The sequence below is a fragment of the Vipera berus genome (assembly GCF_964194415.1).
Source record: "Vipera berus genome assembly, chromosome: 3".
Lineage (NCBI taxonomy): Eukaryota > Metazoa > Chordata > Lepidosauria > Squamata > Viperidae > Vipera > Vipera berus.
Window position 1 is genome coordinate 67,128,671 of NC_138204.1, and position 135,520 is coordinate 67,264,190.

General features: G+C 39.7%; 4 protein-coding genes across 7 annotated transcripts; all 4 read right to left on the minus strand.

The window, feature by feature from the left end:
* Positions 1-32,907: 32,907 nt before the first annotated feature.
* OMA1 (OMA1 zinc metallopeptidase) lies at positions 32,908-69,586 on the minus strand. 2 transcript variants are annotated; one of them, XM_081323954.1, is made up of 10 exons: positions 69,034-69,086; positions 65,612-66,126; positions 63,852-64,080; positions 59,907-60,080; positions 59,692-59,799; positions 53,202-53,330; positions 47,319-47,393; positions 44,660-44,809; positions 33,523-33,590; positions 32,908-33,231 (listed from the first exon to the last, which is right to left on the minus strand). In XM_081323954.1, exons 2-10 carry the CDS (start codon positions 66,100-66,102, stop codon positions 33,135-33,137), a joined length of 1,521 nt encoding a protein of 506 aa, XP_081180080.1. In that variant the 5' UTR covers positions 66,103-66,126; positions 69,034-69,086; the 3' UTR covers positions 32,908-33,134. The 2 variants fall into 2 exon arrangements, with proteins under 2 accessions (XP_081180080.1, XP_081180081.1); XM_081323955.1 differs by having other exon boundaries at positions 32,908-33,590; positions 68,786-69,586.
* A 4,194-nt stretch (positions 69,587-73,780) lies between these two features.
* On the minus strand, positions 73,781-108,382 carry MYSM1 (Myb like, SWIRM and MPN domains 1). Of its 3 annotated transcripts, XR_014026028.1 has the most exons (22): positions 108,282-108,382; positions 106,986-107,061; positions 106,463-106,533; positions 105,491-105,568; positions 105,195-105,221; positions 104,704-104,785; positions 102,921-103,019; positions 101,078-101,811; positions 99,926-100,056; positions 97,659-97,762; positions 96,460-96,537; positions 94,809-94,897; positions 94,430-94,484; positions 94,302-94,352; positions 93,494-93,568; positions 92,926-93,114; positions 92,590-92,722; positions 90,760-90,865; positions 90,586-90,643; positions 88,729-89,091; positions 76,327-76,458; positions 73,781-74,285 (listed from the first exon to the last, which is right to left on the minus strand). XR_014026028.1 is itself a non-coding variant. In XM_081324638.1 (20 exons), exons 1-20 carry the CDS (start codon positions 108,356-108,358, stop codon positions 88,927-88,929), a joined length of 2,478 nt encoding a protein of 825 aa, XP_081180764.1. In that variant the 5' UTR covers positions 108,359-108,382; the 3' UTR covers positions 86,994-88,926. The 3 variants fall into 3 exon arrangements, 1 of the variants encoding a protein (XP_081180764.1); XM_081324638.1 differs by lacking the exons at positions 73,781-74,285; positions 76,327-76,458 and having other exon boundaries at positions 86,994-89,091; XR_014026029.1 differs by lacking the exons at positions 73,781-74,285; positions 76,327-76,458; positions 88,729-89,091; positions 90,586-90,643 and adding an exon at positions 91,600-92,108 and having other exon boundaries at positions 90,784-90,865.
* TACSTD2 (tumor associated calcium signal transducer 2) lies at positions 77,597-82,074 on the minus strand. Its single transcript, XM_081324639.1, has one exon. It carries the CDS (start codon positions 78,887-78,889, stop codon positions 77,963-77,965), a length of 927 nt encoding a protein of 308 aa, XP_081180765.1. The 5' UTR covers positions 78,890-82,074; the 3' UTR covers positions 77,597-77,962.
* A 4,465-nt stretch (positions 108,383-112,847) lies between the features above and the next one.
* On the minus strand, positions 112,848-115,097 carry LOC308666173 (CARD- and ANK-domain containing inflammasome adapter protein-like; the record flags this gene model as incomplete). The annotated part of the gene is made up of 1 exon (XM_081324765.1): positions 112,848-115,097. The coding sequence occupies one exon, from the start codon at positions 115,095-115,097 to the stop codon at positions 112,848-112,850; it is 2,250 nt and encodes a 749-aa protein (XP_081180891.1).
* Positions 115,098-135,520: the final 20,423 nt, after the last annotated feature.

Genomic DNA, 135,520 nt, shown 5'->3' on the forward strand with positions numbered 1-135,520 from the left:
GATATCTTCTGTATTTTAATTTTTTTAATAGCCTCCCAGATGATACTAGATTCAGAAAAATGCTTAAAACTGAACTCTTCCATAAAGAATTTGTAGACTTGCTGGCATCACTTAGGATGAATATATGTAGAGTTGAGATGTATTTATAATGATTCATTTCATGTTTATTTTTTCCTAAAATAAATAGATACTTTATGTAAGTTGTAATCATTTTTACCATGAATGTTTTTACCTTCTCTGGATGTTTTGTCTGTTAACCATCAGAAGTTCTATGAGATTTAGTAATATACATGAAGAATAAATGACATTTTTGTAAAATTTTGTAAATGTTATCAGATGCATAAAAATGGGGGGGGGGGAACTCACAGAAAAATATATTGTATTTTTCAAAATAACTCTTTGACATTTTAGATATCACTATTTCTTAAATATAGCTTGAATGTAATGGCAAGGTCCTTTCATTTCACCAGTTGGGTGAAACTTCTATATCCGAGTGGATTTGGCAGACTTTGGAGGAATATAGGAATGATCTTTTAGGTTGTTCTATCTGGGGTTATACTACTGACCATAGAAGCTAGTTATTTGCTTTGAAGCAGAAAAGTTCCAAACTCACAGTTTCTAGTTCACCAATTGACATCCTTATGTTTCTTCTTGTATCAGTCTTCAAAGGAAGGTTTTACTTGGGTTTAGATGACAATGTATCATTCATTCCACTTTCTATATCTTTGCATCAAAATAAGATTGTAACTATTATTGTTATAACTATTCAACATTGGAAAGAGCTAGATCCTAGATTGTTTACTTTCCACCTACTTACTGATGAGAAGTTTGATGGGTATTAACTAGTGTGAGCAGAGTTTAAAGATGTCTTTGAAAAATAGGCATATCCTTTATATGTAATACAATATATTTTTCTATGTGTATTTCCCCATTTTATGCATCTAATAACATTTTTAAATTTAAAAATGTTAACTTAAAACAAAACGAAAGTAATAACTGTGATCTAGAATTAGAAACGTGAGCCAAATTATTTTATATCCATACAAATACATTTCCCACGCTGTGATTCTAAAATGTCAGTGAGAACAACAGATATTGCAAAACTCAGCAATTTAAACCAGTGGTCTCCAAAGTTGGCAGCATAAATATTTGTGGACTTCAATTCCCAGAATTCCCCAACCAGCCCTCAACCATCTCCTAACAATAAATTGCAAGTTTGCTGCATCCTACCCTTCAGTATTTTCCAACATGTTTTCTCCATTAAGAACCAAAATCAAAACCAAGTCTTCCCTTTACACAGGGATTCAGATATGTGAACAACCGGTTCTCTGTTTGGATGCCACTTCCAGACATCTTTTTCTGGGCCTGGGCAACAAAAAATTAGCTGCTGAAGTTGTTCGAACCAGCTGAATCCCACCACTGATTACATTCACCATGTATGTGACTCTTTCTGGAGCAGAGGTGATTTTTAGCACTCTGTCACCATTTGGAAGAGACAGTTATATTTATGAAGACTTTATCTTGGTTTCCTCCAAGAACCATTAGCTGCAAATAGATTTCAGCTGCTATGAGGACCGAATTAAAACAAAACATTCTGCTGGTGGCCCTTTTGACTGATGCAGTCTCAATAAGATGTCAAAAAGGCAATCACGAGTTTCCTTAAACTCTTGATGGACAAGCTCACAAATTGATCCTTACAGCAAACAGAGAAAATTAAAGCACTCAGATAGAAACATTCATGTACACATACTCCGACACCTGTTCTCAGGGATTCAGGATTCCACAATCTTAGACATTGCAAAACACTGGCATTAAGGGGTACAAAACCAGTTTTGATTTTATATTATAAGGTATCTCATTTTGGGAGGGGGGAATCTATTCTAGGTGGAAAGAAGGTGGAGAAAAGTATGATTTATTTGTTAAGGCAGTAAATCTTCACAGCTTGGTGTTAGCAAGTTGACATTTACTGCCTTGGATGTGTTAACTGTTACCATGGTAGGATAGATGCTATAGGGCAGTGTAAACATTGCTTGCTCATATATATAAGACAGTAGTTTTTAATTGAACTCTGAGCATTTCTGGAACATAACAGGATATAAGTCAGGTTCCTTTGCAAATTAGCCCTCCAGAACTGATCAGCCTGTTTATGTTTTTCATCTCCTTAACCCCCATTTCCACTGAACATCTGTAATCATTACCAAACATGGGCTAGAAGCTGTAGAAAATGTAAATCATGTTTGTAACTGGTGTGGATTGATTGCAAAAAAAATTGATTTAAGCTATAAGAATAGTGAGAATACCCTAAACAGGCCTGTTGAGTAATCGGCATCAGAATAATCTCAACCTGTAATTAACCAATGTACGCATCAAAGAAATGTTCTCACTACACTAATGTTCCCATGTTCTGAAATTTGTCGGGGAGGCAGTATTCTTTTTTGCTGCAGAAAGAGCAAGCCAACGGAAGACGTTAATGGTAAACAATGGATGGCAAGATCAAAGAGCGTGAAAAGAGAACCACAGGGAGACATCTGTGCAAGGCAGAGGAAGAGAAAAGTCCAGAAGGATTGGTCTGCCTTCTTTTGTCAGAAGTCTGAAAACCATCCCCTGAAGCCAGACACAAAATAATGGCTTGGGATCAGAGGCATCTTCCTACTGTACCCTAGTGAGATAATTTGTGCATGCATGAATGTAGGATTATTACAACTCAAGTATTCTATTTTTAGTTCTGAACCAAAGTGTGCGGGGGGGCGGTTTCTATCTGGTTTTTTTCCCCACCTCCACTTTCTTTGTTTAGCAACCTATTTTGGAATTGAAATGAGGAGGCCTTTCGCCATTTCAGCTGTTAAACATGTTTCTCCACGGCATTTGCCAGTAGACTACAATTTAGTTTCTGTTTGCCCCCAAACAGATTATTCCCAACCCAGTTATTTATCATTATTATTATTATTTATTGAACTTATATACCGCCCTTCTCCCGTAGGACCCAGGGCGGTTCACAAGGCAATTAAAACAACATTACAATACAAAAAGTTAATAACAATTAAAATAGATTAAATTATCCTTGATTAAAAATCTAAAACCCCTATAATTCTGATTTAAAAAACCCAATTACAATAAGTTAAAAATTAAAAAATCCTCAGTCCTGGCCGGAAAGCTCAAAGAGCCAGGTCTTCAGGTCCCGGCGGAACGAACGGAAATCAGGGGCAGTCCTGAGCTCTACGGGTAACTGGTTCCAAAGGGCAGGCGCACCCACAGAGAAGGCCCTCCCCCTGGGTGTTGCCCGCCGGCAATCCTTTGCCGGCGGCACATTGAGAAGGCCCTCCCTGTGGGAGCACACAGGATGAAGGGAACCTGATGCCGGCAGCAGGTGTTCCCTCAGATATCCCGGACCCAAGCCATTTAGGGCTTTATAGGTCATAGTGTGCATGGGATCAGACCTATTGTGTAGTGACTAATAAGCACTACTTCGCACTGACTTATTCAGCTATGTTTATTTGTAGAATTCAACAATTCGGAAATTGTAGAAACAAGATATTTCAAGGAAGGAAGAAAAAAACAAATCAATCAGCCAATGAAACATTAATATAAATCCATAACATCAGCAGCAAGGAGGGGGAGGAATACATGAATATTTCTGCCTTTATTAGAGTGCTAACTGACCATTGATGTTTACCCAATGGGATTGTTCACTTCCACTGGAACGTAATGCTGATGTCTTCCGTACAGAATGCCTGATGCAGTTTTTGAAGGGAACACAGGTAGTCCTCAACTTACGACCACAATTGAGCCCAAAATTTCTGTTAAGTGAGACATTTGTTAAGTGAGTTTTGCCCCATTTGATGACTTTTCTTGCCACAGTTGTTAGGTGAAATACTGCATAAAGTTAGTAACCCGATTGTTAAGTGAACCTGGCTTCCCCCTTGACTTTGTTTGTGAGAAGGTTGCAAAAGGTGATCACATGACCCTGGGACACAGCAACGGTCATAAATATGAATCAGTTGCCAAGCATCCAAATTTTGATCACATGATCATGGGGAAAGCTGCAAAGGTTGTAACTGTGAAAAGCGGTCATATGTCAGTGCCGCTGTAACTTTGAACGGTGACTAAGCAAACTGTTGTAAGTTGAGGAGTACCTGTACTACAATAGAGGCCCCATTTCCTGCCACTGCCTCCTGCTGTTTGAAAAAGGAATGCGCATAAGCTGAATGGGAAACATTGTCAGTTTCTCAACTTGCCCTTCCCAGCTAAGACACCTCCAACTATGTTAGACAATGTCCAAAATTCTCAACAAAAGACCCACCGGTTGGGAAATCTGACCAGCATACTTCCAATCATTAGAAGGGCTTCACATGAATGAATAGTTTTGGAGAATATTTCAACTTGCTACTGTTAGAAACAATAAGAAAAGTGATCCTTGGGTTATTTTAGGAGGAGAGGAGTGCATTAGCCCAGCTCTGATTTGTGTTTGTGTGTGTGTGTGAGAGAGAGAGAGAGGTTTGAGTCAGTATTGACTCTTGGCAACTGTCTGGACTAGTTCCTGCAGGTTTCTTGGCGAGATATTGGAAGTGGTTTGTCAATGCTTGTGTCAACACTGCTAACACCGGATATTTTTGCATTGACCACCGATGGAGATGCAACCATTTTCTTCTTTTTGCTTTTAGAGTTGGGTAGTGCTGGGGAGGGGGGAGGACTGTGCATGAGAGTCTAGCTAGACATAATAATACTGAATCTAGTGTGAGAACCAAGGTTATTGAAAGAAGAGATGATAAAGAATTGGCGGGCTGGAGAGCTGGAGGGAAAGCCCGCATTACAAACTAATTGGGGAATGTGATTTATGACTGTTAACTGGTGGAGGGAATTATGCTTTGATACTATGTGCTCTGGGGAGGGGAACTCACTTTTTGGCTTCGATTGTGTTAGTGCCGATGCTATGCTACTCAAACAAAGATTCTTTAAGGTAAACAATGCCTCAAAGTTCTTTGAAGAGTTTCATCTGTTGGAACCATGACAGCTTGCTTCCTAGGGCTGAGCGAGCATGACTGGCCCAAGATCAGGCACTAAGGAAGAACCAGGACTCATGGCATCCAAGTTTCTAGCCTGATGCTTTTCCACTAGACCAAGCAGGCTCTCCATCTTTGATTATATGATATTTTCCCCAAGTACAGCCTTGCACATGCTATGAACATGCTATATCAGAAAATAAAATGCAGCCTGGAATGCAGACTGTACACTTCTTTTTCTGTTCTGTTCTATGTGTGCATGTGTTCATGTGCACATGTACCATGTAGGTCTACCCAGCAAGTTTTTCCAACAAAACAACATTTTTACTTGTGACATTGCAAAATGCTCAGGATCATCAGAGGTTGCTCTGCTGTGATGACGTTCCAGCAGCACTAAAAAAAAAAGACAAATAGACCATTTAAATGAAAACTATAGAAACATAAAACTAAAATGTGGAATTGAAACCAAGACAGGAAACATGATTTGAAGCCCAAAACAAATAAAACAATGTAAAAATGGATCATGTTGGACTAAAAAACTCAGCAAAGTTGGCATTAGCAAGCAAATTACGGGATGGTGTAACAGATATCCTTCATGTAGAATTTTTGTTTCTGCTAAAGAACTATTTACTGCAGTGTTTCTCAACCTGGGCAAGATGTGTGGACTTCAACTCTCAGAATTCCCCAGCCACCTATGCTGACTGGGGAATTATGGGATTTGTAGACCACTTAACCGAAACAGGATGCAATATTCCAAGTGTGGTCTTACCAAGCTTTATAAAGTGGTACTATGACTTTAACTATGTCAAAGTCATAAGTGAAATTTGACAATGTTGTTCAGTTGAGACAGATAGTTGGGTAAAAATATATGGCCATATAACCCTAAACCCTTTCCCATCTTTCTGTCTTCCTGGAATGCTGGATTTCATCTCCCAAAATGCTAAGCTAAAAGCCATCTGGCTGACAATTCTGGGACCTATGTTCCAGTACAACTAATATACTCGATGTAGTATGTTGCAAAGATAACTTCATTTGCCATTAATGGAAATAAGATTAATAATTTAATCCTTTGGAACTATATAAATATGACAAACTTTTGGGTGGTATTCTTTGAGCTGGGAGGGGGCTGTTTGCAGATGTTTTATCACCAGACTATATTAAGGTATCAGTACTCTGATATAGGGAAGGAAGAGGAGTTGTTAGCTGTTTATGTGTAGCAGCTTGTCCTCCTAGCATCATGTGGATTTGGGCATTATCTGCTGATTGATCTTATTGTTTCTTCTTTGACAGGCAAAGTATCATCTAATGCTTTTGGGGAGAAATAGGTGCTGGTTCCTAATGATGTCACCATGAATAATATCCATGAAGGTGTCCTTGAGAACCATAGAATTTTGATGCCTAGAATTTCCTTCCAATTGTAGTCTAATTCTTGTGCAGGGCAATAAGATATTTTGGCTGGTTTCTGGTTGCATTTTTCCATTATTTGTTGGTAGAATCAAAATATGCTTCTTTCTCAATTCCCATGTAGATGTTCGCAACTGGCATTGTTCTTCAGGCAGAAGTCAAGCAACTTTGCAACCTGACAACTGCATTGAAAGGATGTGACATAGTAGACCTTCCTTTGCTTCCAGAATATATGTACCAACCTACAGAAAGATGCTGAGAAGCGGCCTGAGAATTCCGACAAGAGTAAAACTAGAAATATTAATGAGCCAAAGGGAAGATGCCAGGCAGTAGGAGAGTGTGTAATAAATCCCTCCTCCCCCACCCCTTATGTGTCTGAGGAGCATCAGGAGTGGGTTGATTTGTTTAAGAGGAATCTAATTAGGAGCAGAAAGATAGACATAGAGGAGTATAATTAGCAAATTGAGAATAGCTTTGTATTTTTCAAACTGTGATGTGGTTGCTCACTAATAGCCAGGGATATACTGTTTGTCAAGTCACTACACACAAGACCGTAAAATGCTGCATCGCTATCTTATATAGCAATATTGCCTTGGTGGAAGATTGTAATTCAGTGTGAGGAAAGTAGGTGCTTTGCTTTAACATCATCTGCTGGCAATTTGTCAACAACAGACTCAGGGAAGTCATGTGAAATTTGGAGCTTGTTTTCTCTCTTTTCCAAATGATGGCATGTCCTAAATTGAAATGGTGGGTTTGACGTACGTTTTACAAATTAAGGCTCAGTCCATCAGCCAGTAGTTATAGTAATCTGGCCTTGGAAGAACAGCCGTTTCTGAATATGCTAAATTGCCATTCTCAGGTACATGGTTTGCAGAAACTTGCAGATTCTCCCTTGCTGCTGGAGACCTAGATCCATGTATTAATTGATTTCCATTTAGATTACTACAATATGCTTTTTGCATGGCTGCTACTGGATGGTCAAAAACCACAGCTAGTACAAAATACAGCAGCCAATTTGTTTTCCCTTACGTGATCTACAGTTCATGAAACACTGATCTTATGCCAATTACCCTGACCTGCTTTCTTTTTTCCCAATGCATTTCCAAGAGTTTGTTCCTTCTTATCTATGAATTCCTAAGAAGTCTGTAAACAGAAGAACTAAAAGATTTACCTCTTCCCATATGTATCCATAGTACATAGAGAGTTTTCCAAAGTGTGCTTCTGTCTGAGCAGACGTGTCCATAGGGGTCGGTCAAAAAAGTAAAATGGCAGGCACAATACTGTGATCAAAGCTCTGCCTGTTTTTTTATATGTGTTGCATGTGAGGGCAATATATATATATATATATACAAATTATTCAAATTGCTAATAAAGAATTTTGGGAGGCTGAGATGGAGATGATCTCATCAGTCAGTCATACCCTTTATCTGAGATTCGAACCTGGGCTGATTATATATTAGGCAGTTGTTTTAACTTCCTGAGCCACAGGTTCTTTCTCTCTTTTATTAGCTAGAAGGCAAGGCAAATGTGTGTTAAGTATTTGTCAAGGCTTTTTGAGTGTACCTAATATATAATCAGCCCAGGTTCGAATCTCAGATAAAGGGTATGACTGACTGATGAGAACATAAAGAGTTCGAAATGATCATCTCAGCCTCCCAAAATTCTTTATTAGCAATTTGAATAATTTGCACAAATAATGAGCTGTCATAAGTTGACTATATCCTGTGGATAAGCCTTGAGTCAGGCCAAAACAGGAATGAAAGAGTTAATTAGCAAGGTACACTCAAAAAGCCTTGACAAATACTTAACACACACACACACACACACACACACGCATATATATACACATACATATATATATATATATATATATATATATATATATATATATATATATATACATATATATACATATATATATATATATTTACATTTAGGTGTAATACAGAGGTCACGTCAGCCACCATTTTGCCAAGATTTAGACAACTATTAATGCAGGTTTATTTATTTACAAGGGACGCAGTGGCTCAGTGGGTTAGGACGCTGAGCTTGTCGATCAGAAGGTTGGCAGTTTGGCAGGTCGAATCCCGAGTGCCGCATAACAGAGTGAGTGCCTGTTACTCATCCCAGCTTCTGCCAACCTAGCAGTTTGAAAGCACGTAAAAATGCAAGTAGAAAAATAGGGACCACTACGGTGGGAAGATAACAGTGTTCCATGCACCTTTGGCGTCTAGTCATGCCGGCCACATGACCACGGAGACATCCTCGGACAAGCACTGGCTCTTCGGCTTTGAAACGGAGATGAGCACCGGCCCCTAGAGTTGGAAATGACTAGCACACATGTGTGGGGGGACCTTTACTTTTACCTTTTATTTACAGTAAGCTGGCTTTGGGTACAGTTTAACCCATCAACTCAACTTATTATGTTAATTGATTTGGTTTACTGTAATTTGTCAACTCACCTAATTATGACTTCTTCAACAATGATGATTAGGCCATCCATGACATTATCAGCCAGATTTGTGTGTTGGACAAGAGATTTATCCTTTCTTAGTTATGAAATTGCAACTCACCTTGATGACTTTGGTGGGAGAATGGTGGTTCAAAAATATTTTAATAAAGAAAGAAGATAATGGCCCCCATACATTTATTCAGCACAGTTAACTAATCTGCTCAGAATTCCATAAAACTGATGGGTATATATGTCACATAACTAAAGGGTCACTTACTAGCCCACTGTAAGTGGAGCTATTCCTCAAGCAGCAATAAAAGGGATCATTGTGTTAGTAAGCATAGGAATTTCATGAGGGTCTTTTACAGCATTAGCAGTCTCTTAAGACATATTGATGAAAAACGAACAGCTGTCAATATATGCTTAAAGAGATTTCAGCCTGTGATAACCAGACCAGATTGAAAACCCCCAGTAATTTCTGGTTAGATACATAGTGGCTTTTTGCTGACAGAAAAAAGTCCAGTTGGCCAGATTAATCTCCATTTGATGAGGAAGTCTTTTAGAAAGGGAAAATTAAGTTGGAAAATCAAATATTGGTAGGTATGCAACTGAATGATAGTATGAAAGGTGAAGAGAGAGAGAGAGAGAGAGAGAGAGAGAGAGAGAGAGAGAGAGAGAGAGAGAGAGAGAGAGAGAGAGAGAGAGAGAGAGAGAGAGAGAGAGAGAGAGAGAGAGAGAGAGAGAGAGAGCATGCAATCTAGGCAAGAGATAATGGTTGAAAGAATGTCAACAAATGCTATGTGCCTGAGAGGTGAAATAGCTTGGCTAGTAATGTACTATGCACAAGGACTTAAGCTGACAGCAGAGGTGTCCCTAGGAGGATTACAAAAAGAATCAAGATAATGAGGCACATTAAAAAAGGGGTGAGGTTTTGATTGCACAGTTGTGGTTATCATCTTGATGTTTTTTACCCCCTCCCTGAGGACAGCCGTGGCTGGCAAAAAAAATATGCCAGCCCAAATATTGCTGCTTTGTATTCCGGCAGGAGTAACAAGGCAGCAGAGAGTACCATCCTTATATATTGACTGCAGGTCCTACTAAGGAAAGAAACTGCTGGATTCTACCAGTTTTTTGTTGTTGTTTTTCTCACTGGCCAATGAGAAAAAAACTACAACCTCTCTCCCCAATGTGGGATGTTGTTTGGCAAATATCAATGGGTACTTTGATCACCCGTTCCGTGACAGACCGAAGGCATGGAAGGCAGCGGTGGGATTCAAATATGTGAACAACTGGTTCTCTGTGTGGATGCCGCTTCTGGAAATCCATTCTGGACCTGGGCAACAAAAAATTAGCTACCGGTTCTGCTAAAGTGGTGCCAACTGGCTGAATCCCACTATTGATGGAAAGGTACCCAGGATGAAACAAGAGTGAGTTTTTAGATCAGTGTTTCTCAGCTTTGGCAACTTGAAGACGTGTGCCACACTGGCTGGGGAATTCTGGGAGTTGAAGTCCTGATATCTTTAAGCTGCTAAGGTTGGGAAATACTGTTCTAGATGCCCTTCCTGCCTTTCAGTTGAACTATTTCTGAATACAGGTCTACTGTTCTTCTGATAGAGCATTAAACTCATATCCAAAAATAGCTCAACTGCTGTTCACAGGTATGCACAATGGGAAGGGGGAGATAATAACGATGAATGAATGATTAGTGCTGCAATAGAATGGCACTGCTGGCAGCAATTAATTAAACTGCCCGGCTTGTGCAGGTGATACTTGTCGCCTCTAACTCTTACATGGCATAAAAACAGGCAATTGGGGGGAAACTGCCTCTTTCCCAATGAATCTGCTCAACTCACCAGATCTAGCAGAGAGGGGCATGTTCCAGGTCCCCTCTATTAAACAATGTCATCTTGATGGACCCAGGAGTCATGCCTTCCCTGTCACAGCACTTGCATTATGGAACAGCATCCTGCCCATTGGCCCCCCCCCAACCCTACTGGCCTTTCATAAAGCTGTGACGACCTGCTGTTTCCCCAGGTATTTGGGGCAAGAGGTTAGGCAACTTCTGTTGATGTGATTTTATGATTGAACATGTTATTTATCTCAAGAGTCGTGGGCTATTGTTTATAATAAGTTGGGTTAGTCTGTGTACGCTGCCTGGAATCACTGTTAGGAGAATGTGTAACCATATAAATTATTAAATAATGAAATGGAAATAGCTAGTTGACAGAGCATCGGCCTGCACGTAACTAATTGCCATGGCTCTCAGTGCTTCCCAAGACAGAAAGAAAAGGGTGTCATCCCTACCCACAAATTTAATAAAAATATTAAGAATACAGTCAGGCCCCTTGATGGTCAAAGCATTTTATCTGTGAGCTATCTGGAGACATATACATACATACACATACACACACACACATATACAGTACATATATATATACAGTATATATATATATATATGTATATGTATATGTATATGTATATATATATATATATATACACAGTATATATATATATATATGTATATGTATATGTATATGTATATATATATATATATATATATATATATATATATATATATATATATATATATATATATATATATATATATATATATATATATGTTTTCTGAGGTTTTTGCGGGTGTTCGTATGTGGATCTTTGGTTATTCGGGTTTTTTCCTGCGTAGAACTAAAGGTGTAGGGGCGACGTTTCGACGGAATCCCATCCGTCATCATCAGGCTGGTGGCTTCTGCTTCCTTCTTCTGGGAGAAGCATGTGGCTGTTTGTTCCTCTTTTTTAAACTGCCAGAGGGGGTGTGTTCTGTGGGTGGAGGTGTGCTCTGATTGGGTGGGGGAGTAAGTGTGTTCTGATTGGGTGGGAGTGTGTTTTGTATATATATACAGTGTAAATTATTCAAAGTTTTAACTAGCAAGGTATTCAAAAGACTTGATAAATACTTAACATATATATACAGTATACACACACACACACGCACGCACACACACACATGAATGAGATGGACAGCCTATAAATTTACTACATACATACATAAACTCAGAGATGCTGGTGGTGGTAACAGAAGGAGCAACACATAGCTGGTAAAATCCTGTTCTCTTTCCCAGTTTAAACTGACTTTCTGTGCAGCACAAGAGCATTACATCCACATTGATAAAAGACTGGCAGATGCTTTGGAAAGAGATGGTCAGCTATTACATGGCAAAGCCCTGTGGAAGCCAGGTGTTCCTCCAAAATGACCATGCTTGGCAGTTCTCAGTGGCAAGGAGGGGGGGTTGAGCATCTGCAGCCGCCTAAAGTGACCAGTAGGAGCCAGGTCCCAACCCTTAACTGCATGGGTAGCAAAGCAGTCAGTACAACCTGCCAAATTGTATGAGAGCAAGAAGGGCAAAGGGAAAGTTATGAGGACATGGCATAAAAACGTATGACTATCAGCACATGTTCTGGAATCATTCTGGAGCTAGGTGCTGCCAAATTAAAGCAATCAAATAAATCATTTAAGTGGAGGTGAGAAAGAGGTGTAGATCTCCTTTTCATTTAACATAATATTGTCCCCAGTTTGGGTCTGAGCCTAATGCTGAGGCCGATGAAGGACGCCAAACACGAGGTGAAGGCTTTGTTTCTTTTTATTGAAGCGCTCCAAGAAAAGGAGTCCTGGCCAAAATGCCAAGGAACCTTGAACCACAGAATTAAGAAAGGTTTATTTATTTTTACTAAAGCAGAAGGCGGGATAAGGTGGGAATATATTAAAAACTATCATCTAATTAACATTTTAGTAATGATCTAACAATTGTTCTATTGATCTCTAGCCGTCCCTATTCCTAAGCCTTGGCTAATAAATGCTTCAGGAGTTATCTAATACCCATTCTATTTGCTTCAGGCCATCTCTATTCCTAGCTTCTAGCTGAGTATACAAGATACCTAATTCCTTGTTACTGTTATCAGCTTTCTAACCACCCAGAATTGTTACAAGCTTTACACGTGCATATTCCCTGTTAACAAGCATTCTTTGTTCTTGCAGGACAAACTCCACAATTACAGGCTTCCTGGTCTCCTTTCAAGTACATGCCATAACCTTGCCTTGTTTTGGCATCCAGCCCATCATTAAGGCCAGGATTGTTTAAAACATTCGTTTGTTGAGTTAGGCATAATGGCCAAGCCGATATGCAAATGCTTAGTTATAAAAGATAGTGGTTACGCTAAGTGAAAAACAAATAACAGTACATTACAGCTACAATCCATTTTGTGAACCAAGTAAACTCTGGTGTCATTTTTTTTCTGAACCAGATTTTCAAAGCCTTTTAATTGTGAATAGGACATTACAGTGATGATAACTTTATTGTCACTTTGAATGTACACCAATCGGCATACATCAAAATGAAATTTCGTTGCATACAGCTCTCAAAGGGTCACCACCTCTGATATATACTCCTTGTTCAGGGCCCGCTCAAATTTCACATTGTCTATTTTAGTCTCTAGGGAGTGAACGATGGCAAACAGGACAGATGGAAATGGGGCTCCATGTGGATTAGCCCTCAAATTCGCTTGTATTCTGACAACCTCGCCTTCTTTCCTTTTTCTGATCCTGACTCTTCCACCTTTTCCTTTAAGAGGCCTTGCTTCTTTTCACCCCTGGAGCACGCTGCTGCTGCTGCCACCAACTCCTCCAAAAGCCTCTCTCTCTTCCTCTGGGCCTGCCGGCAGCCTCATCCAGTTCCTTCACTCCATAAGCTCCAGGTCCTCTCCTCCTCTGCCTCCTCTGGAAACAGCCCTGATTTGCAGTAGAATCCATCACTGGGCCAGCAGTCAGATCTTGCTGCTGGCAGAACAAATTCAAACAGCGCCAACGACTTTTAACAGTCTCACCAACAGTTCCAAAACAACTAGAAACTCGCCAGGCCAGCAAAGATTGTCGGTCGTATGTCGTATGTTACCTTAGTTCCACCATGTTGCTCAAACACATTAAAATCTTCCTGATCATGTGGCCTATAGCCCTTACTATCCCTCCCAAAACTATTCGCCTTCAAGAGCCAATGCAGCCGCAGCCATTCCAGGTGCCGCCATCTTAGAACTTAGAACAGTGCAAACGTTCTATTTTTAATGAAGAAACAGAAAAGGCCCTTCTTTCTGGATGATCTTCCTTATCAAGTTTCTTCATCCTGCAAACAATTCTGAGATGGCTAGTCAAATTAAACTATTGGTTACATCCTGCACTATTTGGGAAATCTGAAATCTCCTGGAGACTTCTTATTCAATTCATCTCTGGATGGAGGAGGGGGAGAGAAAAAAACAAAAGATGATCAGGAATATGCTTTGAATTTATTAATCCAAAATTTGAATGGCATAGAAATTAACAAAACCTTAGGAAACATTCCAAGGTTAGGATGCACAGAATAGCTTGGCTATTGTCAAGATATGGTTCGTAGGGGTCAAGGCAGAGAACAGATTTCACATCCAAAGACTGGTAAGCAAAATCAAACCATCTGTATAACTCAGCTATGGCTTTCCTGTTTAAACATTGTTCTGACTTTCAGAGAATGAGGGGAGTTTATTTCAAATAAGAAAAGCTGAGATCCTTTCCTCACTTGCCCTTAATTGCAGTTCATACTGTGCATACTGGGAGTGTCTTTTGATTTCTGGGTCCTTAAAGACAGTGACCTCAATTCATCCCTAACCCAAGAATAGCAATAGCACTTAGACTTACAGTAGTGGCCAAAATTGTGGAAACCTTTTGGGAAAAGTGTACAGTAGAAATGCCACCTTTGGCTAAGTTTCCACCAATTTTTCTTCTAATTGCTTTATAACTGTAATGTTATAAATGTTCAGGACCATGCGGAGACAGCAAACAAAGGGTTCATACAAACAGCCTTTATTGAGTTCAAGACAAAGACAAAGGATGGAGCTCCCCGGAGCCCCTTAAATACTTTGCCAGATTTACTTAAAACCAATCTCAACATCGGACTTTCCCGCCATACGCTGGCTAGCCAATCCGGACGCTTGGTGTTGTCAGTAGCCATGCCGTCATTGAACAACCCAACTATATACACAACACCCCTTCCCCCATAATATGAACAATAAACAAGTATGCTAACATGTTATAGTGTGATTATGTATGTGTCCAGACCACCCGCATCCTTGACCTCAAAACCTCACAAAGTCCTCCAGGTATGCCGGTGACTTAAGAGTTTGGCATGAATGTCTCAGAGGCTGAGCCCTGTCCTTATCCCCTGAATCCTTGGTGGGCGACAGGCCCTGGTTCTCCACCCCCATGCTGCCATCGTAGGGTTGGCTCAGTTGTTGCCCGGCCCGGTCAAAAGTCTCTGAGCAGTGTTCTGTGTCAGTGTTGACCTCCAGCCTTCCTTGGCCATCTGCCAGTGGATGATGAGGATGATCGACCCTTGGTGATGCTTGAAGGCCAGGGTTGAAAGACGGTGACAGATTACCCCTTGGTGGTGATTGAAGAGCAGGGTTTAATAGTGGTGACAGATTAGCTTGCTCAAGTTGCTGTTTTTCAGGAGCCCGCTTCCTCAGTTGGTCGATGTGTCTTCTGACCTGACGGCCTCTTTCCCCCTCTACAATTTATGACAAGGGCCCGGTTTTGTCAACCACCACTCCTTGAGCCCACATGTCCCCAGACCCATAGTTCCTGACCCACACCTGCTTGCCTATGCCAATCTCCCTGATGGGGCTGGGTTGCTCTGCCTCTGCGGCCACTCTATCAGGGTGAAGTCTGTCCAACTTCGTGATGAGATGCCTGCCCCAACGCAGCTCTGCCGGACTTTTGCCAGTGGCTGTGCAAGGTGTGGTGTGTTGCACCAGTAAGTATTGGGCCAGCCTTTGGTGCCAATCACCTGTGATGATGTGTCTCAAGGCGTCCTTAGTCGATCTTACCATTCGTTCTGCAAGTCAGTTGGTCAATGGGTGGAAGGGCGCGGATGTGGCATGCCTAATCAAGTTGGCCCTGGTGAAAGCCTGAAAATCAGTAGATGTGAATTGCGGGCCATTATCTGAGACTAACACATCAGGCAGACCATGCGTGGTGAAGAGCCCCCTCAGCACCTGTACCATTTTGGCTGTGGTCATGCTCTTAACAGGAACTACCTCTAACCATTTTGAATAACTATCCATGACCACTAAGAAGAGTTGCCCTTGGAAGGGTCGCGCATAATCTATGTGAACTCTAGACCAAGGGGTGTGTGTTGCCTCCCACTTATGCACAGCAGCATGTGGTTGCTCTGGTCTGGATCTTTGACACTGGTAGCAACCAGCTACTGGTTCCTCAATTGCTTTGTCCAGGCCTGGCCACCACAAATAACTCCTAGCTAAAACCTTCATTCTAACTATCCCTGGGTGCCCCTCATGTAAGGCTTGTAGAACCTTATCTTTTAGCTTTTCTGGAATCACAACCCTGCTTCCCCACAAAAGGCATCCTTTATGTGAAGACAACTCGTGCCTTCTTGTAAAGTATGCCTGAAACTCAGGGCCTGGGCTCTTTTCTTGCCATCCCAATACTACCCAAGCTAACACCCTGCTCAGGACCTTATCAGCCACTGTGCCAGCAGCAATGTCCTGTTCTGTACCAGCCTGCTACCAGCCCTGCAGAAAAGGCAGGGACAACCCCTTTTACAAGAAGGCAAGAGGCTGGAACTAAGCCTACCAAATTTATGGATACAAAAGCAAACAGAACAAGACACGAACCATGAAACAGGAGCTATTCAAGCGGTTGCCTTCAGCAAACCAGCCCTCCCACGCATTCTCCTTTTATACAGTTCAGGGCGTGGCTTCTCTCTGCCTCCTTCCGAGGTGCCCCATTGCCTTCCTCTGTTTACTCCTGATTGACTGCCTCCTGTGTCGGGCGTCCTTGAACAGGGCCAGCTGTGGGTCATCTTCATCCATGCTGTCAGGCTCACACAGCTGGGTCTGTGTCGTGACCAGGTGGGAGGGGCCTGGCTGAGGGCTCTCATCAGCGAGCTCTCCAACCCCCTCAGCAAGCTCAACACCCCCCTCCTCCTCTGAGTCATCCAACCCAACTGCCAAACCCACAGGCTGACCCTGAATCACAACATGTCCTTAGCATGAAGTGGGCATTCAGGGAGTTCCTGGATAGCTAAAATTTGACCCACCAGTGCCGGGTCTGGTTCACCAACCGCTAAAGGCAACCTACTTAACCCATCTGCATGGCACATCTCCTTGCCCGGTTTGTAGACCAATTTACATGTGTAGACAGAGAGGAATATAGACTATCTTAACATTCTTGGGGACAGGATTTGTGGTGTCTGCTTATCCGTTGTGAACAACCCCAACAAGGGTTTGTGATCAGTGAAAATGGTGAACTCTCTTCCATATAGGTAGTCATGGAATTTTTTATGCCAGAAACTATGGCCAAGGCCTCTTTATCAATCTGGGTGTAATTCCGCTCTGCCTTTGAGAGTTTTCTGGAATAGTAAGCAATCGGCTTTTGCTCTCCATTTTCATCCAAATGACTTAGTACTGTGCCCACCCCATAAGGGGATGCATCACATGCTATGCAGATGGGCTTGTTTTCAATGAAATGTGTGACTGTCGAATTGCTGAACAGCAGTTGTTTAAGGTTCCTGAAACTGTTATCATGGGTCGTGGACCAATTCCAAGGGGTTTTCTTATCCAGTAATCTGTGTAATGGCTCTGCAATAGCTGCCTTGTGGGGCAAATATGCATGATAAAAGTTAAGTAGCCCCAGGAAAGCTTGCAGTTCTGCCTTGTTCTTAGGAGTAGGAGCCATCTTAATTGCCCTTATCTTGGAGTCAGTGGGGTGAATGCCCTGTGCATCAATCCTGAATCCCAGGAACTCCGTGGATGCTACTCCTATACTGCATTTTTCCCTCTTAAGTTTGAGCCCAGCAGAACAAAATCTGCCTAACACAGCCTGCAGCCTATCTGCTAAAATTTCTTCTGACTCCTGCAATTAAAACACCATCAAAATACGGGCACACCCCAGGAATACCTTTCAGCGTCTTTTCCATCACTTCTTGAAAGATCCCAGGAGCATCAGCTGTTTCCCGGGTAACGGGGAGCTGCTGGTACACTTGCGCCAAATCAAGTTTAGCAAAGATGGCACCGCACTGTATTGCCGAGAGGATGTGCTTCAACGTTGGAACCAGGTAAGCATGGGGATTTAAGGCCCGGTTTACCGTGGCCTTGTAATCCGCGCATATTCTAATTTCACCGTTAGATTTTAAGGGAGTTACAATGGGGATTTCCCAGTCTCCCCCTTCCACAGGCTCCAAAACCCCTTGCCTAACTAAGTTTTCCAGTTCGCTCTCAATCTTGTGTTTGAGAGCAAACGGAACTCTCCTTGCTTTAATTCGCACCGGCAGGACATCGGGTTTTAAATTAAACTTAATGGGGGGGCCCGTGTATTTTCCCAATTTGCCATCAAAAATGTCTGCAAATTCTTTGCAGACGGATTCGAGACTCCTGGCCTGGGTGGTATTAACCCCCCCAGCCAAATGCCCAGGGCATAAAACCAGTCCAGCCCTACCAAGCTAGCCCTCTTGCCCTCAGTTACCAACACATCCAATGGACCCTGGAACCCCTTATAACTGACTAACAAGGTGGCCTTTCCCCTTAATTTAATTGGGGCCCGTTGAAAATCTGCTAATTGAATTTTGGTGGGTTTTAAGGGAATCCGCCGCCTGCTCTGGCCACAGATTGATTGAAACGTCTCATAAGATATTATTGAGACAGAAAATCCCGAATCAATTTCCATCTTGCAAGGAATTCCTTGCAAGCGGACCTCTATTTTAATTTTTGGCTTGAGCAGCTGGTTGATTGCGGAGTGGGACACCGCTTCCCCACTCCCCACAATTCTTTGTTCTGGGGGCCAAGGGGGCTCAGCACCTGAGAATGGCAGGGTTTCTGTACCTGATGGTGATGCATCGAGCTCATTCAGACTGTCCCGGTTGCGGTTGTGGCAGACGGCTTGTATGTGCCCGGTTTTACCGCAAGAATGGCATTTCGCGCTGTGTAACTTGCAGGTCACCCTCGAATGGCTATCCCTGCAGCTGGCACACTTTTGCTCAGGGCTGTAGCTCAGGTACATTTATTTACATGAATATTTGTTGGCTGTCCGCGGTTTCTTCTGGCTTCCTCCGTTGTCATGCCGAATTTGGGTCCTCTCAAGTTTTTGTAAGATCGCATCGATCTCAGCTTCTTCTTCAGGTTCCTCGCTTCTGCCATCCGCAGCGCTCTCTTGGTGGACTGATCCACTTGAGCTGCTGCTAGGTCAGAGAGATTTCTTGCGGCTGGTCGCCTCGTGGGCCATTATTTCATCTATGACCTCTTTCAGGTTCATAGTTGGTTTGGCGACCACCTTTTGCTGCAGCTGCTCATCCCTCAACCCGAATACAATTGGGTCGCGAATCCGGTCTTCGAGGTCAGGGAACTTGCACATGCAGGCGGCTTGTCGCACCGCCGCAACGGATTTGGTCGTAGATTCACCTGGCAGCTGGATTCGCTGGACAAACTGCAGCTGCCAAAACAGCTCCAACCTCTTTGGCATGAAATGGGTGTTCAGTTTGCGGGTGAGGTCGGCGTACGACACGGTGGTGTTGGCTGCTGGGTTGCACAAGCCGACGGCTATATTATAGGTGGCCGGCCCGCTGAGACACACCATGTGGTCTTCCGTTATTTGGTTGACCAGCAGGTAGCCTTCGATTTGACCCAAATGCGATTCCCAGTGCTCTGGGTAGTGGACGTCGAACTCGCAGATGTGCCCGAGTTTTGACATGCTGTTTCGGTTCTTGATGCTGCCTCAGCTGTTTCGGTCCTTGATGCTGCCTCAGCAGGAATTTTGCAGAAGTTTTCTCTTTCCCCTTTTCCTGGTGATTCTGCTAATAGTTCAGCTCGGTAAGCAGCATCCCACCTTCGTCACCACTGTAATGTAGTGGGTTCAGGACCACGTGGAGACAGCAAACAAAGGGTTCATACAAACAGCCTTTATTGAGTTCAAGACGAAGACAAAGGATGGAGCTTCCCGGAGCCCCTTAAATACCTTGCCAGATTTACTTAAAACCAATCTCAACATTGGATTTTCCCGCCGTACACTGGCTAGCCAATCCAGACACTTGACCGGTGCCACCTGGTGTCAGTGGCCATGCCGTCATTGAACAACCCAACTATATACACAACAATAACTGTAGCCTTCTTCACTTAATAATACTATTTTACATCGCTTTCTGGGCAGCCAGTCAACTCTTTGCACCATTACTTTAATTTTATTATGTTTTACAAGCTCACTAAATGAAAGAAGAAAAAATCCCAATTAACTTGATAGCGATCACATAACACACTGACAAATGTCCTCCTCTCAGCTTCAATACATTACATCAATAACTGAATCCTACTGTGATCTGATTGGCTCATTGCCAAAACAAGATGACACCTGATTGGCTCTCTAAACACTCATGCTCATTGGCTACAATCAGATGAAGGAAAGCTACCTGATATCAACCTAACCAAGTTGTGCTTCCTTTTTCTGGTTATTTGGCTATAACTTTTCATAGAATACAGTACACATAATTGAACGAACTATGTTGCATTACATTCTTGATTAAATTATCTTTCCATTGATATATAATTTTATGGTACTACTCCAAAAAAAAGTCATGTTATTAGCCATCAAACCTCAAAAACACACTTTTCCCAAAAGGTTTCTACAATTTTGGCCACTACTGTATATACCACTTCATAGTGCTTTACTCTCTAGGTGGTTTACAGAGTCAGCATATTGGCCCCAACAAACTGAGTCCTCATTTTACTGACCTCAGAAGGATGGAAAGCTGAGTCAACTACGAGCCGGACAAGATCAAACTTCTGGCTATGGGCAGAATTAGCCTGCAATACTGCATTCTAACCACTGCACCACCACGGCTCAGTCAGCTAATGTGACAGCATTAAGTTGTCTTTAACTGACTAGGGGTTTAGTATTTTCTCCCTTCCAGTACATTGATAACCATTCACGAGTGACCTTGAGGTGTATACAATCTGATATGCTTTGTTACCCATTACCCAGCCAGTCGACTGAAATGACTGAAAAAGGAGCAATTGATAGGGATCTGCAGGTGACACATTAATTCTTTGCCTACTCAATAATTGGTAACATTTCAGTTTAGGAATGGAGAAAGAATTAAGGCTAGAGCATTTTTCAACTCCTATTTTACATGATTTCAGAAGGACAAAATATTGGGTGAAGTTTCAGTTATTTATGAGAACCAACACAAGTTCTTTTGATGCAAAGTCTTGTTCTGACTTGTAAGAAGAACCCCTGTTTCTGAGATCAAGAGCCTAAATAGCAAATCAGAAAAATTATTTAGAGATTGTTTCTACACTTTCCGTCCCCCGCCCCCCAACTCTTGATCTTCTACAAGTGACATTTTGAAAAGGGCTTAACTGCAGGATATACTTTTGGGAACAAAGCAAGTTATCTCCCACTTGCCAAATTCTAGAAAAATGTACAGATAAAAGTAGGACAGATACCTAGGCATTCTGAGAAGCTGGCATCAAATTTCCTATATGAAGGCAGCCCTAGAAATAAACAGGATACATTTAGTCAGCAACACTTTCAAAAGCAGTCTATGTTGTAAACGAGAATGAATTCAGTCCAACCTCACCCAGTGAATTGGTCCTATGCCCTTCATTTTCTGTTCCTATGCTCAAGTTGTTGGGGTTTTTTTAATGGCTGTTCCATTTCCTAGCCATCAAAGGATAAGAAGCTCAAGGAAGATTCTGATCTTTGGATATCTGACAGTAATAAATGATATGCGTTGCTTCCCTGACAGGTTGCTCACTTGGTAACTGATGAGCTGAGGTCCCAGAGAGCAAAACCCATGCTACTGGGTTTTGCTCTCTGGGAAAAGATTTGGGTGTAGACGCAATATATTTCTATATTTGGTGGTTTTGTGGAAAGGGTGAGCTTTTTTGGATTAAAGTTCAAGTTTTGTTTGCAATCTTTTTTTTTTTTTCTTTTTTGTTGTGTTTGGAATAATTATAGATGTGGTACTGGAAGAGGAACGGTCGATTACAGAAGAGTTGACTTTAAAGTTTTTTGATTTGGGATCCTTGGTTAATTTGGAAAATTATTTGTAAGAATGTTATATCATGGAATGGATAAAATGGATGGAGTTTATTTAGGATAAGTATAGGGTTGAGAAGGGTTTTTTTTTTCTTTTTCCTTTTTTTTTGTTTTTAATATATGTTTAATACTATTAAGGTTTGTTCCATTCTATATAAGCTAGAGAGTGTCCTTTTCTTATTCTAGTTTTTTTTTTATATATATATTTAATATTGTTAAGGTTTGTTTTATCCTATATAAGCTAGAGAGTGATGGATTTTAGAATTTATAGTTGTTAGTATATGGTTGCTTAGGTTTGCTTTTTTTTATATATATATACCTTGTATTCAGCTCTGGGAAGTAGGGGGGGGGAGGGGGGGAGGTAGGGGGGGGAGGAGGGAGGGGGGAGGAGGGGAGGTAGGGGGGGAGGAGGGAGGGGGAAGGGGGGTTTTTCAAGGGAAAATTGTATTTTAAAACTTTTCAATAAAAAAAAAAAAAAAAAACAAATAGCAAACCAGCTGCAGTGATCGAATCTGTATGGATAAAAAAGAAAAGCAAATATACGTTTTTGCGCTAAACGTGTATGATAGATAGATTCATCTTACTGCGTACGACTCAAACTCAAACATATTTATTCAGAATGCATGTGTAGTCTGAGTGGGTTCCCTCAACTTTGGTTCTTCAATAATCCTTCAAAAGTTCTTTCTTTTAAAGACTGCCATTCATTTATGAAACATATTAGTTCATATTCCAGTTGAAGCCATACAGATCTGGCCGCTACCATAAATAAAACTTCTATGTATCTAAGCACTGGTGTAAATCAATATGAGGAGAAACGACAGCCTACATGTATGAAACAAGGATTCTCCGTTGTTCTGGAGAGGGTTTTGTTCTATAGTTTAAACCAAAAAGTAGGGTGGTGGGTAGGCGCTGACTTTTTTACTGGTTATTTGTGACCCCAATTCCCATATTTCTATCTGTGTTGGTGCTCTCTATTTCACATTTGACTCTGCAATTACCATCACATAAAATTTATAGTAGGAGCACTGCAGTAGCTAAAAAAAATAGTTTTCACGTTTTTTAAAATCTATTTTTTGAATGCCACCTCCCGCTGGCTTTTTCTTTACAGGATATGCTAAACAAAGTGTTAGCTTCATTTTTAAACTGTGAAAGATTTATGGAAGTGGCTTAAAACTTGTTTTTGCATACATATACACACCCATATGCGAAGGACTCTCATCTAAGACAACCTTTCCTAACATCCTTGTTACCAGCCTCCAGTCACCAAGGACAACTCCCAAAATAAACAGTTCTATCTTTGTTCTGAAACAACTGTCAGCTTCACCCACTGAGGATTTTTATAAGAATCCAGGAAGCTGCCTAAGGAGCATAGGTTACTAAACCATATAGTGCTACAATCCCAGTTCAACCTAACATTCTCTAGTTTGAGGCAACAATTCCCTCCATATTGGCTGGCACTGAACAGACTGGTTCAGATCTGGAGGAACAGGGAACATTCTTCAGATCTACCTTGAAAAAGTAGCTCTGGTGCTCATAAGCAAAGCATTTGTTGTCTATTATTACCTACCCCTTTTTACTTGGAGAAGGAAAGGATTGATTTTTTTTTCCCTATTGCACTATTTTCTTCCTGGGCTATTTAGCATTACTTCGCTTAAGCCAACAGGTCTCTATAGTTCTAAAGCCACTTCAGTAGCTAACAGTAGCAACTAAACAGAAGGCCTGTATTAATAATGTGTTTATTAAAAATGTACTATTTAAAGTCATCTTAGCAGATCTTGGACATTCTAGAAGATTATGGAACATAAGAACATGTTTTTAACATACCTAACATAAAGAAGAGAGGAGGGGAGGGGAGGTCTACTACTACTACTACTAAGTACTACTAATTCTTTATTTACATTGCAGGAGTAATTCTACCCACAAATCTTCCATGGCCATTTTATAACTGCTGGAATGAAAATAAAAAGTTAAACTTCCTAGAAATACAAGCATCATCGGTGTTATGTACGGGGATGAATGAACACAAGCAGCAGCTCACTGAAACCATCAGGTGGCGCTGTACTGTGACGGGATTGGCTGACTAGCGCTCGGCGGGAAAACCAGATAAAGGGATTGGCCGCGAGCATACCTGGCCAGGTATATAAGGGGCACAGGTAACCCCTATTGTTCTGTTCAGTACTTCCACTAATAAAGAGCTGCCATGCTCAACCCTTTGTCTGTCATATTACCATGTGGTCGAAGACCCACTACACAATAATCAGAACAAACAGTAAGTTTCCCAAAAGCTTCCTGTTTAAACACGGATTATTGTGCCAGAAGCAAAATCTTTTTGAAAAACATTTAAAAGCCCCAAAGAAAGACCATCGGAATCTGCCAAAGCCAGACTAAGAACTAAGCAATTTCAACACATCAATTAAAAGAGTCTCATAGAGACAGTCGAACTGCCATCTTGTGGTTAACAAATCTTGTTGCTGTGACTCTAATACATTAGTCAGTTTTCCTTTATTCTGTGCACGTAAGGAATAAATCAAAGGGCAACATATTCCAGGCAGGAATAAAGAGCTTTGATTCTCTGGAGTCTAAATATCCAATATGGATCAATGTTACTAGAGGGAAAAGGAGAGAAATTTAATTACCTCAAGCCTTCAACCAAATGCCTAAGACAGTAGGACAGGAAGCATTTGAACAAGGGCAGAGGCCACGTAAGTGCTACATTGTTCACTGCAACTAACTGATAATGGGGTAAACAGGCTGCAGCGTCACTAGGAGACAATTATCTGGAAGGGAGGGGAAAAAATCGCAGAAGTATTGTACCAGCGCAGACTTACAGAGATGTCCTCGAAATCCGTCACAGAGGACAGAGAAAGATTCGTTTGCAAGCTACTTTTGTAATGTTTGGGATAAAAATAATCCTCTTCTCTTATCTTCTGGAGGTGCCTCTTGATAGTTAAAAACTTAACCATGTAGATTGTAGAAGAAAACACCCCACAAGGGATAAAGCATGCTGGCCTCTGGAACTGAGCATGTTTCATCAGTTCCACGAGTTCCTGCTGTTATCATTTGGTGCTGCGATCCACTTTTCTCTGATTGTGGTGTGTGATGTTGCCTTACGTCATTCCTCCTTATAGTGCCATTTTTTCCCCATGACACTGAAACACAAATGCACTAAACTATATGTAGGCTGAAAGGCACAATAGGAATAAAACTTCACATTGTGGTCTTCAGAGGCAAGTCCTGATGGGTTTCTTAAACTCAACAAGTCCATGGTGTGTGGACTTCAACTCCCAGAACTGCTAGCTGAGGAATTCTAGGAGCTGAAGTTCATACTTCTTGGACTTGTCAAGACTGAGAAATACTGATCTAGATGCTAATCCCTTATTCTTCCTCTCCACTGCCCTCATTTTCTGACCATTACATTAAGGTAATGAGCATATTGCATTATGTCATGAAATTCATTCTGAATCAAGGGGGTTTAATTAGGCAATATGTGCTAAGGAATGCTTCTCCAGTACAGCTTTTATTTGGGAAGCTAACAAATAGACATGGATCATTATACAGGTAGTCCTTGTTACAACAACACTGGGAAAAAGTATCTTAGAACCATTTTTCACACTTACAACCGTTGCAACATCCACATGCTCATGTGATCAAAATTCAGATACTTGGAAACTGGTTCCTATTTATGACGGTTGCAGTGTCCTGGGGTCACGTAATCCCCTTTTGCAACCTTCTGACAAGCAAAGTCAATGGGGAAGCCAGATTCACTTAACAACTATGTTACTAACTTAACAACTGCAATGACTTAACAACCGCAGCAAGAAAGGTCATAAAATGGGGCAAAACTCACTTAACAAATCAACATAAATTTTGGGCTCAATTTATGGTCGTAGGTTGAGGGCTACCTGTATTGGGGACCGTTCTTTAGGAAGTTCAACTAGCCTTGCTTTGTGGTTGAAAATACGCTTTTTATGGGGAGACCCTATAACGGTCTAATAGCCTGTGAATGTTCTGTAGAAAAGCCATGTCTATCAAATGCAGAAAGACATGTATTCTACTGCTACATAAAAAAGTTGAATACTCTTCAAATTAAGCACAGCTTCTGCCCAACTCATATAGTAGACATGTCCATGAAATTGGCTTGGCAACCGTAAGGAAGGAGATTTATTTATTTATTTATTTTATTTTAATTCCATTTATATCCCGCCCTTCTCCGAAGACTCAGGGCGGCTTACAAGTTTAGCAGTAGCCTTCATTCTATGTATATGCCTGCTTATTAGGGCTTTCACACACACCCCAAGCGGCATTATTACAAAGTCAGCTTAATTGCCCCCAACAATCTGAGTCCTCATTTTACCTACCTCGGAAGGATGGAAGGCTGAGTCAACCTTGAGCCTGGTGGGATGCGAACCTGCACTAATTGCAGGCAGCTGGTGTTACTTAAGGAGGCATTAGCCCACTGCTCCACCAAGGCTCTAATGGACATTGTCTTTGTCTAGATATTTTTTTACTTCCAGTTTTGCTTACATCCATGAGGTGTCTATTGGACTCTCCTTCATGTAATAACCAGGCCCGACTTTGCTTAGTTTCCAAGCTCAAACAAGGTCAGGCAGATGCTACCACCTGCTGAGACTACATTGCTGTGCAATAAAGCAAAACTCCTCCAGCATTGAATGCTTTCATCTCATTCAGAGAGAACTACTGAAGAGGAAGCAATCAAAGTCAAATGGTCTAAGTGGCCTTAGAGTCAGAGGATCAGGAGACAGAAGGAGGGATAGGAAAACTAAAAATGGGCTGTTGTTTTGCCAAGAAGCGTATTATTCAGAAATACTTCCATTTTTTTTTTATTTTCCAAATCCCAACCAGGCAAAAAGGTCATAACGAACTCCTTCAGACAAGCTATACAAAACTTTCTAGAGAAGACAAGGTAAGTGAATTGGTTTTGCATACAAATTGAAAAAAACTAAATTAGACTATTAATTTAGTGGGTATTTTAAAAGTTTAAATCCATTTGTTGGATTGTGTACAGCTGGGGCATTCTGTATTTGCTAAGCACTACGAGGTGAAAATGGAATCTGCAATTCACCTTTGGGCTATCTAAGTATTTCTCATATAAACTATCCTTTGGTATTACCTAACTATAATGGGCATTTGCAAAATGAAATACACATTAAAATATATAAATGAAATGTTTTAATTAAATTGCCCTGCACCAATTTCTGCCTCCAAGTTCTTTTCGTATCAAGTTATCCTCCTAAGCCATGGGAAACACAATTCCTAAAATTTCTAGCCAGCAAGTGCAGACTTCCTGAGAATTATGGAACTTAACAGTTCAAGTTCACATGGAGGTCACCAGATTGGGGAAGACTGAGTTTTCCATTTAATATAAAGCCATAAAATGCAACATGAGCACCCAGAAGGATATGAGTCACCATTCTTCAGATGCTATAACACTTCCCATTCTCAGTGGGGTCTGCTAACATTCTGTCTTAAGGCTGGTCTGTGGTGTCCATGGCACAGTATATTATGTCTAAATTATTAGTGAGGTGTTGTCACTGTTTTTGCTGAATCAGAATCATCAGACACAGTTCCATTAAATAGGTTTTGTCATGTTTCAGAAAGTAACAAGATCTTAATTTATATTAGTCAGAAACTACAAGTCATATTGGTATTAATGCAACTTGCTTTTACAGAAATACAGCAAGGGTGTGGGCCCAATATCCCAAAACCAGGTAGGATGTAATGGTCCAATGCTGTTTCATATTTTATCCATGAGCATATTGTGTCTGTCCACAGACTCAATTTAAAATGCTGGTTCTCTGTTTTCTTTCTCCATTAATAACTTGGGATTTAGATACTTTAAAGTCATTTCCTCATTCAACTTCTGTTGAATTCCTGTTCAACTTCAACATCCATGTAACCCCCAAACCAAATCTGTAGCGATCCAACTGGAAGAAGGCATTCTCCATTATCATGCCAAATGTATATAGAATGTGCATGCCAAGTAAGAGTGCTTTTACATGCCAAGTAAAAAAAAATGAAATATTTAGTTTCAATTTCATTTATATCCTGTGCTGAATGGCCAGCTTTTTCATTTCTTGTAATTCTGTTTTGCTGTTATGTAACTTCGTCCTGTAGCTTGACTAAACGCTTTACCATTGCTTTGTTATTCACTTTTAATTTTCAAAAGATATAGACGGATACCATTTTAAAGCATGATTTCTTTTTCTATATCAGGGCTCTGCCCCAGGGATTTCACTGTTTTAAAATGAGACTAAGTCTGAAGCCGCTTCCGTGCCAATGCTCAATATTTTCAACCTGCCAATGTGAAACAAGTCCTACCCTTTCCTCCTTTACCCTATTGTCCTCCCTCCTAGCAGGAAACCTGTTGTGATTCAGGGTCAGCCTGTGGGTTCAGCAGTTGGGTCGGACGACTCAGAGGAGGAGGGGGGTGTTGAAGACCTTGCTGAGGGGGTTGAAGATCTTGCTGATGAGAGCCCTCAGGCAGGCCCCTCCCACTTGGTCACCACGGAGACCCAGCTGTGTGAGCCTGACAGTGTGGATGAAGATGACCCACAGCTGGCCCTGTTCAAGGACGCCCGACGCAGGAGGCAGTCAATTAGGAGTAAACAGAGGAAGGCAATGGGTCTTCTCGGAAGGAGGCAGAGAGAAGCCACGCCCTGAACTCTATATAAGGGGAATGTGTGGGGAGGGCTGGTTTGCTGAAGGCAACCGCTTGGATAGTTCGTGCTTCTTAAAGTCCTTGTTTCTTGGTTCGAGTCTTGTTTGCTTTTGTAGCTATAAATTTGGCAGGCGTAATTCCAGCCTCTTGCCTTATTGTAAAAGGGGTTGTCCCTGCCTTTTCTGCAGGGTCGGTAGCAGGCTGGTACAGAACAAAACCAGACAAGATTTATCACACACACTGGCCAAGAAATATTCTCTTCTTTTCGCACCAAACGCAGGTGCTTGCTACATCATTTACTTCTATAGAACACTTGGTCCCTAATATATTTATTTGATTTACAGGGGGAAAGTGATTACCACTGTATGTTATGCTTTTCTGTTTATTTTATGCGACAGCATCGAAATAGCTTAGCGTATATTGATGTTTTGTGGGGGGGTTTCTATTCATAGAACAGGCAGCAAAACCCTGAACAGAAATAATGAAGTGGCCAAGAATGGCCAACATGAGTCTTTTGCTTGGTCTTGCATTCTGAAGCATAAAAGGATTGAAAACGATGTGCCCTATATCAACTCATACAGAATCAAGACCGGCATAGAGAGAGCCAATTGGACATTACTCCCCAGATAAAGATAAATTACATAATGCTATCACAAAGCTCAATATTAGTAAATAAACTGGTACTGGTTTTTTTTCTCAGTTGCTTTCCTTTGATGAGATTAAAAAAAGGAACATTTCAAACAACCAAAGAGTTACCCCCTAGACCAGGGGTAGGCAACCTTGGCTCTTTTATGACTCGTGGACTTCAACTCTCAGAATTCCTGAACCAGCCATGCTGGCTCAGGAATTCTGGGAGTTGAAGTCCACGAGTCATAAAAGAGCCAAGGTTGCCTACCCCTGACTACCTCACAGAACAGCCCTTAACAAGAAACCTCATTCCAAAGCCTGCATTAATACTTCAGTCTTATTTAATATTGATGGCATGTCACTTTTAAGCAAGGATTCCAGGTTGTTAATGCTATTATATACTTGATCTATATTTAATTTATAGAAGCTGTTTAGTCCTAATTTGCAAAAACAAGTGAAAAAGGAGAACAACACAGGTATAGATTAGCTCCAGATTTGGACTGATGGTTTAACAAGGCAAAAATTGTGTGCCACCAGCAAACAGTGATTTATTTATTTTATTGATTGATTTATTAATTAAATTTATTGGCCACCCATATCACCACAAGGTAACTTAATGCTGGATTTTCAAATCATGGCATGCTTGGTAACAGTAAATTGCCATCTCAGTTTTGGAGGAAACATTAAGCTATAACTTTCTTAAACTTAAATATTATTATTAATTAAATATCAATTCTTATAATTGCTTAACTTAGTCTTGTATTAGTGAGGGTAAATGGGTTGCATACCCAAGTACACCATCCTTATTGTGGCTTAACCTCCTGGATGAAAACAGTAGGCACACCCATATTGTGACAAAAAAGTGAAGCTATATTTTCCATAATTTTTGAAAAATGTTCCACACATTAATTTTTCAATGTTCCTTGACTGATAAATGCAGAGGCTACCATTACTAATAATAGATAAACTTCTAAAATCTGGAATTTTGCAGCAGTGTCCCTGGTTATAGCAATATTCTCATTACAGCTTTTATTTCATGAGCACTTTGCTTAGATTTTTAAAAGAAATGCTTTATTCCAGTGAAAACTTTGCTCAGAATAATATGGAAGAAAAATCTTCTACTTCTCATCTTCCGGGATTTTTATATCTTTTAGTAAAAGATACATAAATCTTTTAAATTGTTTTGGAAACATGGCTGTCCAGTAGTAGAAAGCCTTTGCTGTAATAGGTGAAGTGGGATTTAGTGAATGAGTTTTATAGCGTAAAAAAATGTTCTAAAATAAGGTGTACATTCTGACAATCATGTACTCCCTAGGGCCTAGAACATTTGGGATGCAGAACTAATATAATATTGGCCAAGAGCGATATCTTCATCATGCTATCAGCGGTATGCTTAAATGTAGAGCATTTATGTACAGAAGCCTATGGTGAAAATGAACACTGCAAGGATAACCCTGTGCAAATGGGCTAGTTATGAATTAGGTTCAAAGTAGGGACACAGGAATGAATAGGCAGTACAAGGCTAGATGGATTGTTTTAATCCACATGCCTTCAGGCACTTCTTCAGGAATGGCATCAATGTACCTTAGACTGGCAAGGTCCTCACCAAATGTTTATGTTTAATCATTAAAGTTAAATCATACTGGTTCTGCAGGAGTTCAAGGCAATATACAGGGTACTCTCTCCTAAATTTTCTTTACAAGGTCAATTGAGTCAAACAGGTTGAGATGAGGGATAGTGACCCAGTAAATGTCCATGACTGAGAATAGATTTCCACAGTCTCACTCCACCAATTTAAATTAGTATATCACATAGCTGGAACCCACGGACTTCCCATCAAAGAGTAGCCAAACATAAATCTACTGTGTTTAATCTAAGTGGTATTTCTACCCTGCTTAGATGAAGTTATATTTAACTGCATTCATCTTTAAATGAAGATCATCACAAACTTGAGGAAGTCATTTCTCCCTCAGCTGCAAAGGACTATCCCAAGGGAAGTTGCCCATTTCAAAGGGTGCAACAAGTGAGGCAAGAGGAAATTCTGCAGGCAGACGGAGAGAAAGGAAGGTGGAGGTTGTCTTGTCAGAAATGTTTACTCCCAAAGCAGCGGGGTGACTGCAGCCTTGACTGATTCTTGGTCACACAGAGCAGATTTTCCTGGGAAAATAGCTTGACCCTCAAACAAGGCAAGCCAAGAGATAGTGGATTATCCTAGTCCCATTTCAAAAAGCCACCAGAGCCAGGGCCAGAAAAAACTCTATCGGTGGAAACAACCACGGGGTGGGGGGGGAGAGCAGGAGCAACTTCAGCCTCATTTCTTGGCTATGACTTGTAGCATCTCCTTGACACAGGATTAGAACAACAGATACCTGTTGACCTGCCCTGACTAAGCAGAGATTGATTTCAGTCTAAAGCTGTAAGAAGTGGAATGGAGAAGTGGGAAGAACAAGTGGCTGTGATGACCTTGCTCCTTCTGGAGGGCACCTCAAGGGCATCTCAAAAGGGAGTATGGAGAGAGAATAACAAGATTTGCAAGGCAACACACTGAGGCTGGGTCTGGTATGGAAGGAGGCACCTCCCCCTGGAGTTTGATGCTTTCACTTTACAAAAGGCTTCCTGGTACCTGTTCCTCAGAGCCAAAGGCTTAGCTATTCCTAATCATTCTCCATGCAACTATCATCTATCACATACTAGCTCCAATGACAATAGTAAGTCCAGGTATCATTGCAGAGCTGTCACTGTGAGCCAAGTGGGCAAAAAGTGTGGCAGAATGTAGTCTGGATTCTCAAGAGGGAGGGGCTGCATCCAGAGGGCAAAGAGGCAGTGAAGTATGGTCGGGAGTTAACATGGCTCCTCCCTAGCAATCCGCAGAGTATATTTATAGTAATACAATTAGCTGCCTTAGTTTGGCAAGATTTCTGATTATAGGTGAGGAATAAATAAAACTACTCAGAAGTAACTCCACATGTCTTTCTTGGTTCCTGGAAGAGGCTGTCAAAAAGGAACACTAGAGTTTTTTTTATTACAAGGCTTCTTATCAATGCATGGAAATGTTTTGGTGTAGTGGCCTTCCATGTATAAAAAAAGTCTTCATACAGTACTCATGTTGATTTAAGTATGAAGCCTCTGCTACATTTACATTTATTTCCACAACACTTTGGGTTTGCTCTACAAATATGTAGTGATCTTAAAACTAAGCATGGTTGGATTTTATTATAATCTGAACGGGAGACCAAGAGAAAATGTCAAAGCTGGAGAAAATATTGGATTTTTTTTAAAAAAAATATCCCAGATGGCAACAAGAAATTACTTCCTTATTGACGCTAAGAAAACAACATGGATGTAGCCTTGTAGTCATCAGTTAAGCATACTGTAACACAAGGTTAACTTTATCCCACTCAACTGTCTTTTGGAAATGCAAGAGAAACTCAACATGAAGTCAACAAATTAGATGATGTTCTGCCCAGTTCATTGTACAGCTTACTGCACATTGCTTCTTGAGACAAGGCAGTGCAATTTTTTTGCACTTCAACACAAGCTGAACAAAGATGTGTAAAGCTTACAACAGACTGTGAACTAGTGAATATAACTTAAATGCACCATGCAAAGACAAGCCATATTTAAACAGACATTCAAAGAGAAGCAAGATTTTAATTTTTCCAGAGCCAGAAGTGAAAATCCTCCCTGAATGTTCATATGGAAATAAAGCTAGGTATTATAATGTGATATAAATAATAGGTATTTTTAATTGGACAATCATTTCTTTGTTTTTGAGTATCTGGTGCAACAGCCCTTGGTTAGGTATCTCATTATGTAAGTAGAATCCACGGTTCCATGAAGCATGTTTCAGGCAACTCCAAAGAGGGATGAATTACAACCCTGTGTATAAGAAGCCATCTTCTGCCAATCCATCCAAACGTTGTGTTTCTTATCTACATTAGGACTGGGGGGAAAAAAATCATAGTCATGATTCATATCGTTCTCTTCAGGTTGTCCTCAGTATTTACACAAAAACCTATGGCATATGATCCATTATGTGATGAGCATTTGGATAAAAGTATCCAGAAATATTTTGGCTTTCATCCAGAGTGTTATTTTCCTGTGACATGGTCTACTGGCATTGTTTCCTTTTTTATGAATGGAAGTTTAATGTTAGGGGGGGGCAGAACCATGAGGAGTGATATTTGGCTTTTTTTGATCTTCAGATGCTTGCAAGAGATGCTGCATACTCAGCTGGAATATAAGGCGGGGATCCTGACCAGGCAAAGACGGGCAGTTGCAACTTTCCCTTATTTTAAGTGCCTGCAAACAGAGAAAGGATGTGTTATGACACAAACAAAAAGCTCATCACCAACATTTACCCCAGAAATACGTAATTCCAACAAAAACCTCAATTTTGCCTCATTTACAGTTTAATATTGTTGGCGTGGATTGAAAACTTCTCTGAAGTATTTTTTTTTAAATATAGCTGTAAGACTTCCACCTATTTTGCACACTATTAATACTTTTAGAAAAAAAATCAAAGTAACTTTTTGATTTGCACATGGTCTTCTCAATATTGCTTCTAAAAATTCACTAGCTGTAGACCCAGTCATTTCCACTTACCAATCAATAACTTCACAGATATTTGCAGCGACAGTGTTTTCTCCTATTCTCTTGTTGAACATAAGCCACTGCATGACTGCATTAATGTCAAATGGTATTACTCAAGCCAAGCATAATGATTTGGGTTATTTCTTAAAAAGAGGAAATTCAGCTCCTTTCATACTAATGTAGCTTTTTAAAAAATCTTGCAGTTGTTTGGTGGTTGTTCTTTAGTTTTGTTTTTTGTTTTGTTTTGATAAAACAGAGTATTGTATTCATCTTCCCTTCCTTTAGTTTATTTATCTAAATTAGCAGAACATCGGCAACAGAGCCAAAGTTGCAAAAGACACAGCATAGCTTAAAGTAGTATTTTGAGGAGGTAAGAGGGGCCTGATTAAACATACTTCACGCTGTTTTATCATCCATTAAATACAAGATGAAGGCTATAGGCATGAGAGATAGAGGGTTATGCTCAGCATGAAACCTTCTGAAACTTTAGGCCAGTCAAAATGATATTTGCAACAATTTCCTGTATGAAGATTTATTGCTGGCACTGAAAATTTAGACTCACCGAGGGAATGCCTTCTGCAGGATATTTTATTTTATTTAGTGCCAATAATGTTGTGGACCACAAAGTAGTTTAAAACCTGCTACTAGGTTTTAGTTTGACCTATGGTGCATTGCCACAACAGAAATACCCCTGTATAGATACATGGAAACAAATATCGGTGAGATCTATTGTTCTTTATTTGGAATAAAATTCCATTTAGTCCAATTACGCTTCCTCAATAGTGTATTTTGGTCTCCAATTTAAAAAAATGGCTGCTTGGATGTATCTGCATGTGGAAATAAAGTCTTAGGTCAGGGAAAATACATTTTTCCACATTTACAAATCCCATCTGTTCAATGTTCCAAAAAAGGGTAAGGTTCTGCTGTGCTGCCCCATTTCCATCATTCCCAAACGTGTTCCTGTGTCAGTACAAGGAAATGAAAGACTTTTTTTTTGAAGTATGGACAGAATCTTATGCAATTTGCTTCAACAGAGCAGAATAATTAATCATGAAATCTATCTGCAAATTTTAATGCATACTTGCTACTTAGACGTTCCCAGAGTTAAATTAGGAAAATAATGAATATGGCATAGGGAGAAGTTTGACACCTTTCCTTCCAAATGTTTCCAACAGCTTCAAACCCCAGAAGGCAGCCAAACTTAGGAAACAAGGATCGCTTGGATTTCTGGAATGAACTTTATCGCAAATAGGATACTGTGGCAGAACCTGGAAAGCCTGCCAAAGCAATTCTTCAGACTGATTGATCCCTAGCGCCATAAAGGCAGAATAATCGGTAGTCCTCGACCTACGACCACAACTGGGCCCCAAATTTACATTACTAAGCAAGGCAGTTGCCAATTGAGTTGTGCCTCATTTTATGACTTTTTTGCCACAGTTGCTAAGTGAATCACTGCAGTTGTATAAGCAAATCTGATTTCCCTCGTTCAATTTTGCTTGTTGGAAGCCGGCTGGGAAGGTTATTAATAGTGACCACGGGACCTTTGAACATTGCAACTATCCTAAATATACATACATGCCAATTACCAAGTGCCCAAATTTTGATCACGTGACCACTGATCCTGCAATAGACATAAGTGTGAAAACTGATCATAAGACACTTTTTTCAGCACCGTTGTAATTTCGAAGGTCACTAAACGAATGGATTTCCTATACTTTGAGTCTCTTGGTCAAACTTAGTCCCTCCCATTTCTGAGACATCCAACACTTCATTCTAAAGAAAGGGTGTCAAACTGCCGGCCCACAGGCCGGACGTGTCATGTGAAAAACGCGCCCACCACATTGCCAGCAATGGCAAAACTGTCCCGATACATTGTGCAACGTCACATGACATTGTAAGTTTGATATGTCTGTTCTAAAAGCGCTAATTTCTCCCCACATAAAGAGCCCCTCCAGGAGAAGGAATTTTTTCCAGGATTTAAACAAGGGAAATCATCCATCATTTACACCCTTCAATTGATGCTAATTTCATTTTGAAAGCCTGCTAACGTTAAAGGGAAAGCTGTGTTATCTGCCCCTTAACAACAACTTACCTTCTTCCAGCATTAACTAGTGCTAATTCCTTGTTTGTTGTTCAGCTAGCCCCATTTCTTTCACCAAAGCAAGTAGAAAACATATGAAGCTATACAGCATTAATTTATTATTTTGATGTATACGTCTGCCCCAACTCAAAGCAATGCTGGGTGGAACACAGTTAAAATCAATGCAATAGCTAAAACAGCAACAGGAACAACCACAAAATAACCAACAACAATGAATAGCTTGTAATGAGGAAAACACATATTATAACCATACAGATCAAATGAGCACACCAACCATTTATCCTAGAGCTTAGGGGGGAAAGCCAGGTTTGTATGTCTAAAGACTTGCAGAGCCAGAGCAATAGCATCTCGGGAAGATGCTCTTCTAGAAGACAGGCACCATGACAAAGAAGGCCTGCTTTTGAGAGCTCTTCAGATACATTGATTAATGGATGGGGTTTGCCCATCCTGTTGGATCTTACAGGGCAGGCAGAAATAACGGGAGAGCTGTAAATGCAATAATTACAATTCAACTTAAAGCAAACTAGGTTGTCTGGATCTTTTTCAGTCAGGGTTCAGGTAGGGTTATGGGACTGAGATCACGCTCTTAGATGACCTCTGGTGGGAGTAGGATGGTCCAACCATCCTCATTATTCTTGACCTCTCAGCAGTCTTCGATACCATCATTGTATCCTTCTGGACCAGCTTTGGGAGTTGGGGCTGGGTGACATTGGGTTGTGTGGATTTTCCTCCTCCTTCTGTGGTCAGTTCCAGTCAGTGTTGATGTCAGGAGGAGGGAAGAGATCAGACTGCAGCCCCTACTTTATGGGGTGTCCAAAGCTCAGTTCTCTTTCCTCTCCCGTTTAATATTTACATGAGGCAATACATAAGAAAGGCTGAGCGCCAAAGAATTGAGGCCTTTGAGCTATGGTGCTGGAGGAGACTCCTGCGAGTCCCTTGGACTGCAAGGCGATCAAACCGGTCAGTCCTGACTGCTCTTTAGAAGGCCAGATCCTGAAGTTGAAATTCAAATACTTTGGCCACCTAATGAGAAGGAAGGACTCACTGGAGAAGAGCCTCATGCTGGGAAAGGTTGAGGGCAAGAGAAGAAGGGGACGACAGAGAATGAGGTGGCTGGATAGTCACTGAAGCAGGAGGCGTGAGCTTAAATGGACTGCAGAAGATGGTAGAGGACAGGAAGGCCTGGAGGAACTTTCTCCATGGGGTCGCGATGGGTCAGACACGACTTCGCAACTAACAACAACAACAAGGCAATACAACAGTTCAGGGTGAGGTATCATCAATATGCTGATGATACTTAGCTTTATATCTCTATCACAGGACATACAACTAGCTGTTGGGCCTTTTGTTTGTTTTAAAGTATTGGCTAAGTTATCAGTGTGAATAAAGAGAACACTGGAAAATGGGAGCCTTATAGAAAATTCTATTGCAAATTGAATGCTGGAAGTTGGCAATTGAATGCAGATTGACAATTGGATACTGGAGGAACAGAGGAAGCTGAATTGGGATGTAAGAACTGCTCTAGAGCAGGGGTCTCCATAGTTGGCAACTTTAAGGTGTGTAGACTTCAACCCCCAGAATTCCTGAGCCAGCCATGCTGGCTAGAGAATTCTGGGAATTGAAGTCCACCAGTCTTAAAGTTGCCAAGTGTATCTTTAGTTGTTACAAGTAATGCAATATTCTGTATCTTTAGCTGTTACAAGTGAACACACTATATTTAAATTTCACTGAACATTTCTTTTTACCAGTAGGGTGAAGGAAAAAATAAAATCCATATTCAGTGTCACTATACACATTTATGTTTCGCCTTATGTTTTCTTTGGGCACACTTCAAGTACCTTGCCTTGTAGTTTTCATTATATTTTGGAGAAAGTGGTTAAGCCAAAAAAAACAAACAGATTCTGGGACTGATAGGAATAAGTATTGTATTAATATAATTATCAATGCGTTTCCTTCTTCCATGTGTTAAATTATAAAAAGCTGCATGTTTGCTTGATTAATTAGATCAAACAATGCCAATACTTGACAGTTCCTATCTAATTCCCAGTCTCAACTTTCCTGGGAAATCCTCCCTTTATTGAACTGACTTAGAAGGAATCCTAGCAGAATTGAATCTTAGCAGGAAAAATAGCCTAATCTTGGCCCATTACCATCTTCGCCATTTAAAACAGCTCAAGAAATTCACAGCGTGATTAAAGCGCTCTCCTGATATTTAATCTGATATCAGCTGTAATCCATACTGCATCCCAACATTCGTTCATTGTTATTTAGCATTTTTAAATATTATTTATTCTTTGGCAGACAAGAAGGCATGGGCTTACTAGATGAAAGATACGCTGTCCATGATTCAACTTCATTTGGGCTGTGGGGCATAACAGATCTATAAGAGAGGTCTGGAAGGGATAACTACTCAATTAGAAATTACTAAGCTTTCAACAGTCAAAAACAGAAGAAAAGATGAAGATCCCATGTTAGGTAATAGTGTCTTCGTTTATTTCTGCTCATAAAGGCTCTTTCAAGACACAGGAACTCTTGCCAGGAAAAGAAGCATCAGTCCTCAGAAGTACAGTTTAAAGCCCAGCAGTTGCTCCTTTCTTGCAAGGCAGAGACCCCTTAAATGTGTGTTCAATGTTAGAAACACTTTCTTGACACATACCTAGAGCGCACAAGCAGTCTATATTGTTTGATAGCATGTGACAGCTATTAAAAATGATGAACTGAGAATTATTATTTCAATTCTGCCCTTGTGAACATTCCACATTATGGCTCAGCGTAAAGTCCGCATGACATTTAATGTGATCAGAGACGCACAAAGACAGAACAACACAATTTACCTGAAACTTCTAGAACTTTCCTGAGCCTGCAGTTAGCATTACTGGTCGGACTGATATTTCTTACAGGCTAGTAGTTCTCCCCACCCCCAATCTGGCATAGCATCACAAATGTATACAAGTTGAGATTATTAACTTCACAAAAGTTGTGGTATTTGAAGATGGTCTAAAAGATAACAGATAAATTATGCCGATGGAAGCTTTAGCTGTGTCTTGTCTAATAGGAAATGTCCACACAGATTATATATATCTTAAAGGAAAAGGTTCCCCCGCACATGCCTGCTAATCGTTTCCAACTCTAGGGGCCGGTGCTCATCTCCGTTTCAAAGCCGAAGAGCCAGCGCTTGTCCAAGGACATCTCCATGGTCATGTGGCCGGCATGACTAGACGCTAAAGGCGCATGGAACGCTGTTACCTTCTCACCGTAGTGGTCCCTATTTTTCTACTTGCATATTTATGTGCTTTCGAACTGCTAGGTTGGCAGAAGCTGGGATGAGTAACAGGCACTCACTCTGTTACGCGGCACCCAGGATTCGACCCGCCAAACTGCTGACCTTCTGATCGACAAGCTCAGCGTCCTAACCCACTCAGCCACCGCGTCCCTTATTATATATATTAGGTGCCCTATTTTATGACAGCCTCTTTACGCCACATCCCTTACGTATATAAGTATACATTGTACTTTCTGCCAACTTCTGGTTGCTTCCCCAAAGCAGATGCCACCTGCATTATGTATACAGAAAACAACATCCACTGTATTACTTAAGAGTTCAGGTTATTGGAAGTATGATTACCGTTAAAAAGGCCAGGCTGCAAATTATCCCCAAGGAACAGGACTTCAAAGGTTTGTAAATACCATTTTTTGTTTTTGCAAATCTTACAATTTTATAATCAAGTAAAATAAATTTTAAACAATATATATATATATATATATAGTCTCCTGAATTACAGTGCTAACCCCGGCCTCAGTTTCAATATGTCAAGTAGAAATAATCCCAGTTTTGGAACCAATGACACCGTTTAAAAAATAATTTATGGTCTCCACACAAGTTTGTCTGCTTATCATCTGCTTACACAAATATTCACAGATCGGCAGTCTACACGGTATCCTAAATTATACATTCCCAGAATACTTTTCTCCATCTATCTTCGATCATCCAAGTGTTAAATTTCCCTTCTGACTTGCTTATCTTAAATCTCTTCAAGCCAATTCTGTATTTCAGATCTCTCCTCAAGGATTTCTTTTTCCATGCTAAATTGAAAATCTCCTTCCACTTCTTGCTACAAAAGTAATAGCTTTTCCTTAAATAAATGTGCCTGTGTTTTAAAAAATTGTCATCTTCCAGTCTCAGCAGATTAGAAGCGAGAATGAGTTCTTAGTTTCTCAATGTAAGTAAGCATTTGGTTATACTCATGGAAAGTAGTATTCATGATTTACTGCATCAAGATTCCTCTCATTTCTAACACTATGACATTAAGTGGAGGGTTAGATCTGTAAAATAACAATGCCATCTTTCAATAAGAATATAGCAATATATTTTAATATGCATTATGGTCACAAAACAGAAAAACATGAATGTAACCATATGAGTCTTTCCATTTCAGGAAGTATTCTCTAGCATTAAGGTATGTGGGGTTGCTTCAAAAGAAAAAAATATATATGTGAAGTACAGTAATGGAAATGACCCACAACCACAGCTGTATAGGTTGACATTTGATTAGTAAAAATATGAAAATCCCTCATTTTTGAAACTAACAATTAAACTTTAGCAGTTAGCATTAACTTAATTAAGTTCAGTTGAATGATTTCTGAATAGACATGCAGGAATTATACAGTAGGATTCATTCAAATTTTCAGCTAGTTTGTAGACGAAAACTGGAGAGAGGGGACAGAACTGAATGCTTAAATGCTTAAATTTCCAGCTACAAATCAGAAATGTAGACTTAAAGATCTTCTTCAATATTTCCAATAATTTGAGAGTTGTGGAGACTACAAATTTACATGATCCAAACAGAGAAATTAACAAATATTTTAACTTATTCATAAATTATTTGGAGCTGATTATTTAGAACAGTTAAATAAAAAATAACACTGAAGATCAGAAGAGAAGGAGGAAGAGAAGAAAGGAAAACAGTAACTAAACTCAGGGAAAAGGCATTTCAATGACAAATTTTATTCAGTGCAAACATGTATGCACAGTGCTGAAACTTGGACAAAATACAGTATCTCAACTTTACTGATGGAGTCTGAGATGGCAACAACTGTCCTGGGAAGGGATCACATGAATGTGATGGATAGTTTGTTGAAATCATCAACTCCATTTGCAGCAAATTCTTTGTCTAGGCTTAATAGGAATTTTTTAAAAAAAAATGTCGATATCATACTGTTTTATGTAATGTTTTTATGTAATATCCTATGATCATACTTGAGATACCCTATACAGCAGGGATCCCCAATCACTGGTCCATGGACAAGTACCAGACCATGGCAATTTGCTTCTGAATATGAGCAACAGGTAGTCCTCAGTTTATGGTCATTTATCTAATGATGGTTCGAATCTACGATGGCCTCGAAAAAAGTGACTTACAGCCTGTCCTGGAAATTCAGACTGTCACAAAACCTCTATGGTCACATGATCGCAATTCAGTGCTTGGAAACTGGCTTGCATTTATGACAGTTGCAACATCTTGCAGTGGTCACCATTTGTGACCTTCCAGGCTAAATTCCAACAAGCAAAGTCAATTGAGGAAAGCCAGATTCACTTAACAACCATTTGATTAACCTAACAACCATGGTAAAATGGACATAAAATCGGGTCTGGTCATGTAATGACTCACTTAACGAATTCCTTGCTTAGCGATCCAAACTGCAGTCCCCATTTGTTTGAAGTTGAGGACTACCTGTTCTGAAGGATGCAAAAGTATTTGTAACATTAATGCTATTTTCTTCAACTGAAAATCTGATTCATTATCTACTTCACTGTCCCTTATATATGTATATGGGAGGGTGGAAGAATCCTCCACAGTATGTTGGGGATCTCACCATCAACATACTGAAGGAAGCACATATGTTGTTCTTATCAGTTCACATTGCCCAGATCCTCCAGTATGTGGCCTCTTTGGACATGGAAGCTTTAAAATTGCAAGATAACAATGTGGCAAATATCAGAGATTAACATGAAGATTAATTTGGTCATTTGATCTTGCTTAGTGTGAATCTCGCCTAATGAATGACTGCAAAAGGTCCCAGTATGGTGACCTTCAGTTCTAATATGTTCAGAAATCTCTCCTTTGATGCAGTCTAAGCTCCATGCTTCCTATGTGTGAAAGAGAGAGAGAGAGAGAGAGAGAGAGAGAGAGAGAGAGAGAGGGGAGAGAGAGAGAAAAGAAGAAGAAGAAGAAGAAGAAGAAGAAGAAGAAGAAGAGAAAGAAAGAAAGAAAGAAAGAAAGAAAGAAAGAAAGAAAGAAAGAAAGAAAGAAAGAAAGAAGGAAGGAAGGAAGGAAGGAAGGAAGGAAGGAAGGAAGGAAGGAAGGAAGGAAGGAAGGAAGGAAGGAAGGAAGGAAAGAAAGAAAGAAAGAAAGAAAGAAAGAAAGAAAGAAAGAAAGAAAGAAAGAAAGAAAGAAAGAAAGAAAGAAAGAGAAAGAGACCAAGGTTGGACATGTCCACCGCCACCACAATTTTATTAAAGGACATCTATCCGCCACTATGGCAGTCCAATGCCCACAAAATAACCTCTCAAAATTCCAAATGTGCCACTGATCCACGAAGCTGAGGATTTCTGCCTTAGGCTACAACATAAAACTCTACTTAGGTTTCCTCTAACTGTGAATTTCCCACAGGCTTCCTGTTGGCTGCCTTCATTCTCTGGTCTAGATGATATTTAACTCAGCAGAATTGTTATGTTTCTGTACACTTATTAAATACAAGCATAATTTATATTCCATGTGTCCAGCAAATCCACAAGTAATAGAGAAATGATGCATATTTCTATATACTTCATTATACTGAGAATAATAATAATAATAAGTCTTTATTGATTAGCCCTTGGGCCATATCAAGGTGCAAAGTTCCAGCAACAAATTGTTACTAAAATTTGATAAAAGCAATTTAAAATGGAATTTGATAAAATACAATTTAAAATGGAATTAGAATAAAATACGATTTAAAATGAAATGGTAATAAAATACAATCTAAAATGAAATTGTAATAGTGTACGATAATTTAAGATATAGATAAAATATGATAAAATTATATTTCGGAGTCGCCCTTGCAATCTACCCCAATCAGTCCCACATATGCAGATCTCAACTGAACCATTTTGTTTAAGTACTGTGCTACGTTAAATGTTATTTTCAAGTTCTGGCCGGACATAAGGTAAGTTATTTTGATATGGGGATCCCAATGGGTCATTCGTTTGGTATATAGACCAAGATACCTGTCTCTCACCCTCTTATACAGGCAACAGTCAAATAGGATGTGAGCCAGGTCTTCTACCTCTGCCACTCTGCAAATGCAAAGACGCTCATTGTAGGGTATAGCATGAAATCTCCCATATCTGACCACTGTGTCAAGCTGTTCGAATCTCGCTCACATAAATATCTCCCTAAGATGTTTTGGGAGTTGTAACTTCAAATAACTGTCTACTTGAAAAGTACGTTTGTATTTACTCAGTCATTTCAGGTTACCCACCTTACTAAGGATAGCTATATCAGTTTGTGCTTCTATATCCTTAACTCTTTGGGCAACTCTTTTTTTGGATTGTCCTCCTGTTACGCAAGAGACGGGAAGGCCACAGCTTCTTACAAAATTTGTTAGTTTGGTGATCCAGGAGATTTGTGATTGTAGTTTTATTTGCTCTAGTAGGCATAACTTGGGGAGTCTATCAGTCTCCATTTCATTAACTTTGCACCACTAGTTATTTATACTGAGAATAAGTTTTATGTGTTACTAGATGAGAGGCTCCACTGATATCAATTACATGAATTCCACATACAGGTAGCTCTCAACTTACAACCATTCATTGAGTTATTGTTCGAAGTTACAATGGCACTGAAAAAATAACTTATGACTATTTTTCATACTTACAACCACTGAAGCATTCCCCGGTCACGTGATCAAAATTTGGACACTTGGCAAACTGGTTCATATTTATGACAGTTGCAGTGCCCCAGGGTCATGTGATCACCTTTTGCGACCTTCTGACAAGCAAAGCCAATGGAAAAGCCAGATTCACTTAGCAACCGTGTTACTAACTCAACTACAGAAGTGAAACCCTTAAAAAAAATGTGGCAAGAAAGGTTGTGAAATGGAGCAAAACTCACTTTAACAACTGTTTTGCAGTTAACATGGAGGAGTAGAGTAACACAAACTTTTCAATACCCAATGGCTAGGGGACTAAACAAATGAATGAGACAGAATAATAAATAGATCATACATGTATCCATCCACTTAGTATTCTTACGACAGAACATCTGACTGGGGGGGTGGGGGAATGGAAAGTCAATTATAAAAAGCAACCCCTGTCATCTCAGGTTTTCTCTATACTAGCCAATTTCTGTACTGTTTATTTTATTATTATTTTGAAGTATCTATGAATGGATTGTAAAACACAGTGCAAATTGACAGCATGCAACCTGGTGACAATTTTGTTTAGAAAAAAAAGGGAAAGACAAAGTAAAGCATCATTGCTGGCAGATTGTAAAACACATTATTTATATTTATCAGCAACACTTTAAAGAGAGGGGACACCCTCATTATCTCATTTCTAAGTTATTTCATGTGGGGTGAAACTCTCTGTGATTAACAAATAAGACAGAGCACACAAGGTTTACAAAGGGTGACTGACCTCTGGTATCAGTCTGTCTAATTGTTCAGCTCGATTCTCGTGTGATGGGTGTGTAGAAAGCCATTCTGGTAATTGGGGTTCATTTTGCAGAGTCTTAGCCAGTTCCATTTGCTGCCAGAAGACAGAACTGGCTCTTACGTCCATACAAGCCTAGAAAATATATGCAAAAAAACTGCTTAGAAAGGAATTCTCAGAAATACCTCACACAACAAATTAGAAATCCTGTAAATATCACTGGATGCTCTCTTGACACAAAGAAAAGTTATCTATTAATCATATAGGTTTCTATGGGAATTTCCTAAGACTTCAGCATGCTGAAACTCACAAGATACAGTAAGTCATTAGGTTTTTGGGAAAGTGCCTTTGACTCAGTCTTGACTCCTGGTGACTACCAAGACTAGTCCCTAAAGTTTTCTTGGCAAGATTTTCAGAAGTGGTTTGCCACTGCCTCTTTCATAGGGCTGAGAGAGAGTGACTGGCTTAGCTGTACCTAAGATAGGTCTAGAACTCATGATTTCCCAGTTTGTAGCCTGATGACTGGCTCAAACATTGAGATAATTTATAGCCTTGATAAACTAGATTCAATGTTTTTCTGAAGTCACAATCTTCATTAGGCACTGCACTGTGACAGTAGGAAGTTGCTGTCAGCAAACAAGTAGCAAGAGAAAGAAAGCACAGGAATACTCCTGAACTGTTTTCATTGCAAGAACTGAGACATACCTTATTATGAAATCAAAGTAATTGGAGGACCTCCTTACTTTAGAAGTGAATGGAATAATAATAAGAAAATAAAAAAATCCAGCATAACTATTGAATTGTTTTATTCCCAAATCAGGCACTCTTAACTAAAAAAGAATTGAAACAAAACATGATTGAACTTGTAGAGCAGCACAAAAACAACAGAATAAGGCTACCTACATTGAAGCTTGTTACAAGGAAACAGTTAGCAGAAGTATTAACAGATGCCAATACTGTAATATCAAATACCAGCTGATTACAAGAAACAAATCAAGTAATTTGCAAAATTAATTGCTGTTGAATGCTTGAAAATTTTGGGGGGTGACAAGGGGAAGCCATCGTATTTAACAACTGACTCACATGCAAATATAGGAAAAGGAAATACCAGTTCTGCAAAAAGAAACAAAACCACCTAAACTAAGATATGGACCATTATCAGCAAAACAAATGTGTGTGCGTGCACAAACACACACACACACAAATACACATGAAAGAAATTGCTAGACCAACGTGCAAACAATAAAAACAAGGCTTTTAAAATAATCTTTACAAATACAGGAGGTACTGAAGAAAATACTACAGAAATAAATGGTTTTATTTAAGAAATATTTGTAGCCTCACTGACTCCACTAAATAAACCCCAGGATCAGACTGGCTCTGAGCTTTCTGGCTTTTCATAAAGCCTGAAGATCTGGATGTGCTCCAGGGCTCAAGGTCAAGAGATTAAATGCCCATTGAGAGATCTTTAATAATTGGGGGGGTTTTTTGGATTTATCTTCTGTGACCACTATTAAGTTTTTTTCCCCTTCGCTTTTAGTGAAAAATTGAATTTGTGAAATGGGTGGCCATATAAATCAATTTAATACATTAAATAAATAAGTGTGTAATTAAATATTCATATACTACTTATATGTGCGACTCATTGTAAAAAGCTGTTTTATAATGTAAGGGTATGAATCTGGTATGGTAAAGCATGCTACAGTTGCCTAGCACCTGTTTTCATACAACTCTCTTGGCAACAAAAACAAGTTTGGATTTTCATGTCAGCACCACAGTGCATGTATGAAAAGCAGTGGAGAACATGTGGGGGGTAGGAACGTCTTATGTTCTATTGTTTAATAAATGTTGTTATGGATTGAAAGAAGATAACTATTTGGGTTTCACTGTTTACTCCCATCTTTTCTTGTACTGGTCAGTGATCAAACAATAAAGACTATTTTACTTACTCCATCTTCCCTTTACTGAAAGGAATGAATATTATCGTAATAAAGTAGTGACAGTGTGATTTTTGTATAGAAACCATTGAAATTTATTCATCATTTTATAAACAATAATATCCTGGAAAGGAATTTGAAGAATTCTGGTCCACAAATATAAAGGAAAGTTATTGATATTGCTGTTAATTAACATGTACTAGGGGTCCCCAACCCCTGGTCCATGGACCAGTACCGGGTCGTGGCATGCCAACCAGTCCTCACAAAAAAGCAAAGCCACATCCACGGGATGCAGGCAGCACACAAAACCACACACCCGCCGGTCCGTGGAAAAACCTCTCTCCACAGAACCGGTCCCTGGTACCCAAAAGGTTGGAGACCTCTGTACTAGAACTTCAGCAACAATATTTAACTATGATCTTGTATTTAGCAATCCAAACAGTTCACATATTCTAAAATCCTAATCTATACTGTTTTATTATCACTAGGTGGCAGTGATGGTATTTAATAATATGCATGTCACATGTAGACTATAAGTGCATAGTGTATTAAGAAATGAATGTTGGTGGAAGAAAATAATCCCGAGACTAAAATTAAAGATGAAAAGACATTACAGCTAAAGGAGGAAGCTATTTGTCAGCAACACCATCTACAGAGAATTAATTCAACTGAAACTTTAACATGTTTTTAAGAAAGGCAATTCTTACCTTAGCAGCAAACCGAAGTCCAACCTTGTCAGCTTCAGCTTCTAAAGTCCTGTTGTATGGCATATCAAAAAGTAACTAGAATGAAAGAAGAGCAAAAGTACCCCAGTGTTTACACTTGCTACTTTCTGAAATAAATCAGTTTCTTATCAAAGGCTACCTGAAAATTATCCTCATTGAATTTCTGCTAAATGCAAGGGTGCATTTGTTTAGTAACAGAAATAGAGCTTTATAGTGAGTAGAATTTTAAAAGGGGGAAAAAGTTTTGGAGCACACATGGTGAGCAGGATGGGTCTATCGGCACTTCTTTAAATCAAATGCTTCATTTCCTGGATTAAGAAGATCTGGAAAAGAAAATGGCTTACTTATGTCTGGTTTTCTTCCAAACAAAGCACTGGACTCTCTACAGTTCTTACTTTATAAGAATACTCAGGAGTATAGATTTATTGTTTGTTTATTGAAATATACCCCACTGAAATCCAGACTCTTGGTAGCTTACATTTGGCCCAGTGGTTAAAACATCAGGGTAGAAAGCAGGAAACTATGAGTTCAAATCCCACCTTAGCCATGAAAGGCAGATGGGCGACTTTGGGCCAGCAATTCTCTCTCAGAATTGCTGGCTCACATGGGAAAACAGGAAAAGGAAGGTGTGTTACGGACATACTTGCCAAGGTGGAATATAAATAAATAACCAATTAAAGGTAAAGGTAAAGGTTCCCCCGCACATGCATGCTAGTCGTTTCCAACTCTAGGGGCCGGTGCTCATCTCCGTTTCAAAGCCGAAGAGCCAGCGCTTGTCTGAGGACGTCTCCGTGGTCATGTGGCCGGCATGCCTAGACGCCAAAGACACACGGAACGCTGTTACCTTCCCACCGTAGTGGTCCCTATTTTTCTACTTGCATTTTTATGTGCTTTCGAACTGCTAGGTTGGCAGAAGCTGGGACGAGTAACAGGCGCTCACTCTGTTACGCGGCACTCGGGATTCGACCCGCCAAACTGCCGACCATCTGATCAACAAGCTCAGCATCCTAACCCACTGAGCCACCACGTCCCACAATAACCAATTAAAACACTATATATATATAAAATACAGAAATAAAACACAAAAACCACAACTCTGCTAACCATAAACAGGCGGCATCACTTCTCAAACACCCATCTTCAATTTCTTCTGAAAGGCAGATGCCAGTGCTAATTGATTCCCCAATGGAGGTCACTCCAGAAAGCCTATTCTACCAGATGAACTGCTTCTGGGCTTTGGCCTGCTCAGCCTCCCCAAAATGGGGAAGAACCAGCTGTTTCTAATCCCATTGTCAGGAATACCAGACATTCTGTATAAAATTTTACAGCCAAGCTTTAAAGAGCAACATAGATGAAAATCTACAGTTTAAATCAGATGTTAATAAGGATCGTGGGCAACAGCCAATAAGCCTCTAGTCTGCTACCTTTTGCACTAACTGTAGCTTTCAGGTAATCTTTAAAAGCAGCTGCATGTAGAGCTTGTTCAGTAGTTTAAGAAGATGGTGATGAGGGAATGTAATAAGATCCTCGGTGGGGATCAAAACCATTGCTGGAAACGTAGGAAATGCTAAATGCTGCCATTTTTCCTTGCTGCACACTACTGTCTTGTGCATTCTATAAATTAAAATCCAACAAAAAATCAGAACCAGTTTGGTGTAGTAGTAGTTATGGCATCACTATGACTCAGCAGACTTTAGTCCTGCCCTTGGGCCTGAAGCCAGCCACTCTCTCTCAGCCCTAGGAAGCAGGCAATCTCAAAACACTCCTAAAATCTTGCCAAGAAAACTGCAGGATCTAATCCAATCACCAGAACCGTCAAAAAATAATTCAGAAGTATGCACAGAAACACACACACAGACACACACAATCGAGAGAGATAAGAATGACAGGTACCAGAGGAGCTGACACCCATGTGTGTTACATTGGGAATGTATTTCTAGATTTTAAAAAAGTAGCATATCACAATTTACCAAATGCAATTTAAATACATAAATGCATTATCTTTTGTTTATACCTTTTATAGGTAGTCCTCGACTTACAACAATAACTGGGACCAGAATTTCCATTGCTAAGCAAGGCAGTTGTTAAATAATTCACACCCAATTTTACAACCTTTTTTGCTAGGGTTAAGTTACTCCCCGCAGTTGTCCAATTAATCATACAGTTCCCGCATTCATTTTGCTTGTCAGAAGTGGACTGGGAAGGTCACAAAAGTGATCAGCCACAAAAGCGACAACACTGCAACCATTGTAAATGCATGCCGGTTGCCAAGCATCCAAATTTTGATCACAGGGGTGTGGAGATGCCACTAGGGCTGTATAAGTTACTTTTTTCAGTACAGCTGTAACTTTGAACAGTGACAAAATGGCTGTAAGTAGAGGATGACTTGTACGGTAGAAGTTACTGGTTCCATTTTGCAGGTATAAGTAATAAACAAAAATCTATCCTAATTATCCAAGACCAATCCCTGACCAAATCTACTTTTATCTTATAATTGTTTGTAAAGAGCAAATATAAAGTAATCATTTACCTAAACATAAACATATTATGTTGCGGGTGAAGAAGGAGAGTGCAAAACTTGGGTTGAAACTTAACATTAAGAAAACCAAGATCATGGCATCTGGTCCTCTCAATTCCTGGCAAATAGATGGGGAAGAAATGGAGGTAGTGACAGATTTTATTTTCCTGGGCTCCAAGATCACTGCAGATGGGGACTGTAGCCAAGAAATTAAAAGACGCTTGCTCCTGGGGAGGAAAGCCATGGCAAATCTAGACAGCACACTACAAAGCAGAGACATCACCCTGTCAACAAAAGTGCGTATAGTCAAGGCTATGGTCTTCCCAGTTGCAATGTATGGCAGTGAAAGTTGGACCATAAGAAAGGCTGAGCGCCAAAGAATTGAGGCCTTTGAACTATGGTGCTGGAGAAGACTCCTGTGAGTCCGTTGGACTGCAAGGCAATCAAACTGGTCAGTCCTAGAGGAGATCAACCCTGACTGCTCTTTAGAAGGCCAGATCCTGAACCTAAAACTCAAATACTTTGGCCACCTAATGAGAAGGAAGGACTCACTGGAGAAGAGCCTGATGCTGGGAAAGATCGAGGGCAATAGAAGAAGGGGAGGACAGAGAATGAGGTGGCTGGATGGAGTCACTGAAGCAGTAGGTGTGAGCTTAAATGGACTCCAGAAGATGGTAGAGGACAGGAAGGCCTGGAGGAATGTTGTCCATAGGGTCGCGATGGGTCGGACACGACTTCGCAGTTAACAACAACAACAACAAAACATATTATAATGGAATGGAAAATAACCAAGCCACTAGCCATGGCTTTCCCAGTTATCTGTGGAATGTGAGAAGAGGCTTTATTTATGTATTTATATATATCTATACCCACAGGAAATAAAAAAATACATTCATACAATTTAAAATAGAAAGGTAAAAAAAAACTACTACAACACAGAAAACAGTAATAAGCTACTACAAAGCAATATCAAGGCAAGATGACCTGAATATGAACTGTATAATTCTGACGTCAGTTATCTTTATTAGTTGCTTTTCGTCCCTGGTTCTGTATTGTCTTTTAACCCTACTAACTGTATATATTGATTTCATACGTAGCTCAAAGTCTTCAGCCAGTGTGGCATATAAATCTGAGTTAATAAACAAACCCATTAATCTCAAAAGATCTTTAAGGGCCCCTAGGAAATGCAAAAAGAAAAGAAAAGAAGATTCTAAAATCATCCTTTTCAACTAGAAATGAATGTGAAAGACACACAAAACCACGGTATTTTGCTGCTATCGTCTAAGTCGGTGTTTCTCAACCTCAGCCATTTTAAAACACACAGACTTTACTCCCAGAATTCCCCAATGACCAATCTTCAATCTCTTAGTATAACAAACAGGAAACTTTTTTGAAGGAGTAAGAATAGCACACCCACCCAGATACCTTTAGAAACTAGGAAAAACCAAGCCTAACCCTAGAGATTTCCATGGTAGCTCCTTCTAGAAAAAAAAACAATATATGCTGCCCCCAATTTTTCAAGTTGTGCAACATGAAGAGAAGGAAGCTGCCAGATATAACAAGAAGGAAAGAACTGGTCTTGGCATCTTTTGAACTATAAAGAAAGCTCAGTGCTGAAGTACCATTGATCACCCTGACAGTTCCTTCAGCTGATTTAGGCTAGGCAAACTGAACTGTCTTTTCCTACTTCTCTGATTTTATTCTTGACTGGCCGGAAGAACAGGTTGCAATAAGAAGTTTTACAGGAAAAATAGGGGCATTTGTAGGCTTTGGAGCGTTCAACCACAGGAAGCCAAGGTCTGGATTATTTCTGGGTGATCAGGTTAAAGGAATAACATAAATAAAAGAGGACAGCTCAACCACAACCTGCATGCCATTCTTCCAATATTTAACACCACAAATGAGGACTGCTGCAACTGAATTTTAAAGTATTGATTCTAGGAAAGTCTTACATTACTCAGTAGAGTACATGCAACTGCTAGAACAAAGTTTAAAAAAAAACCTTTTTTAAAAAAAAAACCTGTTCTTGGTTCGTAGAATTTGCAAAGAAAATAAAAGAGTACTACATTTCCTAACATTCCCTCTCAGTTCTCACAGTCCAAAGTTGGAAAGTTAAATAATAATAATAATGTATTTCATGAATTAGTCCATTGTTTCAATAAAGAGAGACAGTTTGGTCTAGTGGTTAAGACTCCATGTTAGAAAGCAGGACGCTGTCAGCTGTGAGTTCTAGTCCAGCCTTAGCTATGAAAGCCAGCAGGGTGACTTCAGGCCAGTCACTCTCTCTTGGTCCAACCCACCTCACAGGACTGTTGTTGTGGGGAATATAGGATGAGGAAGGTATGCTGGATATGTTTGCTGCCTTGAGTTATTTGTAAAAATAATAAAAGTGGGATACCAATACTGACTAATCTAGTGAGGCATGCACCCTCCCAATTAGCAGATAAAAGGATTCCCAGTACTGCCAATGTCAAAAGAATGGGCAAGTGTGGATGAAACAAAGGTGAAACGGACAGCATTTCAGGCTGAGGATTGTTTCGCATCAGACTAGAGAAAAACCTCATGATTCACCAAGGATCAAAGTAGGACCAATCTAATAAAATGAAGGCGATCACAGATGAGATCCTGGTTAGTATCCGTACTCATTAATTTTTAATCAGGAAGATCACATTCTTCACACCAGCCTACGGAGAAAAGTCATGAGGCTTGCAGTATCAGCTATTCATAGAAGCTAATCTATAGTTTCGCCCAGCATTCCAAAATGCAATAGCCCTCTGGATCAGACTTGAATCTATTGTGTGCAGCAACTTGTTTCCAACAGGATCTGGCAGCTTTAAGATAGAATGTCAGGACCCACCCCAAACCACGTCTTAGGAAGACAAAATTCTTGGAGTCAAATCTATTCCAAAAAGAATCTTTACTATGACATGCTTGGTTGTAGGAAACGAGACAGGACTTAATATTATTCCACGAAGTAAACCCTTATAAAGAGTTCCCGGTTTAACCCCCCCTTAACCCCATTTGGTCAGTCCCCCATCCTTTATCTCGTATCATCCCTCTCGTGGGAAAAAGGAACTTAGGACCCTTCATGTTTATTGCTCTCTTCCGTGACACAAGCCAGATGCTAGGCGCCCCCTTTTGTTTCCCCAGTTCTAAAGGCTTCTCCTTTCCTTTGAAATGCCTAATACCGGTTCAATACACATCCATTCTCTTCTCTTCGGGAGATGGCAGAATCCATGGAATAATGTTTGAAACATTCCATTTATGAATATGATATAAATGGATTCTGACATAGAAGCGATTTCAAACTGATCTGTAAGATACATTGCAGGACTCTGTTAACTTACCTCTTGAAACCTGCTCTGGATCCACTGACCTATCACAGCTAAACTGTCTCGAGGACAGACAGCCCAAATCATGGTGAGCAGAATAAGTGAGAAGAAGTCCAAGAAGTGCATCAGGCTTGCCTTTTCTGCCTTGAAACAAAGGGGGGGGGATGAAGATATCGTTTTAATTCTTCTCTCATCATTCGCTTTTCCTATATTTTAGTCCTGAAATAAAACTACAGGGACAATGTTTAAAGTACTTTTCCCTCATTAACAATGACAACCCAAAATATACAATCAAATTACCCCTCCCCCCAAAGAAAAGATGTAGCAGAAGGCTCAGCGTATCAATGCTTGTTAAAATGAGGGGGGGAAACATGCATCAACCATCTGGCAATTAGTTTAAGAACATGAATGACTTCCGGTGGCTCCGCGGCGACGGAGACAGCCTTCCCGGGCTGCCCGCGGCTCAGCTGTTGTTTTTTCGCCCGAAACAGCGCCGATCAGCTGTTCGGGCGAATTTGAAGCCCCCTCCTCGGGAGAAGAGGAAGGGGTGAGGCCCCAGGTAGGGGTAGAGTTCTCCGGGGCCGCCTGAGCTTGGAGCTTGGGCGGCTGAAGGATTGAACTCCCCCGAAGCCTGGGTTGCTCCCAGCTGGCTGGCGTCTCTGCTCCGGACTTCTTGGAGCAGAGCCAGGCGTCTGCGACCACCCCTGCCTGAAGAAAGGACTATGGATTAAAGGAGCAGGCAGAGCGGTACAAGAGGAAAAGGTGAAGAGGATTATTTTATTATACTCTCGAGCTTGATGGACTTTTTAAACTTTTAGTGAAAGTGCGTCATAATTGAAAAGTAAAAGATGGCGGCTAAACCTCCCCCTAAAACTCTTCGGAGTGGTGGATCTTCTCCGGTGCAACAATCATCATTACAGGCGTTGCATCCTCCTGATGTATTGACACCGAAGGATTTACGAGATGCTCTGGATAAACTTTTGGAATCAATTAATCAATCAATGGCTGATAAATTTGCACAGATGGAGGAGAAATTGGAGAAACTGGAGGAGAGAATGGAAGAGAGGATGGAACAGAAGCTCAGCGTGATAAAGGTAGACATTTTGTCTTCAGTGCATAAAGTGGCGGAATGTGTGGAAGATTTAGATGAAAAATTGGATGATTTGACTCAAAAGAATGAAATATTAGAAGTTAAAGTACGGGAGAATGAAAATTTAAGAGACAAAATGGAAAGGGAGTTAAGCCTTGCCCAATATTACCAGATGCAGTTTGCTGTTAGAATCAGAGGTTTAAAAGAGAACATTAAGGAAGATTTAAAGCAGCTGGTTTCTGAGGCTCTTGAAGTGGTATTGAATCAGCCAGCATCTGAAATAAGAGCAGCTATGGATAAAGTGTTCCGTGTAAACTCATGGATTGCCAGACAGAGAAAGTTGCCTAGAGATGTGGTGGTTTACTTCACAAAAAGAGAAATCAGAGATGAAGTTATACAAGCTGCCTATGATGCTAAAGTTGTGATTGCTGATCAAGAAGTTTTGGTTTTAAAAGAGATCCCTCCAAAGATTTTGAGGAGAAGGAAGGATTTTACATTTCTTGTGCAAGAGCTCAAGCAACGAGATATAAGGTTCAGATGGGAGATTCCAGACGGGCTGATGGTGATGTATGAAGGCAAAAGGTACCGGTTGATTACTGTGAAGCAAGCGCGTGATTTCTACAATACTGTTTTAAAAGCAACCCCATTAACACTTCTGGAAGCTGCAAAGGGATCGGGAGAAGGAGAAGGAGAACATCAAGAGGATGAAACTGAGGAAAATGGTGCTGGAGGAGATCAAGCTACAACCTCTTTGGATGATCCTAGAGAGCAAAGGGTAACGCGTGCTGCTTTAAAAAGAGCAAAGAAAATAAAAGAACAAGATCAGCAAAAGTCTTCAGAATCTTTACAACGTACTCATAGCCAAGCAGTGGGAGGAGCACGGCCTAAAGAAGATAGTCCTATTAAAGCAGTGCTTCAAGAGCTTTGGGAGGATATGCATGGCAACTAAATTTTTGACTTGGAACGTTAATGGACTAAATTCACCACAGAAGAGAAAGAAGGTTTTTCAATATTTAAAACAATTTAAGATAGATGTTATATGTTTGCAAGAAACGCATATTAGGGCTATGGACCAAAAGTTTTTATTGAACTCAAGACTGGGTACGCATTTTGTTGCCTCTGCAATGAATAAGAAAAATGGAGTGGTTGTTTATATTAAAAGTGCCATAACAGCGGATTTAATTGAAGCAGATAAGCATGGAAGATACGTACTGATAGACTTGTTGTTAGAAGGCAAAAAGACGCTTCTAGTTGGACTGTATGCCCCTAATCAACAACAACAACAGGCTGACTTTTTTAGTTTACTTTATACAAAGCTTACCCAGTTGGATTATAAATCTTTTATTTTTATGGGGGACTGGAATGGTGTTATGGATGTACAGATGGATAAGGCTGGAGCTTTTAAGCGCATTCCAAGTCATGCTAGACTGCCTAAATCTTTTTTTGAAATGAAGGATGACTTGGAATTGCGAGATATCTGGCGCGAGAGACACCTGCAGGAAAAGGATTATACTTTTTATTCTGATAGACATAAATCTTTTTCGAGGATTGATTTTATTTTGGTGACTAATGACTTTTTTTTGAGGACTAAAAAGGTGAAGATTTGTGCAAGAACTATTTCTGATCATAGTCCAGTGTGGTTAGAGACTGATAAGGAGAAAAGAGACAGGCGCTCGTGGCGCGTAAATGAGAATTTGTTTAGAAATCAGAGAAATGTGGAAGAATGCAAACAGCGGATGAAGGATTTTTTTGAAACTAATATGAACAAAGGTACTTCTATGGACATGGTGTGGGATGCTAGCAAGGCATACATGAGAGGGGTGTTGATATATATGAACAACAAACATAGACGTGCTGTGGAAGCTAGGAGGAAAGAATTGGAGAATGAAATAAAGGAAAAAGAAAAGGCTTTGATTTTGAATTCAGAGGATGTGAAGACTAAGGAGGCTATTAAATTGTTAAGAGGACAATTTGATAAATTAATGGCTGACCAAGTGGCAACCAATCTGCGGTTTGCCAGGCATAACACTTTTTGTAACGCTAACAAACCAGGCAGATGGTTAGCTTATAGATTGAGGAAAAAACAAAGGGCTTCTAATATAGACAAGATTGAGCATAAAGGAAGGGTTGTGTTTCAACAGGACCTTATCAAGGACGCTTTTGTGGATTTTTATTCTAAATTATATGCTAAGGAGAAAATTAATGAAAAGGACATTGATATATATTTGGAAAATGCTAGCATCCCGGTTCTTACGCAAGTACAAAAAGAAGGGATTAATCAACTGATCACAGAAGAAGAAATTTTTATAGCAATTAAGGAATTGAAGGTGGATAAAGCACCAGGTACGGATGGCTTGACTGCGGCCTATTATAAAAATTTACAATTAGAAATGATAAAACCGTTAAAGGAACTGTTCCAGACAATCCAGAGGGGGGGAAAGGTGCCACCGTCTTGGAGAACAGCTTTTATCTCTTTGATTCCGAAGGAAGACCAAGATGTTACTCAAGTTAAAAATTATAGACCGATATCGCTTTTAAACACAGATTACAAGATATTTGCTAAGGTTTTGGCTAATAGACTGATGAGGGTTCTGCAACAGGTGATTCATGGGGATCAAACAGGGTTTATTAGTGGTAGGCAAATGAAAAATAATGTGAGGCATATAGTTGATGTGTTAGAGTTTTTGGAAAGGAACAACCAGATTGCTGCGGTGCTAATTTTTTTAGATGCTGAAAAAGCTTTTGATCAATTGAATTGGAAATTTTTGTTGAAAGTTTTAGATAAAATGGATTTTGGGGAAATTTTTTTACAACCGATTAGGGCATTATATCAAAAACAAACTGCCCGAATTATAGTTAATAATAGCTTGAGAGAAGCATGTAATATTGAGAAGGGCACAAGGCAAGGGTGTCCGTTATCGCCCTTGTTATTTGTGTTAACATTAGAGATATTATTGGTTAAAATTCGGAATTCGGAAAAAATTAAGGGGATTCAAATTGGAGATCAGGACTACAGATTGAGAGCATTCGCAGACGATCTGGTTGTTACAGTGACCCAGCCAGAGAACTCTGTTGTGGACCTGATGGAGATAATAACACAATATGGGAAGGTTTCTGGATTTAAGGTTAATGTACAAAAAACAAAAATTTTGGCCAAAAATATGACAACATCGCAAAAGGCCCTTTTAGAAGGATTAACTGGATTTGAGATTGTTAAAAGGGTTAAATATTTGGGGGTGATTTTGTCGCCCTCTAATACAAAGCTATATAAAAATAATTATGAAAAATTATGGGGGAAAATTCAAAAAGAATTGGAGAGTTGGAAAAAATTGCAGTTGTCTTTGTTGGGACGGATTGCAGCAGTAAAAATGAATGTTCTGCCTAAATTTTTATTTTTATTTCAAATGATACCGATTCTTAAGAAAGATTCTAATCTGGAGGAATGGCAGCGAGGTATCAATAAATTTGTGTGGGCAGGGAAAAAACCACGAGTTAAACTTAAGATTATGCAGGATACTCGTGAGAGAGGTGGCCTTAAATTGCCTAATTTTAAATTATATTATGAAGCTGCTGCATTAGTAGGAATAAGTGACTGGATTAATTTGACGCAAGAGAGGTTATTAAATCTTGAGGGCCACGATTTGTTGTTTGGCTGGCATGCATATTTGTTGTATGATAAGAAGGTAGACAACGTGTTTAGGGTGCATATTTTAAGACAGGCATTGCTGAGAGTTTGGAAGAAGTACAGACATAAGTTAAGTTGCAAGATACCATTGTGGGCAATCCCAAAACACGCAATAGAAAATATACATGCTGGCTTCAAACATGATTTGACTACGTATAAGGAGATTCTCAGTTTGGAAAGAAATGTTTGGTGTTTGAAATCATATAGCCTCTTGCGAGAAGAGAAGGTTGTTCAAAATTGGTTTCAATATACTCAGTTACGGGCCAGGTGGAAAGAAGACCAGAAAAATGGATTTACAATGATTGATGAAAATTTGATAAAGCAAATTAGGAATCAGGGACCAGCACATATTAAACGGATATATCTTGCATTGATAGAGATTGACTCAGAAACAGAGCTTGTTAAGGATTGTATGATAAAATGGGCCCAAAATATCCAGGAAGTCATCACAATGGACACGTGGGAAAAGATTTGGGTGAGGAACGTAAAATTTACACAAGCTCAAAATTTAAGAGAGAATTTTTACAAAATGTTTTATAGATGGCATTTAGATCCCAAAAAGCTTGCAAGTATGTATCCGAATTATCAGCCTAAATGTTGGAGGTGCGGTGATGAAGATGCAACATATTTTCACATATGGTGGACTTGTAAAAAGGTTAAGGCTTTTTGGATAAAAGTCTGGTGGAATATGCAGAAGATTTTTAAACAGAGGTTAAAGTTTTGTCCGCAATTTTTTTTGTTGGGAATAATTACAGATGCCACAGTTGTGGACACCAAGTTGATGTTGAACTTAATTACGGCGGCAAGACTTTTGATAGGCCAATACTGGAAGAAAGAGGAATTGCCGACCATAGAGGAGTGGACTTTAAAGGTTTCCGACCTGGCAGAGATGGCGAAGATTTCGGCCTATTTGAAAGATCATTCGCAAGAACGCTATATTATGGAATGGAGAAAATGGATTGATTTTATCCAGAACAAGTATAGGGTTAAGAAGTTTTATGTAGCATTTGAATAAGTCTTCTTTCGTGTTTTTTTTCTTTATTATCTTAGTTTTTTTTTTATACATATTCAATATTATGATTATTTGTTTTATCTTATATAAGCTAGAGAGTGATGGATTTTAGAGTTTATAATTGTTAGTATATGATTGTTTATGATTGCTTTTTATATATATACCTTGTATTTAGCTCTGGGAAGTCGGGGGGGGGGGAGGGGGGGAGGGGGGAGGTAGGGAGGGGGGAGGAGGGAGGGGGAAGGGGGGATTCTTAAAGGAAAACTGTATTTTAAAACTCTTCAATAAAAAAAAAAAGAACATGAATATCTCTGCTGAATCAGGCCAACAGTCTATCTAACACGAACATTTTATGTCACAGTGGCCACTCAAATGCATTCAGAAAGCTTACCAAGTAGGAAGACACTTGCTCTCTTCTCATATTCTCCCTAGAAGCCATATTACCTATAATTCACTTTCAACAATGGCTTCAAATTCAAAAAGTGAGTGTTTTAACCTTGAAACATTTTGCACATTGTCTATTGTGAACTCCTGGTAAGTGATTAATCACTAGATGATTAAGACTAACCCAGTTTCTTAGTGCAAAATTATCAGTCTATCCCACTGCATTGCAGAAAATATGACAGTCTCCACTATGGCAGTTAGATTTATCCTAGTGGGACAATTTTTAGGTTAACATTTCTTTTTTAAAAAAAACACACAACAAAACAAAACTTACGGCATGTCCCAGAATAACATGAGCAATTTCATGTCCCAAAATGAATGAAAGCTGATTGACATCTGACACGGCACTTAGCAAACCAGTGAAAACAAACACTTGTCCGTTCTGTAGGCAAAAGGATAAAATAACCATTTAAAGAAAGCAATTAGGTGTTTTCTTCTCTCTCCCTCTCTCTCTCTCAATTATGCGCCATCTTTTCAGTTATTACTTACTGGAAGTGCAAATGCATTCATGTTAGGCTCTTCTACCACATGGATAGTCCAAGTAAATTCAGAGAATCCTGGAATGTCCTTGTTGCTTTCAGTTAAATGAGTGACAACTTTCTTGACCACCTGGTAACGAGGGTCTTTTTCTGGCAATATTTTATTCTTAAATTGTAGCATCCACTGAAATAGTTAAAAAAGAAGGTGGGTGGGGAAAAGGGAAGGGGGGGAAAAAGCACAGTAGATTAGTTGTCTCAAATGACTCAAGCTGCAACTCTATATGAATATCTATGGAGGCCACTTAATAAACACATGAAAGAATATTAATCAGAAGAAAAACGCTATCCCTCGTGCCACAGTCTGCCTGAGATAAAGTTTAGGAAATTGAATAGAGGGCTTTTATGCGGATTTTTTTTTTTTTACCTTGGTAAAAGAAAGTAAAGCTTACAGCGTAGTGTCCACATCAGGGATGTGCAACCTTGGCAACTTGTGGATGTCAACTCCCGGAATTCCCCCGCCCGCACGACAGTAGAAGTCCACAAGTCTTAAAGTTGCCAAGATTAGTAATAATAATAATAATAATTAGAAACCCTAACAGATTTCATCACAATGTATCAGATAATGGGTAGGACTTGTTTAATGAGACTGCAATGCCTGTTTACATCACTTAGCCACACCATGTCCCCCTCCCCACAATCTCCATCAAATGTAACCTATGAACAATCTTTGAAATCAAAAGGAAATACACCAGGGGTGTCAAACTCAGTTTCATTGAGGGCCGCATCATCAAACTCAGGGGGCCAGGTGGGTGTTGCCTAGGTGGGTGTGGCCTACTGGGTGGGCGTGGCTAAAGTGCGTATGTCCTACTGGGTGGGCATGGTCAGCTCTACATCGTTCGCATCAAGGGTGCCTATGGGGGCCTGGGCAGGAGTGGGACAGATCTGAGGGTCTCTGGCAGGAGGAGGGTCTCTGGGCCAGGGCCAAGGCAGTGGGGGCTGTTCCCTCACTGTTTCCAGGATGGCTTCGCGGGTCGCATGAAACCACTTGGCGGCCCGGATCTGGCCCCCGGGCCTTGTGTTTGACATGTCTGAAATACACCCTTATGGTAGCTACAATTCAGCTCCATACCCTTCCCACTGGATCGGCTTAATAATGAAGGTGGAACAATTGTTCTCATTATAAAACCCTGTCAGGAAATGCTAAAAAATCAGAAACCACTGTTGCATTCAAGTGCCATTATAAAGCAGCTTCTCCTTTGATGCTTTAAATATTCTTTGTTCCTCTCATTCTCTTCATTTTCTCTTCCTTCCACTTCTATTATCAACTGAAGCCTTCACCACACAGAAGGCAGTCATCATATATGCAGATAAATGCCACTCAGATCCTGCAGGGTAACCAAGACAGATAAGCAGAAGAAAGGAGAATTCTTGCTGCAAATAATACTTTTCTTCCAACTACCTCCTATACCCTTTGACTTCTGCAACACATAAAAAATGGTGTCTTGCCTCAAGGGTATCATGTAACAATTTCTCCCCAAACAACAAGAAGCTGTGTTGCTTCCACAACAGGAAGCTCAGTTCAGCTTTCAGCATTTTGACCTATCCAGTACACTCTTGGATCAAACCTTACTTTTAAATTCTTTTTGATCAGTCAAGTTTAAGCCTCTGGACAGTAACTGAGTGTAAGCCAAGGTAAATGAACAGACGGAGACAAAATTACCGGGGTTACTTTTTCCCCTGCCCTGAGTAGCTTTGTGGCATTGTATCTCTCCATTGTACTGAGATCCAGAGGCGACAGTTCCGGAGAGCTAACTACTTAACATATGAGGCAAGCCACAATCCTGACATAACCAGGTTTTGCTAGAAATGTAGCAGCCAACCTTGCCAATGCTCCTGGCACCTTATGAAGCTTAGTAATCAGAGGCAGCAACACTACAATTTCCTGACTCAAGTCAGAGGTTTTTCTTCTAAGTCTTGCCCAGGAAAGGCCAAAGTCTGTCAGTATACCCGGCCCAGTCTGACATTCCACTGAAGCCAGAGATGAAGAAATCTTCCTTAGGAGTGGCTCAAACTTGTCAAACAGCCACACCAACTTCCCTGGCATTTTGAAAACCCAGTGATCGGAGACAGCAAAACACCCACCCACAAGGCTAAGACAGGGGTGTATCTTATATTAAGCTTGGTGTCCCAGAAGAGCTTTCCCCCCCCCCCAACAGTTTCTGTGCAGGATGATTTCTGCATTGGTTTAGCGTAAATTACGCCCTTTGCTGGAGAACGTGGCTGCTGCTATGCTGTCTTTCTGCTATCTTTGCTATCTCTGCCTCACAACAGGTACAAGGTGCATATTTTAAAATGTCAAGGTTACATAACAAAGTTTGTTCAGAAGGGTTGGTGAATCCTGCTATTTTCACAGCATTCTATTTAAAAAAAAAACAGGGTTTTATAGTCTATGATGAACTTTTTTTTCAAGATAGCTGAAATCAAGAAAGTTCACCAACAAACCACATATCTGAATCATATACCCTCTTGGAATCACCATCAAAATTAAACCAGAGCTGATTCGCAGAGGTCTAAATACACTTTTTGCAGATATTGAACTTATTTTTATTCATCAGTATCAAGCCAACCGAGTGTCATCAGCATACTGATGATACCTCACTGCCTGGCGATGGATAAGCTCATCCAGGAAACTCATGTAGATGTTAAATTGGAGAGGGAAGAGCACTGACCCCTGTGGCATCCCACACAGCAGACACTGAGGGCGGAATCTCTCCTCTGCAACCATCATTGACTGGAACCAACCCTGCAGAAAAGAGGTGAACCAGAATAACACCAAGCCACCCACCCCCAATCTCTGAGTAGGTCTAGGAACCCAGGGTTGATGGTATTGAAAGCCACCAGGCAATCAAGTAAGGCAACGATGGACACAAAGTCACCATCCCACCCATGCCACAGATCACCCAAAAGCACAAGCAATGCTGCTTCCATACTATACGCAGCTCTAAATTCTGACTGGGGAAAAAATGCAGATAAATCACCCAAGTCCTCTGAAGTTGCTGCATAACCACCTTCTCAATCGCCTTCCTCAAAAGGGGGAGGATGGATACAGGATGAAAGTTTGTCCAGCATCATGGGGGTCCAGTGATGGCTTTTTAAGGAGGGGGTGCACCAAAACCTTCTTAAGATGCAAAGGAACAGCCTTCCCCCACTGAAAGAATTCACCACTGCTAGAACCCACCCACACGACACGCCCTGGGCCACTTTCACAAGCCAAGAAGGGCAGAGATACTAGCCAAAGAATACCCTTAATTTCTACCAGCCCTTATTTTGATATCCAATCGGATATCTGCAAAGATATATTTTCTCTAGAAAAGGGGCATATGTCTTTTCGGACATTAAAGAATTATCATTATTTCTAGTCAGCAATAATGATAGATAGATAACGTTTATTGTCATCCTTTACTGTGGGCACACTGGCACACATTAAAAATGAAATTCTGTTGCCTGCTTTCAAAACTGTACACATACATAACACACATATAGACATACTATATACATACATACGTATATAACTACAGCCTTACATATAAATACATATAAATACATATAAATATTAATCACTGCCCATCTTGAACACATAGCGGAAAGCAGAAGCTTGAGAGTTCACAAGGCTGATATTGTATGGAACAAAACTGTGACTGAATCTGGATGCTCTGCTTTGGATACCACAAAGTCCCCTCCCAGAAGGTAACAAGTAATGGGAGAGAATAGCTGTTGTAATATAACAATGTCTATGAGATTATAAATTGTAACGGCTACAGGCAAATCACTAAGTCAGAATACCACAATAAAGGGATGAACTCAATCTACTTCATACATTATAGCACTTTGACAAAAAAAAGGCGGTTTAAAAAAACAAGAAACAAAGGTTTTGTTTACCTCAGTAATTACCTACCATGTTATACTCAATTTCCGTCATCTCTGCAAACTGATCCTTGTGAAATACTGCAAGCCGAGTGCGTCCAGTTATTGGTGTCTCCTCCAAATGCGTAAAATAAAAAAGGATAAATACAACTCCAAAGCTAGAAATTCCAAGGGCTATCTTCCATTTATTTCTTCTCACAGCTTCTTTAAATAACTCCTTCTTGTTTGGAGGAAGTGCATGCCACCATTTTCTTATGCTCCTAGAAGACACAAATATTACAATTTTCAAGCAACTGATATAGTATATAATCTTGGGTACAGATTATATCCAGATGAGAGGTTTGCAACTAACTTGGCTGTTATGAAGTCAAAGTAAAAAAAAATAATAATAAAGTACAATTGTTTCTTACTACAGCACAATAAATCAATATCCTGCCAATTCCACCTAAGAACTGCAAAACAAGCTTTACAAATTGGTAAAATCCTTGAGTCTCTGTAAAATAATAAATATTTATTTTATCATATTTTAAGGATATTATTTGTAATAAAAGATTCAGATGCATTTAGCCACTTCAACTACTTACATGTAATACGAAGAAACATTTTCTTGTGTAATTTGCACTAGTAAAATAAGTGTTTATTTCATACTTAACTATGATTTAAACATATCCAACTAAATAAACAATTTAAGGTTTGCACTGAACCTTGAGTCAATTAAACAAGCCACACTACGGTTTAATGCAAGATGTAATCCTAGAGTCTGCAAGACATACCAATTATCAAAAGTAGAATAATCTATATTTAAGCCACAAACTGGTTGGAATTTTAAATATTTAGAATGTACATGTAGTATTTCTATGTATTTTTCTCCAAACTAACAAATAATGCACCATATTCAATGCATGACAGAAACTCCTATAAAACCAAGTGAAGAAACTGGCTCGAATTTCTGGAAATCCAAGTTGGATTCTACAGAACAAACTGGGAACTCATTTTATATCTCAAATTCCTAGCAATCAAGATGCTACGTATGACTGATGTAGACCCAACAATTGACTGATCCCAAGTAGCATTGAGTGAGAAGCATAAATCCTTTCATTCCTTTCAGCTTCTATACTAGCATTTATCTGCCTCCTGGGCCATGAGACACTGTCCATATCACTGACTGGAAAAGTGCCAGAGAACTAGTCTGTTACTTTTGCTAGCGTACAAACACTAGATTCCTATACACTTACCTTCACAGTAGGGGCCGGCAACTCTGTCATTAAGTGGTGCGGTGGTTAGGTGCACATAGCTACAACTTATGACTTCCTACTTCATTGACTTTGCTTATCAGAAGCTGGCTATGAAGGCTGCAAATGCCAATCACGTAACCATGCCACTCTGCGACTGTCAGACATATGCAGCAGTTGCCAATGCCCAAATCACAATCCCATGAATAGAGGGAGGTCTCAACTTCAAGGACTGGTTGTATTTTCAGTGCTGTTGTAAGTTCAAATGGGCACTGAACAAGGTTAAGGAGGTGGTGTAGTGCTCTCTTTAGCTTAAAAAGTGGAATGCAGCAGGCTGTTTTCTTCTGCTTTTTACCCAAGACGAAAATGCTACCATATGATGAGCTACATCAGTAACTTTAAAAGAGCTACAAGAAACTCAATATTTTCTTGCATTCTATAAGCTTTTATCAAAACTGCTCCTTTGTAAACACCCCACAAAATTTACAAGAAATTATGCCTACTTTTTTAAAGAAAGACTGTTACATTCTCTTTGAGCAGGACAATATTGATTAGTTACCTCCCAAGGATGATAGCAAAAAGCTTCTGCACTGGTTTCAAGATCATCAGTAAGAGTGGAGCTGGAGCAGCTTTCAGTATGGATGATCCATGAAAGCATCTGAAGATTTGGATGTTCTGAGTAGCAACATCTTGTAATTTCTGAGGCACATTAGCTCCAAATAATACATCTTTTCTCCTTGCCTTTTGCTGAGTGAGAATACAAGGCCTTCTAAAATAGCTGCATTTACTTCTACATATTTCTACATCTTTAGGATCTGGAAGCCATCTATAAGTTCTATTCATGATGTTTGCACAGTTTCTGGAATTGTCATTCCACAAATAAAATCTAATGCTGTTCTTTTTATTCCATGCTTGGCACTTTGTCAATTGATGCTGGGCTCCATTTAAAGTTTTACTGGAAAATGTATAAGGATTAATGCATTTTCCCCAATTAATTGAAGATGCCAACTGAATTAAAATACAGTTTCTTGAGCCACCAAAGAAAGCCATCTCTCTGCCGTTGAGTTTTGATGTCTAAATGAAGATAATCAAAATGTAATGTTACAAAAGAATGAATTTATAAGCATGTGATACAAATAGGGAAAACAAATCAATTAATTCATGTAAAATTGACAGACCTACCCTGAGTGCTACATGATAAAACACTGCCTGGCTTTGGACAATCATAAATCTTGTTTATGAAGACAGGAAATAAAAGTCCACTGCTTAATTTTTAACTAGTTTCCAAATAATAATTTGACAAACCAAATCTACACTTTTTATAAGTCAACATTAAGCCAGAATTCCACCATTTGGACACATAGCTTAATACAAGGCTTAATTCAAATCAGTCACTTGCTGAGATGGGCATCCATACAAATTAAACAAACAAATAAATAAAACACTAACACGGTCCCAAACAAGAAGTATGAAAAGAGAAGGACCAGACCCAGGGTTTATTCCTAGAAACCAGCATGTAAACCTGGAGAATGTGCTTGACAGAATTTTTCATTCATAAAAGTTGCTCTAGGATAAATCATGTTAGGTATACTTGTGGTCCAACCTGATTCAGGGACCAAGAACAAGCAAAGAAGGCCAAAGAAGGAAACTTATGATGTTGAATCACCAGCTGGTCTGAGTTAATTTTTCATAACTTTCAACACAGCCATGACTAGATCTCTGCTTGTGTGGCAGAACCACTCCTTGTTATTCACCACATACAGACACAGAAAGCAGACTTTAGTAGCATGCAACAACTAAAATGAAAGAAGAATTGCACTCCTGTCCCTCTTATGTCATGCAACAGTATGACATAACTAGATTTCAACCTTTGTAGCTTTAGATTTTGTTCCATTATTTTAGTACAGTATTTCAAAACCGCTAATCCCTTGGGAGAGCATATAAACACAATTAAAAATGGCGACAGTTAATAAATAAAGCAGAACTTTGGAAACAGGAAGCAAGACTGAAATAGTGAAAGAGAAATTAGAGCAGAGTTTTAGAGAAGGAGAAAGTGGGTGGCAGCAAATAGACAAACAAATTACAGGAGAAAGATAAAAGATAAAATACTAGGGATTTCAAGAAAGTTTAATTTCATACCTTTTATGGGTTTGTATTTTCTGCTAAACCTGAAGTCATACAACTCAATTGGCTTGATTTTGATTCATGCATGAATCATGCTACTGCAGTAAGTTTCTGCAATAGGTGAAGGTAAAATAGATGGCTTAATAAATCATGGATAATGAAATTCTGGCTTAGAATAATAATCAGTTGACTTGGTCAGAGAAGCCTTAAACTCGTTGCTACATAAGTTACAATTTCTCTGCTCCAACATTCATTCACCACCTACACAGGAATGAGATATTTTACTATCTCATGAAACACAACTATAAATATAATGAATATAATATTCCATGAAACCCTTACAATGTTCTGATATTTATATAGATCATTAAAGTGTAGCAAGGCTGTCTGTAATTCAAAGAACACTCCCACTCATATCAAAAGAAAGGAGGCAATATTCAAAATGCACTTTAGCTAAGAAAAATGCTTAGAAACGTGGGAAAATACAGATAGCCTGATGTCAAAAGATGGTGGGGAGGGTTAGCCGAGTGAGCAAAATGACAATCAGGCACTGCCTAATCAAGTTTCTTTTTTCCAATTGTGGAAAATGTCTCTGGGAGGCAAAAACATATAATACATTCATCTAGACTCCATGCCAATATAGTAAGTCACCCATTAAACCAACTGAGAATTAAAACAAGTACTCCTATCATATTTCCAGGAGAACCTATGATTAAAAGAATCACCTTGCTGAACTTCCACATCTGCATTTTGAGATTCCAAACCCAGTGTGGACAACAAATACCCACATATTCTCCAGCACAGATTATACAACCAAAGAACCAAATCATGCACCTCCAAACTGTAAAGGGGGAATACCATGTATGCTTGCCCTTCTGGTTCTTCAACTTTCTTGCAACATCCATGCAAAAATATTTCCACAGTCTGTTTTTACATCAGACAGAGCTAATGTTACCAATAGAAGAGAATATTTGTAGCTCAGAGTTGATCCGTGGGGTCCTTGGTACGCTCTGATCTTGGTGGTTTTCTTGCAGACGTTTCATTACCCAGCTAGGTAACATCATCAGTGCAATAACCGGGTAATGAAATATCTGGCTTTGCCAGCTAGCCTGGGGGTAAGAAGACCTCAGCCCTGTCCCACCCCTCTCTTAGCTCTTAGTTCGATTTTAGTATATCTTAATAATATTTTAGCTTTGTGTTGTTTTAATCTTTTAACTATTTGTTACTTGTTTTATAGCTTGTAAGCCGCCCAGAGTCACCTTGTAAGGACGGTACAAAAATAAATAAAACAAATAAATAAAACCACCAAGCTCAGACAACTCCAAGGACCCCATAGAACTAATGTTCTGTGCTGTTAAAAATGGTAACCATAACATATTTTGGAATCTGGTCTAATATGTTAGCCTGCCTTGACCCATTTCCCTCCAGGAATGCTGACTACACCACCCGCTATCCCAAACAGGAACTGCAGGAAATGATGGGGCAGGTAGTCCAACAGATGCTAAGGAGCCGCTCGCTAGAGAAGGCTGCTTTATGAGACGTAGAAACCCAAAGGAAGACAGAGGAAGAACTCGTGCAGCGCTGGCGCCCATACGGACTCGGCACCTACCACCAACGTGGGAATGGAGCCATCCGGCCGGGGAACGGCTGAGAGCAGACGTCCCAGGTTGGGTAGGAGGGGCCGAAAGTTATACAGCTCGTCCTTCTCCAAGTTTTGCCTTCCCCGAAAGCGAGGGAAGTTAGAAGCGGGCAAGAGGGCGAGAAGAAAGGATGGCTTGCGACCGCGGGATGTGTCTCTTTACAACCCGCTCGACTCCAGAAAAAGGCGGTTTTCTCGGAGCCCAAACCCCCCCTTACCCCCAGCCGCACCCTCCGTCTGTCTTTTCCCGCTCAAGGGCTTTGGCTGCGCTCTAGGCCCAAGCCGCCCCCTCGCTTGGTTTCCCTTCCGGGATTGAGGGCGGAGCGTCGCAGGGAAGGCCTGTTGACTCGCACGCTGGTTCCGAACGCCGCGGTGGCTGCGGTGGGCAAGTGATGCCCAGGAGGGACGGCCGCAAAGCTGGGTGAGAGCCCTCCTTGGTTACTTGGGCATACCAGGGCTGGTCACTGCACCTTCTTGCTTAATTTATTGCCAGGGCAGAGCTGCCTGGCCCTGGAAATGCCCGTCGTTGCCGACCTGTTTTGCTATTGCAGCATTTTTATTTTATTCCTTTCTTTCACAAATGCTGTGCCCTTTTCTGCATCGAAAGGGTGGTGCTATGTTCCCCCCCCCCCCAAGCAACAGCAAGGTGGCACAAGCATCCTCGTCTTGTTCCGGTAATCATAAAACAATTATGATTTAACTGAATTTTAATGAGAAAACTTTCCATCTTGTTGCGTTTATAGTAAAACTGCATGCTGCTCACCCATCAGAAGCCCGCCCGTCTGTGTGTGTGTGTGTTTGTGTGTTTGTTTGTGTGTGTGTCCGTCCGCCCCCCCCCCAAGAGAAATAAATAAAACACTATGTTTCTGTGTGCGTGGAGTTTTTTTTTCTAAATCTTTAGTCCTTAGTTGGATAATCTTTATTAGGACCAATAAAATTGTCAAGTTGAGAAAAGTATAAGAGCATAAGTAAAATAAGAAATGACAACCAGAGGTGAGAAATAATGTGCACCTTGCCTAAAGAGGCTGTTTTTTAAGATCAGTATTTCAGTACTGTATTACTTTCTAAACTTACCTTTACAATTGAAAACAGGCAACATGTAGGAAACAGTTTTATTATGAATAAAGGAATAGAATCTGGAGGAACATTTCAAACAGTCATCCCTCCAAAGTATATTGTTGTTAGTTGCGAAGTCTTGTCCGACCCATCGCGACCCCATGGACAACCTTTCTCCAGGCCTTCCTGTCCTCTTCCATCCATTTAAGTCCATTTAAGCTCACGCCTACTGCTTCAGTGACTCCATCCAGCCACCTCATTCTCTGTTGTCCCCTTCTTCTCTTGCCCTCAACCTTTCCCAGCATTAGGCTCTTCTCCAGTGAGTCCTTCCTTCTCATTAGGTGGCCAAAGTATTTGAGTTTCAACTTCAGGAGCAGTCAGGGTTGATCTCCTCTAGGACTGACCAGTTTGATCACTCCCAGGAGTCTTCTCCAGCACCATAGTTCAAATGCCTCAATTCTTTGGCACTCAGCCTTTCTTATGGTCCAACTTTCGCAGCCATACATTGCAACTGGGAAGACCATAGCCTTGACTATACGCACTTTTGTTGGCAGGGTGATGTCTCTGCTTTTTAGTGTGCTGTCTAGATTTGCCATGGCTTTGCTCCCCAGGAGCAAAGTGTCTTTTAATTTCATGGCTAATATCTTATATACCATTTTATAGGTATATAAAAAGACCTAATCAGACCAATGGCTTGGGGTGGTTTTTTTCTGCTTAAAATCTCTTCAGTGTCCAGTTTCTAAAATCATCACTTACTTTTTGTTTTGACTTACAATAGCTAGGATAGCAAGAAAAAAGTCTTGTTTCCCATGACAAGCTGTTTATACTTTTGTACAATCAGGAAACCTGTAGTAAAATGTGATTTATTTGGCCATCTTGATAAAAATTGGAATCCCCTGGGATCCTACATCACCTGTGGGCATATACCTAATGGGATTTATTATTTATTTATAAAATTTATAGACTGCCATCTTACCTCAAGATAACTCTGGGCAGCTTACAATCAAATCAAATTATTTAAATCTGTCAGTTTAAATAATTTTGCACACTAGGTTTATTTTTTTAAAAAAACCTTGATTGGCAAACCTATATATTACAATTCCAAGCTAGTCACCAATTGTAACATAGATAATTATAGGATAACTTTACTAAATCTAAACATGAATGCTACTTTATATGTAAATGTGGCATGTGTAGTCATACAATTAGAAATTTATTAGTGCATTTTTCTTTAAATAGACAGCTAGATCAAAAGACATTGTAAGTAGTCATTATAAGCAGTGGCTGTTCTTGAATTTTAATGAGGAAAACACCTTTATTGTGAAGAGAGGATGAAAAAGAAAGCTCAGAAACTGTCCTCTGATCTGTGAGCAACTAGTTGATTAGTGTAGGTATAGGGAGTCCAGGTTTATATCTACCCTGAGCCATCGAAACTTACTGAATAACATCTGAGTATTTCCTGGCCCAGTCATGTCACATGATCATTATGGGGAAAAATTAGAGAAGATAATATGTGCACTAGTTACTGAAACCACTGTCGTGATATTCGCGTGCTACCTACTAAAAGACCCTGGTTGGGAAGTCTCACAATTGTAGCTAAAATTTTGTACCATCACTATGACATTTAGAAAATTTTGCATCTGATTGTTTCCCCAGATATATCTAATGCAGGCATGAGTAGGTTTATATTTGCTGGGTAATGTGTTTTTTAACTTTCTGTATTTAGTCTATGACTGTGTAGTTTAATAAATAAAAACTGTTGAATGTGCTGTCTTGAGTTGAAGGAAAGATGAGGATATATACTGTAGATCTAATGGATATGTACAGTTACACAACTTGACTTCCTTAGATCTTCTAATACCTTGGAGATTCTCTAACATGCTAACTTACAAATACATTGGTTTTTGATTTCCAACACCCTTAGCCTGCAACATCAAGATTTTTTCCCCCATGTTTAAAATAAGCAGGGAGTGTTGCCACCAAAAGAAAAGCACACCACATGACTTCCTTATAAAGCAGAAGCTGGCAGACTACCTCTTTAAATGTCTTGGTATATGGCTGGGATGGGCAACTATGGCCCCTTTCCAACCTGTGGACTTCCACTTCCAGAATTCCTGAGCCAGCATGAGAGTTCTGGGAATTGAAGTCCACAAGTTGGAAGGGGCCATAGTTGCTCATCCCTGGTATATGCCTCCCATATTATTATTTTTTTATCCCATTTATATCCCGCCCTTCTCCGAAGACTTAGGGCGGCTTACAATCTAAGAAGCACAAATCAATGTGCTTAGCAATAGCCTTCATTCTATGTATATGCCTGCTTATTAGGGCTTCCCCCCCCCAGCGGCATTTTTACAAAGTCAGCTTATTGCCCCCAACAATCTGGGTCCTCATTTTACCTACCTCGGAAGGATGGAAGGCTGAGTCAACCTTGAGCCTAGTGGGACTCGAACCTGCACTAATTGCAGGCAGCTGGTGCTACTTAAAGGCATTAGCCCACTGCTCCACCAAGGCCATTGATTATGCTGAGTGGGACTGATGGGTGCTAAAGACTCAAATATCAGAGGACACTTGGTTCAAGAAGACCAAAGTATTAGGAAGATTGTAACTCTGAACCCTTTCACTGATCAAAAGGGGGTCTATGAATACAGCATGTATAAATAAAGTTTCCAAATCAGACTGGATTGCTGGTGGCTTCATGTGTCTGGAGCAGGAATTCTGGGAATTGAAGTCCACAGGTTGTAAAGGGGGCATAGTTGTCCACCCCTGCTTTAAAATATATAGTTTTCACGGTAGAAGTATGTTACACTATCACAGTCTTTAATAAGAGAACAGCTCAAACCCTCATTTATTTATTATATTTCGAAAGAAAGCTTCCAAACCCTTTGCCAAGAGCCTTTTCTGATAAAAGTAGTAAGAGATTTAAACATTTTTGTATTGAGTAACTATGCCTACAAAGAGAGAGAATGGGAGGTAAAAGGGAGGCATATGCATTAAGAATTTTTCCACCTTTTGGCACATTGAACTTTTCACCTTGTTAAAGAATTGAAACTAAGGTATCTTTTTTAATGTGTTATTTAAAGTAACCCACAACAATAGAATAGCTAGTTTGAAAGGACCTTGGAGGTCTTCCAGTCCAATTGCTCACATTCTCAAACACACACACATATGTGTTCAGACAGACACTGATTCCAAAGAACTGCCTGAAAAAATAACGGAAGCATATGTCACCTGTTCTGGACCTAAGATCTCAAAGGAGGATTACAAACTCATTTTCATTCTCTCTCTCATTTAGTAACTGCCTTCTGTGTCTTATAATTATTTCCTCGGGATGTGGAGTGTGCTGGGAAAGGATTCCAAGTCTATTAGTCCTTCAGGGACTCAAGGCCTTCATGAAAATCAAATGAGGACTTTGTCAGCTTATCCAGCATGCACAATCTTAACAAGAAGAAACTGTGGCATAAGGAATTTTGCTAATGCTACCAAGCCATATTTTTAAAAAAAAAATCTGGAAAAATCAAATCTCACTACCCTAATAGGCCATTGTAATATTTCTAGATTAATTTCAGCATTAAAGTGAGGTAATTTGCAGCACTTAGAAATTTATCAAAACCCTGAGGCAGATCAATGGGGAGGCTTTGAAAATGCTAATTGTACCTGCATGGGAAAGATTATGGTTGTAATAGTATTAACAACCCTATTAAGGAACAGGGAATTGAGAAACAATTTATAATATTGCAATCATTCTCTGAAGAAGTGGTTAAATAAAAATGTAAGATATAGATTATTTTGTTTTTATCGCTGTTATAATATGACTGGTTATTGATGTCATCTGTCCTGACTGAAATATATCTCATTTATGAAAAATACTTGTAATTACACATTTTAAAAAGAATCCTATAAAACAGACAATACAAGGAAATCTCTTTATGGTATTTCAATCCCATTTTTTCAACAGTTGTCACTGATGTATGATGAAAATTAAAAAGGAAAAATATCCACAATATTAAAACTGTTTAAGATCTAATTGCTAACTATTTGCAAGAGAAAATTAAAGTTACGTGTCTTAGCTCCTTGGGGAAATCCTCGGAGTGAGGCAGAAGCCCTCAGACAATCTTTCAGAACTGAAGAAATACAGTCACAATCCTTGCCATATATTTTTCAAGAGTAGTCTTACATGGACTGGAGGCAATTGACTAAATATACAATGTTTAATTGTACATTTTCTTCTAAATGTGCCTACTACTTATAGTCATCGATTTACAACTACAGTTAGGACCAGAATGTCTGTTGCTGAATCATGCCCAATTTTACGACCACTTTTGCCATTGATGTTCAGTGATTCAGTGCAGTTGCTAAGTGGATCATACGGTCGTTAAGTGAATTTGGCTTCCCCCATCGTCTTGTTGGAAGCCAGCTGGAAAGAGAGCAAATGATAGTTACATGACCTTGAGATTCTGCAACCCTCATAAATATATGCCGGTCGCCAAGCATCAACATTTTGATTATGTGACCATGGGGATGCTGCAGCGATTATAAGTGTGAGGACTAGCCATAAGTCACTTGTTTTAGTACCGGTGTAACTTCAATTGATCACTAAACAAATGGCTGTAAGTTGAGGACTGCCTGTATCTACTATCTCCTAGTAATCATTTTCTGGAGGAACTAAATTGCCTTTTTGGCATCCTCTACTATAGGATTGCACCATTTACTAGATCTGTTCACTCCTTGTCAGCAACAGAAAAGCTAGAAGCAACACACCATGGAACATATTGGTTCAAGTGTCTCATTCGTTTGTTAAGGTTACAGTGACAAAAATTAATCTCCCAACAGTACCTTTCGCTAGGACCCAAGAGCCACAGGTCCGTCAACCCTGGCATAAAATTTGCTAAATAACTGTTATTGCGATGCCTTTTCTTTGAATTAAAAATGACATATGGCCAGATATATTATACAATGTTCCTTGCTGCAATTAATCTTTGTGTTCCTTTGATTAATTACTGACATATAAAGTACAATATCCTTCCCCATTTATAACCTCAGAGTTTTGTCTGTTCCTTCTCAATGGCACACATAGAAATACCAAAGCTTATCCATTTTCAGATGAGGTTAACTAATTACAGAAATTTGATAGCACTTTTAAACTGCATGGTCTGTCCTGCTTTCATTGTCTCCTATACATCTGGTTCATACACATCTTCTCTACCCTATTTATCAGGGTTTTTTTCTGTTTTTCTTTTGTCTTACAGTTTTGATTAATCACATTTATCTTCCTTGTTTATCCATTGAATCTTTCAACTTTCTTCTGTCATTATACATTGTATTAATCAAAACACAAGCAACCTAGAACCTTTCCAGTTTTGCTTCACTGAAACATGGACTGCTCAAAATGATTCTGATGGAATTGTTCAGATGATTTGAGCTATATTTGAACAAAATGTAGTTTTGTTTACACTTTACCTGAGAATAATTCCCATTTTCAATGGAACTTGTTTGAAAAAGTGACTAAAATATAAGAACTTGAGAAGAGCTCATATGGATGAGAAGAAAAGCTTATTTTATTTTATTTCTTAATAAAACCTTGCCAAGCATCCTTGTTAAAGCACTCAGATATATCTGTGAATCCCAGAAACAAACAATCTTGGCCTATTGTTCCATATCAATGGTTTTTAGAACATGTTCCTCTGATCCAGAAGTAGTATAAAACCACTAGTAATCTTGATAGCGCAACCTTCTACAAGTTGTAATTATTTCAGTAATCCTTTATTTGCATTTAATCATTTAGTCCAATATATGAAAAATCACCTTTTTTGTGTTGTATGTTTTATGTAAAATAATCATTTTATTCCTACTCAGGAAATGTCTCATGATGTACATGTCTTGCAAAATTGTGATGTATAGCTTAATGTACTGTGCAACACAATCACTAAGCTGGTATAAATCACAATGGCTACTGCCATAATAAGACAAAATAATAAATAAATAAATAATAGCTGCATGTATACAACTGTTTAAGTGATACTCCATCATTTTGATCAACATTTGTTAGATTGATATCATATACCATAATCATCTGATAAGCAATGATGTCACTTGCATCATATGACACAAATGAGATCGGTGATGTAATTTACATCATTTGTATAACAATGTCATGACATATGTGATGTTAGTTGCCTTCTTGCCCTCACCCATGGAATGAGCTAAGCAAGAATCATTACACCACAGTAATAATATGGCATAGTGCGACAGATTGTCTAGCCACTTTATCTTGTCTAGTAAGAGATGGGCTATATCAACTACTGTAAAGTTCCTGGCCTTATGAAAATGTAGATTTCAGCCATCTTAATATATGGATAAACAGAGACAGAATCAACTATTGCTACTACGGTACTTCCAAACTTTTGGCTTTGAAAGAATAATTTAGAGCAGACTTTCGGAACAGCTTCAAGTTATACTTGCAACTCGGTGGATCCATTCCTTTACCAGTTGTTGGAAATCAAGCAAAAGGATGATATGACACAGAGCCATGCTAGAGAAATTCTTCTTCATTGGAGCTTTTATTCAATTATGATAACATGGATTCATTTCTGTGTGGGAAATAACATGTGATGACGAAAGCAATTGTGCAAGCTTCTGATCACTATTAAAATTCATAATAACTATTCTAATAGCCTGTTATTGTAGGGGAGAAATCTTGAGAACCTGACTATTTTACAGTAGGGCAACACTTTTTTTAGTTGTGATTTTATTCTGCCTATATTGTATTACATCATTTGTTAATCAAAGAACTGGCCTTAAAGATTAGACATTGCACATTGAACACAGCCTAGCACTAAACTTGCAGGAAGCACCACATAAAACAGTGGATCAATATTTGTAGACTGGGTCTATCTGCAGTGAAACAAAGATGAATTAAAAAAATTGTAAGTATCCTTCCTTTTTTTGCAAATGTTATTTAGGTTGATTTCAATAGGTTATTTATAGATTGCTAATTGCAGAAATGCATTCCCATTAATAAGTATGTTTCTTTTTCAATACCTAGTTTTAGATTGTTTGAAACTAAAATAAATAGACAGCATTGCTAGTTCTTACATTTTGCAAAGTTACAAAGCTAAGAGGGAGTGCATTATTTATTTAAAAGATTGCCTTGGTAAACAAACAGCAAACTATGTCATTTCCTAAGTACTCTGCTGAATCACTTTTGGCTGTTAAACAGCAGAGGTGTGGGGGAAGTGATTTGGGTTTTCCACAACTAAGTTACAAGGAAACAGCATTTATTTGCATGATGCTGGCTTTCTTTAGAGCTGCACTAGCTTACCACAGCAGCCTCAGCTAGCATGGCCAACAGTGAGGAACACTGGGAATTTTAGTTCAGCAAGATCTGTAGGACACATGCTCTCCACCCCAGTCTCATCACAGGACTAGGTTTAACAGCATTTTAAAGTTAAGAAAATTTATTTCAAGATACCATTCTGTTATACAAGATGCATTCCATTAGAAGAGCTATGCTGGTATTACTTTACAAAAGTAGCATTCTTACAGAATCCAAAACAGAAGCAAATCTTTTCAGCCAATTAAACTTACAAAATAAAAGTGTAGCATCTTTAACAAACAGAAAGCCAATCTTAAATGTAGAAATAAGTCATATATATATATATATATATATATATATATATATATATATATATATATATATATATATATATATATATATATATATGCTTGAGTGACACAGAAAAATATTTTAATATACACATAAAACAGTTATAGAAACTAAGATAAATTAAGCTAACTGTGTAGCTATGGAACAACATTCTTTTCTTTAAAAAACACTATGAAACTGGAACATTTCAGGAACAGCTTATAACATTAGGATTTTTTTCCTTTGAACCTTCAAATATATCTTCAAACTTCTTCAATTTTCCATTTTGCAATTAGGGAATATTTCACAAACTAACCCTAACCCTAACCTTTAATTATTTTTAGAAGGAAAAATTAATACCTCCTTCCCTTCAAACAACAAGGGATAATTTTATCTATTTTTCATTTCCTCAGTGCCAAAATCTTAATTCTGCTTTCAAATTACAGCATCTACGAAACCTGGCTTATTTGCATTTCACCCATCTCCTTAACCTCAACTTTCTCATATTTTCCAGTCCTCCATCTCCTCATAATCACAAACACAGTAATCCCAATTAAAATGGCTAAGAGAGCCACCACAACCACTGCCACAATACCAGCTTTCAGGAATTTCATTGAGAATTCTGGGGGGATTTCATCCACGTAGTAAATGAGGACTTTTTCAATAACTAATGGTTCTCCTTTGACCGTGATATTAAATTTATTATCAGAGGCAAAAGGGGAGTCACGTTTGATGTCTTTTTCAAAGTAATAGGCTACATCTGCAATATCCACATCTGTGTAGGACTTCTGCGAAGCATTCTGTTTCAAGTCAATTTTGATGAATGGGTAATCATATTCAATAGATGGGATGAAGCTTGGACGAAGCATGTACCGGTTTTGAATGAGGCGCAGAAGACTGCTTGCTACTTCAGATTGGGAGAAGGGAGATTCCCGTTCTTTGTGCTTCAGCTCGATGAAAATCCAGCTCGTTCTAACAAGCTCAATGCACTGTAAGTTTTTATCATGCTTATCTGTTCTCCTGACCCCAGCACTGTTCACACACCAACAAGTATCTGTATGGTTGCATTGCCTGGCTTTGAAGATGCCACTATTCTCACAGTCTGGGTCATACAGTCCATCATTGTCCAAAAAACCAGTTTCAGGCTTTGGGAAATTCCTGCCGTCTCGGGCATTCACCTCTGCCTTCATAAGCAGACATTTAGAAGTTAGAGTTAAACAGTCCACTTTCTGATTTGAACCGAAAGCCTTGCAAATGCAGCTGCCTTGCTCCATGACACAACGTGTCCGTTTGTTGGTTGGACATGTGCAGTGATCCTCTTCTGCTGATGCAGCCACGACCATCAAAAACAATACAATTCTGAAAGTAGACTCCATAGGTTGGAGAAGATGAGCAGAAGTTGGCTTTAGAAAAGAGCAGGTGAATAAAAGACAAGATCCTTCCACACCAAGAGCCTCCCAGTTTCTGTGTGACTGAACGCAACTCTTGCTTCCTCCCTTTGAAAATGAATGTCGGACCCACCCAATCAATTTAGTTAGTGACTCACTAACAAAACAGGTCACAGCAGAGGTCCAGGAGCACTACACCTTCTTCCATTAGGGTGTGGTAGCAACTCTCATTTCTTTCCTCCCACTGAATGAGGAAGTGCCAGATGCCAAAAACACAGAAACCAATATAACACTACTATAAGCTCTTTTATGAATTCAAACACACCTGCCTTATGGGCTGAGGTAATAATATGCCAGGCTACATATTAATGAAAAAACATACTGCATATTGGCTGAGAAATTCTGGGAATCGAAGCCCACACATCTTAAAATTGACAAGGCTGAGAGGCGCTAAGATAGACTAATGTTGACTTCAGGGGTAAGCAGTGCTTTTTCTGTAAAAGAAAAAGGGTGCCGGAACTCACACACATCATACAACCCGCCTTGCCTACCCTACAAGGTTCCATCCAAAAAAGGTGCCGGAACGCCGTTCTGAGCGTTCTATGAGAAAAAAAACCCTGGGGGTAAGTACACACAATGGACAGAACTGAGGGATGCAGAGGAAACTGAGTAGCTCTCTTTAACGTTTCTGAGGATTCAGTGGTTCTTGATGGCCAACTCCTCCGTGATTTAAGATGGATAGCTGAGACATCTCTTTAGCTCTTCCACAAAAGAGGAGTACTAAGACGAATACTTGGTATCTCTTGAGATGACCCCAATGCTCCAGCATTTATATCCTCTGATATAAAATGGATTTTTGAGGTCCCTGACAGAGTAATTTTACACAGTCTATCCTTATTCACTTAAACAAGTATACCTCAGGCAAACACTGACATCTGCAAGGATGTCCACCAGGGAACCATGATTGACCAGTGCTTTATGGTTTTGCTTTGGCAGGATATGAGAAATGGCCTTTACAGTCAAATGGTATTTGGTGAAAGTTGCTCCCAGTCACACTGACCTTTTACTTCCTTGCTCTTCTCTGAATCACAGAAGTGCAGCAGTGGGGACAAGGATTTTTTTTAAAAAAAATCTATAGTTATCAAGGGAGGGATATTTAACACAATGAGGAAACCTCCATTTCAGCTCCCTATGCAGAAAATATATTTCAAAGTCCTGTTCCTCTATTTTATAGCCTTTGTACTGTGAGACTATCTTTCCTGGTACGTGTTGCTTGAATTAGTTATTTTCAGAAAGTTTTTAAAAATTGGGTCCCAATGCTTTTTCAAAACAGTATCTTTATTATTTATTAAACAAATTTATATGCCCCCCCGACTCACACATAGGTAACTATTGCATGTCAAAAGAACACCTACATATTCTTAAAAGCTGCATTACTTGGCTTTGGGTGAGAAGTCTTGTAATATTTTCATGTCAAATATCAAAAACTTTACTTTGTTCTGTCTCTGTGGCACTTGAGACGTGCTAAAACTTTGTTCTGGTAGCCTCTGACATACTGCAGATTGAGAATCCTGTAATAAACCAACCTTAGCCCTCCACTTTTTACGCACAAGAAATGATTAACCAAAGTACTTCAATTACATAGTTTCAGGGGTGTGTATGTGCCCATGTAACTCATTTATAGTGGCAATAAGGAAGAAACATGTGGTACCTTGAAAAGTAATTAAAGTTGTTATTCTTTAAGTTGTCACAAGACACTTTCTTCTTTTAATTATTCAGTTAGTCCCTAGTATTATGTCTACCAACTGATTTGGGATAACTATCTTTGAAACCAGTGTGTCATTTCCTTTCTGTTCCTCAATGCTTCTATGCTACTCATCAAACACTATTGCTCAAGCCTTTTCTCCTGCAGGTGTTAATTCTTTCCACTATTGTATTACTGCCAAAACATTCCTCAGTGTATCACTAGAACCACTGGCTAGAAAATTGTGTGGCACTCTGAAAGCATCAGGGATAAAAACAGGCAAAATTTGAAAACAGCTTTCCGAAGCTCTCGATGCATAAAGACCGAATGCCAAGCTGGCTGAAAATTCAACACACTGCAGAGTGCTAGGATGTCACACAGGTTGTGAGAAAGTAAATAACTTTCTTATTTCAGGAAATAACTGAAGCAGAGGAAAGAGGGATAGTTGAAGGACAATGGAAAAGCAGGATAGGGTAATTCCCACTTTTATGAAAACTGCCATCACTATTAAGTGGGTATCAGTTCATTTATTATAGAATTTCTGTACCTGAATACAGGAAGTCCTTGACTTACAACCATTCATTTAATGACTGTTAGGCTGAAAAAAGTGACTTATGGTCATTTTTCACATTTATGATCGTTGTAGCATCCCTATGGTCATATGTTCAAAATTTGTATGTTTGGCAACTGGCTCATATTTATGATGGTTGCAATGTCCCGGGATCATGTGATCACCTTTTGCGACCTTCTGACAAGCAAAGTCAATGGGCAAACCAGATTCATTTAACAACCGTGTTACTAACTTAACAACTGCAGTGATTCACTTAACAAATGTGGCAAGAAAAGTAGTAAAATGGGGCAAAACTCACTAACAAATTCTTCAGTTAGCAACATAAATTTTGGGCTCAATTGTCATCATAAGCCTGGGACTACCCATGTAGTGCTCTAGCAGCTAAGTTTTTAACCACAAAGGGTTTAGTTTGAATACAATCTCTTCTATCTATTATAGTTGACTGAAACCTTCTCTTTTACTTTGTCAGCTCTCCAACAACATCTGAGTGTTACAAAGATTAAAAAACATATATTTTCATTACACTGGCTATTTCCCTATTCCTGTAGATTTCCAGGCCACTTACAATTAAAGTCAATCAAACCAAAAACACAAACCAAATCATACAATGAAACTATTGAGTTAAATCCAACATTGGCCCAGGAAGACAAGATGCATGGGGGGAAAAATACTGTAAATTAATCCAACTTGAATAAGAACACAACAATCCATCATTGTCAGAAGAAGCTAGCATAATATCCCTGATCAGTCTTGAGATAAAGTGAATTACTTTGGTGGTTTTTTTTAAAGGCATACATTTCAAAGCTTTACACAAAAGCATCGTAATTAGTATTAATTCATTCTCCCACCTATATAAAACCAGGAAAACTATTTGTAACACAATATATGGACTGTACAGCCTGTCAAGTTTTCCAGCATACATCTTTCTGTAAATGCTTGCTTTAGTGTGATAGCATGCTGATTTTCCACAGCTGTTCCATTTGCATGAACCTATCTAAGAAAATTGTCTCCATAAGGTTCTCATTGCCTGTTTTTCAGGACAAGGGGTGGAATCTAGAAGTGAGATTTATGGCTTGGCATCTATTATCTTGCTCCTCACAAGTTATTCAATAAGGAGTAAAAAAGCAATAAGGAGTGTGAACCATCCTCCATTGGAAAAGACAACTGGTTAAGTAAGTCCTTATTTCCATACATTTACATGGATTAAGGATTGCACCATTTATTTAGCTATGCAATTTATCCCTGCTTCAAATCCAGAGGTACTCTAGGGGTTTAAAGGTAATTTTTTAAATAACCTTATAAAAAATAACATTAAAGCTCAACTATAGCAGTCATAACACATTACACTATTATCTTTAGCATTACTTCTAGCACTCATTGTTCTATAACTAATCTTGAAGGGCCCTCCAGGAAAGCCAACTTTTTACTATCCTCTGGAAGACAATAGGAGTAGGGACAAACCTCACCTCAGGGGGCTGGTCCGGGAAATGGGAATTCCCACAAAAAATACTTGCTGCTTCATTTTTAGGCTGCCTTGTACAGGTACCTGAGGTAAGACGGGCAGGCTATAAATGTTATGAATAAATAAATAAATAAGTAACTAAATAAATCCATGTTTGTGACTTATCATTCTGGTTCTTAGAAACTGTCTTCTTTATTAAATAATGCTGCAGGAGAGGCGCATGAGATATTAGTGAGAAGAACACAAACTGCAATCTATTGTCTCAGATCCCACCTTGAATGCATAAATATAAGTATTAAAAAAACTGGAATATATGGGTTTCATGGGGTCTGCCGGAAACAATTTATGAGAATAATTCAGTAAGTTTATTCTGCACACAGCTTCCTAGCGTTTTCATTTTTCTCTCCAGAACTTCCTAATCAAAGTAAAGATCCATGTTCAAATGAAGACTTTCCTCCATTATTTCTCCATAGTAGATAACAAGATGCTTAACAGTTGAGCCGCTCTCTTGATAAGGAAGTATACCTGAACTTGCCTACAGCATGAACAACTTGAAAATTTCAGTCACAACCATAGTCCTTCTGGATCACCAATTTCTATCCAACAGATTGGAACTGAAAATCAGTTTCAAATTCAGAATTTTTGCACAGTTCTACTCAACCTTTGTCTAGAATTCAATATATGTGTGCTTTCTCCCTCCTGCTTTAGGGTTATCTTGCAGTGCTAAATAGAACTATTTAAAGCTCTTCCGTACTGCTGGTCTAAGAAAGTCTAGACTTAGAGGTGTTCAACTTCGGCAACTTTAAGACTTGTGGACTTCAGTTCCCAGAATTCCCCAGCCAACCATGCTTAAAATCCACAGATCCTAAAGCTGCCATATTGGACACTCTCTGGTATAGACCATCAGGTTTCTGAAAATGAACAACACTTGACATTAAGAATATAATTTTTTTTGCCTGGGCTGCTCCTATCTGCTACCAGTTTAATTACTTACCCAATAATTCCAGAATGAATCAGCTAAACCTCACCTTCCCTTTTGGCCCAAAGTAACTTTACAATCTGCAATCATATGTTTTTGATTCGTCCTTTTTTAAAGCCGGATGACATTTCCCGGATCTTCTTTAGCAACTGGCACCATATCATGTTCTACTGAGATATTCCTATCCTATTTTTCCCTTCTCCTCCCTGTTTTTCAGTTTCTCTTCTATGTTAGGTCAGAACCGTTTAGGTGAGTCTAATATTTTGCTTAATGCTCACCTTTACATCCTGTCTCATTCAGCCTTAACTTTTACTCCTGGTAACTGAACTATCTGAGCTGGATCTTTATCCTATCCCTTGAGTTAAAAAACAAAACTAGATAATTATCTAGGTAGAAACTGTGGGGACTTTGTGGAAGAATTTGATGGAGAGTTGTCCACTTTAATAGTTATGAATTACAAGGATGGAAACCTGTGTCCTTTAGACATTTCAGATGATACTCTGTGACAGGTAGTCAAGCTGTCCTCTTTAGGTTACGTTGTCTATCCCTGATAATGTCCCCTTTCTGGGCAAGCAAATTGTCTTGGAGAGACGAAAACAAACCTTTCCGCAGCTTTTCGATGGTGGCACCATCCATTTAGAGCGTGTACAGGAACGTTTCCCTCATTTAACTTCTCTTGCTTCTTCTACTCATTAAAAGCAGTCATGGGAAATCTCCTGACATTGATTTCCTACTCAGTCCTCTATGCTTTTTCCATAGGCTCCAAGCGCTCGTCCAGAAGCGAACAATGAAGATCTCAGCTTCCGACAGACTGCAGATAATCCCTTCTTTTTATCTCTTCCCTCCAACCCCACAAGAGTGCCTTTAGGGAAGAAAAGAGCTATCTCCATGATGCTGTGGTCTGCGTGAAAATAACAGAAAAGGCACATGCTGAGATCTTTTGAAACCAGGCCCGAGTTCACTTTTGTCAGACTGACTGCTGGGCAGCTGAATGAGAAGTACATCAACATCATTGCCTATCTTAACAAAATGAAACTCAATATAGGGAAAAGTAAGATACTGGTATAGATTAGATGAAACTTGGTTCAGTAACAGTAATGGTGAGAGGGATTTTGGACTCCTAGTGGACAGTCACTTAAATATGAGCCAGCAGTGTTCTGCAGCTAACAAAAAAGTCCTAGGCTGCATTAACAGAGGGATAGAATCAAGATCAGGTAAAGTGTTAGTACTGCCTTATAAGACCTTGGCAACTCTACTCTGGGAATACTGCATCCAGTTTTCATCACAATATAAAAAAGATGGTAAGAGTCTGGAAAGAGTGCAGAGAAGAACAAAGATGATTAGGGGGCTGGAGGCTAAAACTTACGAAGAACGGTTGCAGGAATTGGGTATGTCTAACCTAGTGAAAAGAAGGACTAAGGGTGACATAGCAGTCTTCCAATATTTGAGGGGCAGCCAGAATGAAGAGGGGGTCAATCTATTTACCAAAGCACCAGAAGGCAAGACAAGAAGCAATGGGTGGAAACTAAGTAAGGAGAGAACCAATCTAGAAGTAAGGAGAAATTTCCTTACAAAGAACAACCAATGGAATGGCTTGCCTTCATGCGTTGTGGGTGCTCTGCCACTGAGGGTTTTAGGAAGAGATTGGACAACCATTTGTCTGAAATAGTTGAGGGTCTACCGCTTGAGCAGAGGATTGAACTAGATGACCCCCCCAAGGTCCCTGTTATTTTGTTTGATCAGCTTCAGCATGGACAGACTTTCTACTGATCAAGGTGCTATTCCTATGAGTGACAGCAAACCCTCAACCTTAAGCATCGATTGTTCCTACTCTCATCAGTCAGAGGGGAGAAGTAGCAATATGACCATGTTCGCCAATGCGTGTGGTTCAGTGCAGTGTGTGAACAAAGCATTTGATTAGAAATCAATTGTGGAGCTTTAGACTCTAGGTATAGACAGAAGGTTGAGATTGTAGATATATTCACAGAACAGCTGTTATAGGGGCTTTCCAAGTAACCAAGAAACGGTATGGGATATGCAAAATATTTCCCATTCAAAAAATTTAATTTCCAGTACAAAAAGCTCCATCATAAAGTGGAAAGCAAGTTTCATATACTACATGAAATAAGCTATTTCAGTCATTTTTAAAATTTGTTTCAAGGTCCCAAATTAACCGAATGAGGCCATTTTGCTCTTTTACCAGCCTTTGCAGGGAGCTTAGTATAAAGCAAAAAAGGTGAAGTTGACATTCCAAACAGAGCAATTTCTTTTAAGGTTTTTTCTGACCCAACATCCATTTTCACACACACACAAAAATAAAATGAAGAGGCTCAGTTACAATTGTCAAGTCAGCTCCTTCTTATGAGGAGAAAAAAAAAACCCAACCACTTACAAGAAAATGCCAATTTCACTAGAGCGAACGGGAGACATTTGGAGAAATATAGCACAACTACTGTTTTTAAAAATCAGTGTTGTGTCCAGGTTTATGCTTTTCTAAAGTTTTTCTGCTGACAGCAGATTCTTCCTTCACATACCCTCAAAATCTGTTGTGATGGCTCCTCCAAACACTGAGGGCAGATTTTGACAGCTGGCGGGGGCAGCGCGGGGGGGGGGGTAGAGAGGGAAAAATCAATTTCATTAGTAGTCTGCTACAGCAAGATAACTTCCACCTCATGTAAAACACACCAAACATGTGCACACTGTCTATAGTAATCTCTCATTGCAGAAAGCTCTTTGCCAACTCCATTTAGCCCATCAACATGTGCTCTGCCTTTTGCACAGCATGTTTTAAAAGAAAATCCTGGCTGTAGCCATTCAACTTTAAAAAAACCAAAACAAAACACTTCTCTAGGCCTAAAGATGTTTTTTGCAAATTAACATTGCAGTGAAGACCAACTGACACTTCCTTCACCTGTATGTTCCTAACTCTCCCGTTTTTGATTTTGTTTTAAATAAGAGGCAGTAGCATTCCAATAATTCAAGCTTTAAGCTTTTTCTCAGAATGACTTGTGGGAATAGTGAAATCCCAATCCCATTATTCATATTTATATGATGTAAAAAAAAAGTGAGTTTTCTGGAGCCGGTTCCTCCCAGCGATATGGTTTTATAAAGTAGTGTTTTTGTTTAGTTCAATTCTGGGTGATTAGAAAAGAGTGGAGTACTATTCTCTAAGCCCCAAGGGAGTTTATTAGGCATCAGTTATTGCATAGCGCCCTCTAGTGGCTCCATCCAAGTTTGAAGCACAATTAATTGCGGCATTTATAACTATTCCGCAGCAAGGTATAAAGTCTCCATGGAAAGTCATTATAAACAAGTTGTTTCCAATTACAACACACATTTACTCAGGCACCCATTTTTAATGCCCAGAGTGGTAAGTTCGTTATGCAATATTTATACATGATGAATAGCCAACTTTTTTTAAAAAAATCCCAGTTTTGCTGCGTGTGCAGCTAGAAACCTACAATGTGCTTTAACAGAGCGCTTGGAATAGACAGCATAACCCAGAGCTAATGGTAACTGCCCTGTGCCACAGCTCTGAAACGCGATCCTACGAATCAAACACAAAGAAACTTACCATGTATTACATTTCTTTTATATGAAAAGTTCCCTTTTAGGTCAATTTGAAACAAGGGAATCTTTGAAACATCTTCACGTGGTTAAGGAGATACAACACTGCCAGGAAAAGCTTCTTTCCATTATTTGAGTGGTTAATTCCTTTCACTTCCTCATAAAAATGGGCACACATAATGGGCAAATATACCTGTACTTTGCTTTTACATGAAAGTAAAGTAGTTCAGTCATTCTTTCTGTACAAAGGCACGCTATTCACAATATTCGTTACACACAATATAAATGTAAACATTTTTCAATAAAATTATGTTGCAATGACTGCAAATTCCACACACAGATTGGGGTTTTCCTTCCCTTCTAGAAATCAGCGGTTTCAGTGCCGTGCTAGGAGGACATACAAGCCATTATATCACATGCAATTTGATTGACGTTAATAGTCTGGAGACGGAACAAATGTATGGATTAGACTTCATATCAATGCAACTTTACATGGCACGGTATGATCTAAGAGCCTTACATGCAATTAACTAAATCAAACATATGCCGACTTTCAGTGAGAAAGCGCTATAAATTCACTATTCAGCAGTACTTGCACAATTTGCACACCACCATCATCACAATTGAAGGGACTTGGCTTCACAATGGAACAAGAAAGGCTAGGATGAAGTTACAGCACATTAGACTGGAGTTGATGTTCAGGTTTAAAAAAAAAGAGAGAGAGATCTGTAAAGTAATTTTGCAGCTTTCTATTATGCCTTTAGACACAGTCGTTCTCCCTTGTATTGTATCTGCATTTTATATCAAAGCATATGTTCTGGCTTGTGGGCCTAAAGTTTAGTAGAACTTGGGACAAGAATTTTTTTTTGGTATCTTTTCTCAGATCCATACCATTAAGAACATCCCATTCTACAGACATGCTGAACTCCACAAATCTATTCTGTTCAATTCAATTCAGTTCAACACAATGTGGTACAAAGGTAAACCCAATCTTAATTTCCCCTTCAAATACTGTCGGCATGGATCAACAACCAACAAATGAAAGACTGAGATTATCCATAATTGTGATACGTTTTAAAATTGATTGCTGCCTTTTTAGAAGGTTATGGTACAGATCAGGGGTCCCCAACCCTGGTCCGTGGACCAGTACTGGGCCGTGGCATGCCAGCAAGCGGTCCACACAAACAAGCAAAGCCCCATCCGTGGGATGCAGGCAGTACACAAAACCACGACCCCTCCAGTCTGCAAAAAAACCTTCTCTCCACGTAACCGGTCCCTGGTGCCCAAAAGGTTGGGGACCTCTGGTATAGCTTATTTTATAAAGTGTGGTATAGCTTATTTTATAAAATAGAAGTGCATGTGACAGTATCTAGGGAGTATACATTAAACATAATATGGTGGTGTTTCCTAAACAGAACGGCAATATAATTATTTCAGTATCGAGCTAATAGCGCTTGGTCCAAGTAAAACACTTCAATTTTTTAGAGTGATGGACAGCTTCTACCTAAGTGGTGGGCTGGTAAATGGTTCATTTTCCTGCTGTATAACTGTAATTTTAGAAGATATGCCAGAGGTCAGATAGTTCATCATGATTGCTTCATACTGTTTCATTAACAGTAATTTTCTTCAGCCACACTGGATTCAGTTACTTTCAACAATGGCCACTTCATTATAAAGTGGTCAATTTTTCTTTCCAGTATTATCATGTTGGCAGGTCATTTGGACACATGTTATCTTCCTCAGCAGTATCGGTCCATTCCTCATTTTGGTAGGCTGAAAGGAACAGGTTTTCTAACTGGGTCAGGAATTCTTCAGCAATGAAGCTATTGGCTACACTGTCCAGAGTCTTCCTCATGCACTCCAAAAGCTAGTTTTAAGATGGAAGAATAGAGACAAAAATAATGTCAGAGTTGCTGTAGTAACATTTAGGAGATGGGGGTGAGTGGGGAGAGCAACTATACATTTATTATGATTCTTTAACCAAAACCTATTAAAACCTTATGCCCAAATTTATTAACCTACACCCACAAATGTATGTCACAGATATACTACAATACAAATAACTACACAGATAACTATCACAGATTGAATGAATTGCTTTTCTGCTGTGAACGTTCGTCATGACGAATAGCCAGTTTGTTAATGTAGTTGTACTTCAAATTCTGCTACAGAGGTATTATATGTGATTATATCTGAAATACGTCAAACATTACCCAATGGAAATATTCTATATATATTCTATATGCCAATAGCTTTGCAAACACCTCTTCAATCCAAGAAACATGTTTCGTGGTGCTCTGCCCTTTTTATTTTCACTGAACAGAGGCAATGTTTGTGAGGCTTGTTAAAATGAGAGCTGCAGCAATGATGCTTCTTATTACATCATTTACCCATCGAAGTTTACATAAGAATAACTTGAGATAACAATAGTTCAAATTCACCATGCAGCATTTCATAGTCTACGTGGCGTTTGAATTTGGGGGAGCGTTGGTTGGTTGATTGGAAGTTTCTTGGGAAATACTGTTTGACTGATGTTTGGAAATGGTGCCAAGCCTACTTTGACTGGTCCACTTTGCCAATCTACTGTATGGCGTGAATCAGCCACTTGAATGAATGGTAGAGTGTATTGAGTTCCATCAATTCAAATAAAGGAACCATCAACAGATTTATGGAGCTAGATGTAATCTACTATCTGGTCCTCACTTTTCAACTGTTGCACAGAGGAAGCTTCCTGGAATGCTAAGTGAGCTATCTGTAAAAAACAAAACAGGATCTCCCTAAGCCTGAAGAGCCTTCAACTAGAAGTATGTAAAATTTATATAATGATCAACAGATCATTGTAAACAAAATCATGTTGACTACAACTGATGGGAAAAGATAAAAGTGAGAGGACTCAGTGTAAGGGGCATTCATTTCTGCAAGGGTTATCTGTTGGGGTAGAATTCTGGCCATTTTAAGTTATTTAAGGTTTATACTTCTTGATGAAAATCAAGACAGCCCGGCCATAGGTTTCGGAAGACAAGTCTAATCTACCTAAGAGAATTCTTTTTTGTCAAACTTTCATTTATTTCAGTATTTTATAAGAGTCAGTTGCTTGGGAGCCTCAGCAAAGAAATGGTAAATATATGCAAATATGTAACCACTAATTCACCGATTTTTAGCACAATTTCTCTCATATTTAACAGATTGGATCCAGATTTAGATACACTTAGCAGGGATGATGAAAAACCAATGCCACAAATTGTCATACTTGGAATAGATCTACTGAAATCAGAATCCAACTGAAGATTTCTATCGTAATTAGGCACAATTATGCTGCCTGAAATTTCAGGGGAGAAACAAAGAATTTTATAATAATTACCTTCTGCAAACACGTTAGGTCTGAATCTCTATGGAAGATTTTATCCATGGGCACACAACTATTGAATGAAACATGGCAAGACAATGTCAGAGGATACGTGAAAGTGCTTTTTACTTGAAATACATAATAATTTGGACTAACTTGAAAGATTCCAAAATTCAAGCAGCTACACACCTGTGAGAGAGTCTGTATTTTTCAATTATCCACTGTGTTTTTTCTAATACTAGATCCCACTGAGGTTCTTCCAACATTTGTTGCACTTCAAACTTGTATGGCAGGCCTGTAAGCCATTAAAACATATATCACATTATGCAGAATCATACACAAAAAATGCTGCTCTCTTTGATTTAAAATATATTGTTCACCTCCCTTTATTTGTACTGACAAAAATCAACAACACTGGTTTATAACATCAAGACCTTGATCTACTGTAATTATCTTAATTACAGATCAAATTAGCTTAAGTTCTAAAATCAGGTTCAAATCTGTGTCAAATTGCTCATTTAATGCTTGTCCATAGTATAATTGAGCAGAAAATGCATGCCTTGTTAATTTCAAAAATGAGATGTATTATACAAACTATAAAGCCATTTGATTATAAATGGAAACATTCGACATCTTGGATACTCAAACCTCTAATTATTGAAATTGGTATTAATTTCTTTTCCTCCCCTCTTTCTATCGCAGATAATCCTTTATTCCAATTTATGCAAACTTCAATTGTCTTCATCCTTTGGATATCAATTTACAAAGGATTATTGATAAGAGATTAAAGGCTAGATACAGATTTTACAAATCCACAGGCAAGTTCTCTCTTGCTTAGCTTTTCCAATTTAACCAGGCTGCTCTGCTGATAATATTTTTAAGAACTGGATTTAACTAAATTACTCAAACCCCCAAATCTGCTTTCTACAATTTTCCTGTACACAGGCATTTCAGACACTGAGACAACCATATGTTCATTTAGCTAGACCACTAAGGACAAAAACATAATTTATATACTATACTAGTTACTGAATGTAGTCAAGCAGATGCTAGCAACCATCTGACAGGCTGAACTGCAGTCTGAATCTGAGTTCTAATATTCTAGTACAAAGAAGAAACAAAACAACTATTCAGGTGTCAGGTAATAATGCAGATGCTCCCCCTTTGTTAAGTACACTTTTAAAAAAAGACCCAAATCAAACAATATAATATAAGTTGCACATTTTTGCCTCCCATAAATATTATGGGGAAATGTTCAATTCTGTTAAATTTGGGCTAATTTTTTAAATATATTTTAAATATGTAATTTAAGTTTGGGATGTATAGATGTCTCCTAGGAATGTTATGACCACTGGCGTGCCTTTAAGTAGTGCACTGCTCATCCCAAGGCTAAACAACTGGGACTAGAATCACTGTCACACAATCCAGATTTTAGTTAAATACACTTAAATTGATAGCTGCTTCCCCTTTCACTGTGTATGAATCCTCTGCACTATCTGATCTCTCCAGTCATGTCTGCATTAACCTCCTTTGAGAACCTAGACAGAAGTGAAAGAAAAGGCAGAAGTTGGAAGCTTATACAAGCCCTTAATTTATTCCATTCTCTCCCAACATTTATCAGAATTCAGTGTTTCCCCCTAAGATGTATGGCAGACCAAAATGTGCAAGATTTCAGTATTCCTGAGCCAGCATGGCCATTTCTGAGAATTTGGGGAGCTGCTCCACAATATAGGGTGGTAGCCTTACTTACTCCCAACCTCCAAAGCCTGCTTCACTGTAAATGCAAACACAGGTCACAGATTCCTATGACTCCAGCACCTTGGGGTTTAGATTCAAATTCATTAATTAACATTCAGTTCGTAAAAACTAGCGTCTACTTTTCTTCCCCACCCCCAAGGTTTCTAATTAAGCATAGCTTAATTAGAATGACTCTTTCTCTTTTCTCTCTCCAAAGCCTGCTTTTAAAACACACTGAAATAGAACCCATAACAGAGAGGATTATTTTAAAAAAGCACTTACGGTAGGATCCATCTGAACTAGTCTCATCACTAATTACAAGGCAAGTGATCTGAGAATATGGAAGAGGATTATTTCGATTGTAAGGACTTACAATCACTCCAACAAACATTGAGCCACCTCTGGAAAAATAGCTCTGGAGAAAAAATAAGAACGCAATAAACAAAATATATATACCTTTCTTTCTCTGCGTATAATCAACCAGAATGCAAATGTATCAACAACAGTGGCCTGGGGTGGTTTTTATTATTCCAAGTTGCATGTGGCTAATGTATGAACAGAGTTAAGCTTTCAACAGTGATGAGTTATATTCTTTTTTGTTCAGCAAGGAGATGCTACCTGGTATTTTGCCTGGGTATCAATATCCCGTATGGAAGGATTAGGGTCAAAAGCAGGATGAGAATGGTACCATCCAATGATACTGTAACCTCTAGCAGCGAGTGTCTCTGATGCTTGAGTTTGAGATACTGGATCCATTTCACACTGCAATCCTGTACTAAGGCTATTGCAGGGTTCTGCTGCACAGACCTGTAAGTTAGCAAATGGGGAGGATTTAATGGGGACACTACAGTTGAATGATTTTTTTTAGATTCTGAAGAACCTGTTCTATTTTAAAATGGATGCCTGAATTCCAAATGTACAGTGATCAAACTCTTAAACAGATGCTCCTACATGAATATTTTAATATACTCTGCTTCAATTTAGTCCACTGTAACTCATTTCTTGTACTCAACAAGTTTTTTATTTCAAATTATTCCCTGACATAATAACAGAACGGTTTCCCTGTTTCTCTATTTCCCTAGAGGACACATCGGAAAGCATCCCCGTAATGACTTAGCGTGATGTCTATAATTCGTAACAAATTGGTAAGAGCCCTTTTAAAATTAAAAATAAATATGGTACTTACTTCAACTATTCCATCAGTTTCAGAATATCTTCCACCTAGCAAACCAATTACTTCTGCCATCGAAACATGAGCATGCTAAAAATATAAGGGGGGGGGGGCAGGAAATCATTGGTAAAATGTTGGCAATCTTTTGTTCTCTCCCCAATATATACAGAAAAGAAGAATTCAGGTAGAATTATGAAGATTGGGACAATCTATCCCAACTATGTACATAGGTGTTGTGCTTAGAGACAATATAAGCCATGTGATAAAACTCTATGAAACAAGTATTATCTCTTGAATTGTTACAGATGGAAAAATAGTAGATGAGAAGTTACTGTCTTGACTAAGCTCCTCAGAAATGAAAAGGTATACTGAGATGGAGTTTTACTTATTGTCCCTAATTGATAAACAAGTAAAACAAGCATGAAAATATGTTAGAAGACAAAGTTTACAATTACTGAATACAACTTAAGGGATGTAGTGAGTCATATGTAAGATGTCATATAAAGTACATATATTTGAGACAACATTTGCAGGAATAATTAAGACAGCCTCTCAAAACATCATTATTTTTTTAATATAACTGCCAATAAAAACAAAAATGGGCTATTTCCACTATAAATCTATATTAAGATTTAAACTTGTACTAAAATGTATGCATTTAACCCTGATAGCAGAATCAGTTTCAGTAACATCAATCATTAGTTAATTAATGTGCATTTATAATGCACCAAAAAGATTGCAATTTTATTTAATCATGACTTAAATCTTTCTTTTAATGAATTTGAAGCTATTTTATAATGTATTTCCATAGAACAGATCTTACCAAATCCATAATCAGAAGTGCTTCTGCAGCTACTGTCACTTTGAATGGCTCCTGAAAAGATAAAAAAATGTAAGAAAAGTTTGCTTAAGTAGACTAAAATATGTTCTTCTTTCCTAAATCATACTTACTGGTTTTTCTTCTGTGTAGGAACAACAAGGGATCAGCTGAAAGGGATCAAATGAACTATAGAATAAAAAAAAGAAATATCTGAAATTACAGAAAACTAATGGAAGGAAAACATTTAAATGCTGCATAATTTCTTCATATTGTTTTAATTTCAATATCCTAAGTGTTCATGATTAGTTTAAATAACCACTTTGATGTATAAGAAAAAAAATTCCATGGGCATATTTTGATCTTTTTTTTTACTGCAGTGCAGACTTTATAGTATGAATTTCACTCAATTAATACTAATCTTAAATTCTTCTGACAGAAAACTTTCAAACCTAAAATCTCACCGGTCAATTTTTTTCCAAAGAGATTTTACAAGACTAAAAAAAAAAAAACCTTTTGGTGTGCCTTTGTCCTTTAAATGCTTTTGACAGTTTATATTTCTGATCTTCTCTCCTCTTTGCCAGCTCCTCAGCAGAGAAATGCTAAAAACAAAACATATGCATTAAGTAAACCCCTTAATACCGAGTGTTAAACATACGTAGGCTCAAAGAAATCACGGAACTGGAGAATGCTTAATATAGTTGTCCCACTAGCCCAGGGGTAGGCAACCTTGGCTCTTTTATGACTCATGGACTTCAACTCCCAGAATTCCTGAATCAACTTAGCTGATTCAGGAATTCTGGGAGTTGAAGTCCATGAGTCATAAAAGAGTCAAGGTTGCCTACCCCTGCACTAGCCAATGCTAACAGCTGCTACCACAATTAAACTAACATTACATCAAATGCACTTAAGTGTCAGGAATGCACAAATCCCCTCTAGAGAAGTCAAAACAATTTCTTTCAGTGAAAAGGATGAACATTCTGCACTTTCCCCTTGGTAGATTGAGTAAGGACATTTTTAAATATGAAAATGTACCATTATGCTTAGTATGTCTGCTTTAGCTTTAGCCTGCCCTTATTTATGGTCAACTCAAGATGGCATACATAATGAAGGTTCCCATTTCCTATTTTCCCCACAACAAAAAAACTGTGAGGTAGGTAGGGCTAAAAGAGAGTGACGGGTCCAAAAGCATCTAGCTGGCTTTCATGCCTAAGGGAGGGCTAGAACTCAAAAAGATCTGATCTGTGGTCCAGCACCTAACCCACAATACCAAACTGGGTCTTGATTGCACTTTGATCTGTTTCTCCATATGCTGGCTAAACCTTGGCTAAGAAAACTGGATAGTCATAATCAACAACTAGCTCAGTAATGGTAGGGGGCTCAAAGGAAGCTTACAAATTACCCATGATAAGATGGCCACAACTCTTAATTTCTTATGAGGTATTATGATCTCAAAACACAAAAATCCCATGCCTGATTTTAATAGATAATGCCGTGTTCAATATTTTAATGGTTAAATGAAAAATATTCCTTTCCTGAAGTCTTCACTTTTAAGGGGCTACAAGTCTATGCCCCACCCCTAAGCATTATTCTTAAACCAGTGCTCTGCAACCTTGACAACTTTCAAGACTTGAGGATTTCAGCTTCCAGAATTCCTCAGCCAGATCCAACCCAGCGGTGGGATTCAGCCGGTTCGCACCACTTTGGCAGAACCGGTAGCTAATGTTTTGTCACCCAGGTCCAGAATGGACTTCTAGAAGCGGCATCCACACAGAGAACCGATTGTTCACATTTATTTATTTATTTATTTAATTATTTTATTTTATTTTATTTTATTTATTTTATTTTATTATTTTATTTTATTAATTTTATTTTTATATTATTTTATTTTATTTTATTTTATTTTATCATTTTATTTTATTTTATTTTATTTTATTTTATTATTTTATTTTATTAAATTTATATATGAATCCCAGCACGGATCCAACCCCCAAAGTTGGAGTGATATTTCAAAAATCAAGAGGGGTAATCCAACATCCTTTCTATCAACCTTCGGACATTGAAAGACCCACCTGGAGAGGCATGGCTACAACTGGGCCAAGTGTGTTCCAGGAAAAAGGTATCCTAGCTATACTCAAGCACGTTCAGGAGCCTAAAATATTACCTCAAACGTCTGTCCTTCCAAATCTCTGGCGTCGCACCAGTTTCCCCATGGGTCTCTCACACGTCGCCTCCTCGTACGCTGTACCAAACAGAAATGCACGTGCGCGTTTATTCGAGTGCACCCGGGCAGCAAGCTCCCTTTCATAATTTATGAAAGACTGTCACAAAAATATTGCAATGCACAGTGACCCGGATTGCCACTCTCCTTACTTACCAGCTGATGAATATAGATGCCACGTGAACTTTAGCTGACCCAATCTGACCTGTTTGTTACTCTTTCCAGCCTCCCTGTGCTTCCTAATTCTTGCATGCAAGGATGCGATGCAGAAGAAAACACAGACAACTCCTACAGCAACTCCAGAGGAAGGGACTGGAAAGAATACCAGAAGCCATTCCCTCGCTTGCTGTTTGAATAAGCTTGGAGGGGGGGGGGGAAATATGTAAATAGGCTCAAGTGTCTGCCTATTTAGTCAAGCTAGTTAATTCTTAAGATTTGTACCAAATGCTATGATGTCAAAAGAGAAGCCAAGAAAAGAAAGAACAGCTTAGAAAATGGGCTGGATTTAGCAGGAAACTGCAGAGAAAACCATTCCAGGAAAGCAATTGGGCAACAAATCAGATTGCTGCTAATTGTTTGGTTCTAAGCCCTCCCCCCCACCAGTCACGTGAGTACAAATTGAGCTGCTCTTGAAGGCTGAGGGGGGGGGGAATCCTGAAATCATGCTGTTTTGACTTGTATTTATATAACTCACACCCCACTTTTTGCTCATAGCGAACTGCGCCCCTTAACGGGGGAAATTCTGCTTCCAATTACCACCATTAAGCGAGGACTACCTGGACAGTGCATTCACCGGTGGCTTCAGTTTTTCGAGAACGAGAGTTTATTTTCCTTTTTCTGCCCGCCTCCAAATTTAAAGACATTGACTTGGAAATGGAATAACCGCTTTTTTATATACCTGCCCAGCAATCTAGTCGAGAGCAAGGTATAATTTAACAAAATCTCTGCAAAAATAGCACCAGGCATAGAACTCCCAATATATAATTTAAAGTCAAAGAAATCTCAGCAGCGTGTAAAAAAAAATGCATTCAGGTTTGCGTTCCTGCAAATATTATTCTCAAACGAACATAATATAAGAGAATGAGGGGGGGGAAATAAGCCCAAGGATCATAAAGACAGGATGACCCTGTTTTCCATCTCACCATAGATTGTAGGCGTTGCACGAGCTGATATGCATCAACGGCTTCCTTGCCTTCCCTGGGTCGTATTTTGTCAACTGTCTGTGGTCTATTATACACAGCTTGTTCTGTAAAGGTGAAGAGACGTTGCCCTTCAGTCTCCACTTTAGACAGGTGCTCAACAAACAGCTAACGCCAGGGTCAAAAAAACCAAACATCTGATGACAATACTAACTTTCCACTTATTTTAATTCTATCATTCAAGTTAAGCCTTCCAATCACGAGGTTTATGTGACTAAACAGAGCATCGCTTCCGAAATAAATAAATAAACAATTTACCGTAGATGCTCTTTAGAATCAGCAAAGTAAAGAATGAGTAAAAACTGTTACAAGTTACATATGTAACTGTTAAAAAGTTACATAAACGATGCTACCTACATAGGATCATACAAAAGGGGAGCCAGGATGTAGAGATATTACAATGTAGCTAGGTATACACAACATTAAGCAAAATAGTAAAATAAATTTTCGGATCTATCTCTAACCTACTATAGAGCACAGGAACCAGATCCAATTAAATCCCCAAACCAAATTGAAGGGGGAAAGAAACAGCAACCAATTGTGTTTTTAAGTGTGTGTGTGTGTGTGTGTGTGTGTGTGTGTGTGTATTATATATATATATATATATATATATATATATATATATATATATATATATATATATATATATATATGTATGTATGTATGTATGTATGTATGTATGTATGTATATGTATATGTATATGTATATATGTATGTATATGTTTGGCGGGTCGAATCCTGAGTGCCGCGTAGCAGAGTGAGTGCCTGTTACTCGTCCCAGCTTCTGCCAACCTAGCAGTTCGAAAGCACGTAAAAATGCAAGTAGAAAAATAGGGACCACTACGGTGGGAAGGTAACAGTGTTCCGTGCGCCTTTGGCGTCTAGTCATGACCACGGAGACGTCCTTGGACAAGCGCTGGCTCTTTGGTTTTGAAACAGAGATGAGCACTGGCCCCTAGAGTTGGAAACGACTAGCACGCATGTGCGGGGGAACCTTTACCTTTACACACAAACACACACACACACACACACACACACACACACACACACACTTTCAAGTAGATCCTTTTGCATAGCTTACGGAATTAAATCAAGCATTCTACAGATTAATTACCTAATGCCAATTACGTGAGGAAAAAAACCAATTCAAAAGAGCTAGAATGGCATACTATCTTCTACTAAAGAACAGACTAAGAACAGAAAACAACGCCATTATCAATATATATACTGAAAAAATCATAATCTAGTGTCCATTATCACAAATTCTGGATGATCATCTGGCACTTGTTTACAGATATCACAGCAATAACAGACTAGTCATTACCTCACAAAAGCCTGAAAAAGGTGGAACTACTATGTTATATAGATATGGGAACCAAGTTTTGCAATGACCAAGACTCTACTCTTATTTTCCTTCTGGTGACATTATTACTGCTAAGCTTGTAAGCCGCCCTGAGTCTTTGGAGAAGGGCGGGATATAAATGGAATTAAAATAAAATAAAAAATTACAAGATGTCATAATAAAAGCCACTACGTTTAGGATTCATATACTTCCTCTTCCATATATTACATTGAACAATTCACTCATTTGTAAGACAAACAGACCTATTTCTGGCATCTGAAGTGGAAGTATTTGAAAAAAGCACTTAAGGGGGAAAATCTTGAGTGCCTTTGTTGCCACTGACCACAAAGTAATTTCAGTGAAGAGAAACAAGGAAACTAATTTATCAAAAGATACTAATTTGTTTCCAATGTCTTACACAGGTATAAAGTTGTTTTATTTCATTTTCTGGCACACTATTCACAGAATATTTGTTATCAACTAACAGACCTGGCTTTCTTATATAGAATCCAAATCAATCATGCATATACTCAAAACTCCTCATGAAACTTCACTTCGTTTTTAAGTGGCCTTCAGCCCACAAAAGCTACTGCCTTAATTAAACAGGATACTTTTTGATACAAAAAGCCTTGCTGTTGTTTTACCACAAAGGACACAACGTAGCAGAAAAATACAAACGTAATAAGCATATTTTTAAAATGCTGTTTCTAATCTTTATTCTCCTTCCACCTCAAATCTATTAGTGCTTCCTAAAAGAAAAGGTTTAGTAGAATTTTCCATGCCTTTGGTAGTTGTGAGCTGCTGTGGAGACTCCTCTAAAAAACAAAGGACACAGAATGTAAACCTAATAAAACAGAGCTCTTTTTACCACAGCCAAAGTTAATCGCTCCTATTAATTCCAGGTATGTATGTATTCGTCCAATGCAGTTGACATCACCACAATTCTTCAGCCCTGGACGTACCGATGTCTTGTTCAGGTATTTTGGTTTGATTCTTTCCCTAAAACCAAGTGGAATCACAATTAAAAATATAGATTTGACATACCTAAATGCAGTGCTTTTTTTGTAAAAGAAAAAGGTGCCGGAACTCACACATGTCATACCTTGCCTACCCTACAAGGTTCCATCCAAAAAAGGTGCCGGAACTCTGTTCTGAGCGTTCAATGAGAAAAAAAGCCCTGCCTAAATGTATCCCATAATTTCAGGGGTGGCAGTCATGAAAGCTATGGGATAGTTGCCATTCTTTTAGAGAATTTCTATTGAAGCGATAAAAAGCAATGAAAGCCAGCTGGTGACCTTGGGATGGACATTCTCTCTCAGCCCAACCCTACTTTATAGGGTTAATGATGAGGGCAAAATAGGAGGTAGAATTTGTCTGCTGCCTTGAGTCATACATAAAAAGACAGGATAAAAATATAATAATAGTACTTCCATAACAGCCTTATGAGATAGATTGGGCAGCAAGAGAATGATTGACCTTAAGTCTGCCAGTAATATCTCAGCTGTAGTTCTGACTGCTCTACATTTTTGTAAATAATTAGAAGTTATTAGGGTGCATAAAAAGGGGGCACAGGTGGCTACCAAGTCACGTACTGTAAATGGACACTACATAACAGTGCAAGTGTGTGTATATGTATATGTATATAATTTAAACTTGTATACCGCCCTATTCCCGTAGGACTCAGGGCGGTTTACAGGGAAAAATTAAAAATACATACATACAAAGTTAAAATCGATTAAAACTAAAATTAAATTAAGTCCCTGAATTTAAACTAAAACCCCATTAATAAATAATTAAAACCCCTCAGTCTGGGCCAGACAGCTCAAAAATATAAAATACATATAAAATACACGAGCTGTTAATTACATGAAGCATGTCTGTTGCATACCCTATCACCGGTGACATTCTTTTCACCAGCGCTACGTATGCATTGCCCGGATCCCCTTAAAAACAGCAAACTGACTGTCCAAAGGAGTCCGATGAACCTGAAGTGAGTCTTCAGTTCATCAGTAACGCTTACCATTGGTCCAAAATATAATTTCTAATTTTCAAATAGCGCTCAGGTGTTTTGGCTTGACGTCCGACAAAAAACTCTGGAATTGCTTGCTTTTCTTCTTCTAATATAATGCCTCTATCTATAGCTATTTCTTGATCGGGTGACTTAAGCTCCTCTGCATCCATCCGATTTTCCTCCCCAAGGCACTCAGAAGAAAAGAAATGAATGCTGCTGCTGCTGTCAGTTGCGTTCTTTTGTTCTTCACAAAGCTCTGGACTAGGAAAGCAGCCGGGACTTTCAGAAGTCCCTGTTCCGTCACACTTCTGATTCTCCATTTTTATAGTCCGATGCTCTTTATTCTCAGAGCAGGAGACTGCAGTTTCATCTGGGTTTTGCTCTGGCTTTGTAACGTCCCTGGTTAAGACAACAGCAGACGTGTGATGAGCAGAATCCAAAACAGGTTCTGTCCAATTGCTTTGCTCGGATGGGCTTTTTGGAATATCTAATATCTCAGGCTTTCCAGATTCTTGCAGATGCGCACAGGATAAAAGTTCATCCATTTCATCTGTAATGTCTACTTCCTCGTCATCTGATAATTTTTCAATTTTCACTGCATTTAAATTAGGGTCTGCTCGACCTCTTAAGTTCTCTGGTGCCCATGTCACCTTCTTCCTGCCATCATCCTCATTGCTTTGTGGAAGGGAAGCACCAACGTGCTGTTGCTGCTGTTTCACTTTTTCCAAGCCATCACTTTTTGCCTGGTTACATTAAGAAGAGTTAAGCAAGGCACAAACAAACAAACAAACAAACAAATAAATAAATGGATCAAAAAAGAACACCAGTTAAGACAAATAAACTACCGTATTTTCCGGCGTATAAGACGACTGGGCGTATAAGACGACCCCCCAACTTTTGAGATGATTTTCTAGATTTTTCGTCTTATACGCCGGAAAATCAGCGAGCCCGGGAAGGCACGCCCTCCCCTCTCACTGTGGAGGAAGCAGGGCAGGCTGGCATCTGGCGGGAGCTGGCAGGGCAGTCCTGCGCACACGCGCGCTCCCCGGCTGTTAAAGAGCACTCCTTAGCAGCCGGGGAGTCCGCGTGTGTGCAGGACTGCCCTGCCGGCTACTGCCTGATGCTCTTCCCTCTTGAGGCAGCATCGCTCCCCGGCTCCTAAGGAGTCCTCGGGGATGCTGCCTCAAGAGGGAAGAGCGTCGGGCGGGAGCTGGCAGGGCAGTCCTGCACACACGCGCACTCCCCGGCTGCTAAGGAGTGCTCCTTAACAGCCGGGGAGCGTGCGCGTGCGCAGGACTGCCCTGCCGGCTCCCGCCAGACGCCAGCCTGCCCTGCTTCCTCCACAGTGAGAGGGGAGGGCGTGCCTTCCCGGGCTCGCTGATTTTCCGGCGTATAAGACGACTGGGCGTATAAGACGACCCCCCAACTTTTGAGATGATTTTCATGGGTTAAAAAGTCGTCTTATACGCCGGAAAATACGGTAGCTACTTCTCAACGTTGTCCCATTCTCCAGTTAAAAACAATTCCAGTTAGGAGTAATAAGTCAGCATTTTCATCTCAAGGTAGCAATGCGTTACAGAATTGCTCCTATAAGCAAAAATGCAAAAAAAAAAAGGAGCTGCAGACATACAAACTCAACTGGGTGCTCTCAAAATTTCAACAGAATTTGGGCGGTTGGAAGAATTTGAAACTGCATGAGTGGTAGTCCACTTGTGTGATATTTCACTCAGTGGCTCAATTAATATTAATCAAAAGAAAAGCTGGACACTGGATAGATTTGATCAATTTATTTCTTATAGCTAATCTTTTTTCTATTTGTCATCCTGTCAAGTAAAACTCATTTCTAATTTACCTTATTCTTAAAATACTGTCTGGCGTAGCTCTTTACTTGAAGAACGTTGCGACTTTCAATCATCATAGCAATTTTTGTCCATCTTCTGCCAAATTTAGCCTAACAAAAAAGTAAATATAAATTCAGAGGTGGGAATACAGAAAAGACAGCACTTTATCTAAACATGGCTACTATAGGGGACTGTAATGGTATGTGGAAATAACCTTGGGAGACAGGAGGAAGAGCTTCAGCCTAGAAAACAGTCTGATAAACAAAATGTGAATTTGAAGGAGGAAGGGGTTCTAAAAAAAACACCTCATAAGGGACCCTCCCTGGTCCTCAGGAGAGTATAACTGAGGGATGTGAGGGGTAATTTCAGACTTGCAAAATTTTGTTAAGGACACTTAACAATAAAAATAGAGCGAGTAATGCCGATTGTCCTTCTTGATTGGACCACCTCTCATGGCTGTCCTTCTTGATTGGACCACCTCTCATGGCTGACAGTTATGGGTAGTCCTCCTTTAGCGGCTAACTCATTCATTGACCATTTGCAGTTACAACAGTGATGAAAAAAAAATGTGACCGGTCCTCCCTTTCAGACCTTTGCAGGTCTAAACGGCAAAGGAAAGTTGAAGTGAGATCATAAGCACAGTTGCCGTTTTACTTAATAACAAGTTGTTAATCCCAATTGTGGTTGCTAAATGAGGACTACTTGTATTGCCAACAGGTATTAAGTTCACACTCTAAAGCAGAGGTCCCCAACCTTTTGGGCACCAGGGACCAGTTCCGTGGAGAGAGGTTTTTCCATGGACCAGAGTGTGCATGGTTTTGAGTGCTGCCTGCATCCCACGGATGCTTGTTTGTGCGGACCGGTTGCTGGCATGCTGTGGCCCGGTACTGGTCCACGGACTGGGGGTTGGGGACCCCTGCTCTAAAGTATCATGGAGATCCAAAGCAAACCACAGTACATCCTTGTCAAATAACTTTTTTAGAATTTAATGTTTTAACACACTCCTCTGGCAATCCCCAGAATGGCAGCTTTTTACCATAACTTTGCTAACAGAACAGACTAAGGGTCTTAGAATAGTTTTCAACCCTAATTAGGAAGCTAAACCCAGATTATATCTTACTCTCGGAAGATAAAGAGTTTATCATCTTCCCTCTCAAATTTGCTATAAACGATTGGGGATATTTTGTAACAGAGTGAGAATGAGTACAAGGAATTACACTTCCCTGATTTATGCATCTTAGAATCCCTGCTGGCTTGCCAAGGTTGTCTCGTTCAACACAGAATATTTCAATGTTAAGACTAAAGGATGGCTGATTATCACCAAAATTGCAGTAAATGGTCCAAGTAGAATTACAGATAGTCCTTGACTTACAACCATTCCTTAAGTGACTATTCAAAGTTACAACAGGATTGAAAAAGTGATTTTTCACTCTTACGTTGCAGCATCCCCATGGTCATGTGATCAAAATTAGGATGCTTGGCAACTGGTAGTATTTATGATGGTCATGTGATCCCCTTTTGCGACCTTCTGACAAGCAAAGTCAATGGGGAAGCCAGGTTCACTTAACAACCATGCTACTAACAACTGTAGTGACTCATTTAACAACTGTGGCAAGAAAGATCATAAAATGAGGCAAAACTCACTTAACTGTTTTGCTTAGCACAGAATTTTGAGGCTCAGTTGTGGTCATAAGTCAAGGACCACTTGTACTTTCTTGTTCCTTTTTAAACAATTATGTCGTATGGTTGTATTTAAAACCATTTATGTTAAATGTTAGCGTTTGTAATATTTACCAGTCCTTCTTCAAACTTTTCCTTTTCTTCGGTTGTCCACTTCAGTGAACTAGTTGCTGATTTTGTGATAGGTGAACGAAGCCTATCAGAAAGCAAAATACTTAATTTCACACACATGCACTTAAATAATTGGAAATAAAAGAGAATTGGCATGATCAACTGCCTTTACAAAAAATACTTAAGAGCATATCACATATCTAAAAAGTCACATTTTTTAAACCAAGGGTTTGGGTTCAGACTCTGAGACTTGTAGTATCTTGCATAGGATTTCCTATCACTCCACCATTCTGTTTTGGGAGTTGTTAGTGTGTACATGATATTAAAAATCTTTTGCCCTAATAGAAGGCTCTCACCAACAATATGCAATCTTGGAACAAGCCAATATGAATGCAAGAAACTCAATTATTTCAGAGTGTTTATAAATAACACAACAAATTCTACATGCATAAAACAACAATCTTAAACTTAGCTTTAGCATCAGAAGTACATACATGATTTTTGTTTCTTTCTTGTGTGGACTATGAAGTAAAAACAAGAAAAATAAATGTTACTTAATACTATATATTTAGTAGATATTTCTAAAATTATTTTTATAATGTGCAGATTTTTAAAATGTTTACCAGTATTCTGATTATATCCAGCTATTATTTTCAGTTTTAATTTTTATACATTGCAGAATGAAGGTGTGGTTTAAAATATTAAATTCTTGCTTTAAAAAAAATAGTGTGATCAAAAAGAACATTAAAGAACATTGATCCCCCCCCCAGTTTTACAGAGCAAATTTTACCTTTTTGTACATTTTTTATCAATTTCCTTCAGCTCGTGCCAATTTTTTTCTGGAAGCGACTTGCTAGACAAATAATATCTGAAATATATTAAGGACTTCAGAAAGTACACTATCGTGAGAGAAAATTTTTCACAGGAATGTTTGAGCAGTTATTAAAAGCAGTGTCATTGAAAACCAATGAATTTGCATATGTTGTAACACATGAAGTATTGTAATAACACCACATAATGCTTGCACAACACTTGGTTAATGAAGAAAAATAATCCCACATGTATTATGAAAGCTTAATGTGCTTATAACTGAAACCCAAGACAACATAGATAAGATGCATAAAATTTGTCTGTACCACCACTCACGTTCAGTGAAATTAGAATAATTTTACTTGGAGGAATGTTGTCCATGGGGTCGCGATGGGTCGGACACGACTTCACAACTAACAACAACAACAACTTTTTCTTTCCTAATAAAGAAGAATATTTTGAAGCTCGGGATTGAGATGAAAGGTATTTGGTGCTCTCTGAGCTTGGTTGTTCTCTTGCAGATGTTTCATTATCAAACCTTCAAATATTTAGCAGTTCCCTCTTATACTTTTTTAAAATAAGTTTCAAAACATGGAAAAAGCAAAAATCTACCCAGGAATCACAAAAACTGGTGGTAGACAAACCAATCACAGTACATAACCCAAGTTCTTCCTCTTCACATAGCACAACTGAGCTTATTCACACAGGTATGTTATATTAATCTATGAAAAGAATCATTCATGCTTTATGTCCTTGTAGGTCTAATCAACAAGGACATAAATAATAGTCCTTTTTTCAGAGGATTACGAGACTGTTGGCAAAAGAAAGTATCTTGGGAAATAAGCATGAGGAACAAATTATTACAGAACTAGTCATAATCTTTAGATATACCTGCTGAATTACAAATCTGCATTACAGCTCTTTTTCTCACTTTTTAGTAAGAAAAGGATACTCTTCTTCCAGAAGCATCTTCTCAATGACAGCCTTATTTTCTTCACTAATTGTACTATCAAGACTCCAAGGCTAAGAGAAGAAAACAGCAGTTACACAACATTAATTCTCATATCAGGAGTGGTATGAAGAGAAAGAGGAATCCTCTAAGATGCAAAGTGAAAAAATAGTCATATTTGTAGGAAAACTCAGAAAACCTGAGGTAAAACGTGGTTTAAAAAAATAATATAAATTAGTAAAATTTCATCCTTTCCTTAGAAACCCAAAAAGGAACAGGAAAAGGAACATAATAAGCATGCCTTGAAAAGAAAAAAGACATATACATAAACCTACTGCACATAACTAGCTATGTCATATTTGTTCTGGGCTTAAATATTTTTTTATGAACACTGCATATATTTTCTTTCTGCCTATGGTAGTTTATACACCAAAGTAGATGGAAATTGAAACATATCATAAAACATTTGTCCAAAAATACAAAGAATGAGAACTCATTCTTCCATTATATTCTGTAGTTTACTTACAAGAACCACATCTGTTCTCCAAGTAGAATCAAGGTAGTGATCTTGAAGTAAACTGGATGATGGATATTGGTAACTTCTGGAATGAAAAGCCGAAGAATAAAGATTATCACAGGCATGGTATTTTAATACTTTTTAAATGTCATATAATATTGCTCTGCCCTTGATCCTACCCATTTGTCTTTACAAGAACATATGGATTACCAAATAATACTGTACGACAAGAACAGGCTGAACTAGAGAGCGGGTTTAAACGTTGCCACAAGAGACCCCAAGTCCAGCTCCCTCCCTTATCTAATGCCAAGTTAGCTTTGACTATTAGTTGACTAGATTCTTATTTATAGGTAGCAATAATAAACTCTAGTGTGATGAATAATATTTGACACTGAAGAAGATTTTAACTATTGGGAGAGTAAAAGTGAAAGAAGGGAGGGGTACATTCAGTCTTGCAAGATTCTGTTAATGTAACCTTACAATAAAGATAAAGCTAGTACTCCAAGTTGTGCTTCTCGTCTAGACAACAGTTGCAAGGTTTACAAATAGTAAAAAGACATCATGAACTCTAACTGAAACATCTGAAGGCTGCCACAGTTTACAAATACACCACTCCATCCCATGCTCTGTTTGCAAAATTAACCGGCCAAAAGCTTTATTTTGATAAATACAAGAGAATAGCTCGGGAGTGCAAGGGATGGCGTCTCCACCCCTTCCACCATCATTTCAGTCTTCTAAAAAAAAACCCAGAATAGATAAATTATCTGATAAAGTCTGCTTTACCTAACCCGCGCGAGAACGAGTATGATTCTGGGAGACCGACGGAATGAAACATCTTCCCCTAAGATGTTTCATTTTAGCCAGAAGCCCTAGATCAGTGTTTCTCACCACTGGCTACTTTAAGACGTGTGGACTTCAACTCCCAGAATTCCTCGGCCCGCACGGTGGATGTATAATTCTGGGAGTTGCAGTCCACAGAATTTAAAATGGCCAAGGTTGAGAAAGGCTGTCCGAGCCCCAGGGAAGTGGAACGACGGACCTCAACCAGCCATCGCAACGCAAAAGGGTCTAGACCAAGGGTAGGCAACCTCGGCTCTTTTATGACTCATGGACTTCAACTCCCAGAATTCCTGAGCCAGCCAAGCTGGCTCAGGAATTCTGGGAGTTGAAGTCCATGAGTCATAAAAGAGCCGAGGTTGCCTACCCCTGGTCTAGACGAACGGCATTGCACGAGGCCTCTCCTCGGAAGACAGAACCATCTTCCCGATTGCCAGGTTGGCAGCCCAAAAGCTCGCCCTTTCTTACCCAGGCTGCGCTTCCGCAGCAGGTCCCACCGTCGAGTCCCCCTCGACATCGACATCCAACTCTTCCACAGCCTCCATAGTGGCACCTCCACCGGATCTCGCGGTGACGACACAGGAAGGGAGTCAAATGTCCCGCCTGGGCTGGCGCGTCTTCCGCCCTGGAACTCGGGCGTGGGTGACGTTCCAGGAGACAGACTCTAGATCCGCGCATGCGCAAAGGGCAACGGGCTCCCCGTTGCTCTTGCTTCCGCCCTTAGTTGCTTCGGGGTGGGGGGAAAACGGGAGTCGGGTGGAAGGATGCTGTGGAAAGACCAATGTGGCGAGAGAAAGAACAGAGGGGAAAATAAACAGTGTGCGAATCACTTATTCGTGTGTTTGTAGATGTTTTCAAGGCTGTAGCAGCAAAATGCCGCTATAGAAGACAGCCTTGCTTTAAAATAGGACTGCCAGATCTGAGCTGCGAAAGGCTGTGCATTTCCTGAGTCTCTGCCTCCACCTAAGGGTCCTTCCGATTTTTTTAAAGACAATTCTGGTTCAGCAGTTGAGAATATCTTCCAAACTGAGTACAGGTAGTCCTCAACTTACGACTAGAATTGAGCCCCAGATTTATGTTGCTAAGAGAGACAGTTGTTCAGTGAGTTTTGTCCCATTTTACTACCTTTCTTGCCGCAGTTGTTAAGTGATTCATTGCAGTTGTTAAGTGAGTAATGTGAGAAGGCAGCCCCCCTCCAGAGAAGGAAATATTAAAAGGGCAGAAAAATATATTTCCTCAAAGGATCTTAAAGAGTCAGAAAAGCGTGCCCAGTTTTTCTTAATAGCCTCAAGTCTCCCTCCCCCAAGCAGAAACCAGCTCTGTAGACATGCAGATTAATCATTCAGGAAAGTTGGAGCCCTCCAGCTAGAAGTTTAGGAAGACAAAGACCCCTAAAATCTACATACCCCACCCAAACTCTAGGACAGGACATAATAGGATTAACCCACAGATGCCAAAGGGGCACACTCAGACTCAGGTCAAAGTACATGACACAGGAAATACAAAGCCTCAAACAGGAAACAACTCCAAACAAAAGCCCAAGAGGATATAAAACCCACTCCCTACTACATGTGCTCACTCTCTTTTCTTACAGAGCCATCTTTCTGTCTGGCTCTCCTCTTCAATAAACAACAACCTTCTTTCTAAAGCAGTTGCCATGTTTGTTTATTCCCAGCTTGGACTGGACCCAATGAAGATTTTTTCCTTCAACGGTAACGTTTAAGTGAATCTGGTTTCCCCATTAACTTCACTTGTCGGGAGGTTGCAAAAGTTGATCACATGACCCCATAATCTCTTTACTTAGCAGGCTCAACATATTATGAAGATTAATTGGAAAGATAATCAGTTCCATTAACTTCAATGAAAGTACTTACAAGCAAGATTATAATAACAGACACGCTCTTGTATTTGAAAAGCTTTTTAAAATGTTGATAAATCTGCAATAGACAATCATATGCATAAAATTATTCTTTTAAACTAAAATACTCAAATGTTGTATAGCAGAAGTTATGAAAGTCTGTATTCTGAACTGAATTTAACTGAATAAGAGTTTAGGCTGGTGTTGAAAGAAAAATCATCCAGTCCAAGGTGGGAATAAGCAAAATGGAAAATGCTTTAGAAATAAGGTTCTTGTTTATTTAGTTGCCAGAAATTAAAGTGACAGCAGCACGTTTCTGGGGTGGCTGACCACATGGTGCTGGGAGTGGTGGATTTTTATATCTTCTTGGGCTTTTGTGTTTGGATTTGTTCCTGTGGCATGAACTTTGACCTGAGGTTCAGTGTGCCCTTCTGGTATTCTAATGGTGGTTGGTTAATCCTGTTATTTCCTAAAGGTCATGTCCTGTTACCTGGGGCTGTGGCTGATGGCTATGTCCTGTGTTGGAGTTTTTTGGGCGAGGAGTTGTTGGTTCTAGGGATCTTTGTCTTTCTAATCCAGGGGTGTCGAACTTGCAATGTCATGTGACGTGTCGCAACATATCATGACTTTTTTGCCATTGCCAACAATGGGGTGGGCACAGTTTCACTATGATGCATCCAGCCCATGGGCCGGCAGTTTGACACCCTGTTCTAATCCCATTAGCTCTAAACTTCCTGGCTCCAGTCTTTCTGAAAGGATTATCAAATCTGCATTTCTACAGACCTGGTCTCTACTTGTGGGGGGTGAGGTTTCTGCCTAAGATTTTCTATTATTCCTTTGGACAAATATATTCTGCTTTTTTAACATCCCCATCTCTGGGGATGGGGGGTTGCTGGTAATATGTTTCATTAAAGACTCAGAGACCATCATAATACAGAGCTATGGCATTTGCATTGAAGTGGCCATGTCCAAATATGCTAGAGAATTCCTGGAAGTCTGGCACTCAAACACATCAGCAATCAACAGGCACGTAGAAATGCAGTAAACAACATCTACATAACATTCAAAAGACACAGTCAAAAAGCCAAAAGGAAACAAAACCCCCCCAAAACACTTCTTCACCAGTAATCAACACCCGTATGAGCAGAGATTAACATCAAGGTTAACCAACAATCAAGAAGCAAACAAAGTCCCAGCGAAGGAACTGGGAACAAGCAAACAATAAACAATAGCGCAGTCAAGGAACCACCATAACCACTCCCACCTACGCCGAAGGGCAAGTCACGAGAATATAAAATGAGATCAAACCTCCCTCCGTACTAACACTGATGATGTTATCTAGTTTGGTAATGAAATGTCTGCAAGAAAACAACCAAGCTCAGAGAACACCAAAGGACCCCACAGTCAAAGATTTTAACAACAGTCTTCTGACAATTACTTAGAAGAATATACAGGTAAGTCCTCAACTTGCGACCACAACTGAGCCCAAAATTTATGTTGCTAAGTGAGACACTTGTTAAGTGAATTTTGCTCCATTTTACACCCTTTCTTGCCACAGTTGTTAAGCATTTCACTACAGCTGTTAAGTTAGTAACACAGTTGTTAGGTGAATCTGACTTCCCCATTGGCTTTGCTGGTCAGAAGGTAGCAAAAGGTGATCATGCGACCACTGGATGCTGCAGCGGTCATAAATATGGGTGAGTTGCCAAGCGTCCCCAATTTTGGTCACATGACATTGGGGATGCTACAATGGTTGCAAGTCATAAGTCATTCTTTTCAGTGCTGTTGTAACTTTGAATGGTCACTAAATGAACTGTTGTAAGTTGAGGACTACTTGTTCAGGGTTTTATTTCCAAGCAAACCTTTCCATGTTAGGGTGTAAAATAAGAGGCATTCTTATTCTCAAGAAAAGAAATTAAGTAATATTTCCTCAATTGCCTGAAAACCTGATGTAAGACTTCCTGAGTTTGTTAACAATAAGAGTGTGTATTACACATATGTGGGGCAAATTACCGTACAGAGGGAGTAGGAGGCACCATCAGTACAATTTGGCTTTATTAAGAACAACTTTCGAAACATCCAGTATAGTAATGTTTTCATTATATAAAATGTGTGGCAATACTTTGTCTTTAAACTATCAAATGCATTTCTGTTACAGTTTCTGTATTCTAAACAAAAGAATATTGATCTAATACAATAATGTGGTAACTAGCTTCCAGGTTTACTTTGGGTCATATCCATTTATGTGTTAATACGTAGAGTAATAAAACTTTACATTATGCTATACTTGGTGCTAACATCAACACATTTTATAGGAATGCAGCCATGTAATATCTATATTTCATTGCTGGATATAGGGTAGTTACAAGCTTCATAGTGTAAGCAGTCTTATTTATTTATACTAAAGCCGATAACCTCACTTTCACCTCTCTGAAAATTGGATCCCTGAAGCTGCTATTGTCCATTCAAAAACAACAACTACGTATTAACAGAAATAAAATGGGTCAATGTATATAAATCAAGAGAAATGAAATTGATTGTAATAATTCTAGAGCTAGAACAAAACTATAAACAATTGAATAAAATCAAGCCTTGCTGAAGAACACAGGCTAGATAGGAAGAAAACGTCTTAAATTTCTACAGCAGAGTATTTTGCAGGTTTGCTACTACTGTGACAAAGAAGTTGCCTCTAGCTGCCCTATAGAAGGCAACTTAATCTCTAGGATGGGGTACATATACATGATAGAGAATAGAATCAGAACTTTTTAATGTAATCTGCTTGGGCCACAATTGCTATTCTAGAAAAATGTAGTATCTTTAACATAATTTTAACTGTGTCTGGAGTTGTGAGTCAAATTGTACAAATAAATAGGTCAGAAGGTGTTTTTTTTAAAGTTGCTACCTTGATCAAATTTATAATCCTCTGTCCACTACCACCTGGGCATATTTAATTGGTTTTTTTCTCAAAAGAGCCAGTTAAAGATAAATTGGGAATGTTTCATCCCTGCAGTGAAAAGCCAACTATTGATTGACTGAGAAGATGTAGTATTTTGGTGAGTATAATCTATAAACCTAAACATCTTGGGGCAAACTATATGCATTAATTAGATACAGTATTTCACTGGATCCCTTAAGTTAAATGTACAAGGTGTATCTATAATACCCTCTTTGCAAATCTATCTTATCAAAAACATTTTCTTTTTCAAAAGATTAACAATTTGAGCTTGGTGCTCAGTGACATTGGATTCTGCTACTTGCAATGGGGTCTTCTTCACGCTATTAGTAGCCTGTAGATTTGCTTTATCTCCTGCAGACCAGTTGAGCAGTGCTCTTACAGAGTCAAAATGACCAGCTTTGCAAGCACAGTGCAATGGGGTATCTTTATTATTGTCTAAGGCATTAATAGCTGAGCCATTGCTCAACAAAAAATCTATTAGATTGCTGTGTCCATGTTCTGCTGCGAGATGCAAAAGTGTCTTTCTCCAAATATTTTTGTCATTGATATTTTTATTATCTCCCACCATCAAAAGTTCTTTTAATATTTCCACATTCCCGTTGATAGCTGCATAATGCATTGGTGTGCAGCCATCCATGTCTTTGCTTGCAACTCTAGTCTTTTTAGCCAGCAGGGCTTTCACTGCATAAAAATGGCCTCCCAAAGTTGCAAAATGAAGTGGGGTCTTTTTCTCTTTATCTGTTGCATTTGGATCTGCCTTGAAATTCAGAAGCAGCTCCACCATTGCAGGATTCCCCATTTCAGCTGCAAGATGAAGAGGTGTCTTTGATCGTTTATTCTTGAGGTTGACATTGGCTCTACGTTGCAACAGCTTTAGAGCTATATCAGTGTGACCTTTATCACTCGCCATGTGCAATGGAGTGAACAGATCTATGGTGACTGCATCAATTTTAGCTCCTCCTTCAATTAGGAGGTCAACTAACGCTCCTCTATTGTATAGTGCAGCAACATGGAGGGGCGTTTGATTTCCTTGAGCTGTGATGTTAGGATCTATTCCCTTCTGCAGAAGCATCTGTGCAATAGAAGAGGCCCCAGCTTCAACTGCTAGGTGTAAGGGGCTACTTAAGTTAGGGGCCTTGTCCTTCAAGCTGGCTCCCTTCTCAATAAGAACTTTTGCTGACTTGATCTTCCCCATTTTACACGCCAAAAGCAATGGTGTGTACTGCTCATTACGGACATTAATGTCTATCCCTCTTTCAATTAAAGCTGCCACAATGCCATGCAGATCTTTTCCTATGGCTTTAAACAGGGCTGATACCATAGATTCAGATGATAACCCTCTGGCATATTCCAGCAATATTTTGAAGAGAGATTGGTTGTTGCTGTTAAAGGTGGCATCAATTATGCTGGAATCAACTTTGGCTCCACCTTCCAACAATACCTTGACAGTCTTCTCATGTCCCTGAGACACAGCATAGCTCAAAGCCGTCTGGCCTTTCTCATCCCTGGCATTTACGAAAGCACCATTTTTTAAAAGGATTTGAACCAGGTCACTCTCATCCTTGAGAGCAGCCATGTGCAGGAAGTTGTGCTGATTCTTGTGTCGTCTTGCCTCTTCTTTTAAGATGTTCTTTAGAACATGCATGTGCTGGTTCTGGTTGGCCAAGTGAAGAGGGGTTTTGCCTTCTTGATCCAAACTGTACATGTTGGCACCAGCTTGGAGCAGCCTGTTCATGGCTTTATCATGACCTTTCTCAGTGGCTCTGTGCAGTGGGGTTCTTCCTTTGTTATCCCTTACCTCTTGTTTGGCACCTTTGCTGATTAAATAGTCAATTATCTCAGTGTGCCCGTGAGCTGCTGCAATGTGTAAGAGAGTCTCATTTGCAGAGTTTGTTGCATTCACATTAGTCACGTTTAAGGCTTTTTCCAGATCAGAAAGAATTCCTTTCCTCACCAAGTCAAAGATGGTAGGAACATTGTCTAGGGATTGTCTTGCTGCCAAAGTGGATTTTGATTTAGGTTTATCATAAATCCTCTTTTTTTGCTTAATAGATCTAGGGCTATCTTTTTTCCCTTGATGGGAAGCCTTATCCTTTTGAACCCATCCTTTATCTTTTTCAAGGAGATACCCTATCAGTTGTCTTCTGGCATCTCCAATTTTCTCATTCACATCAGTCACATAATTCCTTATATTGCTATATAAATGTGGCTCTACCTCTTTCAAGCAGGGATAAAAAAAGAGCCTGCACGCTCGCTCACCTTGAGAAGCCAAGATATCCAAAACGCGGGAGTTCTTTGCCATTCGTGTTCTATAGTAGGACAAAACCATTTTTTTCTCAGACGTAAGGACACCTTTTTCTATCAGCCAGTCCAGAAGGTGATCGGGGTTTTTTATGCCTTCCACAAGTTCATTCTTTTTCATTTTCAGTACTTCTGTGGCATATGGATTTGTGAATAAGCTAGAATACATTCTGTCTTTAGATGACTACCATACACCGAACCTTTTGAAGTTCAGCATTTACGGTAATTGTAGCTCATTGAGGTTTATGCCAACAAATATTGCGGTGGCTCAGCTAGAAAAATCAGGAACAGACTTCCCTTCCTGCAAAAAGCATAAACTCTTCACCTTTCTCTGTTCAGTGCCACTCATGTCTGGTTCTTTTTTCTGTTGCTCAATAACAAAGTTGACAAATGTAAAAGAAAAACCCACAAAAGACAAAATACAGTTCAATTAAAAAGTATTCCAGGACACCAGTAGACCAATATGCTGTAACAAAAATCTGTGTCTCAGAATTTGTATCTAAGCGCTTGATGGAATAGAAATATTTTTCATTATTTGCCATGAGAGCCATCTGTCAATATGTCAGTAATTACTGTAACCAGCAGGCTGTTTACTGTTGCTATGAAACTGGACTTTGTGTAACGTTGAGATAAAATAGTAAGCACTGAGTTAATTAAACAAAGGCCTTTTGTGCTGTGTTCAGGAAATGCATTCCTATATTACTAACAAAAGTAAGCCAAGTAGGATTTATTTTAGCAAGAAGTCTCCTTGTTGTTAAAGTTCTGGTGATAAATAGCATCCATATCTCTTTCTCCCCCCCCTCCCTCTTTTTTCTCTTTCTCTCCCTCCTCCCCCCCACTCCATGGGTGTGTAAAGAATGTTTTGCACATTTTGGTAAAGAACATATGTGGGGAAAGTTAAGTTTCAAGTTTAGAAAACAGACTAATTTAATAATAGGCATTTTGATTAAAACGATTTGAGAATATTACAATGACATCTGATAAATAGCAGGTTAAAACAATCCTATCAGTAATTACAGGAGGAGGGAAGATAGATTGAACTTGACGCTACAATAGTAGAATAACTGCTATAGCTATATATCGCTCCTATGTGTGCTCAGCTTATCTAAAATGGTAGAAATGTCAGAAATTCTTTACCCAGCATTGTATACACCTAGAACTATCTTGATGAGGACTGATGACTTATAATTTGCACCCATGGAGAACTGAAAAACTTATACTTAGTACATTCCATTAACAATATTTCCTGTACTGTCAGTTCCTGGGTTAAGAACATCTGACTTGAGGGCAACTTGTTCTTATGAACAGGTTACCTATTACTAAAAATGGCAGATGGCATTCTTCTTCCCCAAACCGATGAACCACTGAAGCCTTGTGTTTTTAATATACAACCTGTTTCCAGCAGTTCATGAAAACATTGTGCTATTTCAGTGGTTCATCGGTTCGAGGAAGGAGAATGCCATCCACCATTTTTAGTACCGTATTTTCCGGCGTATAAGACGACTGGGCGTATAAGACGACCCCCCCAACTTTTGAGGTGATTTTAAAGATTTTTCGTCTTATACGCCGGAAAATCGCAGGGCAGGCTGGCGGGAGCCAGCAGGGCAGTCCTGCGCACGCGCGCACTCCCCGGCTGCTCCTTAGCAGCAGGGGAGTGCGAGCGTGTGCAGGACTGCCCTGCCGGCTCCCGCCAGATGCTCTTCCCTCTTGAGGCAGCATCGCTCCCTGGCTCCTAAGGAGTCCTCGGGGATGCTGCCTCAAGAGGGAAGGGCGTCGGGCGGGAGCCGGCAGGGCAGTCCTGCACACGCGCGCACTCCCCAGCTGCTAAGGAGCAGCCGGGGAGTGCGCGCGTGCGCAGGACTGCCCTGCTGGCTCACGCCAGACGCTGATTTTCCGGCGTATAAGACGACTGGGTGTATAAGACGACCCCCCCAACTTTTGAGGTGATTTTCATGGGTTAAAAAGTCGTCTTATACGCCGGAAAATACAGTAATAATAACTCATAATGAGTTCAGACTTACATACAATTTCGAATTAAAGACAGACTGGGGAACAGTTCTCATTCTTACCCCAGGGACTGTCTGTATATCAATCATGACCATGGCAGCAATGATTTCATCATTGACAGGTCCCTGTTATTTGTCTAGGAAGCAGTGTAAATCCACAAACACGATTTTGAAGCCCAATATGCAATTATCCAGGAAGGTAGGCCTTCTATAACTCAGGGAACAGCAGATAATTTACAACTTGGTAGGTTGAAGGAATCACTTTAAACAGAATGATCAAACATTTTCAACAACAGCTCACTACTTAATATGCCATGTGCATGTGGTTGAAAAATGTGTGAAAACAGAAGAAACAGAATATTTGCTGGGGTTTTTTTTAAGTATTATGCAGACATGGTGAATTGGATGTTTGAAACTATGCTAGCATTGAAGCATTTTTTCTTTATAGGTCTGCATGCAGCTAAAGGGAGGAAAATTGGTGCGAATATGAATGTCTGGAAAAGCGATATGCTGAGTTGTTTGGCTTTTTGTATCTGATTGAAATGTACCCATTAAACAGCCAAGACATTTTGTTTGTTTAAACTAGTAATGCTGGCCCAGTTACTGGGACAGCAAGTTAATCGCTACGGCACTTGAAAGAAGAAGATGAGTGTTTTAAATTAATTGTTTAGTCTTCCTATCTGGCTTTGAAGGTCTCTGCGCTTTGAAGCTTTCAGGGTTTTGGATTCCAAGATGAATTTGCTTCTTAATGTAACAGCCTGCTTTCAAAAACAGCATACTTAGGCAGTGCAACATTTGTTTGACATGATTTTTTTTTCTCTTTGTCTGGGAGAACAAAATATGAATTATCTTTTCAAGGCAAATATTACATCAGCTTCTTGCCATTTATGGCTGGAGGTTTTTACTAAACCCAGAAGAGGTCACTGTTTCTCTTTTGAGCCTCTCTGACAGCCACCCTTGGAAGTAGCTTTAAAATATTTAGAGACCTGGAACCTGTTAAAATGGGGCATGCCATGCAACTGAATGATTTCCAATATCTTCATTATATTCTCCAGGGAATCTGGCTTAACATAACAGCTGGATTGGATGAACATAAATATATCAGTAGTGAGTGAAGTTGTGTTATTAATGTTTCCCAGCATGCATTTTAATTTGAGATTTAGCCATTGAAGCACAACTTGTATTTAAATCGTTGCCTGGACTTTTATTGAAAACATTCGACATCTTTGTTACAAGCTAGGCAGCGACTTGGGTTGAAATTGAGATGTTGAATGTTTTCATTTTATTTTTGGAGAATGCCTTGCTTGAAGGACTAGGGACTTGTCCTGGTATTTAAAAGCTATAAATAGGCTTACTGGGGTCGTCCCAGTTTTAAACTTCAACTCAGGTGTCCCTGATTACAACAACAACAACAAAATACCCAAAAAGTAGGGCTGCACAAACAAACAGGGAAAACCAGCGAATGCTCAGCTTTGTCTGTGCAAATCTGCTGATCTTGAGTGTTGTGCCCCCTTAATTGATTGAAAATATGTCATGCCTAGCTGTAAGCACCTGGGTGGTGAATATATATCTTATAAAATTGAAAAGTTTGTTTGTTTGTTTTTTGGCATAATGGAGACCATTCTTGTGCTCTGATTTTCCTCGCAACCACAATTTAGCCCAACATTTCTGTAGCTTAGTGAGACATTTGTTAAATGGGTTTTGCCCCATTTTACGGCCTTTCTTGCCACAGTTGTTAAGTAAATCGCTGCAGTTGATAACTTAGAAACCCGGCTGTTAAGTGAATCTGGCTTCCCCATTGATTTTGCTTGTCATAAGGTCGGAAAAGGTCATCACCTGACCTTGGGACACAGCAATGGTCATAGGTATGAACCACTTGCCAAGCATTTGAATTTTGATCACTTGATCATGGGGATGCTGCAAAGGTCGTAAATGTGAAAAATGGCCATGTCATTTTTTTTTTCAGTACCGTTGTAACTTTGAGCGGTCACTAAATGAAGTCTTGACTAGCTGTATCTGTTCGATTTGCCTCCGTGTTATTTAGAAATAATTTCAGTTATTAAAACACATTTTGCACTAACAGGAAGTGAGATGATGTTCATAGGCTAAATGGAATCTTCTGGCATTCAGTTCCTCCCTGCTGCTGTACACTGCATCCACGTGTCACTTGTTGGGCCTGCCTGAGGCCTAGGTGCTTTTAGTGTTGCTAAGGTTGCTAAGAGCACCAGTTTTACAAACTAGCTTTATAAAACCCTAGTAAGACCACACCTGGAATTCTGTAGCCAATATTGGTCACTGTATCACAAAAAAGATGTCGAGAGTTTGGAAAAAATTCAGAGAAGAGCAACTAAGATGATCAAAGGCCTGGAGACTAAAACATACGAAGAACGGCTGGAGGACTTGGGTTTGGCTAGTCCACGGGTCGGCAACCCGCGGCTCCGGAGCCGCATGCGGCTCTTTGAGCCGTCTCCTGCGGGTCCCAGCCGCCCGGTGCGCGCGCACCTCTTCGAACGGGCAGTGGTGCACGCGCACCTCTCCAAATCAAGAGTGGCACCGCCCATTCTGAGAGGTGCACGCGCACCTTTCCGAAGGGCAGAGGTGCGCGCGCACCTCTCCAAGCCGCCGCCGTCCCGTCCGGAGACCTGCCGCGTTCGTCAAACATTGACGAACATGGCAGCTGTGCAAACAGGATGGCGGCGGTTTGGAGAGTGCGCACGCACCTCTCGGAATGGGTAGTGGCGCCACTTCTTGCGAAAGCTGCCGCAGCACGTTTGCAGGCTGCCGAAAGCGGCAGCTTTGCAGACGGGCCGTCGCTGTCGCGCAACCGGGAACCGGTTCCATCACACATAAAAAAAGGCAACTGCGCGCGTCCGCGCATGCGCAAGAAAAACCCGTTTTGCGCATGCGCAAAACATTTTTTGCGCGTGCATGGACGCACGCACGCGCTCCCACTTTTTTTTATGTGTGATGGAACCAGTTCCCAGTGGCTCTTTTCCTTTTTCGGGTTGCCGACCCCTGGGCTAGTCTAAAGAAAAGAAGAAATAGGGGAGACATGATAGCAGTATTCCAGTACTTGAGGGGCTGCCACAAAGAAGAGGGGGTCACATGGTTCACCAGAGCATCAGAGGGAAGGACGAGAAATGATGGTTGGAAACTGATCAAACAAAGAAAGCAACCTAGAATTAAGGAGAAACTTCCTAACAGTGAGGACAATTGACCAGTGGAACAGCTTGCCTCCAGAAATCATGGGCGCTCCATCACTGGAGTTTTTTAAGAAGAGACTAGACAATCACCTGTCTGAGATGGTATAGGTTCTGCTGCTTAAGTGGGGGGCTAGACTAGAAGACTTCCAAGGTCCCTTCCAGCTCTATTCTATTCTAGTGGTTAAGGCACCAGACCAGAAAGTGGGGAACTGTGAGTTCTAGTACCACTATAGGCATGAAAACTGGCTGGGTGACTTTGGGCCAGTCACTCTCACTCTCACAACCCACTTCACAGGGTTGTCGTCATGGGGAAAATAGGAGGAGGGAGGAATATTATGTACATTCACCATCTTATTTATCAAAATAATAAAGGCGGGATAAAATCTAATAAATAATAACATAAATTAGAATATCACTAGGTTGTTCTTAAATTTATTTGAAAATAAATCTCACTGGATTATGGTTTAACCAAGGCTGGTCCTTTCTTTACTACTTTGTTTTCTTCACTACCAATGCCATGTCAGCATCCCTATGTGATTATTTATCTAATTTCATACATCCTCCGTAGGATGTTATACTTCATTTCATACTTCGTATTTACTTCTTTGGAAGAAAGCTTCTTTAAAATTATAACACTCATTTAGACAAACATTTTTAAGACTGCCTGCTAACATTTAAAACAAATTTAGGGAAGAATTTTAGAACTTTTTCCCAGGTAAAGGTGTTAAGATTGCTACTTAAAATTGTATTACAGTGTATTATTTAACAAACACAGTCACCTTTTGCAGGGATATTCAGAAATAATTCACCCATTGGCCAAGTGTGAAACTGACTACCAGTAATCCAATCATGGTTTATGTATCATTTTTCATATAGGACATTTACTGTAACTTCAAATTACAGCTAATCCTTGACTTACAACCACATTTGAGCCCAACATTTCTGTTCCTGACGAAGGCAGTTATTGAGTAAGTTGTGCCCCACTTTTTTGCCAGGGTTGTTAAGCAAATCACTGCGGTTGTTAAGTGAATCATGTAGTTGTTAAACGAATCTGGCTTCCCCCATTGACTTTGCTTGTCGGAAGCCAGCTGAGATTACAAATGGTGATGACTTGACTGCAGGATAGTGCAACCATCATACATACGTGCCACTTACCACGCACACAAATTTTGATCACATGACCATGGGGATTCTACAGTGATTGTCAGTGTGAAAAGCAGTGGATGCTAAATGTTGTAAGATATTTGGGCTTCTGCCAGTTTGCCACCTTGCCCTTCCTTCTTTTGCTTTCGTTCTAGTAATAGTATTTATATGCCATCCATCTCATTATCCAAAGCAACTCTGGGTATTAGGGTATTGTGAGCTGCTGTTTCTATTTTATCATTTTTATACTGCCATTTATCATTTTTATACTGTCTGGTATATTGTGAGGTACCCAGAATAATTTGGAGTAAAAGAGATATCACTCTGAATTTAAAATAATAAACAGAACAGGTCACTCAGTCCAATGAGGCTAATTTCCCGATAAACATAAAATTGCAGTTCAAGACATGAGCGGCAACTTCTATCTCCTTTTCTATCCACCAGTCAGAGGTTGCACACATGCGCATGTGGATATATTCAGGTGTGCCCCCATTCACAGTAAGTGTTGCATGCTGTCTCTCTTGGATGCCCAAACAAGGACAGACTTTGGAGACAGGCAGAGTTGGGGGAAAATGCCTTCTCACAGTTCTCTATTAGGCCGTTAGTTGGTCATCAATAATGTAAACCATTTTCCTATGATAGTGGCCAGCATTGTAAATATATTATTAGTTTAAGGTTATTTTTATTTGTAAGACAGTATATAAACCTCAGTACCCATTTCATCAATCATTTTCATATAGTGGTTGCAATCAGATCGATGCATGAAAATGTATGCATTGCCTTATATTGAAAAGATAACATGAGCTTCAAGCCAGCTTTCAGTCTGATGACTTCACTGATACATTCCTGGTGGAAGTATTTGTCATGGCTTTCTTCTGGGAAAGTCTTTCGACTTCCCGGGCATGTTATTCAACAAATAATTATATCTGCAATGTAGAAGAGGTGGAAGAGATGCGTCTAAATGTCACTCTTTCTTCTTCTTCTTCTTCTTCTTCTTCTTCTTCTTCTTCTTCTTCTTCTTCTTCTTCTTCTTCTTCTTCTTCTTCTTCTTCTTCTGTTGTGATTCAGGGTCAGCCTGTGGGTTCGGCAGTTGGGTCGGACAACTCAGAGGAGGAGAAGGGGGGTGTTGAAGAGCTTGCTGATGATGGCCTTGAGGCTCCGCAGAGCCCTCAGCCGGGCCCCTCCCACCTGGTCACGACGGAGACCCAGCTGTGTGAGCCTGACAGCGTGGATGAAGATGACCCACAGCTGACCCTGTTCAAGGACGCCCGACGCAGGAGGCAGTCAATCAGGAGTAAACAGAGGAAGGCAATGGGGCACGTCGGAAGGAGGCAGAGAGAGGCCACGCCCTGAACTGTATTTAAGGGGAATGTGTGGGAGGGCTGGTTTGCTGAAGGCAACCGCTTGGATAGTTCCTGTTTCATAGCTCCTGTTTCATGGTTGGTGTCTTGTCTTGCTCTGTTTTATGTTAATAAATTTGGCAGGCTTTATTCCAGCCTCTTGCCGTTTGTAAAGGGGTTGTCCCTGCTTTTGCTGCAGGGCCGGTAGCAGGCTGGTACAGAACTACTTCTTCTTCTTCTTCTTCTTCTTCTTCTTCTTCTTCTTCTTCTTCTTCTTCTTCTTCTTCTTCTTCTTCTTCTCTCTCTCTCTCTTCCTCCTCCTCCTCCTCCTCCTCCTCCTTCTCTTTCCCCTTCTCCTTCCCCTTCTTCTTCTTTTCTTCTTCTTCTCCATTCCACACAGCCATCCCTGCAGCTTTTCATCCCCTTCTGTGGATTGTGCTTGGATGGGGTACAGGTAGTCCTCCACTTACAACCACAACTGAACCCAGCGTTTCTGTTGCTAAGTGAGACATTTGCTAAGTGAACATTGTCCCAGTTTATGACCTTTCTTGCCACAGGTGTTAAGTGAATCACTGCAGTTGTTAAGTTAGTGACATGCTTATTAAGTGAATCTGGATTGCCTGTCAGAAAGTCTCAAAAGTTGATCCCATGACCCCAGGACACTGCAACCATCATAGATAAAGTCAGTTGCCAAGCATTTGAATTTTGATCACATAACTAAGGGGATGCTGCTATGGCCGTAAGTGTGAAAAATGGTCCTACGTCACTTTTTTCACTGCTGTCATAACTTCGAACTGCCACTAAATGAAGTGTTGTAAGGCGAGGACTATGGCAATGATACAAAAAGTCTCAAAAAGATGTGGATTACCGTATTTTCTGGCGTATAAGATGACTTTTTAACCCATGAAAATCTTCTCAAAAGTTGGGGGTCATCTTATATGCCCAGTTGTCTTATACGCCAGAAAATACGGTAGTTGTTTGATAAAGCATCACTTTGGTGCAGTGGTTAAAGCATCGGGCTTGAAACTGGGAAACAATTCTCGTCTCGCCTAAGGGACAAAGCCATTTGAGACACCTTGGACCAGTCATTCTCAGCCCCAGGAAGGAAGCAATGGCAAACCACTTCTGAAAAACTTGCCAAGAAATCTGCAGGGTCTAATTCGGGCAGTCACTAGGAATCAAAAACTGACTCAAAGACACACCCACAAATTAACTCGGTGAAGACTTTGCCCAGGAGAAGGAGACCTCTGATTGTGCAGGTCTCAGCTTTCCAGTGACTCTCCTCCTTCTCATGAATCATCCCACTCATTTTGCCTCCATTAAGACAGATGATTGACGTTGGGAGAGAAATGACATGGGAATGATTATGAAAAGAATGTTGATATCAGAAGGCAGACTTCGCTTTCTATTTTTGGAAAGGGAGATGCAAAACATCTCATAGCTCCTAGGATGCCTCCTATCAGCCACAGAACTCCAACCAAATTCATCTTACAGATCCTTACCGAACCAGTCCCATTTACAGTATCATTTTAAAATTAATTATATCAAATATATTTTATTTTAGAAACCATGGTATAATCTGGCGGCTGCAATCTTCATTTGTTCCCAAGCACAGACTTTCAATAAGAAGAAAGTTCCCAGAAGCTCCAGCCCGTGAGTTAGGCAAATTCATGAAATCAGGTTCTTTATGTGATGTCAGGGTCATTTGAGCTGTAAAGATTAATATTCATACTTGAGATGGAAGAAAACAAACTTAAGTCAGTTGTGACAGGCATAATCTCAACTGCTGATCCTGGATAAAATTCAAGCAGTGGCATTCAGGACCAAATAAAGTATTTAGATTACCTTCGAGGGCAGTACCACCAGTCCCTTGCAATAATGCAGCCTGAAAAGGTTTTCAAAATAAATTACTGTGGCCAGATCTGATTTCTCCTAGAAAAGGCATAATTGTGTTACATTCCCTGATCCCGCCACCATCTGAGCAAAGGAATAAGGCTGGATCATTGTACTTCCCAAACTGCATATCTGCTATTGAAGAAAAAGAAAAGAGATGAATACAGTTTTTTTAAAAAATAAATAAATCCTGGATTAAACAGTTGTGTCAATGACAAAATGATGCTTTGCCAATTTGATAGATCCATTGGGAAATCTAGAACAGGTGCTGTATAAGGTTAGGAGAAACTTCCTAACAATGAGGACAATTAACCAGTGGAACAGCTTGCCTTCAGATATCGTGGGTGTTCATCACTGGAAATAATAATAATAATAATGATAATGAAGATAACTACAACACCAATGTTTTTAAGAAGAGACTAGACAGTCACTTGTCTGAAATGGTATAGGTTCTCCTGCTTGAGCAGGGGGCGGGACTAGAAGACTTCCAAGGTCCCTTCCAGCTTCTATTCCATTCTGTTCCGTTCCATTCCATTCCACCAGGGAGAAGAATAAGAAGGAATCTTACAGAGAAAATGATACATATCCTTTTGGACTCTAATATTGGTGGCAAAGAGCATCTACAGAATGGACATGGAGCAGACTGGCTTCTGGATAAGATTGGAGAGAGATTGTAGCTCTCAGGATTTGAAATGACTATCTGGAAATTAAGTAGTTAAATCAACCAGTGATGGCCATGCTCCATTTAGGTTCCCAGATTAGGACTCAATTATAAATCTTCACTCACACACACACACACACACACACACACACACACACACACACACACCCCTACTCTACCCAGCCTTAAGCTGCTAGGTTTCAATCAGGGCTAGATAAACATCCTTGAAAAGAGACAGAAGCCATTTAAATGATTGGTTGCTGCCAGTCTGAATAAGATGCAGTTCCCATAATGCTTGCTGGTGCTTCCAAATTTCCCTTATTTCAGCAGGCTCTGTGCCCTGTGCTTCTTGGCCTTGAAGCCAAGCGGTGGTTGGCTGTTGACATACCTAACATCTTTACCTTAAGTACTGCTGGCTCCTGGCTTATTATTCATACTACTGAAACAAAGAGTAGAAAATAGAAAGGAGATTCTGGAAAGCTGATGGACAAGTGTCAACCTGTTGAGATTATTCTGTCATCCCCTGGATATTCAGAAGTGAGCAACCCCACAGACATGATGAGGATACGATTGCAATCACTCAGTCACTTTCATATTCTTAAACCAAAGGAAAGAACAGCCACTCTCTTCATGTCTGGAAACACCGTGGCAGTTTTCAAGTATCCTATGGAGATCCATTGAGTGAAACCCCCAGTGGCAGCCTTTGTCAACCTGACACCCAGCCCGCCTGGCCAAGAACAGTCACGAGCAACTAGCAAACACGTTGGCATTTTTCTTTTGGCTGCTGTATCCATCCCTTCTCTGCAAGGGGGAAGTTTGGAGTTGGGGAGAACTGAGGTGACTTATGCAGATATAAGAACCACCAATCACTTCAGAAAGAAAAATGTCAACGATAATCTTCACCTTTTTGTCGGGTGATTTTTCAAGAGGTGGACAAAAAGCTGGCAGAAAGTAAAGCTGAAGGGTTTCACATACTGAAGGCTGAATCGGTTTCAAGAATCTGAAAATGGAAAGAGATCATAACACACTTGGCAAAAGGGTCAGACTCTCTCCTCTCCAGTTTCAGCCGAAGAGTTGTCTCTGCTTTTCAGTCAAAATTAAAGCTTTCTTGAATAAATCTTTTTTTTCCCTTTTCCAGCAGGGTGGGTAAAAAAAAAATCTTGACTTCTGTAATCCCTTTAGAATCAAATTCTCCTTGGGATTTTTGCCAGGTATATATATTAGAGTCATATTAACTGTTCACATTTGGTTCCAGAAGACACATCTGAACTTATCTGGACACATCTAGAGCTGTGCACCACATCTAAACTCTATGAAGCACCCAAAAATGAATAGATCAACCAGGAACGGGGAGGGCAAGGAGGCATTATGTTCTCCTCAGCTCTGGAATTACCCCAGCTGGAATGTATGCAAGAGACCCCGGATAGCCTCTGGTATAGTTATCCATCTATATCCCCCACCCACTGTGAGTGCTAAGATTTGCAATCTTGGCACATTGGGATGGTGTCGGGTTGGGATAAACAAGGGTTGAAGGATGCTATATCTTCCCCTAGGACAGACCTATTTGGTGTTGGCTGTTTAGGCAGGTCAAACAGGAGCAAACATTAGACCCATGAAACGCTTTGAATGCAAATCAAATGCATCTTTTCCCAAGATGGGAAAATTAATAAATGCTCTTTCTGAGCACATATGCATGTGATTGCACTCTAAAACCAGTGATCAGGATAGGATGGATGGGTATATAAATTGCAAAAAAATATTTATCAGATTTATATGTGCCATCCAGAGTCACCTTGGGTTATATAAATATGATTAATAAATAAAAACAATTTGTAATATTCCTTCAGGATTTGTGCTAAGCAGAGGATTTTTGTTTTCTTTGCACTGGTTGTCCTATTTCTGTTGAGTTCTACCATATTCTCAGATACTTCATTCAATACTATTTAGAAATAATTCCTTAATGATAATGATAATGCATTCTTTGTTTTCTCTTCCTCTCATTTATGATCTTGAGTTTCTGGCAGCTCAGTCCTCAACTTACGACTGTAATTGAGCCCAGAATTATGGTGGTACGTCATGTCAATCATTAAGCAGATCATCACTTGACTGTGCCAATTTTTACAAACTTTTGGTGAGGTTTGTAAAGTGAATGTAGCAAATCCATTGTCTACAATGCACATTTTTTTGCCAGAAATCAGAAGTTAAAGGGTGTTTTTTGACAAATAACTATAGTAGCCACATGACCATAGGGATGCTACAAATGGCCAGTTGTCAAGTGCCCAAAGTTTAAAGGCCTTCTGAATTTGAACTACCATTGTATTCCTCATGGCAGACTTGTATCATCTTTTACTAATACAGATGGTCCTCGACTTATAACTATTCAATTAGTGACTGTTCAAAGTTACAATGGCACTGAAAAAAGTGACTTATGACCATTTTCACACGTATGACCGTTGCAGCATCCCCATGGTCACATGATCAAAATTTGGATGATGGGCAACTGACTCATGTTTGTGACAGTTGAGGTGTCCCGGGGGTCATGTGATCACCTTTTGCGACCTTCTTATAAGCAAAGTCAATGGGGAGGCCAGATTCACTTTACAACCCTATTACTAACAATGATTCATTTAACACTTGTGGCAAGAAAGGTCACAAAATGGGGCAAAATTCACTTAACAAATGTTTTGCTATGCAACAGACTTACGACTCAATTGTGGTCGTAAGTCAAGGACTACCTGTAAGTGGTAGCAATGTGTTACTCATAGGGAAGAGAAGGTAAAATGTGCTTTATTCAGAAAGGGACTCCAAGACCAGGCACGGTACAAGGAATAAAGAAAGCCACCGCTGTCTCTGATAATGAACTCCCAAGAATTTGAATCCAGTTAATAGCACTACTAGCCAAACATGTGATCATATTTGATTAATTCATAACTTCAGGATTAGGACCAGGGCACAGAGGACAGTAACTGTTGAGAGCGATCCAATTTTACTTTCTGTATTGACATTAGGATGTGTGTCACCCCCATAAGACCCATAAAATCCCTGTTGGTAAACCCCTGAACATGATGCCTGAAGATCCATTTTCCCATCCATTGAGCTATGGAGGGTCAAATAAAAGAGACTAACCTTAATAGGTTTCTTTGTTTTGGTGCATGCAAAGTAGGAAAGATGACATTAAGTTGAGGTTTGGAGTGAAAAGGAAAATGGAGAGAGAAATTCTCTGGAGAAGCCATATATACAGAGTTGCTTTAGGAACCCTGTGCTATGATTAACCTTTCTTCCATATTTGGAAAACAGCTGTGCTGGAGAAGATTAAAAGGTAAAGGTAAAGGTTCCCCCGCACACGCGTGCGTGCTAGTCGTTTCCGACTCTAGGAGCCGGTGCTCATCTCCGTTTCAAAGCCGAAGAGCCAGCGCTTGTCTGAGGACGTCTCCATGGTCATGTGGCCGGCATGACTAGACGCCAGAGGCGCACGGAATGCTGTTACCTTCCCACCATAGTGGTCCCTATTTTTCTACTTGCATTTTTATGTGCTTTCGAACTGCTAGGTTGGCAGAAGCTGGGACGAGTAACAGGCGCTCACTCTGCTACGCGGCACTCGGGATTCGACCTGCCAAACTGCCGACCTTCCGATCGACAAGCTCAGTGTCCTAACCCACTGAGCCACCACGTCCCTTTACCTGGAGAAGTTTAGTTTAACTCAAAAAACCCCTTGGGCTGTTTCAAGCTCAAGCTGACCTCCCATCACTTAGTATTGTCTGGATTATGGTGAGTGACACAATAGGCATCCTGGATGTAACTGGTCCAAGATTACAAAACTAAGAGTCCAAAAGACCTCTGATTGAAACTCTACCTTCGCTCCTTCCGACACGATCTGAAGACCTATTTATTCGAACAAGCCGGCCTGGCCTGATGGGGGATGGGTTGGGATTTTATTGTGGTTCTTATATTATTATTTATTGTTTTAGCTTGGGCCTTGTATTTAATTCTTTTTTTTAACTTTTGTATCCTGTATTTTATATGTGCCCTGTTCATCGCCCTGAGTCCTTCGGGAGAAGGGCGGTATACAAATAAAATTAACATTAACAAATTAACATTACTCTTCTCCCATTGATATACTGAATTAGGAGGCGAAATAGTCTAACTTGGTATAAATCAGCTTTTTGGAAGGAAGGATGAGACAGAAGAATACTACGAAGGTGAAAACATCAAGATTCCATTCATCCAAAGGGCAAAACAACATGTACATCTTTCAGGATGCGACTTCTGCGCAATGCAACATAGGAAGTGAAGTACAAACACTATAATTGAATAATGGAAGCAACAGAGAGTCTTGCGGCATCTTAAAGACTGATTTATTATGGCATAAACTCTGATGGACTGGAGCCCATTCATCAGCTGTAGTCAACAAAAGCTACAGTTAAGATTTCCTGTTGTTTTAGCTGCAACAAGCTAAGATAGCTATTCCCCTGGAAAGGATATAATAATTACAACATTGAGCTGTGTAAAGTTCTCCTGCCATTTTTCCCCCCATATATTTTTCAGCCATTGAAAATTGAATTTTAACTTTGGAAATGCTCAACTTTGCCTCCGAGTTTCCCATACCTTCCTTTTATACAGTTTACTTATTAACTAATTGTGTTTTTTATATTTTAAGTCATAAATGCCTTTCAGAGTTTCCCTCGCTTACATAATGTGAGCAATTCAGAAAGGACAAAAACTTTGTCCTAATCTTTGTGTGATATTCCTCCTGGGACATTTTCTTCTTCTCTGGGGTCATCACTGAAACCAAAGTGGTCTTTCAAAGGTAACTTCTAAATGCAGAATTGTCCTCTATTTCTTGGTCTTGTCCTCAGCATTACTGTACTGCCTTTTATGGCTATCAGATCCTGGATGCAGAAATCCAAATGGCCACGAGATGTGGCAAATAAACATACCAAAAAAACCCCACCCAAAACCCCCCACCCCTCTATTGTTCAATATTGTGGAAACTCTCACCAAATGGATACAGTAATAGATGTGGCCAGTGGTGGGATTCAGCCGGTTTGCACCACTTTGGCAGAACCGGTAGCTAATTTTTTGCCTATGCCCAGAATGTACTTCTGGAAGCAGCATCCACACAGAGAACCAGTTGTTCACATATTTGAATCCCACCACTGGATGTGGCCAATTACAAAACAGCCATTTACCAGAAGGAAATTGTCAAGGTTGCTCCTTGATGTCTTCAGTTGCTCCTCGCAATTGTATTATGATCACAGTTAGCTTCAATTTTCCCCCTCCACGCCCCATCTGATAATCACGCATTCAGATGAAAACTAGGTTGAAGAAATAACCACTCTTCCTTATTTCTTGTGGGTCCTATGTAAGGCTTAGAGCAGACATGTCAAACACAGGGCCCAGGGGCCGGATGCAGCCCGCGAAGTGGTTTCATGCGGCCCGCGAAGCCATCCTGGAAACAGTGAGGGAAGGGCCCCCACTGCCTTGGCCCTGGCCCAAAGACCCTCCTTCTGCCAGAGACCCTCAGATCTGTCCCACTCCTGCCCAGGCCCCCATAGGCATCTTTGATGTAGAGCTGGCCATGCCCATCCAGTAGGCCATATGCACTCTAGCCATGCCCACCCAGTAGGCCACGCCCACCCTGGTTATACCCACCCGGCCCTCTGAGGGCAACCGCAATGCTGATGCGGCCCTCAGTGAAATTGAGTTTGACACCCCTGGCTTAGAGGCATTTTTATAAGAAGGGACAGCGCTAGACTTAGAGTTTTGTTCTGAAGCATGCCAGTTCCCAAAGTCATTTTAAAAAAAAAACCACAATATCTAAAAGGATCTTTTAAAAAATCAGGTGGGGCAAGAGACTTAGTGGTCATTCCCAACCCATCCAAAGAGATCAGGGAATAAACATCTTCCAGAATATTTTGCACTCCTATCTATGAAATACTGCCTCTTATTTAAGTTTCATCACCCCACTTTTTTTCATAAGCTCACTTTTTTGTTGCCCAGTCCCCAGAGAGAGCTCCACTAAAATTTAAGATAATGCAACTCATCATTTGAAAGGATCTCAGAGATTGGAACAAACATTTGTCAGAAATGGTACAGAATTTCCAGCTTGAGCTGGGAGTTGGACTACTAGAAGATCTCCAAGGTCCCTTCCAATTCTGTTAGTCTGTAATTCATTTAGCCTGTCAAATTCCTCAGTGCAGGATCTCCTGAAGTATTTTGGTCATATGGCTACCCAACCTGTGTTTGAAGATCTCTGGTGAAGAGGAACACGTCACTTCATGAGACAACTTATTCCACTGCTTGACAGCTCTCAGTATCAGGAAATTCTTTCTAACATGTAATCTGAGTCTACTTCCTTTCCATTTCCTTTCACTAGTTTTGGAATTTATCTCCAGGGCAAGATTTTTTAAAAATTTTCTCTTGATCTTCTAAAGTGTAGCCAAGGTTCCTAGTTTCATGTCATCTGCAGATGTGACAATCCTTTTTCAACACCTTTATCATAGTCATTAATAAAAATGGTATATAGCACAAGGGCCAGGTCACAGTCCTGTGATGGTCCAATCAAACCTACTCTCCAAACAAATACAGAACTGAGTGCAGTCATCCAGCCAATTATGAATTCACCTGACATGTTTATCCTCTAGTCCAGGGGTGTCAAACTCAATTTCATTGAGGGCCGCATCAGCATTGCGGTTGCCCTCAGGGGGCCAGGTGGGTATGGCCAGGGTGGGTGTGGCCTACTGAGTAGGCGTGGCTAGAGTGCGCATGGCTTACTGGGTGGGCATGGCCAGCTCTACATCGGTCACATCAAGGGTGCCTATGGGGGCCTGGGCAGGAGTGCGACAGATCTGAGGGTCTCTGGCAGAAGGAGGGTCTCTGGGCCAGGGCCAAGGCAGTGGGGGCCGTTCCCTCACTGTTTCCAGGATGGCTTCGCGGGCCACATGAAACCACTTCGCGGGCCGGATCTGGCCCCTGGGCCTTGTGTTTGACATGTCTGCTCTAGTCTATCTTTCATCATTTTATTAGAAAAATATATCATGAGAGACTCCACTGAATCAGGTCAGGATACAGTAGCATTCCCCCAATGCATTAACCTAGTAATTCTGTCAAAAAAATGAGATAAAGTTAGCATGACTTGTTTGTGACAAAGCCATGCTGGCTCTTGTTAATTGTGGCATTCCTACTCAGGTGCTTAAAACAGGGGTCTTCAAACTTGGCCCTTTTATGACTTGTGGACTTCAACTCCCAGAATTCGTCAGCCAGTGTGCCTGGCTGAGGAATTCTGGGAGTTGAAGTCCACAAGTCCTAAAAGGGCCAAGATTGAAGATCCCTGGCTTAAAACATACTTTTTCATAAACCAATGGAGGACTTTGCCCAGTATAGACATGAGGATGACAGGTCTGTAATGTCCTGAATCTTCTGTCTTCCTTTTTTGAATATAAGACATTTGTTTTTCATCCACTCTTCTGGGACTTCAACAGTCTGCTTCTAGGAGTTTTCAAAGATTAGAGTTAGAAGTTCTTCAATCACCTCTTCCAGTTCCTTCAATATCCAGGATGTAATTTATCTGACCTTGGAGACTTGAATTCATTTAAATTCACCCAGCATTTTTTTATCCTCTTGTCTATGTTAAGATGCAAATCTCTCCTTCCTCCAGTGGCATAATGATGACCAACTAAAGCTTCATTTCCCTTCTCTCAGAAGGAGACAGACAGACATAAAATAAGTTATTTTGCCTTCTTCCTATCATCTGTTACTAATCTCTTTCTTCTCGTTACAGACCTACAGCCTCTTTAGGTTTTGTTTGTGTATGTGTCTGTTTCTAGTATAGTTGAAAAAAAAATCATTTTTGTTGGTTTGGGTGTTTATAACAAGCCTTGGCTATTTCTGAAGTTTAGTCTTTGATACTCAATGCTTACAATTTCTGGAGACTATCTTGTATCTTTCTTTGATTATATGACTCTGGTTCCCTGTCCTATATATGTCCTTTTTCATTTTGACATTTTGCAAAGCTGCTGCCTAGATGACTCTCATTTTTCCTTCTAGCAGGAAGTTTTGGTGATTGCACTTTCAGTAAATTATTTCAGAGGATTTCTCATTCCTTTCAGACACTTAGTTTCTTCAGGATCACAAGCCATTAGTTCAGAAATTCATTCAGCCTAAAATCATCAAGGTCTACAAATTTGGTAATCATCTTCATAACCCCTTCCTTCATCCAGGTCATTGTTGAATAGCGCAAGGCTCAAGGGAGAGCCCTGTGACATCTGTATGATGCAAATGTCCAAGCTGATATGGAGCCATTTATGGATACTCTTTGGGTGGCCAACTATAAGTCCATCCAATGGTCATTGCAAATACTCAGCATGGTGGTTACAATCAGTAAGTTATAATAAAACATTCACAACAGTAAACAAATAAAATGGTCCAAAATAAAAGAAAATTACAAAATAACACAAAATATTAGTAAGTAATTATACAGTATATATGTACGAGAGGTATGGGTGTATGCATAAAACCAATGTAATGTAATAGTTAAGGTGTTGAATTAAGAACAAGGACACCCAGAAGCTGGCTGGAGTGACTTTTGGCTGGTCTCTCTCTCTCTCTCCCACCCCCCAACTCAATGTGAAGAAACAGCGAATCACCTGGTTAGCTGCTGCAAGATCTTACACACACTGATTGTAAACAATGGCATGACAAAGTAGCAACAATGGCACATTGGATGATCTGCAAGAAATACCATTTGTCTGCAAGAAAGAATTGGTGGGACCATAGAGAAAGTCATAAAAATGAAGAAGCTAAAGTGCTCTGAGACTTTAGAATTCAAACAGACAGGCACCTGTCACATAACACCCCAGACTTAACAACTGTCAATAAGAAAGACAAAAAAGTCTGGCTGGTGGACAAGGCAGTAACTGGAGAGAACAAAATAGAAAAGAAAGAACTGGACAAGATAACAAAATACAAAGACCTGCAAATAGAAATAGAATGTAATAGGCACCTTTGGTGCAATCCCAAAACGACCTGAATATCAGCATTGACAAACTTGCTATCAGTCAATTGCAAAAGACAGCTTTACTCAGAACAACTTACATCATGCAACGATAACTCTGACATCATAAAATATCAAGATCTGCCTATCCCAGGACCTTGAGAAGGATCTGACAGGCGGACAAAAATGCTGAAACCAATATGAACATCTGCCTGGCTGTATAAGAAACCATGAATAAAATAGTAATAAAAATATTAGTGGTAAAAACCCAATAAATCCTAATGAGCTTAACTTAGCCTGGTGCCCAGAAAATTGCCAGCACCTGGGCTACTTTCTTCCCTTCTCTTTCAGCATCTAGAGAGGAGAGGTGGTCCCAAAGACACAAAAATCCCTAAGTTAATAGAGGAAGAAGATATTTTACTATGTTTGAAAGAGTTGCCACTTCTTTTAAATAGCCTGGGAGTGAATGAGTAGCCAGATTATTTCTCCCACGTCTCTAATAGTTATGTGGAAAAGGAATGCTACAGTTATGGCTACAGATGCTGAAATTCTCTTTTCTGCATCTGACCAACAGATGCTTCAGTAGTTTCCGTTATGGCCACCTTTATCTCAAACTTCATCAGCAAGTGGAAGTATTTATATTCTGTTACTGATCTGGGCTACTATTTTAGCCAAATTAAAACAACAGCAAGTTTGAATTTGTCTTCCTCCTCAATGGAACTAAACTCTGCTTCCTTTAGGACTCTTACATTAGATTATGACAGATTTAGACATGGATGCCCTTCTCAAAACAGTGCTGTGGAATTTTTAATCTGCACCTGGGCAGCCACCAGAAGAGAGGTCAACCCAATAACTCATGTGAAGGTCATCACCTTAACAGTTGATGCTGTCCAGCATACATTCCTTCACTGCTGCACTATGTGTAGCTTGTGGGAACTAGAAGATTTGTTCTCCAGCTGGAATGTCACTCAGTTTCTTTGAGGGCCACAGGTGCTATGTACATTCATTTAGCCCAGGGGTGCATTGAAATATTGGGGGGAGGGCGATAGAAGGGCTACACTTGGCCTTGGAGTTGTGTACTAGGGTAGACACTTTGTGAAACTAAGACAAGATGGACAGAGCCAGAGCAAAAAATTAAACCTGATTAAATCAGAATTATACTTGGAATTAAATATGGTTCATCTGATAACTTTCCATATATTTAACAATTAGGTCTTTCGGTCATATTAAAAATGAGCAATCAGGAGCAAGTTTTGGAGGGGCTCAGGCCCTCTTATGGTTATAAAGATATATGTGGCTATTTATATTATACTAAGCCTCTCAGATTTTATCCCATGAAACTCTTTCTTCACAT

What these genes read in the sequence shown, in the direction of transcription:
- MYSM1 (XM_081324638.1), bottom strand. Translation starts at nt 108,358, where the DNA reads ATGGAGGCTGTGGAAGAGTTGGATGTCGATGTCGAGGGGGACTCGACG. An exon ending in TAGTTCAGATGGATCCTACC is followed by an intron (nt 90,866 to 92,589) that starts GTAAGTGCTTTT and finishes AATGGCTTACAG; the next exon opens with GCCTGCCATACAAGTTTGAA. An exon ending in AAATACAGACTCTCTCACAG is followed by an intron (nt 90,644 to 90,759) that starts GTGTGTAGCTGC and finishes TTCATTCAATAG; the next exon opens with TTGTGTGCCCATGGATAAAA.
- OMA1 (XM_081323954.1), bottom strand. Translation starts at nt 66,102, where the DNA reads ATGGCTTTCTTTGGTGGCTCAAGAAACTGTATTTTAATTCAGTTGGCA. An exon ending in TTTGCTATCATCCTTGGGAG is followed by an intron (nt 64,081 to 65,611) that starts GTAACTAATCAA and finishes TGTGTCTTCTAG; the next exon opens with GAGCATAAGAAAATGGTGGC. An exon ending in ATGTTATTCTGGGACATGCC is followed by an intron (nt 53,331 to 59,691) that starts GTAAGTTTTGTT and finishes CTTTGTTTCAAG; the next exon opens with GCAGAAAAGGCAAGCCTGAT.
- TACSTD2 (XM_081324639.1), bottom strand. Translation starts at nt 78,889, where the DNA reads ATGGAGTCTACTTTCAGAATTGTATTGTTTTTGATGGTCGTGGCTGCA.